Source organism: Anabrus simplex, chromosome 1 (assembly GCF_040414725.1).
Source record: "Anabrus simplex isolate iqAnaSimp1 chromosome 1, ASM4041472v1, whole genome shotgun sequence".
Classification (NCBI taxonomy): Eukaryota; Metazoa; Arthropoda; class Insecta; order Orthoptera; family Tettigoniidae; genus Anabrus; species Anabrus simplex.
In genome coordinates, this window is record NC_090265.1 from 24,493,323 (window position 1) to 24,637,501 (window position 144,179).

The window sequence follows — 144,179 nt, forward strand, 5'->3', positions numbered from 1 at the left end:
GTTTGACGTTTCGAAAAAATGGGAATTAGAAGGTCAATTAGGATATTTGGCTTTTCTGAAATGTCATTAAGATTATCATTTGGGTTGAAATATTGATCTGTATGTATGAAGCAGCTTTCAGTGATGATTTTGAGAATTTACATATCTTGTTTTATGTCTGTGAATTGGTGATTATAGTCATGTATACAGTATGCTGTCCTACAGCTGAAAATTTATTGTACTTCAGGGTGCCTTATATTAAAATTCCTCCTGGTCTGTCCAACGTAAGAAGAATTACAACTGTTGCAAATAATCCTGTATACTCCTGATTTTGAAAAAAACTATTGAACTTGTTTATGGATGTGGCATTATGTAAGACTTGTGCATTCCTATTGTTGGTTTTAAAAACTACTTTCACATCGTACTTTTTAAAGATGTTGGTGACTTTGTAAATTTGTTCCTTGAACGTAAGGATAGAAAGGAAGGAGTTGTTTTGTTTATCTTTTTACAAAGTGGTAGAGGGACGATATTTATATTTATTGATTATTTTTTCAATAAAGCAACTGTTGTATCCATTAGATTTATCTATATTACGAATGTAGTTCAACTCATTTTTGAGATCTGTTTTAGGCATTGGAACAGTGAAGGCTCGGTACACCATGCTGTTGTACGCTGCTCGTTTGTGAATTTGGGGGTGTGAAGAGTCTTGATGGATTGTAGTGACTGTTTGGGTGGGTTTTCTGAAAATCTTATATCTTAAGTAGCTTGGGTGCCTGATAATAGTTAGGTCTAAAATGTTTATTTTCCACTCAATTTTGGATTCAAGTGTAAATTTTATATGCGGGTCAATGGTATTTAGATTAATGAGGGTGGTAGTAGCATCTGTGATGCTCTCATCCATAATTACTACGGTGTCATCTACATATCTTGCCCAGAAAAGGTTGTTGTCAAAGTTATTATAAAAAAAGAAGTTTATATCCTATGATTTTGGGCTTATGCCGTGTAATAGATTTCTTCCTCCTTAATTTGCTGAATTTTGAATCCATCTTAAAAGTATCCTCCCTATAGAGGTTTTTAATGTTGCCATTGATGCTTTCACGGCTGTACTTATAGACATGATATAGGCTTTTGGGCCGTGAGAGCATCAATGGCAACATTGATTTTATCTTATATTACGAAAATTTCACTGCTGTACATCAAAAAAGGTTTTACTTGACAAGTTTCACAAATGATACAACATAATCCACATTATTACTAGGGCAATTTTGACAAGTACATAGACAATGCGAGAGGCTGTTAATCAAGGGTCGAGCCAGTTGTCTCTTACACAAAACCAGCTCAGGATGGGAAAGAAAGGAAACACAATGATAAAAAACTCACTTCTTATAATAGATGCTGGAAGTCCAGAACCCCAATACTGCTGACATCTGCAGTTTAAATTTCTGTTGACTTCAGGCAGATTGTCACAGTCTAACATAATCTTACTAGCACCACCACTACAGTGTCCCAGCTCCACAAATAAATGCTGCAGTATTTTAATAATGTATCTATGGCAGTTAATCATTTCCAAAAAGAAGAATGTTCTTATGATGTGATTAGCTCAAATACCACATCACTTTTCAGTTTACTACCAGACTAAATTACACCAAGCCTCATCAGAAAATTAGTTGTGAGTCAATTTCACCACCAAGCATTGACTGCAGAATCAAATTACAGATCATGTGTTTAAGTTCAAAACACTGGCTTCTTTCTGTATAGTTTTAGCTTAAATTTTGTGGCAATTTGAACAGATGTAGACTTACTTCAGCTGCTGAGACATACAACATAAATTTTTCAGGTGAACATTGATTTTGCATTTCCTTCTTTTTTCCTCATAATCATACACTAAGTTACAAAATAAACCTCACAAGTTACAATGATATTACACACAAAGCATATGTAGGCCTATTTACTGCTAGTGTTACAACAGCACTCCATATGAAGCAGAGATAGTTACTGCAAATTACTTTTGTTTTCGAACTGAACAAATACAGCAGTGAGAAGTATCAGCAAAATGTGCTACTCTGTTGGGCCATGTCGCGTACTGATGCAAGCCAGCAGGTTGTTTTCTACTCTGTGCACTTGTAAAAATTGAACCCGTACTTGTTCAGTTCATACGGTTACCTTAAAATATTTCAATATGGTTTTATGTTGATTATGACAATCTCATCTATAAAGTGGCTAATAACTTTTACTCCTTTGCTGTAACTTCTAACTTATGAACCAATGTATTCTTACTATCAACAAATGTTTTAATAAATGGGGTTGCTAATTGTATGCCACCACCAGATTTAAAAATCTTTGCAGCAGTCTCGGTATCATCAACGACAGGGAATTTAAAAACAGCTTGGTATTCTTTCTCTCTTGACATTAATTCCAATTTATATTGGAAGTCAGAAGCTTTCTCCCTGGGCCCAATAAACTGTACAATGACAGCAAAGATATCCTCAATTATCTCTTGAATACATATGAAGAGAGCCTCATTAATACACATGAGAAAGCAATTCTTCTTAGTTCCATTCTTCCAGATTATAGTATTGGCTTCTCCAGTTAGCACATTAGCACGATGTTTATTTTTAAAGTGATCTAAGATATCATAAGAACGCCCAACCCACCTACAATCAAGCACAAAACAATTGTACATCCTCCACTGACAAAGTGAGTAATGATGTATCAACTCTTCACCAGACATCATTTCTGAACAGCCTGCATCAAAATTCTGACATGGGAAAGTCATTATGGCAGCCATCTTTTCAGCTAAGCGGTTTCTTTGTCCTGTAAACACTGACTTACACTGAGGACATGACCTCATATTCTTCCTACAGTCAGCACAGATGCAATGACCATTTTTGCACTCCTCTATGACTGATACCATGTACCTGTAACAAACTGGGCATTCCATACACTTCAGTAACTCTGCTTGAGGATCCTTTTTACATGACTGCATACCACTGAAAGCTGAACTCGCCACTTCAATAGGTCCTTCCTGAAAACAGAATGAAAAAATTAGGAAGTGAATGGCACATTATATTTTTAATATCATATTTACTGGTGTAATTTTCCACCCTTATGGCGGTGTGCACCAACCAAAAGTAAGTTCTACTTCCGTAGTAAAGTACTCTTGAAGTCAGCATTCAGAGACTTCCATACAAGAGTAAACTATTTCTTTCCCTTAATACAATTGTTGAATATGTTTCTGCCAACTTTCTGCCTTGTTTTCTTTCCCTAGAAGTGGTTTTCCATCTGAGCTCTTAAAATGCATATGACTAGCTTTAGCTGTCCTTTCTCCAAGGGTTTCCTTTATTTTCCTATATGCAGCATCTACTGTACTAGTACATAGTATATCACACCCTCGCACTATATGTAGAAGTGAGAGATATTATCGTCAGTATTTCAGTTATACATTTTGTCACTAATATTTGTAAGCTGGGAGGTCTCCATATATGTAGTATGAGTAATTTGTTTTGTAACATTGCTTTAATAACTCTGGTAATTTGTATGACTCATGCGGTCATCCCAGTGTCTGATGAGATGAGCTTGTTGTTGTACTAGGAAAGTTCTATGACTCCTGTGAAACACTCCAGAGTTTGCTTATTTCTTGGGACCAAGAAGTAGTTCAGGGCATGGTCTTGACAAGAGGATCTACCATGATTGGCTGGCAAGGACCAATCCAGACGTATCATGTGAGAGGAAGGGGAACGCTGATGTCTATAAAGGTTGATCAAACGGCAGGAACCTGACACCCGGTACAGACAAGAAGGAGTGCTGACACTGTACGGGGATGAAGTGGAGCTAACACGATACGGGAATGAAACTGGATATGCGGTGCTGGAGTGACGCTGTTGCTATATACTGGACTGGACTTCAAACGTTTGTGGAATGTAGTCTTGTTTGGGAACATAGTATTTTTATGTTTGTGAAAAGTGACTGACATACAACTTAGTATTGTAGCACTTGCGGCGGCTTGGCATTATATGTTGGTGAAAGCTATCTCAGACTTTCCATAATTTATGTTCAGGATTGACAAGCGTGTGTTGCTCAAATGTGTATATCTTTACAACAAGTGTTTAAGTCTGTGAACACAGTATTACGAGGTACAGTATCTGTGTGATGTTATAACTGCCGATTATGAGAATCTGCAAGCCGTGTTGATACAGAGACAGTGAAGGATTCTTATATACGTATATGTACATTGTTCAACAAACTAACTACAAATGGTGGCATAGTTCCCGCTTTCATTTTCCCACTGTTTTCATTGTTGTTGTAAATATGGAGTCTTCCAGCAATCTAATGTTTGTGTATTTTGGTGTGTTGATGAGGTGCTCACGCACGGATTTTATTGAGAATATAGTTAGATATTTTAGAATCAGCAGAGTTATTGATGAACCTAGGTGCCTTTCCTACCTATTTAGTCGTTTTCAGAAGGTTAGGTAAGGCCTGAAGCAGATATACCAGTACGCAGCAATATGTACATGCCCTGAGATATAAAGAATTATCATGCTCTATCTAAATTCGAGGGATCCATTTTGGTGAACTCTGGCGCCCATACTATGGACATTTCGGTTAATTATTTTTATTAATTTAATTTATTTCAAGTATTTTATGAAGATTTTAAACATTTTAATTTATCTATATATTTTTATTCATGATTTTATTTAATATTATTCTACAAGTTACACTACCTTTCAACATCCTTGCACATCTCTTTCAGCCATTCCTCCTAAGCTGCCCTGTGCTTTCTATCTATTTCATTCTTTAATCTCCTGCATTCTTTCTGTCCTTATTTTTGCATTCCTGTAGTTTTGCCATCCGTCATTCAGGTCTAGTATCTCCTGAGTTATTCAGTGATTCTTACTTGATCTTACCTTCCTTCCTAACTTTTCCCTTTTCATTTTGTCCTTGTGCAACATGTTCTCACTCTCTTTTCCTTCATCTTGTTTAGATTCCATTTCCTTGCATTCCTTTCTTGAACTTCAGACAGCATTTCATAACCACCAAGTTGTGGTCAGAGTCCATGTCTGATACTTGCAATCCAACACCGTGTTTCTGAATCTCTACCTATAATAAAGTCTATCTGATACCTTCCAATGAGTCCAGGTTTTATCCATGTATACAGCCGTCATTTGTGATTTTTGGACTAAGTATTAGCAAGGACTAAATTACAATCTGTACATTATTCTATCAGCCAAATTTCTCTTTCATTCCTTTTTCCCAGTCCAAATTCTCCTTCTACATTACCTTCTATTCCTTGGCCTACTACTGCATTCCAGTCTCCCATCATAATTAGATTCTCATCTTCTTTTACATACATACATACATACATGCATACATACATACATAGCCTACATTACATACATACATTACACACATACATACATACTTACTTACTTACTTACTTACTTTGGAATTCTTCATCATACAGGCATATAGATCTGCACTATTGTGGTAGGTATTGGCTTGGTGTGTCTTGACAACAATATTCCATTCACTATGGTGATCATAGCATATTCATTATTGAATCAATTCCTGTGTTTCTTCTGATTGATTTTGTGTTAATAATTCTGTAGTTGCCTGACCAAAAACCCTGCTCTTCCTGTCAATGTACTTCACTTATACCAACTTCATCTAACTTTAGTCTATCCATTTCCCTTTTCAGATTCTCTAACCTACCAGAACGAAACTAAGGTTAGGCTGAAGGAAGAATCCCACCTTCCAATACTTATTTGCATTTTATTGCTAGTCTATGTAACCATAAAACATATTCCAGCTTAAAATCTAGTTAAATGATTAAAAAAGTATGTTTCATTCCTGATTGGGAACATGCATAAAAGTACAAAAATTGGCATATATGAAATAAGAAACACTTTTGATGATGAGACAAAATGTTGAGCTAAAACACTCAACAAGTCAATGTTCAAGTTTGTGATAAGGGATCCTGGAAAGTGATCTTCTTTCTTCACCCTTCATGAGGCTCTCTGCCATGCACCCTTGATATGTTGGATCAATGGGTTTTGTCAGTAGCCAGGATGTGTGGAGAGTATTTCAGTATGATATTAATTGTTTTTCAATTTAGTTCTGACATTTTTCACATTATAAAGTAAAATACAACTTTCCAAAAGATGACTATGTTTTATTACTGTAGCACTTTGGTTCCCACTCCCTGCCTTGACCGCAAGCAATGATGCACAATCACTATTGAATGTGTACTGTCAGGCAAAACTTAGTAACAACAGTCCACTTTCACTAGACTCAGAGGCCTATCCAGGGATTTAACTAGGGCTCAGTTTTAGTCACCCAACAACAAAATAAGATTATTGTGAACTCACAGTGAAAAGACTTGCTATAGTGATAGGTCCACTTCCTTCATTCACAGGATGCTGAGAAACCTCCTTCTCTGGCAGCATCTGGAAAGACTAAAACATATCACCATTTCACAAGAATGCTTCATCAGTATTTCTAGAAGTGAATACATGAATTTATGAAATTACTTTAATCCTTACAAGCCCAACATCGAACCTCTGAATTGAATTGCCTCCACGGTATGTACTAGTCATGCGTCTTTGTGGGTGTGCTATTTACCAAATGATGAGCCCAAATTACCACACTGGGGCAAAACGCTGGCAACCAGGAATGAGTTAGCTGGAAAATTTATAATGTCCAATAACGGACCATTTATATTGGTATTATAAATTTACTCATTCAGGACAAAGAAGATGGTAGCAACTGTTTTTACGAAAATGGGGCATCTCACCTCTGTGACCTTCGATACACATCACAGTCAATGTTGAATGATAAATGAATGATTGTCTTCCCAAAGTCCTCGCCACATGGAGGTCACAGCACCCGAAGTCCAAGAATGGGCACCTTCGGGTGCATCATGACAATGCAACTGTGCAAAGGGCTGCCAGAACAATTGACTTTCTGAAAAGAAAAAAGTGCGAGTGTTACCTCATCTCTGCTATTCACCTGACCTGGCCCCATGTGACTTCTTTCTGGTCCATTAGACCAAGGAAAAAATTTATGGGCAGCAGTTTTAGTCAGATGAAGGGGCCATTGCAGCGTACGAGAGTGCACTAAGTGAAATACCGAAAGAAACTTGAACTGAGATGTGTTAGGCCCCTTTAAACAACAAGCATCATCATCATCTTGGACAGAGACGATTTCTAAGTTGTTTCAGAGAATGGAAAAATGTATACGTGCTATAGGAGGGCATTTTGAAAAGGTGTAATTGTTTGTTTTGCAAATATTTTTTTTCTCACACTCTGCTAAAAACATTCAGCAAAGCCTGTCATAACTACAAGATGCACACTGTTTTATTTACAAATTAGATACATCTTATACACACACATTAGTGACCCACCATCTTGAACAAAACACTTGACTGCTGGACTATTACCCTGTGTTCCACAACAATACATTGGATTATATATTACCATTGATGCTTTCACGGCCCATACTTATAGACATGATACTGTATAGGCTTTTGGGCTTATGCCATGTCAAGAAAATAAGGTGAAATTCTTTACATTTTGCAGAGAATTGAACTCTGGTCGTCAGCAGAAAATCTCGACTGTCCACGAGAAAGGTTTCTTAAGCAATGACCGTTTGAAATTTAGATGTTATAATAGAAGTGGAAAAAAGGGTACGTTCATTTGTTACCAGATGGCTCACTGGACGTGGCACAGTGCTAGCGTTCGAAGCGGAAGCTGACCGAACCATCAGAAATCAGTCTAAGAGGGTCACATAACATGTGTACGTAACATGACATTGACAAGCCTGGAATGAAACATCTGGCGAAGAGGAACGTACGAATTTGGAAAATACTGAGACAAAATAACACTAGAGAAGGGACAGGGAAGGGAACTACCTACGTAAATCCTTAATGGCTGGCAACCAGGTATTACTTGATAGCTAGTGTCCCTGTTGAAACTGTTAGGATTTCTATGTATTTCCACAGCTTCCTGTATAATCCTGGACCTGTAGTGTCTAGTGTGGGTAAGAGTTCGAGCATCTTGGAACACGACATCATGACCCGACGATAGAGCGTGCTCAGCTATTGCTGATTTGTCTGGCTGATTGAGACGAATATTACGTTCATGTTCCTTGATACGGGTACCAATGGACCGGCATGTTTGGCCGATGTATACCTTACTGCAAGTACAGGGAATTTTGTATACCCCAGGATGTAAAAGTGAGGACAATTTGTCCTTGGTTTTACTCAGACTGTGAGCAATTTTACTGGCAGTGCCAAACATGGTTTTTATATTGTGTTTGCGGAGGACCTTGGCAATTCGATCTGTAGTGTTGTAAATGTACGGCAAGTAGGCAATTCCCTTCACTTCTTCCTTCTGTGAGCTTTGCTTGGTTGTTTCTCTGGGATTCAGGGCTCTATGAATCTGCAAATCGCCGTAACCGTTACCCTTGAATGTGACTTTGAGCATGTCCATCTCCACCTGGATATTTGATGGCTCACAAATTCGTCTTGCCCTCTTGGCGAGTGTTGTGAGAATGCCTTATTTTTGTGTTGGATGGTGGTGAGAATCTCCATGAAGATAGCGATTTGTGTGGGTAGGCTTACGATAGACAGTATGTCCTAAGGAGCTGTCCAGTTTCTTTCTTACTAGAACATCCAAGAAAGGAAGGCATCCGACCGACTCCATCTCCATAGTGAATTTAATTGAAGGATGTTGCTGATTTAGATGGTTTAGAAATGGTGAAGTTTCTCAGGACCTTCTGACCAGACCATAAATGCATCATCAACATACCTCTACAATATCATAGGTTATTATTAATTACGTGTTCTTACATTAAATCAATTCGTATTAATATACATACAGCAGATGTATCGTGACAGAACCTCACATATTTTGTTACACAAGACAGATCATACAATACACAAAATGATATGACCATGATTTATACCAAATAAAGTCCGTACATAACTATGTAAATAATAATAATAATAATAATAACAGCAACACCTACTAACCAAGATAGATATTTTCACTATTTATCCATGGGTTTAGAGAATTGTTTCCAAGTTATACTAGTCCATTACACGTGCATCAAGCCCTCGTATCACCCAACTTACTAATGTGACTGCTGCACTCAGCTTACACATTCCGCACATGGTTTTCCCACTGGAGGTCCATCAACACTCCACTTCCTCTTTCCCCTCCCCTTCTCCAACATCCCCACTGTGGCCTTGAATTCTGCGCATCTTGTTTGATTCTTGCTACAGCTTTTGACCAGTACTAGGTATATGTGTTCTTAGATCTGAAGATATATTGAAAAATCTATAGCAATATGTTACCGACCTATGTTCACTTGTGTCCAGCAATTTCTACTACAAAATGCATATATTTCTTTTAAAAATCATGGAAACAAAGCTAATAAAGATACTGACGTGAAATTCCACAGAAACAAATCACTATGCTGGTTTTATCCTCTATCAACACAGATCATCGTTTCTTCCCCTTTGAGGTCCTTACACAACATGGATTACTTGCTGGAGTGTTCTTGGTTTGCATCCATTCACTCCCCAAATCTTCTATAATGCCATATGTTGTCTACTGTTCAGAACTCTTGGTTGACATAACTGATAACTGATAAATAGAAGGACGTAACAGTGACTGAAATAAGGGGCTTCCTGGCATTTATACTGAACGAGGATAAACAGGAAACCTACAATTGCATCACACTGGTCATCATATCTATCCTAGTCAACACCTTGGTTTGGAAATATGTTTTCACAGGTTCCAGCAAGTTTTAGATTTTTGCATTTAGTGGACAGTGAAAAGTGTGCTCCTCATGGTGATACAGCCTATGACCCCTGCATCTGAACACGCTAATGATATATTTAGGTATTGCTTCATTCCACATAAAGAGCTAAGCCTTGATGAAAACCTGGTAGCCACAAAAAACAAGGCATGACTAATGCAGTATTTGCCCAACAAGGTTCATAATAAATGGAGAATAAAATTCTGGGTACTATGTGATTCAGTTTCACAAAATATGGTCTTGGATATACTGTAGTCAGGCAAATCTATAGAATACAGGACATTTGGTGTTAAAATGAAAATATTGGATTGCAGCAATCTACCGTACCTCATTATGTATGGGGGCGGTAGAATAATATCCATTTTATTTAGTATTAAAAACTTCATTTTTTGTCCGTATTGACTCAAGATTTTACAATGCTTAGTAAAGCATTTTATCCCCTGCCTGTCACAAGAGGTGACTAAAACGGACCCCACATGCTCTTAACTTGGGAGTGTGGGTCGGCGACCATGGGGCCCTTAACTGAGTCCTGGCATTGCTACCACTTACTTATGCCAGGCTCCTCATTTACATCTATCCTATCCAACCACCCTTGACTATTTATTGTTCTTTTTCAACCCCGATGGTATTAGAGCATTAAGGCCTAGGGAGTCTTTCATTTTTCGCCCTTTGTGGTCTCCGTCTTTCATTGGCCAATACCTTGATTTTTCAAAGTGTCAGTTCACATCAACTTCTTCTCTCTGATTAGTGTTAATAGAGGATGGTTGCCTAATTGTACTTACTTTTAAAACAATAGTCACCACCACTAACCACCACCTCATTAGAGAGTTTTCACACCCAAGCCGTTTTGCTAACCGGATGACGCTATATTGACGTCATTGATGAAAGAGCCAATCGGAGCCATTCATCTTACGTTATTAAAATAACCGGCCCGGTTATCACCAGTCGATTAACGTAACGTAATCTACCAGCGAAGCTCAAACCTCTTGATGTTTGAGGCGTGTTAGCCTGTCCCGTACTGGCCAGTAGCAGCGTCTGGCAAGAGAGCTACGTTGCTTCATACAGACAGACTTGTAAAACTAAGATCAAATACCACGAGCACTCGGAGAAATGCTTCATTTTTGGGACTTCGAGTGCAAAATGACATGGATGGGGACAATTTTGTGAATATATAGAAATAAAAATGGTATTTTTACTCTGAGTGGTTCGCATTTTATTGTTTGTTAAATAAAATAGCACTAACCAATGTCCAGGATTATGCACAGATTATAACCCTCTCAAAATTTGATCAGCAACAAAACCGGAAACAAACACAAATGAAATGAGTGAAATAATTCCACGTGGTTTTTCATTTCAACTCCAAGCAAATATTGCGAAGACATCATAGTTCCACGATTATTACCTTTCATATGTTAACACTAATTAACTGGGGTTTTCCACCTCGCATATACACACCTTTATGTAAACGTCAAGAGGATTAAATCTATTATTCTTAGTACCATGTGTATTTTTCTTATACATTTCTATTAAGAGCCTTTTAGAGATACATTTGAAGTTAGTAATGGTAGGACGCCGGTTCAAATCCACTTTGGGGCGGGCGTGGTCTGTGCTCTGTGCTCTGATTGGTGGTGGGGTGGGGCGTGGTCTGTGCTCTGATTGGCGGGGGGCGGGGGCTTTGCGCTAATTGGTGGTGCTGGGGGGAGGGGTGGGTGTGTGGTCTGTGCTCTGGGGGGGAGGTGAGCGTGCGCGCATGTGCAGGGTGGTGGGGGTGTGGTCTCCACCCCCTCCTTGGCGGGGTTGCATGCAGGTGCGCTCTCCTGCTGAGTCAACCACGTTTCCCTTTGTGCGGCTGTGTGCGACAGGTGCGCACTCCCGCTGAGTCAGCATCGTTCCCTCTCGCTCTCCCCCCTGAGTCAGCCTCGTTTCCCCTCGCTCCCCCACTGAGTCAGCATCCTTTATCTCTTATATTTAAACATGCATGCAGGTGCGCTCTCCCCACTGAGTCAGCATCGTTCCCCTCGCAGGTGCGCTCTCCTGCTAAGTCAGGATCGTTCCCCTTGTTATTTTTTAAAAAATGTGTGCAGGTGTGCTCTCCTGCCGAGTCAACATCATCTCTTATTTTTAAATGCATCCGGGTGCAACAGGAGTGCTTAAGAAACAGAAGGTGTTATAAAATTAGAAGCGTTGTTGGCTTGCAAGTACACTTTCAGGAGGAGCGCTCTCTCCCCTAGCCTAACCACCTACGGTTTTATCAAGCGCGCTCTCCTGCTAGTGAATAAGTGTGTAGTGCCTAAGAGTAGGGGTAAGAGATTGAGTATATATGCTGGAGGGTTTTGTAGACTGTATTATAGAATCATCTCAGATACTGAAGGGAATACTTTTCAACAGCAATATGGTACGAGTGAAACAGAGCTTGCCGCGATTCTATAAACCTCTGGACTTGAGGTTTAGCCTTCAGCAGCAGCAGCAGCAGCAACAACAGCAGCAACAGGAGGAGATGTAGTCTACACCACCACCGATGCAGAGCTTTCCTCAAGTTCAAACACTATTGGACTTGAGCTGTGATGGTAGCCTTCAGCAGCAGCAGCAGCATTACCAGGAGAAGATGCCGTTGGACTTGAGCTGTAATGGTAGCCTTCGACAGCAGGAGATGCTGACTATACCACCACTTCGTAGAGCCCAACCTCAGCAACAGCAGGAGGACGAGGAGGAGGAGATGGACTGCAGTCTACGGCAGGAGGAGGAGGAGATTGAATGCAGTCTGGGACAGGAGGAGGAGGAGCTGCACAGTAGCTCAATTCTAAAATGGATTGAGGAAGTGGTGCAATTAATAAGAGGAAGAAGAGGAACGGCAGAAAAAAAATCTTTTCCTCTTTAAGCAGGAGGAAGAGGAAGAAGAAGACCTAATTGATGATGAAGAAGATAGTGATGATGATGATGAAAAGACATTTATTAAAGAAATGAAAAAACTTTTCAGTTTTGATTCAGTTGTTCAAAGGGGAGTTGAGGAAATAAGGAATGACGAGCAAGGGTGTTGCAAAGCACCCAATTTTGAAAAAAGTGGCAAAGGAGACTTTTATATCTGCAAAAATTGTAAATGTATAAATATTTTTTAAATATTGTTTTGTATGTACGCATTTTTTATTATATTTTGTGTACTATTTTTTGTAAATATATAATTATTTTTTATTTTTTTATTTCTTAAACCTTTATCTGTATCCTTTCATTATTACTAAGAACAGAAGGAAGGAAGAAGGGAAACAAAAAAAGCACTACATCTTTTATAATTTTTATTACAATCTATTCCTTACAAAACTTTAGTTTCTTTAATCCAAGAATTATGAGAATTATCATACCCTAACCATTTTACAAGCACTTTATTTCCTTTCCTTCGAAGTATGCGTTCTACTAGGTAGATGTCTGGATGTTTAATCTTTTGCAATTCTTCTGTGTAGAAAGCACCAGCTATTAGATGTTGTTGATAATCTTTTAAGAGGTATGTTACAGGGTTAGTAGGTTGCACCTTATAAATAGTGAAGAACTCAGTAGTCTAGTTAGGTGTATACCCTTTTTCAAACTGATGTTTTTGCTTGCTGATGCAAACAATATCACCTACTTGAAATTTTCTCTTTCTTGTATATACTCTTTTAATTGCGTTATACACTGTTGCAAGCAGTCGATTGTCCTTTACATTACAAGGTTTCATTTTAATAGTACGGTGATAGATGTGATTATAATCATGGATAAGCTTTTGTAACCTATGTATCCATGAATGAGATCCTTGTTTAGTAAACATTCTCCACCGGGCGAGTTGGCCGTGCGCGTAGAGGCGCGCGGCTGTGAGCTTGCATCCGGGAGATAGTAGGTTCGAATCCCACTATCGGCAGCCCTGAAGATGGTTTTCCGTGGTTTCCCATTTTCACACCAGGCAAATGCTGGGGCTGTACCTTAATTAAGGCCACGGCCGCTTCCTTCCAACTCCTAGGCCTTTCCTATCCCATCGTCGCCATAAGACCTATCTGTGTCGGTGCGACGTAAAGCCCCTAGCAAAAAAAAAAAAAACATTCTCCACATGCGTTGAAACGTTCTACGACACAAGCTTTCATATTGCTGTACGTTGAGTAATGATTAATGTTGTGTGATGTAGTCCATCGTTTGAACTCAGCATTGTAGAACTCTTTTCTTCTGTCTGTTTGAATATGTTTAGGAAATCGTTTGCTCTTATTGTATATCTTATGCAAAACTGCAGCAACTTCTTTTCCACTCTTACTTTTTAAAGGTTGAGCCCAAGCACATTTAGAATAAACATCTATAATGGTTAGCATGTACTTAAAACCATTATTTTCTCGAGAATAGGGTATCATTTCTACCAAATCCATTTGGTGTAGATCATCTAATCCTTTAGTAATAACCCTCCGCCGCATGTAACATCTGCGAGCGGGGCTGTGTAACTCTCTAGGAATATTAGCTCTGATGTCAACACTCATTCTGATGTAGTGTAAAATGAAGACTGGTTATTTATGCAATGATTCGAGCTTCTCGAAGTTCTTCAATAATAGATATAATTTTGTTTTCGTGCGCAGTATGACCTGCTGATCTAGAAGCCATTAACAGCTGTAGACATTGTACAAGCTCATTAGGATCATCCCAGTGTACACAGTCAACAATAGGTTGTTGATGATTATATTTCCACTTCAGACCCATGCCTGTTCGCTTTCTTTTTCTACATGGTGAACATTCTGTAGAGAAGAGTGGTTTAATAATGTTTGTATATTTATACCCTCGATTAGACATTAACTGTTTATCCGATCGATGCTGAACTCTGTGTGCGTTTGTAGATTCTAATATTTTTACATAATTTGAAAATCTTTCTTTGTGTATATACTATTATTGGGATAGGATTTGAAAATTAATTCATAAAGACCTCGTGTGCCTTTATAGCTTTTGTTATTTATGACTATGTCGTTACCGTGGAAATGTATTTCTAAATCACCAAGAAACCATCTAGCTACTTCTTTTCGCACCCCATAAACTCGATCTAATACTTTACGTACACTGTGTGGTTGTGTAAATAAATCCAAGAAGCAATATTCCCTATTATTGGCTTCTGTGCTTTAAAAATGAATGGAACTTCTGCAAGGGTTGCTCTAGAAGAGTTCTTTCTTCATTTTCTTTTGTTTCTTCTGTTTCTTCTCTTTCTTCTTGTTTGATAGGAGGTGGTATAGGAGAGTTGAATGAATTAGATTTTTCTGAGACGGTAGCCAGTATAGATTTTAAGGGTTTGGACGTAGAACTAAATGTTTTTTCAAGTTGATTTTCTTGTAAAAGCTTTCCTGATTTAAGCGTATCAGATTTATATTTTACATTTTTAATAGCTTGCGCAAGATATTGATTGTCATATATATCTTTCTTTATGTCAGGTTGTACTTGGTTTCTCGAACGGGTGCTGTTTTTCAAACGGGTGTTCTTCGAAGTGCTACTGTTTTTCAAACGGGTGTTCTTCGGACAAGTTTTCGTTTTCGTTGAACAATTCATGTGTTTTCAAAGAAGTTCTGTAGATCTTTAGCTTTTGTTCTGTGTCTATGAGCGGACAAACTCATAATGGTATTGTAATACGGTTTTCAACGCTTTTTATTCTATCATAGAGAAATCGAGTTTTGTTGTGTAGTCAAACACAATATGTAAAGGAACGTGTATGTAAGATGTCCATTATTGAGACAATAAAAGGGATTATCGTACACTGATGGTATGCTTGTTATTTGTAGAAGGAAATGAACAAGCAGCTTTTTTTTACAGCCTGTACTATAGATAGAACACGTTCCTTTACATTGCTTAATATATTATCTTTTGTTTCAATGATGGATTTTTGGATCCACTCTATGTTCTTTTCGTTCAACAAATTAAGCGTTTTAGTCATGCTAGCTTTGAGTGTAGCGATGTCTTGCTTATAGGTAACCTCTATGTTATCGGTGTGCTGTTTGTTGTACGCATAATCTTCCAGGTGGTGCAGAGTGACTACATCTTGAGCTTCTTTGGGGTTTGAAACACCAGATAGACGTTTATCATTTATATCGATAGTCTCTTCGTTAATATGAAAATGAGCAAAGCGATTGCTAACGTTATTTTTAAGTTCATTGATATCATCGATTACTACATCATTTATGAAATTTTCAAGATTAGCGATGTCTTGCTTATGGTAAACCTTTATTTTATCAATATCTTGTTTGTTGCACGCATAATTTTCTAAATGGTGTAAAGTGACGACATCTTGAGCTTCTTTGGGGTTTGAAACCTCAGATAAACGTTTGCCTTTTATGCTGATAGTATCTTCGTTTATATCAAAGTGCTCAACGTGATTGGTAATGTTATTTTTACGTTCATCAATATCACTGGCTACTACATCAGTTATGTGAGTCTGAAGATTAGCGATGTCTTGCTTATAATTAGTCTCTTTATTATCGGTGTGCTGTTTGTTGTACACATAATCTTCTAGGTGCTGCAAAGTGACAACATCTTGAGCTTCTTTAGGGTTTGAAACACCAGATAGACGTTTGTCTTTTATATTGATGGTTTCTTTGTTGATATCGAACTGAGCAACATGATTGCAAACGTCATTTTCAAGTTCATTGATATCTTTGACTACCACATCAGATATGCAGGTTTTAAGATCAGCAATATCTTGCTTATAGGTAACTTCTATGTTACAAGTAATGAAAATAATTTTATTTTCCGTATTGAAAGAATCTCAATAATAATATAAGAGAATTTATTGGACTCCAACCTATTCAATACATTACAGGATGTTAACATTTTTAGTTAAACATCGTTAAAATGGAGACATGTTTCGCCCTCCATGTGGGGCATCATCAGTCATATCAAAGCACCTCAAAATTAAACCAGACGTCTGGTTGGAAATTATGAACATAATATGTAAGAAAGAATACATTAAAAAACACGTACAAAGTCCTATCCTAAACGAAATAACAATAGACTAGTTAATATTAAAACGAGGCCATCATATGCACAGTATAAAAATGAAAGTAATCAAAGTCTATATGATATTGAGTTCGATGGTAGTTCTACGTAGTATATACAAATGTTGGCAAAATAAAACACAATTTATAATTACTGTACACTTATTTATAATTGTTAAAATTGATGAGGTAAAACATTCCAATTTGTCTATTTGTAATTTGGCTCCAACCAAAATAATTCGCCCTAGGATTCATGAGGTAGTCAACTCCGTTGGTCACTCTCTATTTGAATGGAGTGCACAGTGCAAGTGAACAGCTTTTGTTGATTATAAAATGAGGCTGTGCTAAGACAGAGTTAAAACAACACCGGCTTCAAATGAAGATAGTTAAAAACATCATTAGGTTCTTCCTAGTTGACTAAAGGTTTGCATATATTTTGTTGTTGAAGTGTGGGAAAGTCAGTTGTTGGTTGAATGGACAACGGTCGAAAATGTTGTGCAGTGCAATCGTTGTTTGAGCTGTCCTACATGTGAGGGAAATCTGAAAATGGAGGATTTGTCTTAATTAGTTAAGTGAAATGACGGAAAAAGAGAAGAAAAGGGGAAATCATTGAGAAATGAAAGATGTGAAAGTTAAAATTTACCTTGAAAGCTGTTGAGCTGTTACCTAATTGTTAGGAGGTTTGTGGAACACTGGCTGTCGCTAATGTCCTGCTCCTCGTGTTGTACGTGTGACGTCTTAGAGGAGGGGAGTGGATTTGAGAAGGCGGGGCTGTGGGTATGTGATTGGCGCTTGGGGAGGAGTTGTGTGTATTGGAGGGAGAATAGGGGCGTGATGAGTTGAGCGGCTTAGTGGGGGTGCTTGGAGAGCTTGTTTTGAGGACGTTAACAAGTCTTTTGTCTTTCAGATTTAAACTATTGAGCGAAAATATTAATTGTTCGTAAAGAGGGTTTCGGTTGTCTATTGGATCATTTAAATTTTTATTATTATATTTTTGGTCCAAAAAAATGTATAAATTTTCGAACTCGGTTTGAGCCTGCCTTTATCTAGTCTTTTTAAAATTTGGAGATCCTGTTCGATTGTGGTAAAGCTATGTCTGGTGTCTTTCATATGGATGCTCATGGCTGAGTGTTTATTGTGATTTTTGGCATTGAAATGTTCTGCATATCTAATTGCAAAGCTTCTACCAGTTTGACCGATATATGAACTGTTACATTCAGCACATTTCAGTCTATAAATGCCAGAGCCCGAAAATTTATTGTTGTCCGAGTTTATCTTATTGTGGCTGAAAAATAGCTTTTGATTAGAATTATGGGCCTTATAGGCTACCCTAATATCATGTTTTTTTTAAAGGGGTAGCGATTTGATGTATAATGGGGTTAATGTAGGTGAATGATGCATATTTAGGCTTATTAATTTTTATTGGGGAGAGGTTTGTGGCCAATTTCAATTTATTGATTATTTTCTGTATGACTGAGGGATTGTATCCATTGAAAACAGCTATTTCTTTTATGGTACTTATTTCTATTTTTAAATTGACGGTTGACATGGGAATTTTTAACGCTCTGTACACTAAACTGTAAAATGAGGCTTGTTTGTGCAATTGTGGGTGAAGAGAGTTTTGTTTTATGGTTGTGGGAGTAAATGAAGGTTTTCTGTGAATCTGGAAATCGAAATTGTTTAAGGTCCTGGTGATTGTAATGTCTAAAAAATTGATGAAATTATTGTCCTCATCTTCTTTAGTAAACTTGATGCAATTATCAAGGCTGTTTAAGTAAGTTAGTGTGTCTTCACTATTGTTGCAGCTTTTGTCTATTATTGCTAGTGTGTCATCGACATAGCGTAGCCAAAGACACAAACCATTAATGCTGTTTGTTATTTTACTATTTTCGAGGTTGTCCATATAAATTTCGGCGAGTATTCCCGAAATGGGATCACCCATGGCTAGACCTTCTTGTTTGTATATCTTATTATTGAACGTAAAATAATTGTTATGAAGGACGAAAGTTAGTAATTGTAAGCGTTCTTCTATTTCTAACTGACTTAAGGTGCTGTGTTTAGAAAGATTAGTTTGTATGATTTCGATAGTTTTTTTAGCGGGAATGTTCGAGAACATATTGGTAATGTCAAATGAGCACATGATGTGGTTAGGCTACAAATTAAATTTATTTAAAGTTTCGCATAATTCTATTGAGTTTTTAATAGGGTGTTTATTGTGAAATGTGAAGTGTTTCTTAAGGAATTTTTGGAGGAACTGAGAAGTTTTGTACGTTGGGCTATTTCGGCTATTTATGAAGGGTCGAATGGTAACGTCATTTTTATGTATTTTTGGCAGTGATCTGACGGTGGGTAATTTGGGATTCATGTTGATGAATTTTTGATGTTCGTGTTCATTAAATAAAAAAGGTGAATTTTTAGGAGTGTTTTTAAATTACGCTGAGTTTTTAAGATAGGATCTTTTTAAATTATTGAGTAAGAATTATCGGAAAAGAAATTCTCCGTTTATTGGATGTACACCACATTTTCGGATAATGAAATCAATTTCTTTGACCAAGGCCTAAAATATAATTGGCCTAGTCCAAATAAAGCCGAGGACATAATTACCACAATAGCCGAAGTTGAATCCAACATAAATAAACAAATTCCCTTCGACAGACAAAATGACGTGAGATATGAGATAAAAAAGAAATTACCCACCCTTGTAAAAGAAGTTTCCGACATCAATAATTTCACCGTTCTCAAACAAACCCACGAATTAAGAAAAAAGGTAGACACCAATAATGTTACAGTAACGAAAGCCGACAAAGGCAATGCCGTAGTCCTAATGAATAAACACGACTACATAACTAAAAATGTTAACATCCTGTAATGTATTGAATAAGTTGGCGTCCAATAAATTCTCAATCAATCAATCAATCAATACTGATCTGCATTTAGGGCAGTCGCCCAGGTGGCAGATTCCCTATCTGTTGATTTCCTAGCCTTTTCCGAAATGATTTCAAAGAAATTGGAAATTTATTGAACATCTCCCTTGGTAAGTAATTCCAATCCCTAACTCCCCTTCCTATAAATGAATATTTGCCCCAGTTTGTCCTCTTAAATTCCAACTTTATCTTCATATTGTGATCTTTCCTACTTTTATAGACGCCATTCAAACCTATTCGTCTACTAATGTCATTCCACGCCATCTCTCCGCTGACAGCTCGGAACATACTACTTAGTCGAGCAGCTCTTCTTCTTTCTCTCAATTCTTCCCAACCCAAACTTTGCAACATTTTTGTAACGCTACTCTTTTGTCGGAAATCACCCAGAACAAATCGAGCTGCTTTTCTTTGGATTTTTTCCAGTTCTTGAATCAGGTAATCCTGGTGAGGGTCCCATACACTGGAACCATACTCTAGTTAGGGTCTTACCAGAGACTTATATGCACTCTCCTTTACATCCTTACTACAACCCCTAAACACCCTCATAACCATGTGCAGAGATCGGTACCCTTTATTTACAATCCCATTTATGTGATTACCCCAGTGAAGATCTTTCCTTATATTAACACCTAGATACTTACAATGATCCCCAAAAGGAACTTTCACCCCATCAACGCAGTAATTAAAACTGAGAGGACATTTCCTATTTGTGAAACTCACAACCTGACTTTTAGCCCCGTTTATCAACATACCATTGCCTGCTGTCCATCTCACAATATTTTCGTGGTCACGTTGCAGTTGCTCACAATCTTTTAACTTATTTATCACTCTATAGACAATAACATCATCCGCAAAAAGCCTTACCTCCGATTCCACTCCTTTACTCATATCATTTATATATATAAGAAAACATAAAGGTCCGATAACACTCCCCTGAGGAACTCCCCTCTCAACTATTACAGGGTCAGACAAAGCTTCACCTACTCTAACTCTCCATTTTCTAGAAATATAGCAACCCATTCAGTCACTCTTTTGTCTAGTCCAGTTGCACTCATTTTTGCCAGTAGTCTCCCATGATCCACCCTATCAAATGCTTTAGACATGTCAATCGCGATACAGTCCATTTGACCTCCAGAATCCAAGATATCTGCTATATCTTGCTGGAATCCTACAAGTTGAGCTTCAGTGGAATAACCTTTCCTAAAACCGAATTGCCTTCTATCGAACCAGTTATTCATTTCACAAACATGTCTAATATAATCAGAAAGAATGCCTTCCCAAAGCTTACATACAATGCATGTCAAACTTACTGGCCTGTAATTTTCAGCTTTATGTCTATCACCCTTTCCTTTATACACAGGGGCTACTATAGCAACTCTCCATTCATCTGGTATAGCTCCTTCGGCCAAACAATAATCAAATAAGTACTTCAGATATGGTGCTATATCGCAACCCACTGTCTTTAGTATATCCCCAGAAATCTGATCAATTCCAGCCGCTTTTCTAGTTTTCAACTTTTGTATCTTATTGTAAATGTCATTGTTATCATATGTAAATTTTATTACTTCTTTGGCCTTAGTCTCTTCCTCTATCTCGACATTATCCTTGTAACCAACAATCTTTACATACTGCTGACTGAATACTTCAGCCTTTTGAAGATCCTCACATACACACTCCCCTTGTTCATTAATTATTCCTGGAATGTCCTTCTTGGAACCTGTTTCTGCCTTAAAATACCTATACATACCCTTCCATTTTTCAGTAAAATTTGTATGACTGCCAATTATGTTTGCAATCATGTTATCCTTAGCTGCCTTCTTGGCTAGATTCAATTTTCTAGTAAGTTCCTTCAATTTCTCCTTACTTCCACAGCCATTTCTAACTCTATTTCTTTCCAGTTTGCACCTCCTTCTTAGTCTCTTTATTTCTCTATTATAATAAGGTGGGTCTTTACCATTCCTTACCACCCTTAAAGGTACAAACCTGTTTTCGCAATCCTCAACAATTTCTTTAAACCCATCCCAGAGTCTGTTTACATTTTTATTTACCGTTTTCCACCGATCATAGTTACTTTTTAGAAACTGCCTCATACCTGCTTTATCACCCATATGGTACTGCCTAACAGTCCTACTTTTAAGACCTTCCTTTCTATCACATTTATTTTTAACTACCACAAAAACAGCTTCATGATCACTAATACCATCTATTACTTCAGTTTCCCTATAGAGCTCGTCTGGTTTTATCAGCACCACATCCAAAATATTTTTCCCTCTGGTTGGTTCCATCACATTCTGAATCAGCTGTCCTTCCCATATTAACTTATTTGCCATTTGTTGGCCATGCTTCCTGTCGTTCGCATTTCCTTCCCAATTGACATCCAGCAAATTCAGATCTCCCGCTACAATCACATTTCTTTCCATGTCGTTTCCCACATAGCTGACTATACTATCAAATAATTCCGAATCCGCATCAGTGCTACCCTTTCCCGATCTGTACACTCCAAATATATCAAGTTGCCTATTATCTTTAGAAATGAGCCTTACACCTAGAATTTCATGTGTCTCATCTTTAACTTTTTCGTAGCTTACAAATTCTTCTTTCACCAGAATGAAAACTCCCCCTCCCACCTTTCCTATCCTATCTCTACGATACACACTCCAGTGTCGTGAGAAAATTTCTGCATCCATTATACCATTTCTCAGCCACGATTCAACTCCTATTACAATATCTGGTAAATATATATCTATTAAATTACTTAATTCTATTCCTTTCTTTACAATACTTCTACAGTTCAACACTAACAATTTTATGTAATCCCTACTTGATTTCCAGTTCCCTGTTCCCTTATCACCGCTCCCTAGGCCATCCCGTTTCCCTGAATGTACCTCCCTATTACCCTTCCAAACAAATTTCCTAACTTATACGTACCACTGTGGTTTAAATGAAGGCCATCCGAGCGCAGATCCCCATCTCCTACCCACCCATTAGGATCTAGAAATTTTACTCCCAGTTTCCCACATACCCACTCCATAGTCTCATTTAAATCCCCAATCACCCTCCAGTCAGTATCCCTCCTACACAGTATTCCACTAATAACAATCTCTGCTTTCTTAAACTTCACCCGTGCTGCATTTACCAGATCCCACACATCTCCAACTATGTTGGTACTTTTATCAGCTTGCCTTACATTGTTGGTACCAACGTGAAACACTACCACCTTCTCCTTCCCCTCCTCCCTCTCTTCTACTTTCCTCAACATCTGCCTCAACCTAATTCCTGGATAACATTCTACCCTGGTTCCCTTTCCTCCACACACTTTCCCCACGTGTCTAACAATGGAATCCCCCATGACTAGAGCCTCAACCCTACCCACCTCATTTGATCCCCTCCCCTCCTGGTCAGCCCTATCTTTCCTGATAGCTGCAGAAGCTACTTCCTCCTCCCTTTTCTCCTTCCCATGACCCTGTTCCACCTGTCTTTTCCTATCCTCTACTCTACATTTCCCTTTCCTACCTTTTCCCTTCCTCCTACTTCCACGCATCTCAGCAACAGTTCCCTGTCCCTCATCTTCCCTCTGTTGTTCTACCTGGAGTGACTCGTACCAATTTCGCACAGACACCTGTCCTGAATTCTGATCCTGAATAGAGCCCTTGGCCTGCAATCTCCTTCCCCTTAGAACATTAGACCACCTGTCTTCTACAACTCCTCCCTTTCCTTCCCCTCCCTCTTGTACACCTACTGCAACCTGTACATTGTTTGAGGGAGTCCTGTCTTCCTTCCTGTCTTCTGTGAGAATCCTAATTATCTCCCTCAAACTTTCCAACTCCTCCCTCATACCCCTCAATGCCTCACCATACCCACAATAAGTACACTCGCGCTCCTTAGCCTTTCTTTACGGGGGGAAAATTTTAAATTAAAAAAGTAACTTATTTGCAAAAAAATAAATGAACGGAGGGATATATTGTCTGGGATAGTACACAACAATAAGGTAATTTATATACGACTACACTACAATTTTACTTAGTCGTGCTCTATTTTTTTTATCCTACAACCCCTAACAGGATAAAAGCTGCTGTTAATTACTGAATATCGAAAGTAATACACAAGAACTACACAATTCCAAACTGCAATTAAGCCTATCCTAATTTCAACAATATTTTAATAAGAGTTTCTACGGATACCTCTACTACACCAGTACTACACAAATATTTTACAATAATAAAATAAGCACACTAAATTCTAATAGGATATTACTCGTATACTACTGTACAGTACACTACAGTAATTTTTAAACTACTTTCAGACGTATCCTAATTACGATACCGGTACCGTACCGTATGTCACTACTAAGCACAACAGAAATGAAATTTGCAAGAACTACTGTACTCAAAGATTACCAACGAAGCTAAATGCTTCGACAAATTATTATTAGTATTACGGTCTAATAGATATACACGAAAGATAACACACGAATATAGCAGGCAAGATACGGAACTATCTAAATGTACTGTATCTATACTACAATGTATCTACACTACACTACACTGCGTTTGGTTAAATGCTTAAGTATCAAAAGGATTGCCGTACACGAAGAAAAACACGAATATAACTGGCAAGATACTATCTAATATATTATACCTTATCTTCACTACAATTCTACTGAAATGTGGTTATGTGATTATTACAGCTGGTGGATTACTATTATTTTCCCTACTCCACGGGACGGAGAAAAAAAAAAGTGTCCTTAATTAGGCCTACTGAAAAATACGAGGTTGTCTACAATAATTTCTCAAATATTTCTATCAAAACTACTACTACTTCTACTACTCCTCCAGGGACTTGAACTGCAATTACTGGGATATATGAACTTTATTATTATTATTAGCTAACCGCTCATAAATACTGAAAGATCGAGGGAGCGAAATATAAATTACAGATACTAACTACCTACTCAGAAGTATAAATGAATGGAATACAAGGTCAGCTGATTTTTATTTATATTTACTTGACTACACTACACCCTTTGTTCACGACTGTAGCCAACAATGCAATATTTGAATATGAGGAGCGACAATAATCAATAACAATACGACTGTTAACTATTACCGTGTAATCTTTAACTTCTTTTTAAATTATTTATATTATTATTGAACTTCTATGTTATCAGTATGTTGTTTGCTGCATGCGTAACTTTCTAGATGCTGCAAAGTCACAACATCTTGAGCTTCTTTGGGGTTTGAAACCCCAGATAGACGTTTGCCTTTTATGTTGATAGTATCTTCTTTTATATCAAAGTGAGCAACATGATTGGTAACGCTATTGTTAAGTTTATTGATATCATTGGTTACTACATCAGTTATATGAGTTTTGAGATTAGTGATGTCTTGCTTATGGGTAGCCTCTATGCTATCGGTATGCTGTTTGTTGTACGCATCATTTTTTAAGTGGTGCAGAGTGATAGCATCTTGATCATTTTCAGGGTATGAAACACCAGATAGACGTTTACCTTTTATGTTAATAGTTACTTCCTTAATATCAAAGTGAGCAACGTTCTCTTTAAGTTCATTAATATCATTTTGATGGTTGGCTATCACACAGTCTGTGTATTGTTTGTTATATGCATAATTTTCAAGATAATGCAACGTAACAATATCTTGAGAATCAATTGGATTGGAAGCTTTCGATATGCGTTTCTTATGTATATTGAGGTTATCGGTGTTTACTTCTATAATGTCAGTTTGTTTATTTAAGTTTGATTTGAGTTCGTATACAGCTTGGTTTATGCTTTCTACAACAGCATTAACATCTTCCTGACTAGATGCATACAGTTCCAAATATTGTTTATTTACCGCACAAGAGGTTTTCTCGAATCTTCTAAACCGGTTAGTCTTCTTTTCTTAACATCTATATCATTCACTGTTTGAATATCAAAAATATCAGCCTAAGTGTCAATCTTACGTTTCAATTCATTAAGTTCTTTTACAATTGATTCGGCTAAATACTCTTTCGAATGTGTATAATTATAAAGATGTTCCAAGGTTACTGCATTAGAAGCTGCGTTTGGATTTACTATTCCGTTAACTGTAGTGGATCCTCATTCCAAACATCCCACTCCAGAATTGTTAACAATTGTTTTCTTGAATTCGTTAAGAGAATCTACAATAAATTTTTTATTACATGCATCATTTTCAAGTATAGGATCGGCTACACAACATAGTCGCTTGTTATTTAATGAATAATCTCCATCTTCAGTGCGGTATAAGTTATTGGCTACAGCTTCAGACAAAATACCATCCACATAAGCCTTAGTTGGTATATCATCTTCCAGTACTGGGTAAGATACAGCAACCTTAACATTTCCACATACCTCCATGCTTACACCCACCACTTAACAGATCAAATGAACATGAACCATATTATATTCACAGTATTTATACCTTCCTTGTATCGAAATACCTATCGAATCCATTACGATACCGCCCGTTATGTAATTCACTATCTTTATCGATAACAAGGAAACTATATCAATTTTCATTCCAACACTGAGCAGAGAGTTCTTTAAACTCATCGAAGCTCATATCCGTTTTAACATGATCATCGTACACACGTTTTAGGTTACCAACATCTTGTCGAAATAATATAATAAGATTTGCGTTATCTCGAAGTAAATGTTTAGGTAGACAGGTGTAAGTTTGACATAAATAAAACACATCAACACCAAAATGTCTAGCCATACTAAAATATGTTTTCATAATACTTTGTTTATCGCACGCTACATCATCGAAAATAATCACAGAGTGAGGTTTTGTTTTTTGAGGACATATAACATCATCATTTTTAGAATAGCTGTAATAGGAGATACTTGGAATAGAAGCCAGCACCTTTTCTAAGCGGGCATATTTACTTTGCTGTAACGATTTCGAATAGATGTAGACGTTGGCGAAACGCAAACCATTTGGGTGTTCCAACAGATTAATCATAAGATTAGTTTTTCCACAATTCGATGGACCACATATAATACAACGCAAAGAGTTTGGAAGGAGAACACTGTGGTGTCGCATAGCATTTTGTTCTCCTCCTCCATCACCGTCTTCTATTACACGAACAGGTAGAGAGATGGTTTGCTTTACCGTTTTAACCATAGCGGACTAAATGATATGCATTACCTGCTTGCTTATATATATATATATATATATATATATATATATGCTTACCTTGAGGTGAAACCTTTCACACGATGTTTGTCACTCGAACGAGTAACAACAACGTTACTAGTACTACAAAGATGAAGAAAAAGAAGAAGACTTGTTGTGGACGTGGGTTATTGAATAAAATTATAAACAAAGATATTAACCACCTCCCATTTACCAGTATTGTGGACCAGGCACCCGACTCGTAAAAAGATTGAAACATGGTGATCCAGGCATTAATCCTCTAGATAAAACATACAAAGAGCACGATATTGCATACCAAGAAACTGATGCAACTCATCGACGTAAAGCCAATCGAGTATTAGCTTCTAAGGCTTGGGCTCGAGTCAAGTCACAGGACGCAAGTGTACGAGAAAGGCTTGCGGCATTAGCCGTAGCTGGAATTATGAAAGACAAGGTAAAGCTAGGAGCTGGAAAACAAAGAAGACAAAAAAGGAAAAAACATTTGTCGTTAGCTATTCAGAAAGCTCGCTCTGCGTTCGCACGTCTAGGACCAGGTGACGGCATCAAGCAGGCAGCTACCGCAGCACGCAAAGCTGTAGGAAACAACAACAACAGTGTAGGACAGAGAAGAAGACTTATCCCATTACCACAAAAAGTTGGGGGGATTATTCCACTTATTCCACTATTCGCAGGCCTATCAGCCTTAGGAAGCCTAGCGGGTGGAGCGGCAGGTGTGGTGAACACTATAAACAAAGCCAAAAAAGCAAGAGAGCAACTGTCCGAGATGCAACGCCACAACCACGTCATGGAAGCAGTAGCTTTACGGGGCGGAAAAGGTCTATATTTAGCTCCTTACAAAAAAGGATTGGGTCTATACCTCTTAAACTACCATACAAACTGCTCTCCAACATCGAATTACATCAGTATGCCTTACAGTTAGGTATTCCTTATTTTCATGGTGTTTACATGAGAGACACGTTGCCTAAGTACGCACACAAAAACGAGAGTTGTATTGTAAATCTAGAACCCTCTTCCCTTTCAGGTACACACTGGGTAGCGATATATAAAAGAGGGAACATGCACACTATTTTGACAGTTTTGGTGATTTGAGACTGCCTTGTGAAGTATCACGCTATTTGCGTGGTTGTACCCGTATTCTATATAACTACGAACGTTACCAATCATTTGATAGCGTTATTTGTGGGCATTTATGTCTACAGTTTCTACTAACTATAAATACTGCTGATAAGTGTTGACCACACATCATTTATCATGGAGAGTAGAAAGGAGTCGGTGTACACGTTGACTGGAAATGGGTCTGAATTGAGCATGGAACTATCTCCAGCGCTTGTTTTAGATGACTATTCGTATGAAGTAGGCATGAAGTTTGTATACCTCATACATGATTCCTAATATAACTAAAAATAATAATCTTCTGAGAATTAGGTATGTAGGTAAACATAAAGACATCAATCATGATATAAAGATACCGCCAGGAATGTATGAAATACAGGATCTTATAGATGTTTTAAATAGAAAGTTTGCACGAATAGGAGATACTCCTGATCAAACAGATGATTATGAAAGGAATAGTACAAACAGACCCAACAGTAATTTTACTTTAACCTTTGACAAACATACTTTAAAATCAAAACTTTACAGCAAGTATACAATCGATTTCGTTGATGATTCTATAGCACCTGTTCTTGATTTCGGACGAACTATTTTGAAACCAAACACGACTAATATCTCACCTTCCCCTATCTGCATTTCGAACATTAACATTATCCGTGTAGAGTGCAATATTGCAAGCGGTGCATTTTTAAACAGAAAAGGTACACATTCCATTTACGATTTTTATCCTAACGTTGCTACAGGGTATAAAATAGTTGAGCAACCCTTACCTATAATTTATTATCCTATTGCCTTACAAAGTGTAAACAACATCACTGTGACTCTCAAAGATCAAACTGAAAATAAGGTTGATTTGCTTGACGAAAACCTTTCGGTTACGCTTCACATACAACCTATCGAATGAACACATGGGAATCGTCTACAGAAATACAAGCGATAGAAGTGGTAGTGGAGAACGTAAAGCTTCGAACCGCATCTATCTAAAACCGTTGACATTAAGCAACAAACGATATCTGGAATCTTCAGGATACAAAGTGCTTCACCCTTATAAAGATATAAAACTAAACAGACACACCTCGTTCTCACCTACAGTCAACTAATCCGTTATAGTGTAAACAACATATTCACCATGTCTCAAGCGCTAAAAGAAGCAAAACCGTTTTTCAATCATTCTATTACGGATACTGCAGGATACAATGATGAAATACAAATCCCCTATTATGCAAGCAAGGATACTATCTCTTGTAATCCTCACGCTATAAGTACAGTTACAGACGGAATCTTTAAGTTATTACACACGTACACACAATATGTACAACAGTTACAAACGAAAGCTTTACGTTTTAGTGCTATCACCCCTTATAAAGGTAAAACACACTCCGTGTTTGCTCATAGTGAGCTAAACTTGTGTATGGTAAACAACACCTCCACCATGTTTTGTACGCTAAACATAGAAGAAAAACCTGTTTTCAATCGTTCTATTACTGCTGTTAAGGAGCGAACCTATTGCCCTTGCGCAGGTACAACATTCGGATACAATGATGAAATACGAATCCCAGCACACAAGCAAGAATACCATCTGTTGCCTTCAAAAAGTTCTCTTCACGTTATAGGTAAAGTTACAAACGGAGCAGAAGCTATATCCACTACTTCAACCCTAGATAGCAATTTCGGTGCTTTTCTCTTCAGCGAATGTTGATATGAACTTAATGGTACAGAAATCGATCGAACAAGGAATTTGGGAATAGCAAGTACTATGAAGACTTATGCATCAACGAAATCTACAAACAATCTCCAAAATACTGGTTGGTTCCCTGTCAGTACCGGTAAAGGAGGCAAGGGGAAGGCGAGGGGAAGAAAGGAGGCGGAGCGCTTGCGGAGAATGGAACTAAGGCGTTGCCCACACATTTTGTCCGGCTCCCTCTGTGAAACAACATGTTTACATGCTGCTCAAGGTGAGTCAATCATCATTCAACGATTCTAATGTTTCTAGTAACTTCTATACATTGCTTCCAACGTCTAACTTGGCTATTTTCTCCTTCAGGTTGAAATTGAAGTGGGAATTCATCTCTAATTACATCACGATCTTACATGGTCAAAGTAAACTTCCCTTGAACCACCTAATATCTGAAGGAATAAATGTCATTCACATAGACAGCATACAACTGCAAAATTCACTTATCCCGGATGCACACAGACTGAATTATGTAACGAACAGCCGGAATTTTAAGAATTTTCCCAATTGTATCATAATTTTATCGTATTTCATGTATCACCACATTAATAGTATGTTATTTTATAATGTGTTAAAATGTGTTTTATATGTTTTAGGAATATATATCTTGTTTTAATTTGTACTCAAGGCTGATGATGGCACATAGATGCCAAAACTAGTACCATTTGACTATTTGACATGTGATTAAATCACAATAAAACATCATTGTATTGAATAGGTGGACCTTGAAAGAATTTAATTTTACTGCATGCAACCTCGCCAAGGAGGGGGTGGAGACCACACCCCCACCACCCTGCACATGCGCGCGCGCGCACGCTCATCTCCCCCCCAGAGCACAGACCACATACCCACCCCTCCTCCCAGCACCACCAATCAGAGCAAAGCCCCCGCCCACGCCAATCAGAGCACCGACCACGTCCCCCGCCCACCCAAAGTGGATTTGAACTGGCGTCCTACCACTACTGAAGTTGTTGCTAGTCATCAGTTTTAGAAAAAGTGAGATATTATAAGTGATTCTCTCTCTCACACACACACAGAGAGAGAGAGAAAGAGAGAGAGCTGATGACCACGATGTCCTAGTTCCCTAAATGAAATAACAAGTACGTGCTGCTACTGAAGATCTTCCAGGGATGAGAGAGGTGATATAAGAAGGTGGTAGGGTAATATATTGCAATGTTATGGACTTAATATTCTATCATTATATTAACATTTATATAATGGTATATACATTAGCCCCAGTGCCTTAAATTCAAAAATGACTTCACTGACAGCTGACTCATTACTTTGATGGGGATATTATCGTAAGTGAGGTGTAGAATGTTTATTCAGCTGCTATATCAACAAGGTACTATAAACAGATGCCCTTAGTCCAGAGGACCAAGACGTGTCAGCTGTGAAGAGTATTAGTATGTTTTTTGCATTTCTTGTGAACTGTCGTGTTCATGAACAAGTCCAGCGAAAGCATTAAATTGAAGTGTTCTTTTTGTAACTTTACAACACCCTGAACATCCTGGATAAATTAGAAATTTACATATATCAGAAACAAAATATCGACAACAACTTAAATGAACACATTAAGGAAGAAAATCCGTTATTTAAGTTGGCCAAACAATATGTGAAGAAAAGGAAAAAAGGATAATAGATAGCATCAATTATAACTATCCGGCCCACTTCCCCTGCTCCCCCTCCCCTCCTCTTTAATGGTCAGGTTATATGGGTAGTATACTTTCTGTTAGTGGCTGGCCGGCGAGCGGATAGGTTTTCTCCGCTTTATCAATATGTAAGTCCTAATATTTTATATCACAAAGTATTTTAATATACTTTTTAACTAGGTAAAAATAGCTTTTCTTTCTTTATTCTTTTCATAGTACTAGAGGAACATTTGCAGAAACATAACAGGAGGTTTGTTCCGCTCTGATTCAAAAAGTCTGGTCCTGCAACAATCGAGCAAAACTTCTTCTGCCCTGACGGCACATACATGGCTAAAATTTCCAATATGTATACGACGACGAACGTATCAATGCAACCTATAAGGGTACTAACTTCAAAGGATGTGAAATTGGACGTTAAGATGGTAGATTCCTAGCGGCAGCAACAATACAAGCAGTACATTTTATCAGTGGCTGACTCAGCTAATGGATCCATCCAGGGTGATGATACACGTTGTAAGAGTGTAAAGGACAGGAGGAATGAGTGGACAATTCAAGGGTGTTTCTAAATATGTTCCATGTCTTACGTGTTGGGTACAACAGGCATTATTATACAAAAAACAGCAAAGTGTTCATACAGTGACTAGCGTTGAGGTTAAACAGGAAAACACTTAATGTTGATGTGATGAGATGTTGTATCTTGAGACTTGGATAAGGTAGATTTTGATGTAAATACGCTGACGAAGGAAGTTAAGGTTCCCAAAACATGTACGTATAAATTATTCAAATACTAATAATATATTGACAGGGCGGACCAAACAATCACCCGTTGTACATTATTATTACTTTAGAACACTGAAAACTATGATGTCACTCAGTAAACACAGTACTAGTGGAAGTGATAGATTGGATGTAGTAATAAAGTTCAGAAGATGGTGTATAATATTCGTTGTTTTTTTAATACGCGCTTAAAGAAAACCGCAGATAACTGAAGACTTAACTGTGAAAGTGTGTTCGGTAAGTGTCAACTATGTCACGAGTATTGAGAGAAGTTGAAAATGTAAAATCACAAGGTGCCCAGAAATTGAGCAAGTTTGTTCCACGCAGCGCAAGGTGAGTCATCGTTTATATTTTCCGGTGCCTCGCTTCTTCTCTATTTGATTACCGCGTTAATACTATCTTCTCTCCCCAGGTTCATTGGGGTCCCGATTGAACTGAGACTTCTGTTCAACACAGAAAGCCTTTAATTCCACCATAGAACAGGTTCAACTTTGTCAATTTTAATCTGGTGCTAGTCTCATTGGACAATTCTTCCCTCTACGCAAAAGTGGAACTCACATCTACAACTTTCTAGAAGCATATACGTAGTTATATATGTCAATCGTGCAACAGAGGAGCAACTGCCAACCTGACTATCTCATCAAGAGTTTTTACGTGACTTCACAAGATTTTACTTGTCATTGTGAACACTTCTGTTACTTTTATCATTATTTGCAAATACGGTTTTTTTCACTTTTATCTGTCATTCCACCACCTTTTAGATCCTCTCATTTCTCCATACTATTTTTATCACTATGTCTTTTACTGTTGTAATTTGGCTAGGCTGATGATGGTCCACAGTGGACCGAAACTAGTACCATTTTAATGTCATTGTAATGTTTTTGTAAAAACATCACATGATTTTTTAGTATTGAGAAGGTGGAATATTAAAATTTTGTATTTACTTTAAGCATCGCCTCAAAAGTACATAAATGTTCCTAAATAGTGACACAGTTAGACGATTTTGAAAAAGACGTGCTACGTACCAGTACATATTTTAAAATTTTACGATAAAGGAGATTTCCCGACAACTAAGAAATTAACGTCTTTGTTCACGGGAAAATTAGCTTACAGTGGTTCAGTTTTGTCCATGAAACGAATACTGAAACAGATGGGATTCAGGTAGCCTACAGAAAAGATGGACGAAAATTCCTTATGGAGCGAAGTTCTTGCGCACTATGCACACCATCAGGCAATCATGTGACACTCATCGTATATTTTCCCTAGACGAAACTTGGTCAATCAGAACCATGCGGTGAAGTATATCCGACATAATTCAGCTAGAAATGGGGATCAGAATGTGCCTGTGGGGAAGAGGAGCAGTTTAGTTGTTTGTCATGTAGGATCAACTAAAACAGGTTTCATTCCGGAGAATAAGTGGGTATTTAGATTTTAAAAAAAACTGAAGATTACCAGGACGGAATGACATCAGACTCATTTCGAGAATGATTTCTGAAGAGATTTTTAAAATTATTTGGAGTAAGGTAGTATGAATATAATATATATTGCACCATATCATTCAGTCCACTTGAATAAAATACCCAACCCTTCTACACGAAAGCACGATATCATAAAATGACTTGAACGCAAGGGCATTAATTGTTCTCCCTCGGAAACAAAAGTCATGGTTTTGCATAGGGTCCTTTTAAAGGAAGTCAGAAACTGTACAAACTCGATCAAATGGCCCACGAAATGGGACATGCAGTTGTACGACTTCCAGCTTACCATTGCCAGCATAATTCTACAGAACCTGTCTGGGCACAAATAAAAGGAGATGTCGCAAGGAAAAACACTACTTTCAGCCTTTCAGACGTTGAAAAATTTTATTAACTGGAACCATACTCTAATTGGGGTGATACTTACATGTCATCTCCTTTACATCCTTACTACAACCCCTAAATACCCTCAAAACCAAGTGAAGAGCAATGTTTATTTACAATCCCGTTAATATGATTACTCCCATGAAGATCTTTCCTTATATTGACACCTAAGTACTTAAAGTGATTCCCACGAGGTACTTCAACTCCATTAAGGAATAATTAAAAGTGAGAGGTCTTTTCCACTAGGTGGAACTTATTTTAACCCAACTTTATCACTGTACCATTTGTCCATCTCACAACTTCGAGGTCTTTTCGCAGTTGCTCAAAATCCTGTCTCTTATTTATACAGTATAACATCATCCACAAAAAGGCTTGTGATTTAAAAAAAACATCCACCTTACTCAATACAATTCATTATATTAAATAGTTAAAGAGATTATCATAAAAAAATCTGGTTCATGTTTCAGCCTTCAATTGGGTCCTTTAATACTACTGTTGAATTAGTACTGTTTTACTGCAAAAATATATACTGTTCATAAAAATATTTCTTGCATACATTCACAGGTTGATGGACTTGTCACGGATAGCAAAAATTATTTATTGCAATTAAAATACCTGAAGAGATCTGGTAAAGTTTGGATATGTTCCAACGAAATATCTTGGGAGTCACAATTATAATAATACTAGCTCATATAACAGTGCTTCGCTATGTAATTCTATATTATATACAGAATTCAAGGTGATTTCTGACAAAAGAGTAGCATTACAAAAATGTTGCAAAGTTTAGACTGGGAAGAGTTGGGAGAAAGGAGCCAAGCTGCTCGACTAAGTGGTATGTATATCAAAAATATTATAATAATATTTATGGATCCACCTGTTCCAATACAATACAATAAGTCTGAGTGATGTTTTTAAAAGTAGGAAAGATCACAACATGAAGATAAAGAGGAAGAACTGGGGCAAATATTTGTTTATAGGAAGAGGAGTTAGTGACTGGAATAATTTACCAAGGGAGATGTTCAATAAATTTCCAAATTCTTTGCAATTATTTAAGAAAAGACTAAGTAAAAAACAGATATGGAATCTGGCACCTGGGAGACTGCCCTAAATGCAGATCAGTAGTGACTGACTGACTGACTGTTCATTGTCCAAGGTTGTTGAAGTCAGGTTGTTTTATAAAACTTCCTTGTTAACTACAGTACATTTTTCATTTGCCCCTGTGGCTGTGGAATCAAAGACTGTCAGGAGAGTTCACACATGAATAGGCTATGTATAACTGCTCACAGGAAAAACAATCATTCCTTAAATCACACCAACAACTTTAAAGACTGCTCCTGAGCTTTGTTTTGAAGCATACTTTAATGGAAAATTGCACTTGTTTGAATAGAAAATGGTAACACACAAAATTTACTTAAAAAGGAAAAATTAAACATGCACCTTAGTCAATGCAATTGATTACATTAAACGCTTGAGAGATTGAATGGATAAAATGACGAGAAAAACAAGTGATGTAAACTAAAATTATTTTCAAAATATCAAGAAAAGTTACGTAAAAATGTTCATCTTGATGTGAGGTGACTTTTAAAACTTGGTATAATCAGTTTTAAAAAGAACATATGTCTGGGCACTTAATCACATACAGTCATTACGAGAATCACAATCTTAAATATTGAAGAAAAATACATTCTTGTTAGATAAATGTTATCGGCGCCTCAATTAGAAACAATCTGTTGGTAAATTAAATGTATGGAACAAAACATTTGTGGAAAAATAGGTAATTATGTAAACAATGCTTTCGTTTGGAGTCAACATGGAACATTGGTTAGCTAGATGAAGGTAATAACTGGTATGATGTTGCATTTAAAATGTATAAAGAAAGAAAATAAAAATTAAAATAAGAATTTTATAGAAAAGGAACTAAAAGGAAGAAAAAATAGTAACCTACTTCTTGTTGACATAATGAATGGAAAAAAACATGATAAACAGAGGGCACCAGAGTGGGAAATGCCATATCGTTAAGTCAGGTCAGCTGTCGGCCGAGGAAAGCAGAGGGAGGGGAGATGGAGGTGTTGAGGGAAAGGAGGGAAGGATTTTACAGGGAGAATTGTGAGATGCAGTGGAAGTTTTAGCTTTCTTGTGTTTAAAGAAGGTAATTATTAAGAACTGGAAATGTTGCACTGCCCTGAGATATTATTTAAATTATGAATGGAATTGTTTCTTTGGCCCAGATGTATAAAGATATTTTCGTAGATTCTAAGTAGATTACTTTTATGTACTCTGTAAAATTAAAAGTTTCCCAATAGTTGTAAAATGATGGTTGAAGTCTGCCATGTGCTTCCCCAAGTTTGAAAATCTATTATATTTCTTAGCACTGATGTGCTCCTATTTGGAAACTTTCGTCAGTTTGGCCTGTGAGCTGGACTCACATTGATGACATTGTTGACTCCAAACAAAAGCTTACAAGGCGAGTTGACCATGCGGTTAGGGGTGCACAGCTGTGAGCTTGCATCCGGAAGATAGTGGGTTCGAGCCCCACTGTCAGCAGCCCTGAACATGGTCTTCTGTGGTTTCCCATTTTCACTTCAGGAAAATGCTGGGTTTGTACCTTAACAAAGGCCAAGGTCGCTTCCTTCCCATTCCTTGACGTGTCCTACCCCATCATCTCCATAAGACCTATCTGTGCAGATGCGACGTAAAGCCAATTAGGAAAAAACTTTGTATTTTCCTCCAATGTTTACGAGTATGATTCATATGATGGCTGTATAAGATTAAGTTTTAAAAGTCACCTCACATGAAGATGAACATTTTTTCATAACTTTTCCTTGACATTTTTTAAACAGTTTTAGTTTACATCATTTGTTTTTCTCATCATTTTATCCATTCAATATAATTTAATATATGGCTGAAGAGGGCCTAATGAAGGCCGAAATATGCAAGTTACTTTACGTCACACCGACTCAGATAGGTCTTATGGCGATGATGGGATAGGAAAGTGCTGGTGGGAAGAAAACAGCCATGGCCTTAATTAAGGTACAGCCCCAGCATTTTCCTGGTGTGAAAATGGGAACCTACGGAAAACCATCTTCAGGGCTGCTGTCAGTGGGGTTCGAACCCACTATCTCCCAAATACTGGCCGCACTTAAGCAACTGCAGCTATCAAGCTTGGTGCTGAAATATGTACCAACATATTTTTATCATAATATCTTAATATATTGAATTGTATTGATAGGGTGGATGTTTATTTTTAAGGGAATTTTGTATATTATACATTGTCAATACGGAACATTCTGAATACGAGATTCATAAACTGTAGTAGGAAGTGGTAGTATGAAGCAACTAAGGGAATGCGGGGAGGGATGAAAAACTGTTTCTCCCGCACTACATCCTATGAAGATGGTTGCTTTGATCATGTTACTATGTAAAGATATCATTAGCAGCCTAGTGCCATTACAAAGCTTAGGAGATATAAGATTACGTAGCAGCATTACAGGTGCTCCAACTGTAAGTCTGAGGTTATGAGGTGGAAAACCTCCTGGATTTAAAGTGTGGAGGAACTCCACAGGGTAGTGGACCACGTCCTCTATCTTCACCACAGATTCCACAGGCTTATATCTCACAACCTTAGTTGGTTTGTCCAGTAAGGAATTCTTGATGCTTGCTGTGGTGGAGTTTTTAGGCGTGAGCATAACTATTCCCTTAAGCCAGTTCTGCCAGTGAGTTAGTACCGTACATGGAGTAAGATAGAGAATAGAAAAAACAGGACCCCCCTCTCCCTTCACAGGTACAACACGGTGAGGTAACATTATGCTGCCAATAGCAATGAGCTCCATGCTTAACGAATCCTATTACAGAAAAGAAAAGGAAAATAAGTGTCAGCTAAGAGAAATAGAAACTACATTTTGCAGGAGCTGTAGGTAAACAGAAAGGAAAACCTAGTAGAACAACTATAGTATTGTGATAAAAATGAGCCTGAAAAGGTGGAGAGTATAAGAATAAAAGATAGCAGATAGATATAAAAGAAAAGAAGGTAAGTATGACAAATAAAAGTTAATTCACTGAACAGCATAAAGCTGTCTGATAGAACACAGAAGATTTTATTTTATTTAATGTTAAGAACTTTATCTTTGGTCCACATTGAATAGTAGAATGCAATAGATCCACATTTTCAATACAAAATAAGCTGCTAATTTAAAATTAAAACATTACTTTATTTGGTACCGGTTTCAACGTCTCAGACGTCATCATCAGCCAAAATTGGGCAGGTAAAGAAGGATATACACAATGTTAAAATACAATCTATAGCCCCTAATGGTTAAAATATCAATGGTTGGATAAAATACAATGCATACTGATGCTTGAAGAGAAAGTCATTCTCAAGATATTTTCACAAATTGAGAACTTGTAAGTCATTTGTAAAACAGAAGGTGAAAACCTTTGCAAATATTTGAATAAGTATTAGTCACTTTGTGGAACTTAAAGTCTTAAATGTGATGTTATTAGCCTCAGGATAAATTTTTAAAATGTTGATGTATGATTGCTGTTCCTCCGCACAGCGTTGACATTAAGATAAAATACGTAGCCTTAGAGATAACTCGTGACACCAGTCTTCATGAGATGAAGTGCTGAGTCGTAATGTGATTGACCAAGTGGATCTTGTTACAAGTATGGATATTAAAGTTGTCAGATGTCAAAAGGTTCCTGTTAATGTGATTACCCAAGGAAGATCTTTCTTTACATTAACATCTCTAGGTACTTATAGTGATTCCCAACAGGTACTTCCACTCCATCAATGCAGTAATTAAAAGTGAGAGGTGTTTTCCTATAGGTGAAACTTACAACCCAACTTTTAACCCAATTAACCATCGTACCATTTGTCCATCTCGCAATTTCGAGGTCTTGTTTGCAATTGCTCACAATCATGTATCTTATTTATTACTCTATACAGTATAATATTATCCACAATAAAAAGCTTATTTGCAATTCGTAATGTTACGCTCATATGATTTACATACCATGTATGAGAAAAGAAAGTTCCCATAATACTGCCTTGCAGAACTCTGCCTTTATCATTAGAAGATCAGATAATGCTTCACCTATTCTAATTAAAACAGAGAAGTAAATAGACCAAGAAGGAGGTGCAGGTTGGAAAGAAAGAAAGAAAGAAATGGTTGTGGAAGTAAGGAGAAATTGAAGGAACTTACTAGGAAATTGAATGTAATGAAGAAGTCAGCTAACGATAACATCAGCCTACAAAGATTTTCCGGCAAAAGTAATTGTATGCGATATACGTTACATTTAGTGGCCTTATGTAAAAAATAATACCAGTTGTTTCATATCATGTACAGATTTGTCACAAGTCCGTCTCATGTTTATGCTAATGGAGCTTCATTGTTGTAAATGAGGTTTGGACTGGTTGTATGGCATGCAGGAACAGACATGTCTGAGAGAAAATATTGTATGTGCTCTGTTTTGGAGGGGAATAGGTAATCATAAAGGAACACCCAAAGAACAATTGCAGTTCACGCATGCGCAATGTCAGACAAGGTCAAAACGCCAAGATTGTGTTTCTCCGTAGTCTGAGAGGAGAATCTGAGAACGTGTGTCACGCCTATGTCTACAAGTTACAACATGCACTTGAAGTCGACTGAGTGAATAAGTGAGTTAGTTTGTATTAAAATGGCAAATGGCAGTGATGTTCAGAGGCGAACACGTGTGAACAATCCCAGCTCTTTCTGTTATATATTATTATGTGGCCAGTATACAATTAAAGGCCAGAAGCGAAATATTATGCCATATATAACAAGCCTCTACTTGGCATATTTTAACATGAAGTTACGTGATCAGGACAAGAATTTTGCACCCCACATTGTGTGTAAAACGCGTGTAGAAAACCTGCGGCAATGGTACAATAGGTTGTTGCCGGCAATGCCATTCGGAATCCCAATGGCTTGGGAGGAGCAAAGAAATCATTTTGACAAATGTTATTTTTATGTATGTAAAGTGACTGGGTTCAATACGGAAAAAAAAAAAAAAAAAAAAAAAAAACACATTGTGTATCTCTGCCTTCTATCTGCCATAACCTGCGTACCACACGGACCCTATATTCATGTCCCTAAACCACCAATACAGTTACCAGACAGTGTGTCTTCGTCATCTTCAAGTGCGGAGGATGGTGATGATGATACCTTTGTACCGGATGTTGAGGATAAAACTCCACGTCTTTATAATCAGTGGGACTTAAATGATATGGTGCGTGACCTACGCCTCACTAAAGAAACGAGTGAACTTTTAGGATCAAGATTAAAAGAGAGAAATTTTTTACTTCCCGGGACAAAATCATACTGTTACAGAAATCGGGAGGAAGAATTCCAGCAGTTTTTTGTTCATGAAGGCGAACTTGTGTTTTGCTGTGATATCCCTGGCTTGATTCATCATCTTGGAACTATTTACCAAGCAAAGGACTGGCGTCTATTTATTGACACCAGTAAAAGAAGTCTCAACGGTGTTCTTCTGCACAATGGAAATAAACTTGCTTCAGTGCCAGTCACCCATTCAACATCTCTTCATGAAAACTATCACAATTTATCTATGGTGTTGCAGAAAATGAACTACAATGAACACAGAAGGTTGCTGTGCTGTGATTTAAAAGTGTGCGGTATCATACAGTATTAGGGCAGCAAGGAGGCTATACAAAGTTTCCGTGTATTCTGTGTGAGTGGGACTCTCAGGACAGGGATTGTCACTGGTTAGTGTCTTGAGTGGCCCAAGAGGAAACGGTTCGTGTCTGGAGAAAAAAACATGGTGAATCGTCCATTAATTGATCCTCAAAGTGCGTTATTGCCCCCTTTACATATTAAGCTGGGAATTATGAAGCAGTATGAGAAGAGTTCAGATAGAGGCAGTTCGGTACCTCTGTCAGAAATTTCCAGGACTGTCGGATGCCGAAATTAACCCTGGAGTGGTCGCGATGGGTCTACGAGACCCGGGCGGCCGTACTTATTGATGTTCCTGTTGTTGGAATGCACCGAACGCTTCCGCCTCTCTGGTAGCTTCTTGGCTCCCGACCGTCAACCGAACACAGTAGCACTTTCTCAGTTGCCTTGGAAACATTTGAGCGTACAGGCTATTCAGGGTCTCACAGACCCGGTGCGACTGTTAACGTTAGTCTTTGTTGTCAAACTTTGCATTGTTAGTTTCAGTACAATTTTTGTTCTGTGTCATAATGGGTGAGTGAGGCATGTTGAGTTCTTCATTCAATTCAATCAATACTGATCTGCATTTAGGGCAGTCGCCCAGGTGGCAGATTCCCTATCTGTTGCTTTCCTAGCTTTTTCCGAAATGATTTCAAAGAAATTGGAAATTTATTGAACATCTCCCTTGGTAAGTTATTCCAATCCCTAACTCCCCTTCCTATAAATGAATATTTGCCCCAGTTTGTCCTCTTGAATTCCAACTTTATCTTCATATTGTGATCTTTCCTACTTTTATAGACGCCATTCAAACCTATTCGTCTACTAATGTCATTCCACGCCATCTCTCCGCTGACAGCTCGGAACATACCACTTACATAAAATCAGCTTCATGGTCCGTATCGCACTTCAATAGATTCACAATTAAGTATTTATTTATTTTCCACCTAGTCGATACAATGATTGCTTAAGGCAATTTTTAATGGTCAAAAGTGGTACATGTTTCGTATATTATCAACATCTTCAGCCACATAACACTGTTTAGATGAAAAATTACTTTGTCAATTTTATATATTTTTCATCTAAACAGTGTTATGTGGCTGAAGATGTTGATAATATACGAAACATGTACCACTTTTGACCATTAAAAATTGCCTTAAGCAATCATTGTATCGACTAGGTGGAAAATAAATAAATACTTAATTGTGAACATACCACTTAGTCGAGCAGCTCTTCTTCTTTCTCTCAATTCTTCCCAACCCAAACATTGCAACATTTTTGTAACGCTACTCTTTTGTCGGAAATCACCCAGAACAAATCGAGCTGCTTTTCTTTGGATTTTTTCCAGTTCTTGAATCAGGTAATCCTGGTGAGGGTCCCATACACTGGAACCATACTCTAGTTGGGGTCTTACCAGAGACTTATATGCACTCTCCTTTACATCCTTACTACAACCCCTAAACACCCTCATAACCATGTGTAGAGATCGGTACCCTTTATTTACAATCCCATTTATGTGATTACCCCAGTGAAGATCTTTCCTTATATTAACACAGTGTTCTCCCCAGAAATTTTCGTTACCTGGGTGGCAGGAATGAGTAGCCGGGCGGGGAATACTACTTAAAAAATAAATATGATGAACTTTCAACTTATTCCCCTCAGGCCATTAACAATAGACAGGTAAACGTTAACTGCAAAAATGAACTATTTTATTGTTATAACGAAGAAAACGTAACAGAGTAGTTTGAACTTCTAGTGTTCTACTGCTCGTTCATAGTCACTCGGTTGCTGTGCAGAGCCAGACGGGTTTGTTACGTCCCGCGGAATCGAGTGCTCGCATGCGATTCCTCGCTAATCCAGACAACTCGCGCACGACACGACGCGATGTGACTCGCGCAATTATGCTGACAATAATGAGGATTTTTCATTTAAATAAAGAGTTTTACAGTGTTTACATTTTAATTTCGAACATATAATTACTGAAATATGTGTAGCCTCCGTAGCTCAGCCGGCAGCGCGCCGGCCTCTCATCGCTGGGTTCCATGGTTCAAATTCCAGTCACTCCATGTGAAATTTGTGCTGGACGAAGCGGAGGCGGGACATGTTTTTCTCCGGGTACTCCGGTTTTCCCTGTCATCTTTAATTCCAGCAACACTCTCCACTATCATTTCATCTGTCAGTCATTAATCATTGCCTACGAGGAGTGCGACAGGCTTCGGCAGCCGGCACAATTCCTAACCTCGCCGCAATATGGGGCTTCATTCATTCCAACCCTGACCCGATCACTGACTGGAAAACAGTGTGTAGGCTTTCAATGACTGAAATATGTATTAAGATTACGTAAATTGAGCGAGATGTAAGCTTGCATTCGGGAAATAGTGCGTTCGAACCCCACCGTCGGCAGCACTGAAGATGTTTTCCGTGGTTTCCCATTTTCACGCCAGGTAAATGCTGGGGTTGTACCTTAATTCCAAGGCCGCTTTCTTCCCACTCCTAGCATTTCCTATCCCATCGTCGCCATAAGTCCTATCTGTGTCGGTGCGACGTAGAGCAACTTGCAATATTATGTAACTAGCAGACATCTAGGTTATTGTATGATAGCCGGGCGGTCAGTGAAGACGGCTGGGCGGTGCGCCCATTAGAAAGGTCCTAGGGAGAACACTGCAACACCTAGATACTTACAATGATCCCCAAAAGGAACTTTCAACCCATCAACGCAGTAATTAAAACTGAGAGGACTTTTCCTATTTGTGAAACGCACAACCTGACTTTTAGCCCCGTTTATCAACATACCATTGCCTGCTGTCCAATTCACAACATTTTCGAGGTCACGTTGCAGTTGCTCACAATCTTGTAACTTATTTATCACTCTATAGAGAATAACATCATCCGCAAAAAGCCTTACCTCCGATTCCACTCCTTTACTCATATCATTTATATATATAAGAAAACATAAAGGTCCGATAACACTGCCCTGAGGAACTCCCCTCTCAACTATTACAGGGTCAGACAAAGCTTCACCTACTCTAACTCTCTATTTTCTAGAAATATAGCAACCCATTCAGTCACTCTTTTGTCTAGTCCAATTGCACTCATTTTTGCCAGTAGTCTCCCATGATCCACCCTATCAAATGCTTTAGACATGTCAATCGCGATACAGTCCATTTGACCTCCAGAATCCAAGATATCTGCTATATCTTGCTGGAATCCTACAAGTTGAGCTTCAGTGGAATAACCTTTCCTAAAACCGAATTGCCTTCTATCGAACCAGTTATTCATTTCACAAACATGTCTAATATAATCAGAAAGAATGCCTTCCCAAAGCTTACATACAATGCATGTCAAACTTACTGGCCTGTAATTTTCAGCTTTATGTCTATCACCCTTTCCTTTATACACAGGGACTACTATAGCAACTCTCCATTCATCTGGTATAGCTCCTTCGACCAAAAAATAATCAAATAAGTACTTCATATATGGTACTACATTCCAACTCATTGTCTTTAGTATATCCCCAGAAATCTGATCAATTCCAGCCGCTTTTCTAGTTTTCAACTTTTGTATCTTATTGTAAATGTCATTGTTATCATACGTAAATTTTATTACTTCTTTGGCCTTAGTCTCTTCCTCTATCTCGACATTATCCTTGTAACCAACAATCTTTACATACCGCTGACTGAATACTTCTGCCTTTTGAAGATCCTCACATACACACTCCCCTTGTTCATTAATTATTCCTGAAATGTCCTTCTTGGAACCTGTTTCTGCCTTAAAATACCTATACATACCCTTCCATTTTTCACTAAAATTTGTATGACTGCCAATTATGCTTGCCATCATGTTATCCTTAGCTGCCTTCTTTGCTAGATTCACTTTTCTAGTAAGGTCCTTCAATTTCTCCTTACTTCCACAGCCATTTCTAACTCTATTTCTTTCCAGTCTGCACCTCCTTCTTAGTCTCTTTATTTCTCTATTATAATAAGGTGGGTCTTTACCATTCCTTACCACCCTTAAAGGTACAAACCTGTTTTCGCATTCCTCAACAATTTCTTTAAACCCATCCCAGAGTCTGTTTACATTTTTATTTACCGTTTTCCACCGATCATAGTTACTTTTTAGAAACTGCCTCATACCTGCTTTATCACCCATATGGTACTGCCTAACAGTCCTACTTTTAAGACCTTCCTTTCTATCGCATTTATTTTTAACTACCACAAAAACAGTTTCATGATCACTAATACCATCTATTACTTCAGTTTCCCTATAGAGCTCATCTGGTTTTATCAGCACCACATCCAGGATATTTTTCCCTCTGGTTGGTTCCATCACTTTCTGAATCAGCTGTCCTTCCCGTATTAACTTATTTGCCATTTGTTGGTCATGCTTCCTGTCGTTCACATTTCCTTCCCAATTGACATCCAGCAAATTCAGATCTCCCGCTACAATCACATTTCTTTCCATGTCGTTTCCCACATAGCTGACTATCCTATCAAATAATTCCGAATCTGCATCAGTGCTACCCTTTCCCGATCTGTACACTCCAAATATATCAAGTTGCCTATTATCTTTAGAAATGAGCCTTACACCTAGAATTTCATGTGCCTCATCTTTAACTTTTCCGTAGCTTACAAATTCTTCTTTCACCAGAATGAAAATTCCCCCTCCCACCTTTCCTATCCTATCTCTACGATACACACTCCAGTGTCGTGAGAAAATTTCTGCATCCATTATATCATTTCTCAGCCATGATTGAACTCCTATTACAATATCTGGTAAATATATATCTATTAAATTACTTAATTCTATTCCTTTCTTTACAATACTTCTACAGTTCAGCACTAACAATTTTATGTCATCCCTACTTGATTTCCAGTTCCCTGTTCCCTTATCACCGCTCCCTAGGCCATCCCGTTTCCCTGAATGTACCTCCCTATTACCCTTCCAAACAAATTTCCTAACTTATACGTACCACTGCGGTTTAAATGAAGGCCATCTGAGCGCAGATCCCTATCTCCTACCCACCCATTAGGATCTAGGAATTTCACTCCCAGTTTCCCACATACCCACTCCATAGTCTCATTTAAATCCCCAATCACCCTCCAGTCAGTATCCCTCCTACACAGTATTCCACTAATAACAATCTCTGCTTTCTTAAACTTCACCCGTGCTGCATTTACCAGATCCCACACATCTCCAACTATGTTGGTACTTATATCAGCTTGCCTTACGTTGTTGGTACCAACGTGAAACACTACCACCTTCTCCTTCCCCTCCTCCCTCTCTTCTACTTTCCTCAACATCTGCCTCAACCTAATTCCTGGATAACATTCTACCCTGGTTCCCTTTCCTCCACACACTTTCCCCACGTGTCTAACGATGGAATCCCCCATGACCAGAGCCTCAACCCTACCCACCTCATTTGATCCCCTCCCCTCCTGGTCAGCCCTATCTTTCCTGATAGCTGCAGAAGCTACTTCCTCCTCTCTTTTCTCCTTCCCATGACCCTGTTCCACCTGTCTTTTCCTATCCTCTACTCTACATTTCCTTTTCCTACCTTTTCCCTTCCTCCTACTTCCATGCATCTCAGCAACAGTTCCCTGTCCCTCATCTTCCCTCTGTTGTTCTACCTGGAGTGACTCGTACCGATTTTGCACAGACACCTGTCCTGAATTCTGATCCTGAATAGAGCCCTTGGCCTGCAATCTCCTTCCCCTTAGAACATTAGACCACCTGTCTTCTACAACTCCTCCCTTTCCTTCCCCTCCCTCTTGTACACCTACTGTAACCTGTACATTGTTTGAGGGAGTCCTATCTTCCTTCCTGTCTTCTGTGAGAATCCTAATTATCTCCCTCAAACTTTCCAACTCCTCCCTCATACCCCTCAATGCCTCACCACACCCACAATAAGTACACTCGCGCTCCTTAGCCATTCTTTACGGGGGGAAAATTATAAATCAAAAAAAGTAACTTATTTGCAAAAAAATAAATGAACGGAGGGATATATTTTCTGGGATAGTACACAACAATAAGGTAATTAATATACGACTACACTACAATACTACTTAGTCGTGCTCTATTTTTTTTTTATCCTACAACCCCTAACAGGATAAAAACTGCTGTTAATTACTGAATATCGAAAGTAATACACAAGAACTACACAATTCCAAACTGCAATTAAGCTTATCCTAATTTCAACAATATTTTAGTAAGAGTTTCTACGGATACCTCTACTACACCAGTACTACACAAATATTTTACAATAATAAAATAAGCACACTAAATTCTAATAGGATATTACTCGTATACTACTGTACAGTACACTACAGTAATTTTAACAGGAAGACATCCTTCATCTGTCCCAAGTGCCAAAATTTCATTTGCGGAAAACATGGACAACTTGGCCACAGAATGTGCATAAAAATTGGTTAAAGTGATGTTTCCCTGTACTTGGATGTTTCTAAAACCAATTTGATTTTGATTTTATGAATTATGACACATAATTCACACATACCTAAAAAAATCCATATTTTTGTACCAATAGTTTAAGTGTAAAATTCTAAAAAATATGTTTTATTAAGACTGTGTAGAAAATAGATGAAACTGTTGCTTTGTGGATGTAGAGGCAGGAAAAAGTGAAAAGAAAAAAGAAAATTAAATTACATTTTACTCTTACCATACTTTACCTCTCACAAGTTAACAGAAAACAATCAGTTTTTTAGTGTAATTATAAAAATACACTTTTTGGTTAAGAAACAGGATAGTTAAATACTGTAGTCATGTAAACTGCATTAAAATAAACTAAATAATGTCCAATAATTCTGTAATTGGAAATAAAGTATAAAAAATCTAATAGTAAATGACTGCAAAAAAATGGGTCTGAGAGACCCGGTGCGACCATTAATATTGACAAAACCCACGCGACCACTCCAGGATTAAGGAAGGTGTTTTTGACGGCCCCCAAAATCAGAAGCTTATGAAGGATCCGACATTCAGTACAACGATGAACAAAACACAGCTTCATTCAAGGATGTTTGTAGCAACAGATTTTGGAAACCATGCTGTACAACTTCCAGAAATTAGGTTGCAGCATTAGCTTAAAATTACATTTCCTGCACAGTCATCTGGATTATTTTCCTGAATATTTAGGAGCATTCAGCGAGGGACGTGGCGAGCGGTTCCATCAGGAACTAAAGGAAATGGAACGAAGGCATCAGGAGCGATGGGAGATCTCCATGATGTCAGATTACTGTTGATGTCTAGTGCGAGATAACACTACCGAGGAACACAAACTCATATCAACACAGCATTCATTCACATCAAAGTGCAGCAAACAGTAGTGTTCTTGTAGTGAGATTCATACATTCTAGCAATGAACATGTTACTTTTTTGTATATTCATTGCAATTTGATCATGTCCGCACTCCACAAGTGTGTGGGATTCTTACCCACTAAAAACCACACACCCTTTTCCCACGATGTGAGTCATCACCCCGGAACCGCTCTCGCATTACTTCAGGGTGATATCGTGCTTTGTCTTTCAGACGTCTTGTTTCTTCATTTCTCCTTTACGAACGTTCGTATGCTTCCAAATCCTTCTTCTTCTGACGAAGGATGTCCTCCACATGTACTGCCACGCGATCCCAGGATTCCTGGTTTCGCAGCATCACCGAAATAACATTATCTGTTGTCAATTCTCCTAGTTCAGTTTCCACACATCTTCTCTGAATCGTCCAATGGCCGCATACAAAAAAGGTGTGATATACGTCGTCAATATCATCGCAGTATATGCATGCTGCGTCACTCGCTCTGCCCACTTTATGCAGGAATTTCCGGAAATATCCATGTCCTGTTAGAAGCTGCGTGAGGTAGTAATTTACTTCACCATGGGCCCTTTCAACCCAGATATCCAAGCGTGGTATCAGTCGCTTGGTCCATTTGCCTCAAGGGTCACTTTCCCATCTGAGTTACCATCGCCTCATCAGTTGACTGAAGGCGCGCTTCTTTGCACATTTCTTTCCCAGCTCTCCTTTGGTACGCCAGATTTCATGCCGCTCCAATGCGAGTAGGTCTATTGGGGCTATTGCTGCCACCGTGAGGATTGCCGGTTCGGAAACAGTGCGGTATGCACATGCAATATGTAAAGCCGCTCTCCGTTGTACGGCAGCTATCCTTCTCCGATACCAAGCAAATCTTAAGGATTCAGCATAGATTTCAGAACCATATAGAAGCACTGACTGAACCGTCGACATGAGAAGACGTCGTTTACTGGATTTCGGACCTTTAATATTTCCCATTAGTCTGCTTAGTGCAGTCATGTATTTTACTGCCTTGTCTGTCACTCTCTGAATATGAGTCCAGAATGTGAGCTTGGAGTCAAGTGTCACTCCTAGATATTTTGTGCTCGCAGATGTTTCTATCACTAACTCTCCAACAGTCATTGGTACAAGAGTTTCGATCCTTTTCCTTGTCAGAAGAACTATCTCCGTTTTGTGTTCGGCTAATGTTAGACTGTGGCTCATCATCCATTCTTTTATGCGCTGCATCACCTGGTTCAGTTTAATTTGAGCCATTTCAACATTACGAGCTACTATCAAGGCAGCCACATCATCAGCGTAGCCCACAAGCTTCGTGTCCTCTGGCATCTCCAAACGTAACAAGCCATCATACATTATGTTCCAGAGATCTGGACCAAGGATCGATCCCTGAGCTGCACCAGCTGTCAGACGCTTTGTCTTTTCTCCATCTTCCGTATCATACAACAGAGTGCGATCTTTGAAGTAATCTCTCATTATGCGCATAAGATATTGTGGTAGCTTGAAAGTTTCTTCAAGAGCTACCAACATGTCGCTCCATCTTGCCGAATTGAAGGCATTCTTCACATCCAGGGTCACAAGAAGTGTCAATTTACGGGAATGATGGTTGCCCGTTTGTGCCCTTTCTGCTGTATTCACCACCTCCCACACTGCATCTAGCGTCGAGTGTCCTCTCCGAAATCCATGTTGGCAAACAGATAAGATTCCCTGCTAGTTGAACTGCTGAGAGGATTCTGGGCTGCAGAAGTTTCTCCAGGCCTTTTCCAGCTGTGTCCAGCATACATAAAGGTCTATAACCACCAAGTTTTCCTTTGCTGATCAGAACCAAATGAGCCATTTTCCATCGGGGACTAAAAACACCCGTTTGCAGGCAATGATTGTACATATTCAGCAACAGTTCTGGGCATAGTTCTGCTATTATCTTTAGCACTTCAGCAGGTATACCATCTGGTCCTGGAGTTTTCTTGTTTTTAAGAGAGCTAATAGCACTATTCAGCTCTTCTACAGTAAAGAGGGGTATATCATCCAGTTCTTTCTCGTCGTCACAGTCAATCCTCTCTGAATGGTCTGGGAATAGTGTATCCACAATTTGTTTAATTGTTTGCGGATCCGCACTCGGGGTTGAAAATGATACGAGTTTCTTCATGACAATCTTATAACCTTGTCCTCATGGATTATCTCCTACTTCTTTAGCCAGTGCCCATCATTTATCGGCTTTACTTTTTCTGATTGCATTACGGAGTTCCTTCTTCGCTGACTTGTACTCCGCTGTGACTGAGGTATTCTCTTGACTGCCTCTCATCCTCTGAGCCCTGTGTCGAAGTCGCAGACAATTCTTTCTCAGTTCAGCAATCTCTTTGGTCCACCAGTACGCTTGCTGTTTCGCGGTCTCCTTCGGGACATTGAGGCGTTGCATGCTTGATGGATTAGCTGCATAGTGAGTTCAACACATACACCAGCTGCTTCTTTCCCTCTACGAGCAAAACATTTTTCAGTTATGTTGTCCATTCCATTCCGAATTACATCAATGAACTTTTCCTTGTCAATACCGGCTATGTTCCACCGTGCTAGCCTGCGCAAGATGTTTCTTTCTTGAGGAGATTCTTGGAGCAGTCGAAAGATGATATATTGATGATCGCTCCCCGTGTAGTTCTCGATCACTTGCCATTCGTAAATCTTTGGCGTAATATCCTCTGATGAGAAGGTTACATCCGGTATCGTTCCCTGACATCCTGGCCATCGAAATGTTGGCACATTTCCAATGTTGTTGACCACCAAACCTGTTCTGGCTACCATCTCCATTATACGACGTCCTCTGGAGTCTGTTTATGGCATGCCCCATTCCAACGCTTGAGCATTTACGTCACCAGCGACAACTAGTTTTTTTTTCCATTCTGCGTATTACGTCCTCAAAACCATCAAGTTTCATCTGAAAGTTGGAAACAGATTCATTTGATGTAAAATAACAGCTTACAATAGTGATTCACCCAGTCTGTACCCTAACAAAACCGTCATCACATCCATGCTGTGTTACTGGGACTTTTCCTGGATCTGGTATCCAAATTGCAGCTGTTCCCAGGTTATCCACAAACCACCCTGGATGGTCTCTCTCTTGATATGGTTCACTAATAATAACGATGTCTACTTCCATCTCGTAAATCAGCTGTGTAATAATAATAATAATAATAATAATAATAATAATAATAATAATAATAATAATAATAATAATAATAATAATAATAATAAGGGGATGGACTATCCCCACTCCTATTCAACTATGTCCTAGAAAAGATAGTGAGAATATGGAACTCAGAACTTGAACATCAAGGGATAATCCCGATCTGTCTAGGGAGAAAATCAGGTGGGATTAAAGTCAACTGCTTGGCTTTTGCTGACGACTTTGCTATACTATCAGAAAGTCCAGAGGTCGCAACCATCCAGATTAACCTGTTGGAAAGAATCGCCAGCCAAACAGGACTGAGGATCTCAGCAGAAAAGACCAAATTCATGACGAACATCAAAGATGGACCAAAATTCTTGGAAACAGAGATAGGATGGATAGAAAGGGTCAAGAAGTTCAAGTACCTTGGTGAGACGATACAGGAGAATGGACTAGAAAAAGCTGCAGTGGAAGATCGGATCTCAAAAATGGAGAGAGCATATGGCTTGACAAAAAACATCTACAATAAGAAGTGCTCATCTTGGAATTCCAAATTAAAACATTACAACACTGTGGTCAAAACAGAATGCCTGTATGCCAGTGAATGCCTGTCCATGAACTACAAGCTGGAGAAGCTAGAGGTCCTGAAAAGAAGAATCCTCAGAAAAATTATGGGAGCTGTCCAAACTGAAAGCGGATGGAAACTTCGTAGTAACAAAGAAGTTTACCAGAAGGTGGAAAGAATCTCAGAGACCATGAAGAAAAGGAGGCTGGCGTTTCTTGGACATCTATACAGAATGAACGCAAACAGACTTACCAAACAGATATTTGATTACTTCTGGAGAAAAAAGACCACTACAGCATGGATTAAGGAAACGAAGAAGGATATGGAAAGGTTAAGCATCTTGGAAGACCAGCTGTTAGAAAGGAATACGTTTAGGAACATACTGAAGAATTTGGAAGGTGTTCAAGCCGCAGGAAGAACTAGGAAGACCAGAAGAGCCTGGACAGATGAACAACGGAAGCAGGCCAGCGAACGCATGAAGGAGTATTGGACACGGAGAAAACTCCACACGAAGAGAAAGAAATGAAGTTGTAGCGTGATCCTTAATGGTCCATTCGCTTGTAAAAGAGTACTAATAATAATAATAATAGTATGGCCTCAGCTATCGTGTGCAAATATTTCAATTTGACATCATCTGGCTGTCTGCTCGTCAATTTCAACGTTCTGTTTTACTCTAGGCCCACTAGATGGCAGTCCAAGTAAACCGAAACTGTTTTTTCGCAGGCCGGTGTAATATGATGGAAGGATATGCGCAGGTACTTTAAGGCAGAAACAGGTTCTAAGAAGGACATTTCAGGAATCATTATCGAAAAAAGGGGAGAGTGTATGTGAGGCAGAAGTATTCAATCGGCAGTATGTAAAGATTGTTGGTTACAAAGATAATGTCCAGATACAGGAGGTGACTAATACTAACAAAGTATTGAAATTTACCTATGATAACAAAGACATTTCCAATAGGATACAAAAGTTGAAAACTAGAAAAGCAGCTGGAATGAATAAGATTTCTGGGGACAACTGGATACAGTACCTTATCTGAAGTACTTATATGATTATTATTTGCATGAATGAGCTACCCCACATTAATGGAGAATTGCTATAGAAGCCCATGTGTATAAAGGAATAAAACTAAAAATGACAGGTCAGTCAGTTTGACGTGTTGCATGTAAGCTTTGGAAAAGTATTATTTTTGATTATGTTAGAAATGTTTGCAATATTATGAACTAGTTCATTAGAAGGCAGTTCGTGTTTGGAAAAGATTACTCCACCGAAGCTCAACTTGTAGGATTCCAGCAAGATATAGCAGATATCTTAGATTCGGAAGGTCAAATGAACTGTATCGCGATTGACCTGTCTAAAGCATTTGATAGGGATAGATCATGGGAGACTACTGGCAAAAATGAGTGCAATTTGACTAGACAAAAGAGTAACTTAATGGGTGGTTATATTTTTAGGAAACAGAACTCAGAGAGTTAGAGTAGATGAAGCATTATCTGATCCTGTAATGATTAAGAGGGGAACTCCTCGAGAGAGTATTGCTGGACCTTTATGTTTTCTTATATATAACAATGTAAATGATAGGTATGAGTAAAGAACTGGAATCAGAAATAAGGCTTTTTGCAGATGATACACTGTACAGAGTAATAATTGACTTACAGGATTGTGAGCGACTGCAAAAAGACATCGACAATATTGTGAGATGGACAACAGACAATGGTATTGTACCGGGTGGTACACCTCCACGCCGCTAATTTAAAATGTGCGCCTTTTGAAACTCCTCTGCTGGAGGAACTCTGAACTTTATCTACGCTATTAATTCCCTACCTTCTCAGAAGATGTCACCACGTGGAAAATTTTGAGTTTTAGAACTGTGTCACTTTTGATGTGTTTTTGTTTCGCTTGAAGTAAGAAGTGTGAACTTTCTCTTCTAGAGGACTCTACTGAAGATCTACAATAGTGCAACCTAGTGCGGAGTCAAAGAACTATTTTGTTGGAGAAAATTTAATTTCAAGAGTTTGTTCTTTGTTAAATTTCTTTCTGTCTTTGTTTAAGTTGGCAATATTTACCCCTTTCTTCCCCTTGTTATGAATGTATCCAATCCCGAATTTCTTTATTTAATTTCTGACCAATCAGGGGTATCTTCCCCCAACTTGAATCTGTTGCGGGGTCCTATCCAATAAAAACGTTGTGGGCGGGTGTTTTCATTCCCCTAACACCTAGAACCTTCCACGAGAGGTTATAAACTGCTGATTTTAGGGTCTCCGGGCCACTTTTGTTCCATCTTTCAGTGTGTTAAGTACTATACGCGCACTTTATCTTGAGCCCGGATCTCCATAGTAACGAATGGGAACTAGGGCTCAAGAAAAAGTGCGCGTACTATACATAGCAGGGGGCGGGAAGCGCCTCTTTCTTCGGCAGCGGTCAACAACAAGGTAATGGCCGATTAATAACTTCTTTCTTTGCTAGCTCAGCAGTTTAACTTTCGGGGCGGGTTCTAAGCGTTCAACCATGTAACCTTTTCCTAAAATGTAAAAACAACTGGTATCTATTCTATTTTTCAAACGACATATCGGGATAGAGAGTGCTTAACCCTCTCGAGCTCCCACTCACATCGTCTTGAGGTGAACTTATTTTTCTCAACCAATTCTTCCGTAATATAATGTAAATTGCTATTAAGTCACCTCTGTAGTATGGGATTAGCCCTTGTATTAACGGCCTAGTGCCAAGTAGGTCTTAAGCAAGTGTATTAGGAGTGCAAGTTCGCCTCCTCTCAAATTGTATTTTAGAGGTCATGTATTAATCTTCTTGTTATTTAACAGACCTCAGTAGGTTGGGTATTTTGCCCCTGTGGATGTGTCCTTTGAGGACGGCTTAAAGGTGGAGTTCGGAGTGGCCAATGATAGGCTTGTATTTTAGGGGAAAGTTGCCCTTTTTGAAAATTGTGTTTCTGCCTCAAGGAGGCTTTTGGATGTAATTGGAAGCAGATGTTTCTGGCATGTTTGGGGGTTTTCGGCCCCTTTGTTGTATGGTGTTCGTTGTAAGGTTGGGCTCATTGCTCAAGAATTATGTTTCTGACTTTTGAAGCCCCAAATGGGGTACCTATGTAAATGTATTTGTAAATCGTGTTTCGGCTACTAAGTACCTGTTCTATTTGTTGTTACCTAATTTTGAAAAGAAAATATAACCTTGTTAGATTTTAAAATTAATTTCACTTCAGTAGCTTGAGACCCGTTCACCACCCCCGCACCTTCTTTCACGCATAACTACCACCAAAAACACGGTAACAAGTGGTAGCAGAGCGTGGTTGAATGGGTCTCAATTTAGCCCCTTTTGACGGCTACACATTGTTTTGATCCGAACTCTAACCATTTTCTCAGTTGCTGGAATTTTTTGACCTTTTCAAAAGTGTTCTGTCAACATGCCAGGCCCTCGCGATGTTCTCCATCTTAATTATTTGCGCAAAGAGGAGTTGATCTATGAATTAACTATCAGAAATGTACAATCTGGAGGCACGGTTGCAGTAGACACAAACAAGCTTAGAGAGTCCCTAGATTTGCCTATTTCCATCCCCAATTTGGGAGAGAAAGAAATTGATGACTCTCTTTCCACGATCGTCGAGAATATTACTGGGCTAGCTTCTGTAGTTAGTTTTTTTGATGAAAATGATCCGTCTCCTAATCAAATTAAGCGTGTGCAAGGCAGGCTATATCATTTTTCGAATAGGGTTAACGATCTGTTGTCTCTAAAACTGAATGACGTTCAGAGGAAGGAAGCTAGTACGCTGCTTGAAAATATTTCTGATTTGTCTAGCAAGGTCACTCTATTGTTGACTGGGGAAGTTCCTCCCAAATCTGATCAACCCACCATAGTAAATATAGGTAGTGAGGAAGCGCCTCCCAAGGGAGAAGTTAATAGGAAAACCATCGCTGCTCAAACTATCTCTGCCCCATTGGACAACGAGTCTGAACGCCGTGCATCGCTGAGTAACATTCGTTCTGAATTAACTTCTTTGCCATTGAAACCTTTACCTACTATGTCACCCGGGTTTAGCAGCTTGCCTCATCCATTGGCAATGTTGCTCAGAGGTATTTCTAAATTTTCTGTTAATACCACCAGTGACGTAATTTCATTTTTAAGATTTCTAGTGGAATTTCAGGATCATGCCCTTGTGTTTTCTCTGTCTCCATGTCAAATTTTGCAAATTATCTATCCGTATGCTATGGGTATTCTCTCAGATAAAATTGTAAGAGCCATTGCCGAGCAATCATCTATTGAGGATTTCCATGCCCATTTGCTAGCTAATTTCATCCCGGCTAGGGCCAGGTCCTCCCTTATTCAGAAGTACTATTATCGTGTACAGCGCTTGGACGAAAACTTGGCTGATTTCATACAGGACATTAAGTTTTACACTAGAGTGTTTGCCCTTCATTTTCCTGAAGATCAGATTGTACAGGCAATTGTAGAAGGCATTTCACCATCTTATAGATCATACTTGTGTTTCGCGGCGTGCCCGCAAACCTTCTCTGAACTTGAAGCATTGGCCGTCTCAGCGGAAGGAGTTAGATACGCCGATTCTTTGCGTGTCGCGAAAGAACCCCCGCCTTCCTTTAGTAACACTCGGCCGCCACCTCGCCGACCAGTCAATCCCCGTAAATGTTATGCTTGCGGGTCGCCTGACCATCTGCGCAACAAGTGTCCGCTGATCAAGTCAAGTGGGACAAGGAATGGAGCCGGGTCATCACAAGGCTGTTTTAAATGTGGGGCTTTCTCACATATTGCCAAGAATTGTCCGAACTCAAATAGCACCCCCTCCTGCTCAACTTCTGGTGCAAATTCCATCTATGCCAATAATAAAAAGTGACTAGTGGCTTCGGCTGAGTCGACTAATCCATCTTCCCGAGACTCAGCCCCTGGTAAACAGGTTGTAAATTCAGAGGACGATCAGCCTTCAAATTCATCTTTTGAATGCCCTAAAGAATGTCTTAGGATTGCGGCGGATACCCCCGCACCTGTTCCTTTTCTTAAGATTGAGTTAAATAACGAGCCCATAACAGCTCTCTTAGATTCAGGCAGTGTTTGTTCGATTATTTCGGCTGAATGGTATTCTAAATTGAAAACGGTTTGTAAACTTCCTGACTATGTCTCTTCTCCTGTTCAATACGTTTCGGCTAATTCATCTCCATTAGAAATTCTAGGTTCCTTACTGGTCAAAATTCGTGTTTTTAAGTTTACATGGAAAGTTAAATTGTTTGTGGCCAAGCAATTGTCTAGCCCCATTATATTGGGAGCGGACTTTATTTCTCACACTGGTCTTGTGCTCGATCTCCAGTCTAGGTCGTGCACATTCAAATTTGCTTCTAATTGTAAAATCCCTCTATTAAAGTGTAATTCTGTGTCATGTTCTTCTATTTCGCCTACCCAGGATAAGATGTTGTTAGACCTTAGACATCTACCTGAGGAGCAGGCTGATAGTATTCGCAAACTGTGTCAGTCGTTTCCCGAGGTGTTCTCTGATACTCTGGGTGTTACTGACCTTATTGAATACAAAATTGAGGTCACGGATTCGATTCCTGTCCGTTTTCCACCTTATAGGCTATCTCCACCTAAAATGAAGGCTCTGAAAGAAATTATCGACCAGATGTTGAAGGACGGTATTATTAGGCCCTCTAAGTCAGCGTATTCTTCGCCTATTTTTTTAGTCCCGAAACCCCAAGGAGGCTTCAGGCCTGTCATTGATTACAGGGCTCTCAATCGGAAGGTGGTGTTGCAATCTGTGCCCCTTCCTGACCTTCATTCTTGTTTTTCATGGTTTCGTAAGGCCAAGTTCTTCACCATCTTGGACTTGAATCAGGCCTATAATCAAATTCCCCTTGCCGAAGAGTCTAAACATCTTACAGCGTTTGCTACGGACTGGAATTTATACGAATACAACCGCGTGCCTTTCGGGCTCCCCACCGGAGCAGCTGTACTCACTAGGCTACTAGATAGGGTCTTCTCCGACATCAAATTCGAGTACTTATATCACTACTTAGATGATGTCGTCGTATTTTCAGAGACTTTTGAAGAACATCTAGATCATCTGCGAGAAGTTCTCGATCGCCTTCGTAAGGCTGGGTTAACTGTTAAGTTGTCCAAGGTTGCCTTTGCTAAGCCCTCTATGTCATTCCTAGGGCATATTGTGTCACCCGATGGGGTAGCAGTCGATCATTCTAGAACACAGGCCATCCGTGATTTTAAACCTCCCAAGGACATTAAAGGTATCGCCAGGTTCATTGGTATGGTGAATTTCTTCAGGAAGTTCATTCCTAACTTTGCTAATAGAGCGGCGCCCTTAAACCTCCTTCGTAGGAAAAGCATCAAATTTGAGTGGGGACCTTCTCAACAAGCCGCTTTTGAAGATCTGAAATTAGCTCTCTGTAATGCCCCTGTTCTTGCTATGCCTGATTTCTCAAAGAAATTCATCGTCCAAACGGACGCGTCATCGTCAGCTGTAGCTGCAGTCCTTCTTCAAGAGACTGAACTAGGGAGGCGACCTATCGCCTATGCCTCTAGGACCTTGTCGGCTCAAGAAACCAAGTATTCCATCTATGAGCTCGAAGGTTTGGCAGTCTTATTCGCCTTAGAAAAGTTCCGTCTCTATCTGGAACACGTCAAATTCGACCTGGAGACAGATAATCAAGCATTAAGCTGGGTCTTAGGTAGGCCGCGTCGTACTGGTCGTATAGCCCGCTGGGCTATTCGTATTTCCGCCTTCCAGTTTGATGTTAGACATATCAGAGGTACCGAAAATGTTGTTGCTGATGGACTCAGCCGTATGTTTCATAACGACGTCGAGACCCACGAACCGGTCGACAGTTCATCACCTCCCGAGTCCATACTATCTGGTGTTAATGCCATCTTAACAGATGCTACCATGCTTTTTAGGGATATTGAGAAATACCAACGTGAAGATCCGACGCTGGCTCCGATAATGGAAACCCTTTCTTCTGGGGAACATGTTGTCCCTTATGTTCTGAGGAATGGTGTTCTATGTTGCCCATCGAGGCATGATAGGATGATGAAAGTTGTCGTTCCAGCTGTTCTTGTACCTATGATCTTCAAGTATTATCATGAGACCCCATTAGGAGGGCATCTTGGAATCTTTAAAACTCGTGAGAAGATTCGTGAAATGTTCATCTGGAAAGGTATGGACGGTGAAATCCGTGAACTTGTAAAAGCTTGTAAATCTTGTTTGCTCAGTAAACCCACCATGTCCACCAAGGTAGGCCTTTTGTCTTCGCATCAAGCGTCGCGCCCCATGGAACGTCTGTATATCGATTATGTAGGACCCTTCCCCCAGTCAAAGGGTAATGCTAACAAGTTCATCTTTGTGTGCGTAGATGGTTTCACCAGATTTTCTTGGTTATTTCCGACTAAGCTGGCTACCGCTCAGTCTACCATTACCTGCTTAAATTCTATTTTTGCTTCTTTTGGTCCGTGTCAATATATTGTATCTGATAATGCTAAGGCTTTTACATCTAATTTATTTCGTAAATTCTGTTTTGACTTATCAATCTCTCATGTAACTACTTCTGCTTATTACCCTCAACCATCTCTGGCTGAACGGGTTAACCGTAATCTCAGGTCAGCACTTATTGCCTATCATCATGAAGATCATTCCAGGTGGGACATGTCCCTGCATTGGATAGCTTTTGCTTTGAATTCGGCGGTTCATGAATCTCACAAGTTTACTCCAGCTTCTTTGATGTTCAAGTTTGTTCCCAACTCGCCGCTCTCTAACCTCTGGTCTCTGAGTGACATTCTACCCGAGACAATAGATCCGGATAACATTAAAGATCTTTGGAAGAAGGCTAAAGCTAATCTTAAGGTGTCTCATGAAAAGGTTAGGGAAAAGTATGATCGTGGACGGAGACCCACCACTTTGAAGGTAGGTGACCAGGTGATGGTCAAGAATTTTGTTCCCGCGGGCAAGCTTGCCCCCAGATTTCATGGGCCTTGTATCATTCTCGATTTTCTTACGCCAGTTACGTTGTTAGTAAGCAATCCGGCCACCGAGAGGATATTTAGGGTTCACCTGTCACAGGTGAAACCAGTGTAAATTTTGTGTCAACTTGCTTCATATAATTTGAAAGGAATATGAAGGTTATATTTTTTTTTGAGTTCAACTTTTAAGGCTTTCTGCCCCTTCTATAATATTTTGGTCTTATATGTAATCCTCTTGTAAAACCTTCCCCGATCCGTTAAACTGCCATTCTGTCCTTGCCTCGGCCATTACCACGCTCCCGTCTCCTGCTTCATACACACTGTGGCTTAATTTGAGTAAATGCCATGGATATCTGCACGCCGCTGACCCCTCAACCTCCTCACCTAGCCTGTGCCCTCAAAGAAACATGATGGTCCAACACAAGTCTGCCGCCGAGTTTTTATGTTTCAGTGCCCCCGCAGCCGCGCAGCGCCGTGCAGCAACTGGGGAGGGGGATGGGCCCCCTCCTCTCCAGCGAGGACGACATGTGCACGGCGAGCCGGAGCTCTCCTCCCGGCCAAGGCTGATGTGCGGCGCACAACCTGCTACTTGCCCGCAGTCTGTATATGTTCACCGCGGGCGCGGCGTACTTCAACACCTCTGCTCCCCTCATAGTGCGGGCGAGCGGTATCTCAGGGTACTTGAGGGGTCCGAGCGGCCTCCTTTGGACGCAAGCTGCAACGGCCGGTCTGGCCATCCAACTTAGCCTACATCAACTACATGGATAGTCACTATAAGAGATGACTACACTTGGGAATTCAACAACAAATTTGGTGGACATTGCAAAATTTTTCATCACATTTTAAAAGATTATCTTCAGAAATTCGCCTTCTACAAACATAAAAACCTTACGTTACCAATTACAACAAAAATTTTGGAACTGAATTAAGAATTTCTCAAATACTTCTGCAATTTATTTTAATATCAACATCAAAACTTGGACTTTGTTTTCAAACTATTTCATGTGTCACCCCTGGTGGAACTTTTGGGGGGGGAGGTCTGTACCGGGTGGTACACCTCCACGCCGCTAATTTAAAATGTGCGCCTTTTGAAACTCCTCTGCTGGAGGAACTCTGAACTTTATCTACGCTATTAATTCCCTACCTTCTCAGAAGATGTCACCACGTGGAAAATTTTGAGTTTTAGAACTGTGTCACTTTTGATGTGTTTTTGTTTCGCTTGAAGTAAGAAGTGTGAACTTTCTCTTCTAGAGGACTCTACTGAAGATCTACAATAGTGCAACCTAGTGCGGAGTCAAAGAACTATTTTGTTGGAGAAAATTTAATTTCAAGAGTTTGTTCTTTGTTAAATTTCTTTCTGTCTTTGTTTAAGTTGGCAATATTTACCCCTTTCTTCCCCTTGTTATGAATGTATCCAATCCCGAATTTCTTTATTTAATTTCTGACCAATCAGGGGTATCTTCCCCCAACTTGAATCTGTTGCGGGGTCCTATCCAATAAAAACGTTGTGGGCGGGTGTTTTCATTCCCCTAACACCTAGAACCTTCCACGAGAGGTTATAAACTGCTGATTTTAGGGTCTCCGGGCCACTTTTGTTCCATCTTTCAGTGTGTTAAGTACATAGCAGGGGGCGGGAAGCGCCTCTTTCTTCGGCAGCGGTCAACAACAAGGTAATGGCCGATTAATAACTTCTTTCTTTGCTAGCTCAGCAGTTTAACTTTCGGGGCGGGTTCTAAGCGTTCAACCATGTAACCTTTTCCTAAAATGTAAAAACAACTGGTATCTATTCTATTTTTCAAACGACATATCGGGATAGAGAGTGCTTAACCCTCTCGAGCTCCCACTCACATCGTCTTGAGGTGAACTTATTTTTCTCAACCAATTCTTCCGTAATATAATGTAAATTGCTATTAAGTCACCTCTGTAGTATGGGATTAGCCCTTGTATTAACGGCCTAGTGCCAAGTAGGTCTTAAGCAAGTGTATTAGGAGTGCAAGTTCGCCTCCTCTCAAATTGTATTTTAGAGGTCATGTATTAATCTTCTTGTTATTTAACAGACCTCAGTAGGTTGGGTATTTTGCCCCTGTGGATGTGTCCTTTGAGGACGGCTTAAAGGTGGAGTTCGGAGTGGCCTATGATAGGCTTGTATTTTAGGGGAAAGTTGCCCTTTTTGAAAATTGTGTTTCTGCCTCAAGGAGGCTTTTGGATGTAATTGGAAGCAGATGTTTCTGGCATGTTTGGGGGTTTTCGGCCCCTTTGTTGTATGGTGTTCGTTGTAAGGTTGGGCTCATTGCTCAAGAATTATGTTTCTGACTTTTGAAGCCCCAAATGGGGTACCTATGTAAATGTATTTGTAAATCGTGTTTCGGCTACTAAGTACCTGTTCTATTTGTTGTTACCTAATTTTGAAAAGAAAATATAACCTTGTTAGATTTTAAAATTAATTTCACTTCAGTAGCTTGAGACCCGTTCACCACCCCCGCACCTTCTTTCACGCATAACTACCACCAAAAACACGGTAACAGTATGATGATAAACAGGGTTAAAAGTAAGGTTGTAAGTTTCACTATTAGGAAAACTCCTCTCAGTTTAAATTACTGCATTGAGGGGGTGAAAGTTCCTTACAAGAATCACTTGAAGTACCTGGGTGTTAATATAAGGACAGATCTTCATTGCGGTAATCAAATAAACTGGATTGTAAATAAAGGATACAGATCTATGCACATGGTTATGAGGGTATTTAGGGGTAGTAGTAAGGATGTAAAGGAGAGGGCATAGGGGGGTGTATATAAATTATACCGACAAAAGAATCAGGGATGTTCTTTGTGTATGTAAAGAATTATGGCACAATCAGACTGGCGTAAAAATGTTTCCTTTCGAGAAAATGTTACTTCCGGGCGCACAATTCAAATCAACAAACCCGCCATAGTTGATGTACCAGAGCACATAACGCTGCCTCGTGCTGTACTTCAGGGAAGGAAGGGGAAGTGGGAATGCACAAGTTTCTCATTCACTTAGCGCAGTTCCTTCCCAGCCCCAGTAGGCTGTTCTGTCCATATTGGCTACTAAATTTGGGGTATAAATAGGTGAGAATGGCTCCATTTTGATACAGCAACAAAGAAATGGCTGATATGGACCTAGCTTATGGAGCAGCAAATGGCAGCAGAACAGAAGCCGCACTGATTTATGGTGTCTAAACAATTGCCGCCAACCTCATAATCAAAATTTTGTGTCCACTGGTAGGCAACTGCGTGAAGGAGGACGGAAGAAAACCCTCACGTGCGCACATTTTAATATCGGTTTAGTGTCAAAATTTATGCCCGCATTGTTGGTGACTATTTACTTGGGCTGTATGTCCTTCCTCCTTGCCAGAACAGTGAAGAAGAATGCTACTGTTTCTGCCTGGATTATTGGAAGATGCTCCTCTGGGTATTCAGTAGCGAATTTGGCTGTGTCATAATGGCACTCCACCGCATTTCACAGCACTTAAATGATGGTTATTCCAGCAAGATGGGTAAGCCGTGGGGGGCAATTAAATGGCCTCCGCACTCGGTTGATTTAACTCCCTTGCTACGTGACAATCAAGAAAGAAGGGGGAATATTGAACATTTACTGTAATCAAACCATTGGGTGTATTGTCTCTTTCATTCAGAATTTAATTCCTTTTACAATGATGTGACTACAGCAATGCACAATCGTGTGGCGGCAGCGATGCATCTTTATTCGTTACCGAGATGATGTGGTGATTTTGGGAAAGGAAGAAAAGGAAGTACAAAGGAGACTGGATATTTGGAATGAAAATCTGAAGGAGTTTGGAATGGTAATTAGTAAAAAGAAAACTGTAGTCATGTAGGCTACTGTGAAAAAGAGAAAAAAGAGAGGCCAAGAGAACATAGACGGAGAACGGTTAGAGAATGTAGAACAGTTTACATATCTGGGTAGCATTATTAATGGAAGTAATGAAATCAACACTGAAATTAATAACGGACTAAGTAAAGGTACAACATTTTATCATCAAGTCAGAGAGCTTTCATAGGATGACAAAGTACCCAAGAGAACGAAATTAACATTATATAAACAGTATTTCATACCAGTTGAATCATATGGACTACAAACGCTGATAACTAATAAGAGACAAGATAGTAAGATCCAAGCAGTATAAAATGAAATTTTTAAGAACATCGGTTAAAAAGACAAGAAGAGATAGAAGCCAAAATATTAAAATCAGAGAACTAACTATAGAACCGTTAGTACAGAAGATACAGAAAGCAAGACTGAGATGGTTCGGACATGTAAAAAGAATGGGAAAGGAACAGGTAGCAAGAAGGAAATTGGAAAGAGAAGTTAAAGGAAAGAGACCAGTTGGAAGACCGAGAAGAAGGTGGATGGATGAGATTTGGAAGGACATTAGAGAAGCTGGATTGGATGTGGCAGAAGTAATGGAGCAGGAAAAGTGAAAGGACAGAAAGGAGTGGAGGAGGCTTGTGGGACATTGATGATGATGTTACCAAGAACAACAGACGAGAGGAGAAATGATCGGGTGCATCGTGTGTCTTAATTACTGTGTGCTCTTAAGCTGTGTGTGCAATTACGGCTCATTAAAAAAAAAAAAAAAAAATGGATATTGCCTGTAAGAGAAGAGGACAATTCTGTATGAATAGAATAAAGAAACTTGTACGCTCAAGCGGAGCATTATCATGCCGATTCCCCTCCCTTCCTTCAAGCACAGCAGCGGTGAGTTTGTCAATTTAAATTGCGCGTCCGGAAGTAAAAAAGGTAATCTAATTTCCTTGAAAATAAAATTTGTCTCCAGCAATTTGATTACACCATTGTTCTTTGTATAATACAAAGAGCATCCCCAATTTCTCTGTCAGTATAATTTAGATACACCCTGTACAAGTATTATAGGAATAATTATAGGAATTGTTGAGAAGTGTAGGCTTTAAATTAGCCATCAGTTGAATAATGTTATAAATTATTTTATTTAATATAATTTTATAATAATATTAAGTTGAATATTGGAGTGAATTGTATAACGTAAGCTTAATTACAATAATGATAAAATTAATATATACAAGTGTAAGATATTTATTAATGTCAATTTATATAAAGGAACTAGGCAAAATTTAATGTTTGCCTGTTTATAAAAAACTTGTCCTTTTGAGATGTATTTAAGGTCGGGGCTGCCCCCTGATAATATTAAAGGGCCGCGGTATTTTGACCATGCAAAGGTAGCACAATCATTACTCTTTTAATTGAAGGCTGGAATGAATGGTTTGACGAAACAGGATCTTTTAGGATTTGATGTATGGGCACACCATATATTTACTGTAGGAATAGACGTAGACACACGAGCCTATTTTACTTCTGCCACCATGATTATTGCTGTTCCTACGGGAATTAAATTTTTTAGTTGACTTGCCACCCTACACGGGACACAGTTAACTAATAGTCCAGCCTTACTTTGGGTGCTAGAGTAGGCCCTATAAGTTCCAGTGCATGGGATCCTCACCAGGATTACTTCATTCAGGAACTGGAAAAATAAAATAAAAAATTAAAAAAAACAGAAAAGAAGCTTGATTTGTTCTGGCATTATGAAAATGTTGCCAAGTTTGGGCTGGGAGAACTTGGGAGAAAGGAGATGAGCTACTCAACTAAGTGGTATGTTACATTGTTCATTGTTGGTCCGTGGTGGATACATAGTCTATATAATAAAAACTAAAATAAAATTCCACTTTTTTACATTAATTCCAGGTTAACTACGGGACATGTTTCGTCCTGTTTTAGGACATCCTCACCTGTGATTCTCTGTTACAGATTAAAATTTTAAAAACCACAAAGAACAGGTTCCATAAAACATTACACAATTGACAGCACTTAATTAAAATATCCTTGTTAATGGGAATAATAAAATGCTAAAGAGTCCTGTGATTCTTATAGTCTTGTGTGTGAAATATCTCGCTCATGAGAAATAAACAATGTTATTAGCTTTACGTCTCACTAACTACTTTCACGGTTTTTTCAGAGACGCCGAGGTGCCAGAATTTAGTCCTGTAGGAGTTCTTTTACATGCCAGTGAATCTGCCAACATGAGACTGATATATTTCAGCACCTTCAAATACCAAGACTGAGCCAGAATCGAACATGCCAAGCTGGGGTCAGAAGGCCAGCGCCTCAACCGTCTCAGCCAGGCTTTCATGAGAAACACGTTCTTACTGAAAAGATGCACTTGTACACTTTGTCTTAAAATCTCCAACCAGTCTTAAATCTCAAAAATCTTCTTTTTACTCTGGAAATTGTAACGTACATAAGAACTATTAAAATAGGCTTATGTCAGGGGTCTATTTGTTGTGAGTGGAAGTGGATTTCTTACTGTTGGACAAAGTGGATAATTTATTACTTGAAGGAAATGAACAAATTCTGTGTATTACTGTTACATCCAAATCTGGAAAAAAGGAGAAAAGGAAGATGATAGTATGTGAATGTGAAAGAACAAATTATCGCACGTAGTTAGATCTTAGGCATACTCACCCCATATCACTTCTCACAGCCGACTCACTCACCACCACCTACTGTACTAACAGCTGCTCTACGTCTAGTATTGTATCTGTGTGTGACTTTGAGACCTGCACGCACGGCAGGATGTGGAGGGGAAATGGAGAATAGAAAGGGGTGGATAAGGAGTGTTCCGTTTATCAAGGAAGGAAAGATTCTTTTAAACGTAACACTCTTCATCTGCCTCTTTCTATCCTCTCAGTTTCCCCTCCATATCCTCCACATGGGATCACTTATAATCTTGATTTAAAGTGTATCTACACTTTGCAGTGATACAAAGAATATCTCTACTACAACAACATTATGCATATATGCCCAATTCCATACGTCATCATGATTGTGAATTTCAACTTGTATCTACGCTCTTGAATACTACGAAGAATATATAAGACTTTTTCTCATATATTCCTACAGCTAAGTGAACAAAAGTGTTTTTAAGGAAATTCTAAAAACAATTTTCACAGTGTCAAACTTCTGTGTGTTTTAAGACCATCTTTAAAACCACTGTTTCAAATACGTTGTTTTACACGCGATATGGCTGAAGATGACCTTTAAATAGGTCGAAACTGGTCCCATTAAATGTTTATTTAATAAACACTATTCAATTTGTATCGAAAAGATGGATTTCACTACCTTATTATTTTAATTTGGTTTAATCAAAGTTCAATACAGACCCATAAAATGAAATTCATTTCTCTCGAGAACAAGAGATAATAGTGTCTGGACCATTACTTTAGGTTATAAAAGTAAATCTATTCCTAGTGGCGGGTGAGTTGGACCCTGGAAGGTGTAATGAACATATCTCTCCTCCAGAATCATTTCTAGGTAAGAATAGCATATTATATTATAATCCTTGCAGAGCAGACTCTATATTACTACCCTCAAGCTGCCTTCTACCAAACCAATAAGTAATTTTGCAAATGTGTTTATATTCAGAAAGAACAGGTACAGGTACTTTCCCAGAGCTTACATGCAACAACACATTTTACAACTGAGCTTTACATCGCACAAACACAAATAGGTCTGATGGTGACGATGGGAAGCCGATGGGAAATGGCCGTGGCCTTAATTAAGGTACAGCCCTGGCATTTGCCTGGTGTGAAAATGGGAAACCACGGAAAATCATCTTCAGGGCTGCCAACAGTGGAGTTCGAACCCACTATCTCCCGGAAGCAAGCTCACAGCTGTGCACCCCTAACCGCGCGACCAACTCACCCGGTACATACAACAGTACCGTATCAAATAAATAGCCTACTTCATATGTGGATCATTAATGAATAAGAGGAGTGTGTATGTATTTACAGAAAACAGAAGTATGCTAAGATTGTTTAGGCATACCGGTAAGCATAATGTCCAGCTAGAGGAGATAACCAATATTAGGGAAGTAGATAACAAAATTTACCAATGATAACGAAGATATTTACAAGATACAAAAATTGAAGGCTAGAAAAGCAGCGGGGTTATACTGGGATATAGTATCCCGGATTGTCCTTTCTGGAACCAGTTCCTATCTATAACGGTACATACGATATCCTTACACTAAAATTCATACGACTATATTCAAGGAAAGCCAAGATGTTAATTCGATAATCTATCATTTATAATGGAACACCAAAAATATGCTAATAATTGAGACGGACAAAATAACCATCATCAGTATCTACATTAGCCCAGCTAGGACAACAGACGATGCAATGGAACATATAATAAAAGCAATAACAGCAGTTAAGGATGTAAAAAATGTGATTCTGGGGGCAACATTAACTGTTGTTTAGACAAACCTGATCAAAAACTAATATTATTCTTGATTACCTACAAGATGAAGGCTATAAACTAGTAACTAAAGCAGAAGAATTAACCTATATGGCTCCCAATGGTAAAAGTACTATTGATCTTTTCTTTGTCAAAGGAGATTGCCTATCAATTCTTGATCGAGAGGTTATGGCCTCACATCTGACAGAAGTTGTTAGGGAGCACATACCCATCGCTAATGAAGTTGAGGTAGGAAGTCAAAATCCAGTAACCAAGAAGAGTCCTAATCTATGCACTACAAAGAAAGTGTATTCCTACCATCGAGGATGTAAAAGAAGACTTGAAAAGAGTACCGCAGATGGTAAATGAAGGAATGATTGACACTGCACTGGATAAAGTTCTGAACCTCATAAGGAAAGCACAAATGAAGAAGACTCTGAGGATCGCCAAATTCATGGTTCGATAAGGAATGCTACGTGGTCAGACAAGATACTATGGACCTTTTAGACAAGGACGGAAATAATATGTGAAATCGCACAAATGTGCAAAAAGTTTAATTGGTTTAATAGTTATTTGTCTTTACTGTACTCATTGATTGATCTTGTTCTGTTTTTGCACTTAAGTATGTTGTAGCGATCACACACTTCCTCATATAGAGAGCATACACACTCGTCGTTCACCTCATGGAATCGCTTAGTCGCACATAGCTTATGATGGAAGCCATGGACTGCCACCCTTGTAACTACATGTCACTGTTCATAGTTCGCTTCTGTTCATTTTCACTCCAGCATGGCATCGGTGGCATAGAATTCGAGCTTGATTTGGGCTCGTTTCATTCTTCTCTCTTCAATTATCTTTGCACTTTGTCTTGTGAATGGCAGAACTAGATTGATTCTTAGATCCTCAATATACAATGGCTCTTTACAAAGTTCGTACAGTAATCTGGACTTTGTGTTCCTAGGCACACCTAATACTCGCTGTAGAAATCTGGCTTTTAGTTTCTCTAGAGGCCTAAGGTCAGCCACAGGTAACTTTTCCCAAATAATTTCAATGCCATAGGTGGCAATCGGGCTTATTGCAGCATGAAATAGCTCTATTGCTGTTTTTAAAGACAGTTTTTGGAGGTCTTTAATTCTGTATATCGTTTTGATGGTTGTTGTTGCCCTTTCCTTTATGTGCATTTTGTAGGAGTTGATTGTCGTTTGTAAGATTATTCCAAGGTATTTGAAGGAATTCGTTATGTTTAGGTCTCTGTTCTGAAATTTAATTTTGTCCTTTGTTGCAGCTCTTCCTCCTTTTCTGAAGATCATCGTTACTGTCTTAGATCCATTTATCTGCAGATCGTTTTCTTCTGCCCATGTTTCCAGTTTGTTCACTACTTCCTGAAGGTTTTCCAAGGCACGGAAAGCAGGTGTGAAATCCATATATGCAGAGTATGCAGTGAAAAGGAAACATATAAAGATCTACTCAAAAGAAAGCGCACTACCTAGAAAAACAGGTTAAATTGCAAGCTTAAGATTCCATGAAAGACCCTTACATTGCTCTAAAAAAAAAAAAAAAAACGAGCTACCGAGCTCGATAGCTGCAGTCGCTTAAGTGCGGCCAGTATCCAGTAATCGGGAGATAGTGGGTTAAAGCCCCACTGTCGGCAGCACTGAAGATGGTTTTCCGTGGTTTCCCATTTTCACACCAGGCAAATGCCGGAGCTGTACCTTAATTAAGGCCACGGGCGCTTCCTTCCACTTCCTAGGCCTTTCCTATACCATCATCGCCGTAAGACATATCTGTGTCAGTGCGACGTAAGGCAAGTAGCAAAAAAGAAAAAAGAGCTACTTGCCCTTCTCCCGAACTTCCAATAGCCACATGGCACAAACATTTCTCGGAGAGCCTTAGTGAGAAAAACCTTGATATAGCTCTTCCACTTCGAGAAAATCTACATTGTACAACAAGACCTATAGATCAGGAGGAAGCCAAAACTGTTATAGAGTCCATGAAAAATAAGAAGGCAGTTGGCCCGGATGGAGTTTTCAATGAAAATCTGAAAGACACCTGTGACATACTGCTTCATATATGGATCACTCTGTTCAACGCGTGTTTTACGACAGGGAAATTACCTGACGGTTGGACACAGTCGCATATCAAAATGCTCTTCAAAGGCAAAGGAGACGGAGATGACCCCGATTCATATAGAGATATTGCCCTCGAGAACAACATTTATAAGACCTATGCCAAGATCCTAGAGAACAGACTAATTGGAGAAACAGGAACTATGATCCCCGAACTGTAATGTGGTTTCATGAAAGGAACAGGGACATTACATGCAGTCAAGAATCTCTTGGACAATATACGTAAATCAATGAGGTGGTCAAAGGGGAAAATTTATGTAATCTTTGTGGACTTTAAGAAGGCTTTTGACCTCTTAAACAGAGAAATACTCCTTAGAAAACTAGCGAATATAATTGGAGCAGACAATCCACTAACGATAGCCATAAATAACATACTTGTTTACAACAGGGTCACGATACAAGATGGCAAAACTTCCTCAACAGCCATTCTACAAAAAGCAGGGTACTACAAGGCCCCTTAGCCCGATACTATTCAACATAGCCTTAGCAGATATCATAATTATCATCCACAATACATCGGTTGTGATATACAGTCGAACCTGCCCTAACGGACACCCTTTTTCAGCGGACACCTCCCTATACGGACAATTTTCCTCGGAACTGATTTTATTTTAGATAAGGCAAGTGTTAAATTGGCCTCATTTAAGCGAACACCTCGAACTCCGGACATTGCCATTTGTCCCGTCCACTTGACTTAAGCGGACACTTTACACGTTGCAGGACAATTTATTACGCCGGACCACATGTCATCCTTTCTTTTAAAACCATTCTTCAGACATAAGGAAATCCCTTTTGGATGTTTTTACTATTTCGAGTGCAAGGGGAGAGAAGGTACATCGGAATGCAATTCTACCTAGTGGTGTATAGGCCTATTCTGAGAATTCTAATGGCCCAGAAATGCTGCCAGAGACTGTAGACACAAGTTACCTGGGAATTTTCTTCCCTTCTTGCATCATTCTATTCATAACTCGGATTGTCGCTGATAAGGTCGAGCTCAGGTAGTTAACTTGAGAAGGAAATCCAGTACAGGCGCTAATTAGCAAGACAGAAATACCGTAGCACTTCAATTGTCTGTTAAACATGAGCAACAAGGGACGATCATGTTTAGATCTCGAGGCAAGAAAAAATGTGATTATAGAAAGTGACGAGGGACTTTCAGTGAGAAATCTAGCCGAAAAATTCAACTGCGGGAAAACTCAAATAAACACTATTGTGAAGTATAGAACTGAAATTTTAAAAGGAGTGGGAGGGCAATAGGAATCGAGGAGTGAAAAGAAAGAGGGAGTCAGTTTTTTCATAAGTGAACGTTGCAGTATATGAGTGGTTAAGTGTGCTCGAGTGAATAAACTGTGTGCGAGTGGACCAATGTTACAAGAAAAAGCTCGAGAAATCGCAAATAATCTGAAAGGTGAGAATTTTGTAGCTATCAAGGGTTGGTTAGACTGTTTTAGAAAATGTCATAACGTTAGTTTCAAAACAGTCTGTGGAGAAGGTGGTGATGTGTCTGCGACTGAAGTAGCGGATTGGAAAGATAGGTTACCACACATTATAATTAAGGTGGATGTTCTTTGCCGTTAAAATATTCGATTACTTGTTTTAGTGGACACCTCTCGTAACGGACATTTTTCCTCGGAACCAACGGTGTCCACAGAAGGGAGGTTCGACTGTACCAGTAAGCAGATGACAAAACAATAGGATCAAGCAACAGAGATGACCTACAAGCTGTAGGCCTAATGGATAAGCTGGATGAGTATGCCAACATCAATAGTCTCATAATCAATAGAACGAATATAGTCCAAATGGTTTCCCAGAAAGGAGGGAGAATAGCAGCAAATTACAAGATAACAAGCAGTGAAACAGTCCTAGAAATTGTGAATACATTCAAATTCTTGGGGATTACGTTCCAGCCCTCTTCTACTTCTTTTAGAATTCATGTAAGAGAAAGGTAATTGGCAGCCATTGGAAATATTATATGATCTGAAGGAACCCACTAAACTGTCTCCAAAATATAGCTATGACACTATTCTATGCAAAGATTCTACCAGCCCTGACATATGGTTTGGAGCTAATTTGGGAACATCTAACTCTATCTGACCTTAGAGTTATTCAGAATGTCAAGGCTAAATTCTTGAAAAGAATTTTAGGGATTTCCAAAATGTCGCCATCAAGACTTGCTTACGAGCTAGCCAGAGAAACCTTCCTTATGGAAGACTTAAAAATGAGCTACAACTACCCTCCACACGACAAGAACAGGAACTACTTCAAATCTGACTAAGAAAACGTGCGGAAATTGACGGATGCAATGATTAATCGAAGATGGACTGGGCCGAACAACGAACTGAGGAATGTTCTGAACAGACTGGCCGGTACATGGTTTCCATCACAAACTGTGCTTATGACGTGGTTTTCACGACCCATCTGTGCAGTGCGCGCGTGTGTGTGTTTATGTAACAAACGATGCGATCGATACCATTTGCCGGTATGTGAATGCTGTAAAGAACAATTTCCTTATTGGATTATTCTAAAATGGAATGCACATTTGTGCGCAATTTCTTATTATTGGTTATAATGAAACAGCGAAGTATTTACTTACACTAGTAGGTCTAATTGCCATGATGGAAAATTAAGAAAATGTTTATAAAAGCAGCAAGAGGCTCGTCTAAATGAACTCAACGTTCACGTTCTTCTTCTTCCTCTTCGTTTATGGTTGATTGATTGCATCCGAAACTTTCTGACCAGTCACCAAGATATTTGATAGCACTGACACAGTGACCTTTCTCTCTTCCTGAACCTTACAGTAACTTAAACTCAATATTCTTCTCCTTCTAAATATTTAAGACGCTTCGCTAATAGCGCTTTACCCAGTCACTGGTACGACTGGTACTAGAAACGTTCTTCTTCTTAAATGTGAATTCCGTCATTACCTCGCGAAACCAGTGTTGCCAGATGAAAAGTAAAAGTTGTATCTCCAGATAGGCCAAAATATCCCTACGTTTTCCATACGATGGCCCTGTTTTAAATTTTAGTAACGGTTTTTTGTCTATAGATATAAAGTACTGGATATATACTCTACAACACCACGTCATCATAATTGGAATAACCTGACCCTGCTATGATACAATATTGTTAAGGTAATCTTATGCACAGCATGAGCTATTTGAACAAACGGCAGGCATAATTAGCTCAGTGACTTAGGAGCTGGGTTCGCAACCGAAAGGTTGTGGTTCGACATCCAGATGATCCTGGGTTCACATTTGCATCTCCGAATTCATGTGGCGTAAGGAAGGACATCCGGCGGTTACGTGAACGAATCGTATCCACGAAATTTCTTTGTAATTTTTGTCCTAAATGGAGGATAATAATTGCTTTCACACATATCAACAGTAAAATTTGGGAGTCATATTCCAAACCAGAGGTGATGTTTTCACAAAACACATAGAGAACAGGACAATCTTAGCATTTAAAGCAGTGTACGAAATCAAAGATTTACGTAAGATGTCAGTTTTCTATTTATTTTTTATTTATTAGTTATAGAATGTCTCAGTGAGCTAGTGGCTCAAGGAGGGACTGCCCTTTACAATCACAGCTTGGCAGCTTTTAGTTTCAGTCAAAGCGGCGGTACAGCTCTTCAATATTAAAGTCGTGCCTATAATAAGCTATGATCTACAACTCGTCTGGGAATACCTAAACATCAATAGTCTATGACGAATAGAGAACGTCAAAGCCGCATACTTAAAGAGAGCTCTGGGGCTTTCGAAATAAACACTATCTCGACTTGTTTATGTTCTGACGAGGGAATTTTTCCTGATCGAAGAGCTACGTTTCAAGATGCTGCTACCATCCACGACAAATTACGATCAACTACTTACAAAACTGAAGCAGGAAAGAGAAGACATTCGGTTAGAATTCTACCCAACGCTAAGTTCCTTGTACGCAACGGATGGTATGATAACGCGGGGATGGATACAAGCGAACTACGAATTAAGACATATTGTGATTAGTTTGGCTGTTCATGGTTTTCACTTTACGATTTGAAAAATCAGATCAAAAATTAGATGTATGGCTTTTCAGGCGTCTGCTCTATTAACCAGCGTTTCGTCTTAGGTCTGACACTAGACTCGTCAGAGTGGGATTTGAAGAACCAAAACATTTCATGAACCTGAATTCGGATGCATATGTATATTGTGCGATCGTGAATGTGATAGATACCACGTCTTAACTGTACCGGTAACGGCGGTACAAAACTAAGTCCCCGTAATGGAAATTTAAAAACTTACGCGTTACGCTCCAGACCGGCAGCAAAAGATGACTGAACAGCGAGCAACAGCTGTGTGCGTGTGACGTAGAACGAGTGACGTCACAGCCTGCCTCACCGCAACACACAGAGCCTAGACTAGTGTGGAATGCTCCTCGAGTTACAATGGATAATAACTTTCCCCACAATAATTAGATAAAATTAATCACATCTTCGTGTAGCCCAATCCTACGTTCCTGCAAAGTTTCACGTAAATCCGACATGAGACGACGAAGTTATGGAATGAGATGTGAAGGCACGGATCGGATATAAATTCAGTACTGCTTCGCTTAACAGATGACCACCTCAATGCGACGGCGGAGTCCATTGGGGAGCCACTCCTGCAGATAATCGGCCATATGGTCCCTGGCTGGGCGATCATCATCCGGCCTAATGACGCAGCTAGCTTCAAGGTCTACGAGGAGCGCACGTCCCAGCAGTTCCAGGTTGCCCGGCTACCAGGATTCAGGGAGCACCTGGACGTCTCGGGCTACCAGGAGGCAGCCTCGCAGACGGAGCCAACGACCGAGGACGACGGCGGCGCTCCCGAGCGCCGCGACGGCGCGACTCCAGTTGGAAAGCTGTACTCCACTAAGTACACGCAGACCAACAAGGCGACAACCAGGGCGAAGTGGTCGCAGACGCAGGCCTACCAGGAAGGGCCTGTTACCCGGGCGCAAACCAGGAACGCGCCCGTGATGGTGGAGAGCAGCACAGCGGTGGAGAAGGACGCCCCCTGGCGTACTGAGACTGCTGCCCAGGTCCAGCCTGCCTGTACGTCTGTCGAGTTGCAGACCTCGATGTGCGCCCCCCAGGACAGGGAACGCAGTCGAGTGTTAGCACCGACCGACGCCACCGCCGCCGCCAGCCAGGAGAAAGAAGAAGATGGCGACGCAGAGGAGCCGGCAGCTACCCCGGGGTCACCAGGCCGGGAGGAGGGCCACCAGGGCGAGGCCTCTTCCCCAGCCGAGAAGCAACCCTTGGGACCGACCGACGACGCCGACGCCAGCCAGGGGAAAGAAGAAGATGGCGACGCAGCGCAGCCACCAACTACCCCGGGGTCACCAGGCCGGGAGGAGGGCCACCAGGACGAGGCCTCTTCCCCCGCCGAGAAGCAACCCCCGGGAAGAAGAAGAAGACGACGCCGCACCAGGATGCAGAAGGCGACGCTGGCCCACCAGGAGAGGACCGCCAAGTTGCAACCCAGGACTGCTCCCAGGACAGCAGTCAACCGAGGAGCCAATCAGGAGAGGACCTCAGCGGGTAGCGGCAGTCAGGTGAGAGTGAAACGTCCCCCTCAGCAGCTCTTGCAGTGTTTCCGCTGTCTGAGATGGGGCCACCGTCAGGTCAGCTGTGGGCTCGAGGTGAGGTACAACCGCTGTGGTGGTGATCACTACTACACGGCCTGCGCAACACTTAGAGACGCGCCGGTGTGCGCCAACTGTTCGGGGGGCCACCCGGCCTCCCATCGCAGTTGCACTGTCTACCGGGCCATGGCGCGGGCAGAGAGGAAGGAGGCCCGGCGCCATGACCCACCCCTTTCCAGGAGGCCCCCGCCTCGGCGGGCTTGGCCTCATTCTCCGGGATCGGAGACTGGGTACGAGGTACCCCAAGGAGGTGGAGTCGTGCGACAGGCCCTAGAGGTACTCGACGCATGGCTCCGCAGCCGGCAAGGACCGTGCTAGTCACAGCAGTACCCAGACGGACTGATCCCCAGGTGATGGAACGGCAAGGAATTGGTTTATGTTTTGTGCATGTTACCTGTTCCTAACTAACACAACCTCTGGTCTTTTCCAGCCCACATCCTTGCATGTGCTATCACAAGATGTCAGGTTTTACATGTAGGCTCTTTCTTCTTTCTGCCTATGTGGTTTTTCCCTGACCCTTCAATACCATACTTCAACATCATATACCTAATACAATATCGCCTGGTAGCGTGTCTGACATGGAAACAGGCAGATACTCCTTGTATCACTTCCCACTCTTCCCTGCTATCTCTTTCTTCTTCTTAGAAATAATAGCATGTCGGAGGCCATGTAGATTGAGTCGTTGGTCACGCGGGGGGAGCGGGCTTCGGGGGCCCCCCCGAAAAAAAGAAAAAAACGCTTAACAGAGCAGTGTGTGACCAGTGTGTGTATGTGCACACATGGCAGTGGAATTCGTGCAGTCGGTTCGCGAGGACCGCGATATAGCGTAAAGCGGCCGTCATACTTCGAGTCCGTGGACTTTAACTCAAACGCGACGAGTATGAACTTGTACGGGTTTCTTTAAACTGTGAGTGATAAACTTCTGCTCCAACGGGGCGTGATATAAATTGTGCTTCATCTGAACATCATCAAGTGACTGTTCATTCTACACGAGTGTCTAAGACTTGTGAATATTTTTAAAGTACTCGTGATTTAAAGTTTAATGTTGTGGACAGGATTTGGAACAGTTTGCTCCTTACAAAGTACTGAATACTTCAAGTTAACGAGACTGTGCTTTAATTCAGAATTACTCAAATTGCAAGCATGACTACGTCACTGATTTACCATTTCATGAACTGTGTAAATATTTGTAGGTAATGAACTGTAGGCTGTGTATGTGAACTGCGCATTTCAATTCTACGAACATTCAGCTGTGCGTTTCGATTCTATGAACAGTCGAACCGAGGACTGTTAATACATGATTAATTTCGTTTTATTTTTATTTCATGTCATTACCAATGCGTGAATAAGTCTGAATTCACGAGTGAAACATCCTTATTTTTTCCAGTGCAATTGATTACATTGAGTGGTGCTTCAAACTAAGAACTAAGTCGTGTGGCATAACTTTACATTATGCCAAGTGCCACAAACTTTAAGTGACTATTTTGAAATTCGACGATAAGTGTCGAGTAGATTTTCATTTTATGAGTGTTAAACTTATATGCTCATTCGAAAGCAGTTTTTGCATCAACTCGCCCCAAGGCTTAACGGTGTTCATTCACTGTCATCATTTACAACGCCCTTCATCAGCACCGTATGGATCTTCTAGAACTTCCATCGAGGGAGGAATGGTGGTCCACTGGTATGGAAAAGAGAGGAGCTGTCGGAATCCAAGGACATCGCCAACCCTAGGGCGAGAAACACTTTCTACTGTGTCTTCTGTACAAAGGTGACATGATTTTGAACTCATTAATAATCATCATCATCATCATCATCTGTTTACCCTCCAGGTTCGGTTTTTCCCTCGGACTCAGTGAGGGATCCCACCTCTACCGCCTCAAGGGCAGTGTCCTGGAGTTTCAGACTCTTGGTCGTGGGATACAACTGGGGAGAATGACCAGTACCTCGCCCAGGCAGCCTCACCTGCTATGCTGAACAGGGGCCTTGTGGAGGGATGGGAAGATCGGATGGGATAGGCAAGGAAGAGGGAAGGAAGCGGCCGTAGCCTTAAGTTAGGTACCATCCCGGCATTCGCCTGGAGGAGAAGTGGGAAACCACGGAAAACCATTTCGAGGATGGCTGAGGTGGGAATCGAACCCACATCTACTCAGTTGACCTCCCGAGGCTGAGTGGGCCCCGTTCCAGCCCTCGTACCACTTTTCAAATTTCGTGGCAGAGCCGGGAATCGAACCCGGACCTCCGGGGGTGGCAGCTAATCACGCTAACCACTACACCACAGAGGCGGACCTCATTAATAAACTCAGAAAAAAAATTTGAAAGATTTTCTCTAAAACAAACCCTCTCCCTCTGTATGCACTTCAACAGATTGGTACACGCCCTGCGTTTCTCGTACTCACCGAAGTATAATACCACATTTACTGTCCAAATAGAGGAAAACCGTTGATTAAGTTCTGTTCAGAAGAATGAGACCTATGTGGCTTGGAAATGTTAAAATGATTGTACGGTACTTACTTACATGGCCATTTGGCTGCAATAAAACTATTATTATTAATAAAAACAAAAAAACCAAGCGACCGCTGCTCAGCCCGCAGGCCTGCACATTACGAGGTGTTGTCTGGTCAGCACGACGAATCCTCTCGACCGTTATTCTTTGCTTTCTAGACCAAGGCCGCTATCTCACCGTCAGATAGCTCCTCAATTCTAATCACGTAGGCTGAGTGGACCTCGAACCAGCCCTCAGGTCCAGGGAAAATCCCTGACCTGGCCGGGAATCGAACCCGGGGCCTCCGGGTAAGAGGCAGGCACGCTACCCCTACATCACGGGGCCAGCATTATTATTAATAAATACCATTATTACTAGAGAATTGTCTACAAATTGGCATAGAACTAACTAAGCATTCAATGGGCCAATTGAACGAATGTCAAGATTTCTAAACAAAGTGGATATTGATATATTTAACTGCTCATTGTCAAATATTATAAATCATATATAATCTCCAGAATTGACTATTACTTTACTGGGCTTACTTGCAATATAACCTGTGTATATACCTGTGCATGCCTTTGCTGGCAAGGTAGTGTTTAAAGTCCACTATCTCTTCTGGTATGGGCTAGAGTAATGTTGTTACTCCCATTGATCTGTCTCACCAGTCTCAGTCTCATCCTTGGCTTTGACAATATGAAAGTGACTGAGGTATGAGTGATGCTAGTAAAACCATTCCTTATGCAGCCAGTCCCTGTTATGAATGGTGTGAAAATATCGCTCATAGGGTCGGAAGGTGCATGAATTTCAGTGGGCTTGGTAGACTGATGAAACAGCAACTTCTGGCTCAGTGAGGAAAGCAATGGGAAACTACCTCAGGTGGTGGTGGTGGTGGTGGTGGTGGTGGTGGTGATTACTGTTTTAAGAGGAAGTACAACTAGGTAACCATCCTCTATATAACACTAATCAGACGGAAAAATGGAAGGGATCCGACACTTCGAAAAACGAAGATATCGGCCAAAGGAAGGCAAGGGCCACGAAGGGCGTGAAAATGAAAGACTCCCTAGCCCTCGCAAACCTAATAGCGTCGGGGTCGGAAAAGAACAAGAATTGACCAAGGAAGGTCGGATAGAATAGATGAAAGTGAGGAACCTGGCACAAGTAAGTGGAAGCAATGCCAGAATTCAGCTAAGGGTCCCGTGATCGCCAACCCACGCTCCAAAGTTCAGAGCCCTAAGGGGCCCTTTTAGTTGCCTCTAATGACAGGCAGGGGATACCGTGGATGTTATTCTACCGCCCCCACCCACAGGGGGACGAAAATTACCTCACTCGTCATTTCCCTAGTATGCCTCTTCAGTGACGCCTAGGCTATTTATGACAGCTGTGGAGGATCAAATCATCCTTCGTGCTGAATACCCAACATACAACAACATTACTAGAGAAATATAGATACGTATACTCCGTACGGCTCTACTTCTAAATTGACGTTTTAGCAGATTTTGGCTCTGTTTGGTGGTTATGCGCTGAAGCATAGACATCCAACCAATCCCAAGCTGCCATTCATATCGATTTATATCGGCAGAGCACGATCTCGAAACCTAGTTGCCAACTCTAATATTTACATTCGCCACGTGGTTAAACTATCTCGCTCAGCGTGTATGGTATTCGGTACCATTCGCGATCTTTTGCATTTTCTTTCAGTATTTAGTGTGTTTTCCATATTGTTGGAGGGTTCCAGTGACTCTGAGATCAGTAGTGTGTTCCCCTTGTAGGCCATAACCTCCTTTCTGTGCCAGCCATTAGCCGTTAGTGATGTGTTATTTCCTCATTCTCTTTTATTGTTAATAATATATTCTCTTTTAGTGCCAGATATTGTTAGAAAGTGTAGGTCTTGTGAGTTTGTTTTCAATCCATATTCATTCGTTTTTCCGAGTACTGTATTACAGTTTAAAAGGGCTGTTTACCGCGGTCATATTCCATCAGCTGTTCTCGCAGGCGTAGCGCGCTGGCAACAGAGTAGAGATGGGGAGATTCTGAACGAGTGATTCAAAATGAACGAATCATTGCACTGAACGATTGAATCATGATTCAGTGAACGAAATGAATCGACTCGTTTGTGAATCGAAATCTGAATCGAGAGATGGCAGCCGCAACTCGTTCCTTGGTTCCTCGTTCGTTCTGATTCATATCGCCAAATCGGGTATCCACCATTTTTGAATCAATGACTACTTGTGAAGAACGACTCTGTTATTTTTTATTTAACCTGAACTAAAAGTCCGGTCCACAAGTCAAATACTCCTAACCTAACCTTACAGGAAAAAATATATTTTTTTAATAAGAAATTATCACGTAGTTTCAAGTCACACACTTCTCGGAACTTTAATATACACTCAACTTCCAGCTCGTTGCGAAATGTTAGGTTAAGTTTATCTCAAGGTTCCCGTTCACGTTCTTGTTCTCTGAACTAACGTGTGAAACAAGGCGACAAAATGTTCATATCTACTATACATTTCAAATTCGATTCTCCTATAGTTTCGAATGGTAGCTACTTAAGTTTGGAAAGGATTAGTCAGACAGTTGTGTAGCATTTTTCGACTGTAACCTCTAAAAAAAAGGACAGTACTCTTGTTAATATGCTATCAATCATTATTATTATTATAACTTGAACATTTCACTTCTTGTAACCTGCAAACATGTAAAGCAGTAGCAGTAATAAAGAACATAACGGAATGGTTCATCTGAGTCCATGGTTTCGCTTTCGGCTCTCCGTCACGTGGTATTGGAATGAACGAATCAAATGAACGAATTATTTTAGTGAATCGGTTCAAATGAATCGGTTCTTCTAAAAGAATCAGATTCCCCATCTCTACAACAGAGGGAAGGCGATGCTCATTTGTTTTGCGAAACTTCAATTTAGAAGTAAGGCCGTGCGGAGTATAACTACGGTGATTATTTTGTTGTTGTTTTGTTTTAAACGTTTTTATTCACAATCAATATCTTACATATGCTTACAGAGGTAATAAAAGATACATAGTGGATCCCACATAAGGTAAACGTGTGTGGGCTTCAAAAATACTATAGCTAGATTATGTACACCATGACACGAGATTCTATACCGCTTTATCGTGCGTGTTTTGTTTCATTCTCGAGGTCCAGTGCTAGCACCGACGAACGGAAGTGCTATATCTTTGAATTCTCAATCGCTTTGCCCATCATGATTAGCGCGGGCAGTTCAAACGGGAAAATTCAGGTGAAAAGTCTATCGTGAATAACACAAAAAATATTCTTGTTGAAAAAATAGCATGGTCCCTGGACCAATAATTATATTAATTAATGATTTATGGGCACAATTCACCAAATTGTCCCACCAAGTAGCATCAAGCAAAAAAATGTGTTCAAAGAAGTTAAGTGAGTAAAGACTTCACACACAAAAGTGATTTATGAACAAAAGACATACTGAAGCGCAGTGAGATAGTAGAATTCATAGACGTAATGTAACGAAGAATGTATGTATATAATTTCTCTAGTAATAATGGTATTTACTGTATTAATTTACCCCTAATTTTAATCTTAATTTGCTTGAAAACAATTATTGCCTTCCATTTACGACAAAAATTATAATGAAATTTCGTGGATACGATTCGTTCACGTACCCACTGAAGAAATCTAGAGCTAATTAATCAGAAAGGTAGTCATTTACATACTAATTTATAATACAACACTGTTAATGGACTTTTTAAATGTTATGAATATACATTACAGTACCAACATAGCTACAACACAAGAAATAAATCAAATGTCCAAATGAAATCTATGAACACTAGTAAAGTAGTAGTACCCCTCGACTGAACGAGTCAATAAATTACCTATCGGTAATGAAATAAGGTATTCAGAGATATGCTAATTTTAAGACTGCCATGAAGAAGTATCTGATGGAACATGTTTTCTACACAGTATTTGTATTTAAAAGCATGTCGTCAAAATATAAAAGTTCGTACCGGTAAGTCTAAAAGTACCATCTTAAGAATATATTTTGGATGTGTATATATCTAGGCTAGAGATGGGCACTATCGACTGAAAACCACTATCGACTACTCGGGCGATAGTCCCTTCGAACTATCGACTGAATAGTCGAATGTTTTCAGTCGAACAAAAGTATTCATTACTTCCTGTTGAGAAGACTGAACAGTCGAATGATTTCAGTCGAATGAAAGTATTCATATCACACAAGTAGTCATTCCATGAAAAATATTCCAATGTTTCCAGTCGAAACTCTCCGTATCAAAAGTGGAGAGTCGTACTTTTACGAATTTGACTCAATTTAACGCAATTTACCAATAATTAGAAATCACTTGTATAGACACCCATTAGAAAAAAAATTAATGTTATATTGAGTGACTTACAAATTTATTCAAAGGGACCCACGTTCGCAGCTGAGAAGTCCACTCCGCTCCACATTAGGAATAAGAAGCTGCACCACCTGGATATCCCAGTTCCGTATTCCATTCACGGACAGCGGATACCAGTTTTCCATGGGGGTTTCTACATTCATTCCTGGCAAATGCCACAATAGTACTGAACCTTGGGCACATACCCCAATCCCGGATTATATAATCACACTATCGAGGAATTCACAGTTGCGCAGATTAAAATCCGGTTTACGCACTCGTCCGTACACGGGGCTAACAAATATAGAGATGCCCTTAATACGAACCAACATCATACGAATGGCCTTTCTTGGTGCTAAATGGACAGTGAAACGTAGAAAGACGACAATGAGGCTCTATTCCTGAACAATGCTAACAATAATATGTAAAACTTGTTGCTGTAGGCTAGTACACAATCAAGATATATATGAGAATAGCCAAACACACTATTGTACTACTATATTTTCTAGATTATTATTAAGTTATGATAAATGAATAACGTAATTAATATAAACAAACATGCAAAGAAATAAAGAGCACATAAACGACAAGAGAAAATCGCCATATTAAGTAGGTACCGGTACCTATAAAGTTAACATATTATAAATTACATATCCGAAGTGACCATAAACCGATAGTTCCATTCGCTGTGACGGGAGTGCGACTGAATTCAGTCGACTTGTTTAGTAGTGCTGACTGGAGAACAAAACGTGGGAGATCCGTGACGGGAATGCGACTGAATTCAGTCGACTAGTTTTTTAAAGCAGTCGACTGTTACGATAGTTTAAACTATCGACTAGTTCGATAGTTATCAGTCGATAGTGCCCATCTCTAATCTAGGCCTAAATGAGATCTGTAGGCTATTAGTGTAACATGTATTTGTAATTTCCTTATTTAAAAATTTAACATCATTGGTATCATGGTATCGCTTATGATTATGGGATAAAAATAAATAAACCAAACTTACATAAAATGAAATTAATGTCCATATACAAGAATCAGACTCTTCTGGACAAAGAGGATATAATACGATCGAGATGAAACTCGATAATAAATTCGGTGTCAAAATGTTGGACCGGCAGTTTTATCCGAGTTCAGCAAGGCCCCACACCACTCGCTGCGCAAAAGCGTGTGACTGGGGAAGGCATGTCCATGCGCGTACCTCCATGTTGCGGGCGCTCCTCAGCTTGACGCGGAGATCGTATGGAATTCATGCTTTAACTTACATTTCACACACACGAAAACATTCGCCTTATAAAATTAATGACAGTCTACACCGACTACCGTGTACACACGCAATAATTAAGTTATACATAATATCAAGACTTTGGTAATATTAAAATATACTTCTGTACAAAAACTGAATAATCTATACTAATCCTTTGGATAGCCTATAGGTGGCGCACCTAAAAAAAAAAGAAAACCTTTAGCAGACTGAATAAGAAGACTGAAAAATACACTACTACAAACGTACACTAGCGGTACCTCGAAAATTATCATGTCGCTCACTTTAATATAAGGGTCATGTGTGTAACTGATGTGTTTGAACATTGTACGTATGGCAAGAAGGCCAGACTCAAAGGGCGAGAATCGCGTGGCAATCTGTCTCTTGAGAAATCTAGGATCAACAATTATTTAGATTTATGAAAATATGAAGACATGTTCAAAAAGCTGTCTATAACTTAAGTATGATTACATGTCGTGAGATAAAAATTACATGTCTCTCAGCAGACTGGAGAACACATAAATTAAATATTTACAAACTTCTGTACCGATAATAATAACCTTCAATATCAACAAAAAAGGAAATCTGTGAAATAAAATCTTTCTATGAAAGGTACATAGCTTACTTCGTATGATTCCTCTCAGATAAGTCATTACAGCAAATTTTACTCAATTATCTGAACAGATTGTTTAAAAATTACATGACTGAAGAAATCTTTCTAAAACAATCAGATACATGTTCTATTATTTCCGAATTTGAAATGCCGGTTCTGCGGTGTAGGAGTAGCGTGTCTACTTCTTACCCGGAGGCTTCGGGTTCAATCCTCGGCCAGGTCAGAGATTTGTACCGGGATTTGAGTGCTGGTTCGAGGTCCACTCAGCATACGTGATTACAATTGCGGAGATATCTGACGGTGACATAACGGCCGAGAGGATTCGCCGTGCTGACCACATGGTACCTAGTAATCTGCAGCCCTCCAAGCTTAGCAGCGGTCGCTTGGTAGGCCATGGCCCTTCGGGCCTGTTGTGCCATAGGGTTTGGTTTGGTTTGGATATGAAATAACGTAATTGGATGAGTAGAAGTTAAATTATCATGTTTGTGTGATCTGGATTTAGGTAAATGCTGCCTGACATTCGTTACACTGGTGCTAGTCTTCTGTTGTGTATTTCTTTAAATAAATTAATGTCTAGGGTTAGTTTGAATTTCTCTGCGAGGTTTAGGCTTAAGTTTTATTTTCAACAATTTGCTTTTTTGTCGCACCGGCACAGATAGGTCTTATGGCGACGATGGGATAGGAACGGCCTAGAAATGGGAAGAACCCGTGGCCTTAATTAAAAGTACATCCCAGCATTTGCCTGGTGTGAAAATAGGATACCACGGAAAACCATCTTCAGGGCTGCCGACAGTGGGGTTCGAACCCACTATATCCCGGATGCAAACTCACATCTGCGCGGTCCTAACTCGCCCGATTAGGCTTAAGTAAGAATGTTATCATTTAAGATGTAAAACACTCCTCATAATATTATCTTCTTAAATATTACTGCTTTTACAAACTCATTCTGAATTAACATTATCTGGGCACACAAAAATTGAAAGTGCGTTCTAATTTTTCTCTATATGAGCACCATGATTTACACCAGAAAGAAAAGAAAATGAAAGTAAAGCACTTGCAAGCAAAAAAGATTAATATCATAGTGGAAAGTTAATTTGATTAGCGTTTTCTAATGCTGACTAGGATTGACAAGATTTTAATGAGCTTTGTTTAGACTTTATATTGTCAGATTTTTATGGAGTAGTGTATTAACAATTGTATTCTTGTATTATAAAGCAAGCGGGAAAACTTGGAGAAATTAAGACATACGATACTAACAAATCATTTTTCAGATAATTGATCATTATTGAAGCAATACCTTACCTTAATATTAGAAGGTTTTATCAAGTTGTATCAATCATATCTTACGGATTCTAGGCCCAGGTTTATCAAATTTGTAATACCGCTACACAGTTTGTATGAAAAATAGGTGTCTTTTTCAGAACAGCTTTTTAGTTCTAAACAATTATCTGCGATGAATTGGAAAAAGGCAAACAAGAAAAAGAAGCCTAAAAATTCTAAATTTAATGTCAATGCGTTCTCTGAACCAACACCCTATAACCTGTTTAGTTCTCGATTATGGTAAATGAAAGTTATTTTTTAACAGTTCAATTTCTACTCACATGTGAGAAGAAATGCCAGATCCCTTCTGATAGCAGTTTGTACCGTCTGTACAAATGAACACGAATTCACCCTCGTGAATATCTTTCCATTCCACAGGTAATGCCTAACTTTAGGCCTAATATTGCCGATCAATTTAACTAACGTAATGTATCAATCAGCTCCCACATTCCTTGAAAATATTTCACAATATATTATCACTCCGTCACATATAATACCAAACCAGACCCACTAACAAGCATGATTCAAATCGAAAACATGCAAGAGTCTGTAAACATTACAACGTGCTAGCCATGCATTCGAAGCTGTTAGCTGAAGCGCCCGCAACATGGCGATGCGCGAAAGTGTTCAATATTCCGCTTAGCATCAGCGCGCTCTGCGAGTCTAGATAAGTAATATTAAAGTCTTCGGAGTTCAGATAGCGCAGAAAATTATCGATGTTGCGACTCACAACCGGCCACGCTCCAATACGTACCACCAAATTTGTGTACAAGCCCTACCCATGCGATCATAGTGCCTTTCCCATTTTCATTCCCAATGTATTATTTATTTATTTACTAAGGATAAGTACGCACAATGTGCATTGCATAATTGTGTTATCGACGACAATCTCTTAGAACACGCAAGAGCATAATATATATCACATGCCTTTTTACACAATTTTACAAATGCACTCTGGTGTGGGCACATGGAACACATCTGTTTCACAAATCCTATGGTGAAAACCGTACACCGAGAAACGGATCACTGCATGTTTTTGTTCATATCCAGTGCCCTTCCATTCTGTTGACCTCATGGCCGTTGTGGAGTAGAAATCAATTGGGATCTCCTTCTTTATTTTTGCTAGTAGTTCTTGTAGCAACTTACCTCGTTGTACTATCTTGTGGACGGTAGATAGTGGTCCAGTCGAAGTTCTTCGATAAAAAAAGTTCTCCTGCTAGTTCATATGTCAACCTCGAAGTGGTGTATTTTATAGGCAAAGCAGTTTCTTTATAAAATTAAGCTTTCACTTTCTCTTAAGTCTTCCAGATTACTTTTGATTAAATGACCCCATATTATATCCAAACCATACGTTGCGATAGGTGTAATTTTCGCTTTAAAGAGTCTCAGTGCCGATTACAGAGATATGTCCCTGAGATGACGGATGCCATTCATTGATCTGACAGCACGTATCACCTTTGCTTATGCCGACGATCTGTCAATAATTAGGCAGCATGTGGATGCTAATGTGATAGAGAGAACTTTAAATGCAGACCTGGATGTTCTGCGCGCATGCTTCAAGATGTGGTGCTTGAAACCAAGCCCTAGTAAAACGGATACCTGCTACTTCCATTTAAATAACCGACAAGCGAATATCACCTTGAAACTGTCACTTAATGGAAGTCTTCTCCCTCACAATGCCAACCCCAAATATCTTGCAGTTGCTCTCGACCGACCGCTATCTTACAGGAAACATCTAACCAACCTAGCAGCCAAATTAAGGTCACGCAACAACATCATCCACAAGCTTGCTGGCTCCGCATGGGGAGCTTCTGCATCTACTTTGCGTACTTCAGCTATGGCATTGGTGCTTTCCACAGCTGAGTACTGTTCTTCAGTTTGGATCAACAGCTCTCATGCTAAAGAGGTGGACTCGGTCTTGAATGAAACAATGCGTGTCATAAGTGGCACAGTAAAATCTACTCCTTTTTTCTGGTTGCCAGTGCTCAGCCACATAGAACTTCCTAGAATTAGAAGATTGAACAACTTCTTTAGAGAATACAACAAGATATTAACCAATCCTGATCTCCCTATCCATAAAGATGTTAACGTCAAATTCAGTCGCCTCAAATCAAGATCTCCTCCTATTCAAACAGCACAGGAACTTGTTAGGAGGGATTTCAATCCAACAACTGATTGGCAACAAGAGTGGAACAGCGTAGCTCCGATTCAATGGCAGACACTGTTCAATTATAAGAATCTTCCAGCTGGCTTTGATTTGCCCCGCAAGACATGGGTAGCACTCAACAGAGTACGTACTAACCACGGGAGATGTGGATCAATGTTGTTTCAATGGGGTATGAGATCATCTCCAGCCTGTGACTGTGGTGCAGTTAAGCAGACCATCAACCATATTGCCAGCGAATGCATTGGAAGGGCATTCGCTGGATCCAGCCAGGACTTTGTGGTGGCTTCTTCTGAGACCATACAGTGGCTAGAGAACTTAGATCTAACTCTTTGAACCCTTTTGCTTGCACGATTGTTTTCAATGTTATGTGTTTATCTTGTAATTATGTATATAATATTTTGTGCTGTATATTTAATCTTTGTATTGTTTTGTGTACGTTACCATACGCCAATAATAACCTTATCTTTCACCGTGACGTGTGAATATTTTCCCCTGTGTCTGAAGAGTAATCCCTAGGTATTTGAAGTGACAGCTTTGAATCAATGGCTCATCTATGAGATAAATAATGTCATCCTTGGCTGATTTTCCACCCTTTCTAAATATCATTGCCATTGTTTTCGTTGTTTTGGACCCATATTGCTAATTGATTCAAGTTCTCCGGAAGATCTTCTTTTGATTTTGAGGTCAAGACCACATCATTAGCATATGTGACGTCTTTTACTTTCTGAGGATGTAAGACATGTACTACCTTTGCAGTAGCGACGTTAAATAGAAGAGGGCTTAAAGGGTCACCTTGAAGTAAGGTACTCCGTTTGTCTGATCGATAAGATCAGATCTGGTTAAGCTGTTATCTATTTCTACCTGGCTGGTGGTTGTTATGTAGGATATCCTTAAACAGTCTTATGTTCCAGGCCAATCATTTCTGTGAGCTTCCTCGCCAGTACGCTTCTAATAATTCGGTCGAAAGCTTTAGTGAAGTCTATGAAGACAGCAGATACCTTCTGTTATTATGTCTAGCAATTATTTGACGGCTTGTAATGTCGATCTCTGCTTGCGGAAGCCAAATCGTTCTTCCGGAATTTTCTCGTCTACCAGTTGCGTCAGTTTTGTAGTATCTTCATCATAAGTTTGAAGAGAATGCAGTATCTTCCAAAGCAATGCTTCCATACGCATTAGGATCACTGGAGTCACCTTTACCTTTATACAACATTTTAATTCTTGATCTTCTGGAATTCCCCACCGTCGCAAGCATTCCCAATGCATTATAGTTCATATATTTCAGTGGCGTATGCTGGGATTAAGGCGTGGGCTACCACTAGATTTATTTTACCCCAACGACATGAAAGATATAGACTGCTAAATGCCGACCATCTTTGAATCTACTTGAACTGCTGGCAGCCATGCCACTTACAGGCAAAACAAACGACAGATGTCATGTCATAGTGCCTGTACTTGTATAGACGTACACATTAAATTCGTTAATCTTTATGTTTCATGCATTAAAACCGGCCTTAAGAATTCTTGTGTATTATTCTATGTTTCCAATACCGTAATTAACAACAATTTTCACACTATTAGGTGTTTTAGGAATAAAGAATCGTACAATTAAGTAGTATTGTAGTGTAGTAGTAGCCTATATTAATTCATTTATTGTCGTGTGATCTTTGTGAACTAACCTGGACGATATTACTTTCCTTTCATTTTTATTTTGAACCGAATAAATTATCTTATTTTTCTTTCCTTTCCATTATTTAGTAAAGAATGGATAAGGACTGCGAGTGTAGGAACTGTGGGTTGGCCAGGCATTAAGGAGCGTGAGGGAGGAGTTGGGGAGCTTGAGGGAGATAATTAGGATTCTCTTAGAGGACAGGATGGAAAGTAGGCCTCCCTCAAACAATGTAATGATACAGTAGGTGTAGCAGTGGGATGGGAGGGAAAGGGGGAAATTGCAGAAGACAGGTGGTCTAATGTTTTAAGGGGAAGGAGATTACAGGCTAAGGGCTCCATTCAGGATCAGAATTCAGGACAGGTGCCGGGGAGAAATCGGTACGAGTCACTGCAGGTAGAACAACCGAGGGAAGATGAGGAACAGGGAACTGTTGCCGAGAAGTGTGGAAGTAGGAGAAAGGGAATAGGTAGGAAAAGGAAGTGTGGAGTAGTGGATAGGAAAAGGTGGAACAGGGTCATGGGATGCAGAAAAAGGAGGAGGAAGTAGCTGCTGCAGCTGTCAAGAAAGAAAGGACTGACCAGGAGGCGAGGGGATCAAACGATGTGGATAGGGTTGAGGCTCTGGTCATGGGGGATTCCATCGTTAGACATGTCGGGAGAGTGTGTGGAGGAAAGGGTACCAGGGTAGAGTGTTATCCAGGAATTAGGTTAAGGCAGCTGTTGAGGAAAGTAGAAGAGAAGGAAGAGGGAAAGGAGAAGCTGATAGTGTTTCACGTTGGTACTAACAACGTAAGACAAGCAGGGGTAAGTACCAACATAGTTGGGGATGTGTGGGACTTGGTAAATACAGCACGGGTGAAGTTTAAGGAAGCGGAGATTGTTATCAGTGGAATACTGTATGGGAGGGATACTGACTGGAAGGTGATTGGGGATTTAAATGAGATTTCTAGATCATAATAGGTGGGTAGGAGATAGGGATCTGAGCTCAGATGACCTTCACTTAAACCGCAGTGGTACATATAAGTTAGGAAATTTGTTTAGAAGGGTTATAGAGAGATACATTTAGGGAAACAGGTCGGCCTAGATAGCGGTGTTAAGGGAACAGGGAACTGGAAATCAAGTAGAGATGACATAAAAATGTTAGTGCTCAACTGAAGACGTATTGTAAAGCAAGGAATAGAATTAAGTAATTTAATAGATATATACTTACCAGATATTGTAATAGGAGTTGAATCATGGCTGAGAAATGATATCATGGATACAGAAATTTTCTCTGGGAAGTGGAGGGTGTATCGTAGAGATAGGATAGGAATGGTAGGAGGGGGAGTATTCAATCTCGTGAAAGAAGAATTTGTAAGCTACGAAAAAGTTAAAGATGACAAGCACGACATTCTAGGGGTAAGGCTCATTTCTAAAGATAATAGGCAACTTGATGTCTTTGAAGTGTACAGAGCAGGAAACGGTAGCGCAGATGCTGATTCAGAATTATTTGATAAGATAATCAGCTATGTGGAAAACGATAAGGAAAGGAACGTGATTGTAGCGGGTGATCTCAATTTACCAAATGTCAATTGGGAAGGCAATGCGAACGACAGGAAACATGACCAACAAATGACAAATAAGTTAATGTGGGAAGGGCACCTGATTCAGAAAGTGATGGAACCAACTACAGGGACCAATATCCTCGATGTGGTGCTGGTAAAACCAGATGAGCTCTATAGAGAAACCGAAGTAATAGATGGTATTATTGATCACGAAGCGGTTTTTGTCGTAGTTAAAAATAAATGTGAAAGAAAAGAAGAGATTAAAATTAGGACTGTTAGGCAGTACCATATGGCTGATAAAACAGGCATGAGGGAGTTTTTAATAAGTAATTTTGATCGGTGGAAAAAGGTAAATAAAAATGTAAACAGACTCTGGGATGGGTTTAAAGCAATTGTTGAGGAATGTGAAAATCGGTTTGTACCTTTAAAGGTGTTAAGGAATGGTAAAGACCCACTATATTATAACAGGGAAGTAAAGAGACTAAGAAGGAGGTGCAGGTTGGAAAGTAATAGAGTTAGAAATGGCTGTGGAAGTAAGGAGAAATTGAAGAAACTTACTAGCAAATTGAATCTAGCAAAGATGTCAGCTAAGGATAACATGATGGCAAGCATAATTAGTGGCCATACTAATTTTAGTGAAAAATGGAAGAGTATGTATAGGTACTTTAAGGCAGAAACAGGTTCCAAGAAGGACATTCTAGGAATCATTAATGAACAAGGAGAGTGTGTATGCGAGGATATTCAAAAGGCAGAAGTATTCAGTCAGCAGTATTTAAAGATTGTTGGTTACAAGGATAATATCGAGATAGGGGAGGTGACTAATACTAAGGAAGTATTAAAATTTACCTATGTCAGCAATGACATTTACAGTAATATACAAAACTTGATAACTAGAAAAGCAGCTGGAATTGTTAGGGTTTCGGGGATATACTAAAGACAACGGGTTGGGATATAGTACCATATCTGAAGTACCGGTACTTGTTTGATTATTGTTTGCATGAAGGAACTTTACCAAATGAATGGAGAGTTGCTATAGTAGTCCCTGTATATAAAGGAAAGGGTGACAGACATAAAGCTGAAAATTACGGGCCAGTCAGGTTGACGTGCATTGCATGTAAGCTTTGGGAATGCATTCTTTTTTATTATATAAGACATGATTGCGAAATTAATAACTGGTTTGATAGAAGGCAGTTTGGATTTAGGAAAGGTTATTCCACTGAAGCTCAACTTGTAGGATTCCAGCAAGATATAGCAGATATCCTGGATTCAGGAGGTCGATTGAACTGTGTTGCGATTGACCTGTCTAAGGCTTTGATAGGGTAGATCATGGGAGACTACTGACATAAATAAGTGCAATTGGACTTGACAAAAGAGTGACTGAATGGGTGGCTCTGTTTCTAGAAAATAGATCTCAGAAATTTAGAGTAGGTGAAGCTTTATCTGGCCCTGTAATAATTAAGGGGGGAATTCCTCATGGCAGTATTATTGGACTTTCATATTTTCTTATATATATATAAATGATATAAGTAAAGAAGTGGAATCAGAGATAAGGCTTTTTTGCAGATGATGTCAAAAATCAAAAATCTCTTTATTTGCAAATGAGGTGTTTACCTCGGTGGCAAATTGTACACTAAAATACATTATCGTCAAGCACTAAATATTAAATTAACAAGAGAATAAAATTTTCCTATAATACAATATTATATAATTTACGCTAACAATTGTTTCTATTAAATACACAGCTCCTCCTTAATAAATTTACATTGTTTACAAAATTCTACTTATAATATCTCCTGTACTACTTACAAATATAGTCATCTGATATACAGTATGTGGAATTACTTCAAATGATACTATACAACTGGTATAAGATTAATATTTACATTGCATTTATTTTCTTTTTCTTTTCTTTACCCATTCTGGAACCTAAGCAGCATAACGACCTGCTGCGTCTTAACCAAAGCCACTTTTACCACCACTTTCCAGAGTTCCTGAAGGGCCTTCACAGCTACCGTAGCGGTCCCAGGGCCCTCGAAGTCCCCACTGTACTTCACCCCTACAGGCAGTCCCCTACTTTGGCTGTCCAAACTCCTTAGACTAGGGGATGGAATTAATTTATTCACACACATTTTTTTATTTACAATAACCTGCACTGGTCGAATGCCCTCTAACACTTAATTTATTTTCTCTGTTGCTGTTTATTCTCTTCTTGAATATCTGTACAGATTTTGGAAAAGGATCAAACACTACCCCTGGTAAACTGTTCCACTCCTTCACACCCTTCCCAATGAATGAAAATTTACCCCAATCGCTTCTGCTAAAATTCCTTCTAATTTTATATTTGTGGTCAGTCCTGCCGATATAATTATTTTCCAACTGAAGCCTCTAACGGATATCTCCCCATGCTGCTTCTCCTGTATAGGCTCTATATAAACCTATAAGTCTAGTTTTCTCCCTTCTCTTACTTAATGTTTCGCACCCTAGTTTCTTTAACATTTCTGATACACTACTCTTTCTCCTGAAATCCCCTGTTACAAATCGTGCTGCTTTCCTCTGCACACTATCTATTTCTTTTATTAAGTATTCTTGGTGAGGATCCCAAACACTGTTTGCATATTCCAGTAATGGACGAACCATACTTAAGTAACTTTTCTCTTTTAATTCTTTGTTGCATCCTTTAAGTAGCCTCATTATGACATGTAACGATCTGTATGCTTTCCCAACAATGTCATCCACATGGCCCTTCCAATGCAAATTACTTTCAAATCTTACACCTAAGTATTTGCACTTGCCATCTTTTGGGATAACTACCCCATCCAAAGTATATTCAAATTCAGTTTTAAAACTCCTGTTTGTAAATGTTGTAACAGTTGATTTGCCTCCATTAACCTTCATATTATTCTCTTCAACCCAAGGTCCCTTTGTAATTCTGAACAATTCTCAATGGTATTTATTTCCCTGTAAACAATTATGTCATCTGCATACAATCTTATTTTTGATGTTATATTGTTCCCTAAATCATTTACGTATATTAAGAAAAGTAACGGACCGATTATACTACCCTGTGCAATTCCCTTCCAAACTTTATCTTCCTGTTATTCTGTACAGAGTAATAAATAAGTTACAAGATTGTGAGCAACTGCAAAGTGACCTCGATAATGTTGTGAGATGGACAGTAGGCAATTGGTATGATGATAAACGGGGATAAAAGTCTGGTTGTGAGTTTTAGAAATAGGAAAAGTCCTCTCAGTTTTAATTACTGCGTTAATGGGGTGAAAGTTCCCTCTGGGGATCATTGAAAATACCTAGGTATTAATATAAGGAAAGATCTTCATTGGGGTAATCACATAAATACGATTATAAATAAAGGGTACAGATCTCTGCACATGGTTATGATTAGGGGGCGGATTTCTATGACCAGTCATATTTTTTCCCTTAATATTATATCTTATAGTGTTGTATTTTCAACACGTTTCCAAGCATGATAATCAAAATGAAACAGGTTTTATTGGGCATATAAATGCATATTTAGCCTTTCTTAAGTTTTATGGCATATTTTCAACAAAATATCATTATAACGGCATATTTTGGTAATTTTCATTTTAATTTCATATTATAAAAATCACAATAAGCTCTAGAAATTATTTTTCAGGATAGACTGGAATATACTACTGAAGAACCAATATAAAATAGTGTATGGAATGTTTCTAAGAGGTAGGATCTATTGTTTGCTAGCAGGGTCAATTCCTGGAAAGCGGGCTATTGTTTACACGGAAGCAGAAGTAATTCTGTAGTTATTTGTCATTGTTCTTATCTCTCCCCTTCCCCTTCCCTCTTCCACTATCAACACACTGAATAACCGTGGTCATTAGGGAGCTTCAGTCATTCAGTTCCTTTCAATATGCTTTAAACGAAAGTCTCAATTTGTGGAAAGTTGCGAAGTGTTGTTCGCGAGTTCGGTGAAAACATATTCAGTGCGGTACGGATGGAGTGATCTTACTCTGTAAATTGTGTGAGGTAAAAGTTACTGCCGAAAAACGCTTCTCTGTGCAACAACACTGTAATATTGTAAAACATAAGAATTGTGTAACTAGATATTCTGCACTCGAAAATAGACAAAGTCTGCTATTCGAAACCCCAACATTCAAGTTCTCAGAGTTCACAATTTTCACAAGATCTCTGCAAGATTATGGTTTCGTCTAATATCCCTTTAAAGAAACTTAACAGCCGAAGCTTCAGACATTTTCTTGAAAAATATACAAAGCACCTTTTTCCCAACGAATCTACTCTCAGGAAGGACTATCTGACCCCTTGTTATGAAGAGATGTTGGATATAATAAGGCGTGGCGTGGGAGACAGTAAGATATGGGTTTCAATAGACGAGACAACAGGTGTGGATGGAAGATATGTAGCAAATGTGATCGTAGCACGCTGAAGGCCTAGAGATACATTCCTGACATGTGAAGTGCTAAAGAAGACAAACCATTCCACCATTGCAGTTCTCTTCGACAATTCAATGAATCTGTTGTGGCAAAACTGGGCAAAGGGAGAGCACATTTTTCTGTTTGTAACTGACGCTGCTCCGTATATAGTGAAGGCAGTCAAGGGACTTAAAATGCTATACACGAAAATGATACATGTGACATGTCTTACACATGCCTTGCATAGGGCAGCTGAAGAAGTTAGAAGTAGCTACCCTGAAGTTGATAAATTAATATCGAACTGTAAAAAAGTGTTTTTCAAAGCTCCGCTTCGCGTTCAGAAATTTCAAGAAGAAGCACCTTCACTACCCCTACCTCCCAAGCCAGTTATAACGCGATGGGGGACTTGGCTTGATGCCGCAATGTACCGATACTATTGCAACATCTCAGATGTCGTGGAGAAGATCGTGAAGTCTTTTGATCCTGCAGAATCGTCCTCCATAAAAACCACTCAGGATTTATTTTCAAGCACTACATTAAAAGCGGACCTGGCTTACATACAGTCCAATTTTAATTCTTTAACTGGAGCAATCACGCAACTGGAAGTTTCACGTGCTGAACTAAATGATGTACTGGATGTTGTAGAGTGCATTGAACAGGAATTAAAGCATGCGAAAGGAACAATAGCATCTAGGGTATGTGGAAAATTAGAAAATATACTGGAAAAAAATAGCGGACTGGTGTACCTGCGTGGAGTTAGTGGCATTCTTTGTGGAAACCCTTCATCTGCAGATTTCCAAGAATTTTCTCCAAGTGATTTAACTCTATTCAAGTACGCTCCCGTTACATCATGTGATGTCGAAAGAAGTTTTTCTTGCTACCAGACGATACTCAGCGACAACAGGAGGGGATTCTCATTCAACAATCTTAAGATGCACGTGGTCATAAATTGCAACAATTCTGAAAATGGAGAATAGATCAGATATGAAAGTTTCATTCAAATAACGTGTGTTTTGTGTATAAATTAAAACTGATTGAATATTGAACAGTGAAATTAACTGTAGTGTTTATGTCTTCCACGGAGTCCGTCCTTGCCTAGGAGTATGCAGTGTAACCTTAACGAGTTCATGAAATATTCATCAATTTAGTTGATTTTGGGTTAAAGATTTCGGAGAATTAAACATTTTTTAAACTCTAAATTAATTGCAGCCTGTAGCAATCGTAATAAAAGTGCTTCTATGTAACGTAGACGCTATTCATTAAGTCATATTTTGAATTTTATAGATCATATTTTTATGTTTTTTAGGTCATAAGTGCATACATATTTCATACATTTTTAGTTCAAAGAAATCCGCCCCTAGTTATGATGGTATTTAGGGGTTGAAGTAAGGATGTAAAGGAGAGAGCATATTTGTCTTTGGTGAGATCCCAACTAGAGTATGGTTCCAGTTATGGGACCCTCACCAGGATTACTTGATTCAGGAACTAGAAAGAATCCAAAGAAAAGTGAAATTTCTAGATCCTAATGGGTGGGTAGGAGGTAGCGATCTGCGCTCAGATTGCCTTCACTTAAACCGCAGTGGTACATATAAGTTAGGAATTTTTTTAGAAGGGTTATAGGGAGGTACATTAAGGGAAACAGAGTTGCTTAGGGAGCGATGTTAAAGGAACCGGGAACTGGAAATCAAGTAGGGATGACATAAAACTGTTATTGCTCAACTGTAGAAGTTTTGTAAAGAAAGGAATATAATTAATTTAATAGATATATACTTACCAGATATTGTAATAGGAGTTGAATCATGGCTGAGAAATGATATCATGGATACAGAAATTTTCTCTGAGAAGTGGAGGGTGTATCGTAGAGATAGGATAGGAATGGTAGGAGGGGGAGTATTCAATCTCGTGAAAGAAGAATTTGTAAGCTACGAAAAAGTTAAAGATGACAAGCACGACATTCTAGGGGTAAGGCTCATTTCTAAAGATAATAGGCAACTTGATGTCTTTGGAGTGTACAGAGCAGGAAACGGTAGCGCAGATGCTGATTCAGAATTATTTGATAAGATAATCAGCTATGTGGAAAACGATAAGGAAAGGAACGTGATTGTAGCGGGTGATCTCAATTTACCAAATGTCAATTGGGAAGGCAATGCGAACGACAGGAAACATGACCAACAAATGACAAATAAGTTAATGTGGGAAGGGCACCTGATTCAGAAAGTGATGGAACCAACTACAGGGACCAATATTCTGGATGTGGTGCTGGTAAAACCAGATGAGCTCTACAGAGAAACCGAAGTAATAGATGGTATTATTGATCACCAAGCGGTTTTTGTCGTAGTTAAAAATAAATGTGAAAGAAAAGAAGAGATTAAAATTAGGACTGTTAGGCAGTACCATATGGCTGATAAAACAGGCATGAGGGAGTTTTCAATAAGTAATTTTGATCGGTGGAAAAAGGTAAATAAAAATGTAAACAGACTCTGGGATGGGTTTAAAGCAATTGTTGAGGAATGTGAAAATCGGTTTGTACCTTTAAAGGAGTTAAGGAATGGTAAAGACCCACTATATTATAACAGGGAAGTAAAGAGACTAAGAAGGAGGTGCAGGTTGGAAAGTAATAGAGTTAGAAATGGCTGTGGAAGTGAGGTGAAATTGAAGGAACTTACTAGGAAATTGAATCTAGCAAAGAAGTCAGATAAGGATAACATGATGGCAAGGATAATTAGTGGCCATACTAATTTTAGTGAAAAATGGAAGAGTATGTATAGGTACTTTAAGGCAGAAACAGGTTCCAAGAAGGACATTCCAGGAATCATTAATGAACAAGGGGAGTGTGTATGCGAGGATCTTCAAAAGGCAGAATTGTTCAGTCAGTAGTATGTAAAGATTGTTGGTTAATAAGATGTACAATATAATAGGTTAGGATCCACCTTTCAATACTCCGTAATAAGATGGTAAGAAGTAGTTACAACCTGTTTAATGGGACCGGTTTCAACACATTTTAAGTGTCATCATCAGCCAATTTTCGAAGATCTTAAAACAACTAGCACATTGAATACAGGCAAAAAATTAACAATGTATCATAACGTAGCAATTCAGTAAATGTTCAAAACACAATAATCACAGTCAAGAGAGTAAACAGAACATCACTATCTTGCGCCGAAAACAAATATAGCTGAAGTTTAAATGATTGTTAGTTACAAGGGTAATATCCAGATGGAGGAGGTTACTAATACTAAAGAAGTATTAAAATTTACCTATGTCAGCAATGACATTTACAGTAAGATACAAAAGTTGAAAACTAGAAATGTAGCTGGAATTGATAAGGTTTCGGGGGATATACTAAAGACAATGGGTTGGGATATAGTACCATATCTGAAGTACCGGTACTTGTTTGATTATTGTTTGCATGAAGGAACTTTACCAAATGAATGGAGAGTTGCTATAGTAGCCCCTGTATATAAAGGAAAGGGTGATAGACATAAAGCTGAAAATTGCAGGCCAGTCAGTTTGACATGCATTGTATGTAAGCTTTGGGAAAGCATTCTCTCTGATTATATAAGATATGTTTTCAAAATTAATAACTGGTTTGATAGAAGGCAGTTTGGGTTTAGGAAAGCCCAACTTGTAGGATTCCAGCAAGATATAACAGATAACCTGTATTCAGGAGGTCAATTGGACTGTATGGCGATTGATCTGTCTAAGGCATTTGATAGGGTAGATCATGGGAGACTATTGGCAAAAATGAGTGCAATTGGACTTGACAAAAGAGTGACTGAATGGTGGCTCTGTTTCTAGAAAACAGAACTCAGAGAATTAGAGTAGGTGTTAGCTTTATCTGACCCTGTAATAATTAAGAGGGGAATTCCTCAAGGCAGTATTATTGGACCTTTATGTTTTCTTATATATGCCCGCCTGGTGCCATGATCGTTAAGGCGCTGAAGTCTAAATGGTCTGACACCGAGGTTAGCCGGTTCGAGTCCCGTTGGTCGAAAAAAATTTCACCATCAGAATGTTGGCCGGCAGGGTAGGGGAGGTGGTGGTATACAATTTCTAAACACTAGATTGCGTGCCAAAAGCCTGGATTAAATTCCAAACCTCCCCGCACTGCTCATATGGAGTGAGGGCATATGACGCTGTTGATGGTGATTCGTCGTTGAGCCTTGAGCAGACCCCTTGGTGCTATTGGACAGGAGTAGGCTATGTGCCGACACCGGGTTTCACCCTCTACCTACTATCATATATCACGTCATTAATTTCATCACCGAGCTCGATAGCTGCAGTCGCTTAAGTGCGGCCAGTATCCAGTAATCGGGAGATAGTGCGTTCGAGCCCCACTGTCGGCAGCCCTGAAGATGGTTTTCCGTGGTTTCCCATTTTCACACCAGGCAAATGCCGGGGCTGTACCTTAATTAAGGCCATGGCCCTTTCCTTCCACTTCCTAGGCCTTTCCTCTCCCATCGTCGCCATAAGACATATCTGTGTCGGTGCGACGTAAAGCAAATAGCAAAAAAAAATTAATTTCATCTCATTAACTCCTCTGAAGAGGTTGACGTCAGGAAGGGCATCCGGTCATAAAACCCCGCCACGACAGTTTCATCTCACCTCAACAAACATGTTTTCTTATATATACCAATGATATGTGTAAAGAAGTGGAATCAGGGATAAGGCTTTTCGAAGATGATGTTATTCTGTACAGAGTAATAAATAAGTTACAAGATTGTGAGCAACTGCAAAATGACCTCGATAATGTTGTGAGATGGACGGTAGGCCATGGTATGATGATAAACGGGGATAAATGTCAGGTTGTGAGTTTCACAAATAGGAAAAGTCCTCTCAGTTTTAATTACTGCGTTGATGGGGTGAAAGTATCTAGGTATTAATATAAGGAAAGATCTTCATTGGGAGCAATATCATAAATATGATTGTAAATAAAGGGTACAGATCTCTGCACATGGTTATGAGAGTATTTAGGGGTTGTAGTAAGGATGTAAAGGAGAGGGCATATAAGTCTCTGGTAAGACCCCAACTAGAGTATGGTCCCAATGTATGGGACCCTCACCAGGATTACCTGATAAAAGAATTGGAAAAATCCAAAGAAAAGCAGCTCGATTTGTTCTGGGTGATTTCCGACAAAAGAGTAGCGTTACAAAAATATTGCAAAGTTTGGGCTGGGAAGACTTGGGAGAAAGAAGACGAGCTGCTCGACTAAGTGGTATGTTCCGAGCTGTCAGTGGAGAAACGTTGTGGGAGGACATCAGTAGACGAATACGTTTGGATGGTGTCTTTAAAAGTAGGAAAGATCACAGTATGAAGATATAGTTGGAATTCAAGAGGACAAATTGGGGCAAATATTCGTTTATAGGAAGGGGAGTTAGGGATTCGAATAACTTACCAAGGGAGATGTTCAATAAATTTCCAATTTCTTTGCAATCATTTAAGAAAAAGCTAGGAAAAGAACAGTAGGAAATCTGCCACCTGGGCGACTGCCCTAAATGCAGATCAGTAGAGATTGACGAAGGTATTGGAAAACACGGAGCAGGCGGCAAGAAATCTCGGAAGTCGTGATGCAGTAGTGATCATCGGCGGGACGAACGACGTAGCTCACAACGACGCTAAGAATGTCATTTCTGAACATAAATGTACACTAGGTAAGCTGACTCACACTAACATCTTTGTAGTGAACGTGCCCCATAGGCATGATTTGATTAGAGACTCGTGTGTGAACATTGAAGTGGACAAAGTTAATACAGATATGGTTAAAATTTGTAAACATTTTCGTAATACACAGGTAATTGATAGCAGCAGTTTCGAGAGACACTGTTACACAAAGCATGGCCTTCATCTAAACAATTCAGGTAAACAAAAGATAGCAAATATTGTTCTAGATTTTATTAATCTTAAGATATGTACTGTAAAAGAGGCAACTCCCTTGAGTTATAATACTGACCAGGAAAACTAGTAGAAAGAGCCAGCCGTACTTCAAGCTGGCTCAGCCAACTAGAAAATGAAACTCAGGAAAGTAACGAATTTCAAGTTAACCAATTGCAACAGTCAAGTTTTAGGGAGGAAGGGGGTCTGAGATTGCTCTTGGTAAACTGTCAGAGTGTAGTAGGCCTAAATAAACAATTAAAATTCGGTACATTGATGGAATCTTATGAGACTGATGTGGTGATAGGAGTGGAATCGTGGTTGAGAGAAGGGGTGGGTAACAGAGAAGTATTTCCAGAAAGGTACACAGTCTATCGTAGAGACCGAGGAGATAAAAAGTGAGGGGGGGTGTTTATTCTGGTGAAGGAAACTTATTGTTCACATGAATGGTTTACAGATGAAAGGGATGAAATATTAGGGATAAAATTAATTTGTGATAATATGATGGAGGTGGGAATTATAGGAACATACAGGCCAGGAAGAGAGGAAAGGGACGTGGAAATATTTGAGAAAATAATAGATTATACTCATAAAAACAATAATAATGATGTGGTAATAACTGGGGGAGATCTAAACTTGCCTGAAGTTGAATGGAATGGAGCTACAAGTGAAGCCCATGAACAGAAACTGGCAAATAAGTTAATCTGGGAGGGAGGATTTACACAAGTAGTTCAAGAACCAACTCGTCTCAATAACTTACTAGATGTATTCTTGATTAAACCATGGGAAATTGTTGATAAAACTGAGGTAATTGAAGGAATAGGTGACCATAAGGCTGTAATAATGGATGTTGGACTGATACCAAAAAGGCTTAATAAGAGGGTCACACAAGACAAGAAATTGTACAGAAAAACTAAAGTTGATGAATTTGGGACTTACCTTAAATCACAATTCAGTTGTTGGATAAGTGAAGGGAGTAATGTGGATACACTTTGGGCTAAATTCAAAGGAATCATTTGGGAAGGAGAGAAGAGATTTGTACCTGTTAAGAAGGGTAAAATGACCTCAGACCCTGTTTATTATACAAAGGAAATAAGAAAATTAAAAAGAAAATGTAGAATAGTATACAGGAAAATCAAAGAAGGTAGGGAGAGTAGAGAAACTAGAAAACAGCTAATGAGGGAACTGAATAGAGTGAAAAAGGAAGCAAAAGAGAATTATATGAATGCCATTCTTCAAGAGCGTAATGACCACAAAGGGAAATGGAAAAAGCTGTATTCATATATCAGGAATCAAAAAGGAAAAGGAATCCAAATTCCTACAATGGTGGGAGAAGCGGGTGAACACTATTTAACAGATACTGAGAAAGCAAACCTCTTTAGTAAGGAATTCAGATATTCAGTAGATGAATGTCAGGAGTTGGAAACCGAAACAGAAGATACAGAAGGAGAGACACAGAGGGAAACAAGAAGCTTCTCATTCACAAATGAAGATATTTTCAGAGAAATCCAACTGCTTCAGCAAGGAAAAGCAGCAGGAAGTGATCAAATTACTGGGGATGTGTTAAAGACAATGGGGTGGTACATAGTGCCTTATTTAAAATTTCTCTTTGACTATGTCATAAATAATAGTGTAATACCAAAGGAATGGAAGGAATCTATAATAATACCAATTTATAAAGAAAAGGGTGATAAAAGGAAACCAGAAAACTACAGACCAATCAGCCTGACCAGTATAGTTTGTAAAATACTGGAGAGTTTAATATCAAAGTACATCAGAGGGATATGTGATGATAAAAATTGGTTCATGAGGAGCCAGTATGGATTTAGAAAGAAATTTTCTTGTGAGGCACAACTGGTGGGATTTCAGCAGGACATATCAGATCAATTGGATTCAGGAGGCCAGTTAGATTGCATAGCCATAGATATTTCCAAAGCCTTTGATAGAGTGGAACATGGAATATTATTAAAGAAATTGGAGGGAATAGGACTGGACGTAAGGGTTTTACGTTGGGTGAAAACATTTCTAAATTCAAGGGTTCAGAAAATCAAAGTAGGAAATAATGTATCTCAGGAAGAGAAACTTTGGAAGGGAATTGCACAGGGTAGTATAATCGGTCCGTTACTTTTCTTAATATACGTAAATGATTTAGGGAATAATATAACATCAAAAATAAGGTTGTATGCAGATGACATAATTGTTTATAGGGAAATAAATACCATTGCGGATTGTTCAGAATTACAAAGGGACCTTGAGAGTATCCAACAATGGGTTGAAGAGAATAATATGAAGGTTAATGGAGGCAAATCAACTGTTAGAACATTTACAAACAGGAGTTTTAAAACTGAATTTGAATATACTTTGGATGGGGTAGTTATCCCAAAAGATGGCAAGTGCAAATACTTAGGTGTAAAATTTGAAAGTAATTTGCACTGGAAGGGTCATGTTGATGAGATTGTTGGGAAAGCATACAGATCATTACATATCATAATGAGGCTACTTAAAGGATGCAACAAAGAATTAAAAGAGAAAAGTTACCTAAGTATAGTTCGTCCATTATTGGAATATGCAAACAGTGTTTGGGATCCTCATCAAGAATACCTAATAAAAGAAATAGACAGTGTGCAGAGGAAAGCAACAAGGTTTGTAACGGGGGATTTCAGGAGAAAGTGTAGTGTATCAGAAATGTTAAAGGAACTAGGGTGGGAAACTTTAAGTAAGAGAAGGGAGAAAACTAGACTTATAGGGTTATATAGAGCCTATACAGGAGAAGCAGCATGGGGAGATATCCGTGAGAGGCTTCAGTTGGTAAATAATTATATCGGCAGGACTGACCACAAATGTAAAATTAGAAGAAATTTTAGTAGAAGCGATTGGGGTAAATTTTCATTCATTGGGAAGGGTGTAAAGGAGTGGAACAGTTTACCAGGGGTAGTGTTTGATCCTTTTCCAAAATCTGTACAGATATTCAAGAAGAGAATAAACAGCAACAGAGAAAATAAATGAAATGTTAGAGGGCATTCGACCAGTGCAGGTTAATGTAAATAAAAAATATGTGTGAATAAATTAATTCCATCCCCTAGTCTAAGGAGTTTGGACAGCCAAAGTAGGGGAATGCCTGTAGGGGTGAAGTACAGTGGGGACTTCGAGGGCCCTGGGACCGCTACGGTAGCTGTGAAGGCCCTTCAGGAACTCTGAAAAGTGGTGGCAAAAGGGGCTCTGGTTAAGACGCAGCAGGTCGTTATGCTACTTAGGTTCCAGAATGGGTAAAGGAAAAGAGAAAACAGTAAATAAATGCAATGTAAATTTTAATCTTATACCAGTTGTACAGTATCATTTGAAGTAATTCCACATAAAGTCTATCAGTTGACTATATTTGTAAGTAGTACAGGAGATATTATTAGTAGAATTTTGTAAACAATATAAATTTACTAAGGATGAGCTGTGTGTTTATTAGAAAAAATTGTTAGCGTAAATTGTATAATATTGTATTATAGGAAAATTTTGTTCTCGTGTTAATTTAATATTTAGTGCTTGACAATAATGTATTTAAGTGTACCATTTGCCACCGAGGTAGGCACCTCATTTGCAAATAAAGAGATTTTGATTTTGATTTGATTTGAGTGATTGAAGCAGCTCGATTTGTTCTGGGCGATTTCCGACAAGAGTAGCGTTACAAAAATGTTACCAAGTTTGGGCTGGGAAGACTTGGGAGAAAGGAGATGAGCTGCTCGACTAAGTGGTATGTTCCGAGATGTCAATGGAGAGATGGCGTGGGAGGACATCAGAAGACGAATAAGTTTGAGTGCTGTCTTTAAATGTAGAAAAGTTCACAATATGAAGATAAAGTTTGAATTCAAGGTGACAAATTCGGGCAAATGTTGGTTTATAGAAGGCGAGCTAGGAATTGGAATAAGTTACCAAGGAAAATGTTCAATAAATTTCCAATTTCTTTGCAATCATTTAAGTAAATGTAGGGAATCTGCCACCTGGGCGGCTCCCCTAAATGCAAATCAGTAGTGATTGATCGTGATTGATAAAAACCATTTTAAAATACATGTATTCAAATTAGTGTAGAAGTTGTGTAGTGACAGTGTTTAACCAATGTGGATAATTCTTTTGTGGTTATGTGTCAATAGACTGTGTTGTTCGAAAGGTGGCTCCAGTTTCCTGTTAAACAATAATATTGTAATGATGCAATATTAAATCCTTCTCTCTCCGTTGTATTCCAGGAAAGGGGTCTAGTAGTGATTATTGTTTTAGGAGGCAACCATCCTCTATATAACACTAACAAGGGACACCTTCGACCTCGAACGCTCGGAACCGCACGAAACCATGCTTATAGTTGGGCCCACGAGAGCTGAAGTCTTGCATTTGAGCGGTGAAAGCAGTAACTGCGAAGTAAGCTGCGTTGTCATAGTTACCTCAATCTGCGGCATATCACCCTTTCATACAGGCTGATTAATCAACTACAGTGCTGTCAAAAGGTTTAAGGACACCTGTCAAAAGCAGATAATCATCTACAGGCCTTAAACATTGTGCTAACATACATTTTTGGCACTGGAGATGAAAGTACAGCAGAAATGCCACCCGTTAATGAAAACCAGAGGTCTCTAGCTCCACCCATTCCCAATTTTAGGTAGTTTTTGTAAGTTAAGGCATGTTTAAGAAAGTCATATATTTATTACAAAATAAATAATAACTTGTAAAAGGTTTGAGCTAGTTTTCTGAATTTTGTTATACAAGCAGGTGTACCAAGTAGAAATCAACCAGTTATTACTAAGAGTCATTTAAAAATGTGCATTAAAATTTTAGGGGTGTTGAATGTTTGCTGAATTTTATGAAAAAAGAGATAAAAGGTAGGAAGAAGAAAAATAATTTTGAATTTCCCTCCATATGATGGCCATGTAGCCAAAGACTTTCTAGCACACTGCAGTGACCCAAGGAGAGATGTTAGGAGGCAATAACAAACCTTTACACAAACTGCCATCAAGGCATAATAAAAAAACAGGGGTATCTCGTACCCAATCTACTGGGCCTTAGTGTGCAAAACCAGGTTAATTTAAATGGCCCAAAACAAAAGGATGGAGGCGTGAATTTGCACTCCTAAATCTACATCTTAAAACCTAAGTGGCTCTAGGCTGATACACAGGGGCTAATCCCAAGCTAGGAAGGTGACTCGTATGAGCAAAATTTAATACATTAAGGAAGAGAAGAAACGGTTACGAAAACATAGTCACCTCACTTTCAAATGAAGGGGAGCTCGAGAGGGTAAAGCACTCTCTATCCCCGAATTAAAGTTCAAGAAAACTGAAGGTTACCAGGAAAAGGGTTTACATGTTTAATAGTTTACATATTAAAGAGTTCGAACCTTCCCCGGGAGTTAAACTGCTGAGCTAGCAAGAAATAAAGATGTTAAGAGGCCATTACCTTGTAGAAGAACTGCTGTCTGAAGAACGAGGCGCTTCCCGCCCCCTGCTACATATTCACACACTGAGTTAGATGTTATACTAGTGGCCCGGAGACAAGAAAATCAGCAGTTTTTATACCCTCGTGGAAAATTCGAGACCTTTCAAGAATGAGTAGACACACCCCCTCAATTTTTATTGGTAGACTATGAATTACACATGGAAATTTGAAGAAGAAAGCTATGATTGGAGGAAAATTAATTACAGAAATTACCGATTGGTTAAATTCAAAACAGGCGGAAAGAAAGAGTTAATATTACCAACCCACAAACCACAGAACAAAATTTAGTAAAGACAAAACATGAATACAAAATTTCTTCAAGAGAGTTCATTCCATTGCACCAGAGTGTATTACCATAGTTTTTGGTAGAGACATCTGTTAGAGAAAGTCCACACTTCTTGATCGATAAAAAACAAAAGCAAATCAAAAACACACAGTGACATCTCCTGATAACCAGTAGAGTTAGTTCGGTGGTAAAGTTCCGGGTTTCTCCAGTAGAGAAGTTTCAATTGGCGCAAGATTTGAACTTGCGTCGTAGAGGTGTACCGCCCGGTACAATTATTATTATTATTATTATTATTATTATTATTATTATTATTATTATTATTATTATTATTATTATTATTATTATTATTATTATATTAAATAAACATGTTGAATTTTACAGTAGTCGTACCCATCGTTCACTGGTTAATTATCTTCCTCCGGAGATCAGTAGTGGTGTCCGACCCGTGATCGCGGGTTCGATTCCAAACAACAAAAGAGAACACTGCCCTCGAAGAATGCATTTAATTTCAGCAGGTCTACCTATAAAAAGAAAATTATATTACTCGTATAACAGGAGACCTGTAGTATCTTCCTACAAGGATGTAGAAGTAAACGGGAGTGAAATACCAGCACGCTTTTATCTACATAATTACGTCAGACATATTGAGGTGAGGAAGTATATACGATGACTAACGCGTGGTTGACAGCAGTGGCGATCTGGCGGAACGAAGCCCAGCACAACTATCACCCTGGTCCCACTACCTATCGGACATACGTCAGCAAGCTGCATGAAGTTTGTTGAGGGGAGAGGGATGAGAATCTGGGCTGCGATATCAGTCTCCGAAGCTTAGCTCTCAGAAATATGTGCGACGTTTTTTCTCATTGCTTTCAAGTTTTGTAAATGGAACAATGTGTCACATTATAATGATTTTTAGACTTCCATCATTCTCAATTGAAGTTTGGGTTTCACCGATAGCCTTGGTAGTCCTCAGTATACGCCACTGATATATTTTTATTTTCAATTTGAAATTACGTTGTATATAATGATCTGATACCCGATATTCGTATGGCATAACTTTTTGTTGAAAACATAACTTCACACCGCGAAGAAGCCTCACAATTAAAGAATGAAAAAAAGCTCATGCACATGTTATGTCAAATTAGGAGCCAGACTGCAGAATTTCACATACCGTTATGAAATGAAGGGCATCATACAATTTCCTCAGTAGGTATCAGATATCACATGATAATAAAATACCAAAATTATAACGCACTGTGTCAGAAAATTCACAGGAGTGCACAAATTAAACCATTCCATTTTTAGTCCCTCAAGTGTGCACAATAGAAAATGTAGGCTGGCAGAACGACTTGTAAATGGAAGGGTAATAAATGATGCAAACATTTATTCTTAATTGTGTAGCAGTTCACAAAAAAAAATTCCCTGTGGATATGGGAGTAGAATAACACACACGGTATGCCCTGCCTGTCATAATAGGTGACTGAAAGGGGCCCAATGGGTTCTTAAATTCCGAGCGTTGGCTTGTGACCACGTGCCCATTACTTGTGTCCTGGAATTTCTTCCACTTGCTTGTGCAAGGGTCCTCACTTTCATCTATCCTATCCGACCTCCCTTGTTCAACAATTGTTCTTTTCCGACCCCGACGGTATTAGAGCGATCAAGGCCTAGGGAGTATTTAATTTTCATGCTCTTGGTGGCCATTGTCTTTGTATGGCCGGTAACTTTATTTTTCGAAATGAAGGACCCTTCCATTTTCTCCCTCTGATTACTGTTAATAGAGGATGGTTGTCTGCTTGTACTTCATTTTAAAACCATAATCACCACCACCACCACCAAAAACAACATTTGCAACTTCAACGCTAAGGAAAATTCAAAGCAAGCGATGAACAATCACAGGTGTTTAGAAGGGCATCATGGGAAATATCGCTAGCTTGATTATCAATCACTAAGCTATAATTAGGGCAGTCGCCCAGGTGGTGATTTCAAACTCCCCTTCCTATAAACGAATATTTGCCCCATTTTGTCCTCTTGCATTCCAATGTTATCTTCATATGGTGATGTTTCCTTCTTTTAAAGACACCACTCAAACTATTCGTCTACTAAAGTCATTCCACACCATCTCTCCATTGACAGCACGGCACATACAACTTAGTCGAGCAGCTCACCTCCTTTTTCCCAAGTCTTCCCAGCCCAAACTTTGCAATATTTTTTAACGCTACTCTTTTGTCGGAAATCACCCAGAACCAATCGAGCTGCTTTTCTTTGGATATTTTCCAATTCTTGAATCAAGTAATCCTTGTTAGGGTCCTATACACTGAAACCATACTCTATTTGGGGTCTTCCCAGAGACTTATATACACTCTCCTTTACATTCTTACTACAATCCCTAAACACCCTCATAACCGAGTGCAGAGATCTATACCTTTATTTACAATCCCATTTAACTTATGAGATTTCTCCAATGATGATCTTTCCTTATATTAACCCCTAGTCACTTATAATGATCCCCATAAGGAACTTTCACCCCATCAACGCAGGAATTAAAACCAGAGGGCTTTTCCTATTTGTGAAACTCAAAACCCGACGTTTAATCCCGTTTATCAGCATAACATTGCCTGCCGTCCATCTAATAACATTATTGATGTCATGTCCGACTCGTTGGCTGAACGGTCAGCGTATTGGCTTTCGGTTCAGAGGGTTCCGGGTTTGATTCACGGCCGGGTCGGGGATTTTAACCTTAATTGGTTAATTCCTACGGCACGGGGGCTGGGTGTGTGCGTTGTCTTCATCATCATTTCATCCTCATCATGACGCGCAGGTTGCCTACGGAAGTCAAATAGAAAGACTTGCACCTGGCGAGCCGAACCCGTCCTGGGATATCGCGGCACTAAAAGCCATACCACATTTCATTTCATCGAGGTCATTTTGCAGTTTTCGAAGTGTCGAACCCCTTCCATTTTTTCACTCTGATTCCTCTTATACGATCCTTTATTAGTGTTTTATAGAGGATGGTTGCCTAGTTGAACTTCCTCTTTAAAACAATAATCACCACCAACACCACCCCCTTTAGGACTAGCTCGCTGCACATAATTAAATATCCAAGGTTTGCGGTTATAGTATTTTGCTAATTGAACAGAACAATTTCATTCCCTATCTAGTGAGCAGTGCTATAAATATTTGGTTTAGTTTTTAACTGTTTCTAGTTCTTATTTAGCCTTTTCTAGCCTATATTGGATGATGATCTAGCTCTGAGCCTTCTGCAGTTAAGGACGGAAGGTACGCTTGGCAACGCTGTATCTATCTGTCAAGCGGAGACCGAGAGAAAAGTGCACGTGTCCGATTTTGAATGACTTCATCCATATTCACTACATTTAGACCAACACGATGATTGTGATAAATGCACACTGTTCGTAAAATGGTACTAAGAAACACACATGAGTAAGTGCATTCAATGAAGTTAGAAATACACATTTTACATGAACAAAAAACAAAGCACTTTAAGAACAGTACTTGCAAGCTCGATTACTGTGGAACGTTGACAGCATCCTCCGCTTAGTGTTTTTATCCTCACTGCTGACATAACTCGTGTTCTTCATCTGCTTTCAGCACTTATTTAATACGACAGTGGAAAATGTACACAATAAACAATCTATCGCACCATTAGTGTCCCGCTCACAATGATGGAGTTCAAACCAGAACTGTTGATTGTCATCTCTTCCTAAACAGCAGCTCAGGATGGAGGGAACAGAAATTCTTTATAATTTTCACGATCCAGTTAGTCTTCATATACCACTGTTCTGCAGACACACATAACACAATGTGATGGCACCCCAACCCACCTCTCTGAAGTTCTTCAAAATAAGGGATCACCTGTTTCATTACCCTGCAGGAGACCTAAGCAAGTGTCACAGCTTATCTTTCATATTGTCCTTAGTGAATATCCGAAAATGTACAGCATATTACCCCTGACATGTCAACATGCCACTAAAAAATTCGCATGATAAATGTGTCTAACTTGTTTATTATTTCCATATTGAGCCCAATAACATCTGTCTTGATGGAATCAGACATTTCTAATTGACTACAGCCAAACCTCTTTTTTTCCAAACCACCACCACCACCGCCGCAATCCTAGAACACCCTTAATCCTAATTTTCGTCTTACTTTCTAGAATTTGAAGTGCAGTAACATTGTAGTTACAACCAATAAGCTATAAGTACTGACTAAACCTTCTTTCTAAGTTACCACTTTGAAAGTTTCTTGACAGTAAATAATTTGCTTTCGCAGTTCCAAACGAAACTTTTTGAGTAGGGCCTAACTCTTTTCCCTTTTAGTGCAAATACTACTACTACTACTACTACTACTACTACTACTACTACTACTACTACTACTACTACTACTACTACTACTACTAATAATAATAATAATAATAATGTTATTTACTTTACGTCCCGATAACTACTTTTACGGTTTTTGGAGACGCCAAGGTGCCGGAATTTAGCACCTCAGGAGTTCTTTTACGTGCCAGTATATCTACTGACACGAAGATGACGCATTTGAGCACCTGCAAATACTACTGGACTAAGCTAGGATCGAACCTGCCAAGTTGGTGTCAGAAACTCAGCGCCTCAACCGTCTGAACCACTCAGCCCGGCCCTTTTAGTGCAAAGTTCGAATTGTTCCCTTAAACATATGAGGCAAGGCAAAGAACGTGCTTTCACTGCTTACCTCACGATACTCTATGAGATTGTGAAGCGTCTATTACAGAACTATTTAAACCGAGCTCGATAGCTGCAGTCGCTTAAGTGCGGTCAGTATCCAGTATTCGGGAGATAGTAAGTTCGAACCCCACTGTCGGCAGCCCTGAAAATGGTTTTCCGTGGTTTCCCATTTTCACACCAGGCAAATGCTGGGGCTATACCTTAATTAAGGCCACGGCCGCTTCCTTCCCACTCCCAGCCCATCCCTGTCCCATCGTCGCCGCGACGTAAAGCAACTAGCAAAAAAAAAGAACTTTCTAAATTAATTTTTTACTTGAGTCCGCCTTGTCAATACAACTTATAATGATTGAAAACGATTTATTTTACCATACATGTTTCGGGAAAATCATCCATTCCCTTCGTCAGTGATGTCAGTTCTGTACTGGATCAGACAAGTCAATACGGGATCAAACGTAATACCTATTATGGTTAAGTTGTTCAACATTGTGAAGTATTTTAATAGATTTATTTGTACACATTTAACACTAACACTACAAGAAGTGGTTCCTATATAATTTAACAAAAATGCATTTAGTTGAGACCACTTTGAAATTTTACCATTTGCCAAAGATGTCATTTCTTCTACCAACACTTTATAACTTAACATATACAGTGACATGCACATCTTGGTGAATTTTGAGTAAATGGTTTTCATTTGGCATATCATCCATCTTCTTGTTTACCATACTCTACATTTCCAGGCTCCTAACTTCGGGATCTTTTCTCTTAACACTTTTCGATGATAAATATTTTGGCAAATTTGGGCAGTTTTAGGTGGTAGTATGGTTGCGTTGACTTTATCATCACAAATATTATCCCCTGTTGAAAAACTTTCGTGTCTGACATGTTTTATGCATACGACTGAATCCTTCCCAAGTTTCCAATTATCCCGTTAAGTAACAAATCCTTTTTTGTTTTAATTCCTTGTCTGAAGGAAAACTAAATGAGCTAACAAAACACTTTTTAATGCTACAGTTGTTACGACACATGGGAACACAACATTTTCTGGTCATCTGCAAATACACGAAACATTTTATTAATGAGCCAAATTCAGTCGGCACCATCACAAATAATAACGTTATTGATTTAACACCCTACTAACTACTTTTACGGTTTTTTGGAGACGCCGCGATGCCGGAATTTTGTACCGGAGGAGTTATTTAACGTGCCAGTAAACCTATCGACACGACGCTGGTGTTGTGTGTGTCCTCCGCGCTCAAGCGCTGCGCCTACAAGCTCCGCAACCCGCCGCATCACCGAAGTTTCCAGAGCCTACGAGAGAAATGCACTGCGCCTGGCATGCTCGTCTGTGACGTCAGCCAGTGCTATATAAGGAGCGACGTTCCTAGCCTTACCCCAAGAGAGACACACATCACGCTTCTCTACAGAGCACGACGGGGGATCACACCCGAGCATCGAACAACTACTCACGAATTCCTCACAACGCCTTTTTTGTTCGACCGGGGGCCTTCACAACTTTACTTTAGCACCCAGTCGACCTCAATCAGCAAAACGGCCTAACACCAAGTTGGAAGTCGGCCTTCCCGCCATGCCTAACTGCCTTATCCACGATGTTCAACTTGACTTTTCTGAAGACGATCTCTTTCACTTCTTCCGCATTAACAATTATCCAGTATCAATTGTATCTCGGGTCCAGGAGGACTTTGTCCCAACAAGTCGGGTCCTTATACTATACGCGCACTTTTTCTTGAGCCCGATTTTTACGGGGTGAGGAGCAAGGAGGGAGCGCTGACAGTTCCGGTTTTACTGCCAACTGAATGGAAATGAAATCTGAATTGAATCGATGGTATGATCGATCAATATACATTTTCTAAACCTTTATTATCTTAGTATGATTTCTCTGACATTACAATTCCACAACTACATGCACAATCGTCGCTGTTATCTACAGCACTATGAATTATCAGACATATCACTTTCAGAAGGAGCCTCCGTGGCTCAGACGGCAGCGCGTCGGCCTCTCACCGCTGGATACCGTGGTTCAAATCCCGGTCATTCCAATTGAGATTTGTGCTGGACAAAGCGGAGGCGGGACAGGTTTCGCTCCGGGTACTCCGGTTTTCCCTGTCATCTTTCATTCCAGTAACACTACATTCTCATTTCGTAGCATCTATCATTCATTAATGTATCACTTTGGGAGTGGCGACCCCATCGTAATAATAGCCTATATATGATTCATTCATTACATCCCTGACCCGGTCAATGACTGGTAAACAGGTTGTAGGTTTTCATTTTTTCATCACTTTCAGAATCATTTTCACTATTGTCACTGCTATCTGCAGTACTATTAATGACAATCGCGTCCATTGCTATTTCCATTACACCGTCGTGCCTCCAGTATTCCTCTTCCTGTTCTTTGACCTTTCTGCAATACCCCTCCCAATCTGCGGCAGATACTAAATTGAATGCCTCGATGGTGAGTCGTCGTAAGTTAACTGCTGACATGTCTCCCGTAATATTATGTCGTTTGAATTCCATTTTATTTTTGCCCATGCCAATTCAATGGCGTTCAGATCACAGTTGCATGGGGGAAGACGAAGGACAACGTGACCTGTCTCACCAGTCATGTCGTCAACAGCATAAATTTTATTAGGAGGCCTGTTTTCATCAACTAATCTATACAGCGCCCCTTTCCGTTGATTTGCGTCGCAGACAATGCTTATCTTGTGTAGCCACTCGACCATCGTCACTCGTGTATCATACCTCGATGGTATTTTATCCACCTGTCGAGAATGATATGGAGCATTATCCAATATTATCACAGATGCAGGAGGCAAATTAGGGAGCACAGATGTTTTAAACCATTTCTCAAAATGACTTAAATGACTTAATCCTCTTAATAGTTGCCAGAGATATGCCCGTGTACGCGACAACTCGTTTAAGAGACTTGCTGAGGGGGAAGAGCAGCGGTTTATTTTTTTTTTCTCTATAGCACAGCATTCGGCAACTTTAGCTATTATTTCTCTTCCCTCGCTGTATATAACCTTTGAGGGGCGTTTCTGTGGAGGTGTTCTAGGTGGTTCCTGTGATTGAATGAGATTTTCCTCACTCATGTTCATTCCCAACCTATATTTTGAATTTGCAATGTAAACAACAACAGTACTACTATGAAAAGTGTACGCCAGATGTCTCTCGGCGATGCATAATCGATTCATAGTTCGCGTTTCAAAGGTTGCCAATACGGATGGCGAAGATAACCGAGGTCTACCGATTCAGCACTAGGGAGCTCCGGGCTCAAGAAAAAGTGCGCGTATAGTACAAGTACCCACAGAAGACGAAGCCCGGCAATTGTTCCAGGACTGTTTATATATCTCCACCTCCGGGAATCGAGTGGAACCTTGTCCGCCGTACTTCGCCGATGCTTTTGAGACGCCTGCAACAACATTGCCGCAGCCATGGATACCAACTCCACAGACTTCGTTGTCATCCTACACCACCACCACCACCACCACCACCACCACCACCACCACCACCACCACCACCACAATCTCCTCCACTTACACCTCTCCCAATGTTCCTATCACCACGACTGTTAAGTGCCACCCTTCCTCCCTTCTGACGTCTTCTCCCCCCATCGGTCCCACCCCTGATCAATCCAACTCTCCGCTTACAACTGTCCAGTTACCCGCCGATGACACCGCCACTTCACCTGCAGCAGATACGGCACGTCTACCATCGTCGCGACCACTGCCCGACTGCACCTGCGTCGTCCGTGGCGTGGACCCATTAATACCGACAGAAGACATCGCCATTGCACTCCGCCTGGCAGGATTGCCCGTTCGAAGAGCTACAACGCATCTGGACCCACGTATTTAGTGAGATTACATCTAGAGACTCCCGACGCTGCCCACCATCTTATCGCCAATGGAACACAACTTCACGGCCGACACCATCAGGTCGAACAGTCACGCTCACCTCCCCAATGTTTGAACCGCCCCAACCCTTCACGTCCCCGGCCAGATCCTCCATTCCATCTACCTCGTCCACATCACCGTTCTTACCATCCCCCTCCTAGCTTTTTCCCCCAAACATCGCACACACCCGATCTCCTCCGTCTCTTACTTACTTCCCTAGTCAATATCTCTTCCTTATTTCACATCCTCGCCCTTCAACTTACCCCACGCACACTCACATACTAACCCTTCATATGCCCCTTCGTACTCCCCTCTAAACGTTTACTCCCTAAACACATCCCCGGTATTTACATATCCGTGCACACCTCCTCATCCCTTACTTCAATTATCCTCCTCCTCATACTATCGCTCCTTCCCCAACCAGCCGAAACTCCTGGCCAGGGTGAAGGCGTAACCTTCAAAGTGGCCCGCCCCTCCCCTTCCGGGAGGGGAATGAAAACATTGGGAAAAAAGAAAAAATAGCCTTACCGGGGACTACCCCAGTGTCCAACAACCAGACCACACCGCATGTCAAACACGGAGGCATTCCTCTTAAAAATGAGTCTTGAACAGGTGGACAGATTGCTGGTTGTGAGGTCTCACCTCCGGACATTGCCTCAGCTTCCCTGATTCCCGTAGCCACGTTGAGCCCCTAGTCAAGCATTCTGCTACACTCCCAAGTCCTCACCTGTGCTCCGACGACTATCTTAGCATTCTGCGAATTAAGATATTGATGCAAGTTCCTTGCAAGTCTAAGTCCAATACTAGCATTATACTAACGCTACTTTCTCTACAGGTTATACTTGTTATCCCACAACAGATAGTTTTCGACTATCCAAGGACATTTCCCAGTGGAATAGACTATCTACTCAAGATAGGTGTAAATGTGTATGTAGGACTCTCTCTCTGTAAATATATATTTGTGCCACAGATTTTCAGTCTATCATTTAACAACAGCATTAACTGCGTGCAATCAATCAAGCTTCAAGACAAGTTTCATTTTATTTCTTGTAAATACTGTATTAAACTATTGAAGAAATAAACTTTATGTTGTGTTACTGTATACCAAGTTCCTTGTATACAACAGCTGGCGTATTTGATAGTGATGGGTTGCAACTGGAATCGCGAAGAGTCGATTCCATATGCCTGGGGAATCGGGTACCCGATTTCGGAATCGGTTCCGAGGAACTGCTAACACCATTTGTGATGCAGATATGTAAACACGTGCAGCACGAATGTGTTCTGTAATGTGAGTTCGTGTTGGTTTATAACCAGGTCACTTTACATGCCATGCCTGCTCTCATTGTACTGTCCTGGAGTTATATACTATAATACGACTGAAATTTGATCAGAAAATATGATTCTCTGTTTGATACTAATCATATAGGAAAACTCCTCTTGAGTTTTAATTATTCCGTTGATGGGGTGAAAGTTCCATTTGGGGATCATTGTAAGTATCTTGGTGTTAATATAAGGAAAGATCTTCATTGGGGTAATCACATAAATGGGATTGTAAATAAAGGATACAGATTTCTGCACATGGTTATGAGTGTGTGTAGGGGTTGTAGTAAGGATGTAAAGGAGAGGGATTATAAGTCTCTGGTAAGACCCCAATTAGAGTATGGTTCCAGTGTATGGGAACCTCACCAGGAATACTTCATTCAAGAACTGGAAAAAATCCAAAGAATAGCAGCTCGATTTGTTCTGGGTGATTTCCGACAAAAGAGTAGCGTTACAAAAATGTTGCAAAGTTTGGGTTGGGAAGAACTGAGAGAAAGAAGAAGAGCTGCTCGACTAAGTGGTATGTTCCGAGCTGTCAGCGGAGATATGGCGTGGAATGACATTAGTAGACGAATAAATTTGAGTGGCGTTTATAAAAGTAGGCAGGATCACAATATGAAGACCAAGTTGGAATTCAAGAGGACAAACTGGGGCAAATATTCATTTATAGGAAGGGGAGTTAGGGATTGGAATAACTTACCAAGGGAGACGTTCAATAAATTTCCAATGTCTTTGAAATCATTTAGGAAAAGGCTAGTAAAACAACAGATAGGGAATCTGCCACCTGGGCGACTGCCCTAAATGCAGATCAGTATTGATTGATATGATCAGTTCACATGGATGTTGACTATACAAGAGTATATAAGTCCATTTCCCAATTGAATTTCTACCTGGTAAAAAAAATTACTGACTGAATGTTATTGCCACTTTCTTTTTTGCAACAACTGATGCGTGCGTGCGACAATGTTTTCATTCCCCACCCTGAAGGGGTGGGGCGGGCCACCTGATGTGTTACGCCCTCCCTCTGGCCGTGAGCTTGGGCGGGTTGAGAAGGTTTAATAGGAGAAGGAGAGGGGAAAGGAGATGTGTGATTAAGGAGTGGGGAGTATAGGCGCCTCTTGGCTAAGTGTTTTTTATTTTTTACAAAATGGAGATGAAGCTTTTTTGAGCAGCGATACAATGCAAGATGTTAAATACAGTGCTTTACATGACAGTGTGATGGAAAAGATGGAGGGCTAGGAGGTGGTAAAATGAGGAGAAGTTAACAAGGGATACGAGTATAAGATGGAAAATGTTCGGGTTAGGTAAGGGAGGCATAAAGTAGTTGGGAGGTGGTGGAGCGGTGAGATGTGGACGAGGAGATTGGGGAGATGGGACGGGCCGGGGACGGCTGCGTAGTGTGTGATTTCGGTGCGATGGAAGTGGAGAAGAATGATAGGGTTCAACCCTATGTTAGCGGCCATAGATATGGATGCCTTGGTCTATAAGTCGCTGGACGTCGGTGTGTGTCGGCAGCTGGAGTCTCACCAGAAATGTGGGACCGTCGGAGTTATAAATGCGCTATGCTCTCTTGACAGGTACTCCGGCCTGGCGAAGGTCACGTGTGATGGCAGCAGGCGCTATGTTGGGGTCCATACCGCGCAGAACACAGCTGTAAGTTGAGTTATGATCAGATGGCGGTGGTGGCGAAGATGGACGTGTCGCATTGTCAGGAGGATTGGTAGAAGTTCCCTCGATAGATGGTGGTTGAGACGTTTCCTGGCGACGTGTCTGCTCAGGGTTGGGAGGGAGGGAGGTCAGGAGAGGAGATGGATGGGACGAGGGGGTAGTAGTAATAGAAGTCATGGGAGAAAGTGGCGTAGACGTAGTGGTGATAGTGTGAGTAGTCGTGGTAGGGACAGGTGCGGTAGGCGAAATGTTGGGAGAGATAGGAACAGGGATGGGAGTAGTTGCGATGGTGTTAGCGGTGTAACAAGAAGACGATGGAAGTGGGGGTAGTGTATATGGTGGAGGCGGGCGAGCAGCAGGCGGTACAGGTTCTTGAGCATTGATGTGTGCTGGTATAGATGATACACGATGACGTCTGCGCTGGATAACCACGCCGGTAGCTCGGACGGAATGGCTGGTACTGGCAGAATGGAAATGAAGAAGAATCTCCGGTGCAGGAACAGAGCCGTAATAGAGGCGAGTGACACTGAAGACACCGAGCGGGCGAAGTTCATTAGCAATTTCTTCAACCGATAGAACTGTGTCAACATCACTTACTAGGAGAGAAGACATGGCTGGCTGGGGAAGGCCGTCAACCCAACTTGGGGATAGCCGATATGCTAATTGGCTCGGCGAAGAACGAATTATAAATGTGGCGTCCTCCGGCCGATCAAAAATACAGGAAGAGACAAAGGAGCGATGAGTCCTCGTTCAGAGATCTCAACAACTGATTTCCATTTCCTCTGATCGTGAGTCTATTTCCTCGCTTTTGTGAGTGACACAGGTGTCACGTTTTGTGGTAGCATGTCCATCACAGAACACAATGAAGAAAGCTACAGTTTGTTTTGGTAATATAATATGTTCGTGCACTTTCATATACTTTCAAAACACCGAAACTACCTCCAGTGTAACTCTAAAACCGAAAAATAGGCACGCATAAGCAAGACAGTCTCAATTTATAACTCAATTGAACCAATATGGCAGCACTCACATGGCGTGAGCAGAAAGAGCTGATTGGTAGTTCTGGAGATTGTCCCTTTTGATACCAACAGATGGCGGAGATTGTACTGTTTGAAAGTCACACTGTACTTTCGTGCTCTGAAACGATGGGATTTTGTTCTTTTTGAAAAAGACAAACAACATTGTTTTATAGACAGCTATTAATACAATACAATGGAATCAGTAACTCATTTCCAACGAAAAGGTGAGACTGCTACTTTTGATACCAGAAGCCTCAATTGTACTAAAGAGACGAGCTCAACTAATGTTAAGCCGTGATGAAAAAAGAAGTATTTTTGACAGTTTCTCATAATAATATTTAGCAGTAGTATGAAAGTTCTTCTTCTTCTCCTTCTTCGCTTTCTACCACTTTTCCCACATCTGTGGGGTCGCGGGTGCGAACTGTATCGCACATGTTGACTTGGCCCGGTTTTACAGCCGGATGCCCTTCCTGCTGCCAACCCTGTATGGAGGGATGTAATAACTGTTGCGCATAGCAGACTACAGTTACAATCCGGAGTCATGCAAGTTTGGCAACGTCCAGTGGAGGCCACGGTGAAAGCGTGGGATCTATCCGTGTATGTTGATGTCCAGTGAATTTCGTCTCGTGTTTCGTTTAATTTGTCACGAAAATGTTCGAGTACCTGTATATAAGAAGATACGTGACAGAGTAAGCATACGTAGAGCCTATTACCGAAATAATGTGAAGTAGTTAGTGGGACGTTAAATCAATAACGTTATTATTTGTGATGGTGCGGACTGAATTTGGCTCATCAATAAAATGTTTTGTGTATTCGCAGATGCCCAGAAATGTGTTCTCATGTATCGTAATAAGAGTAGCATTACAAAGTGTTTTGTTATGTACCTAGTTTAGTTTTCCTTCAGACGAGGAATTAAAAAAAAATGGATTTTTCATTTTAAACGGGATAATTGGGAACCTGGGAAGGATTCAGTCGTATGCATAAGAATGTCATACACGAAACCTGGGAAGGATTCAGTCGTATGCATAAGAATGTCATACACGAAAGTTTTTCAAACAGGGGATAAAATTTGTGATAGTAAAGTCAACGTAACTATACTACCAACTAAACCTAATGAGCTTCTCCCTGATGCATGTCCAATTATTTTCCCAAACGTGCCAAATATTTATCATCGAAAAGTGTTAAAAAAGAGCCTGAAGGTAGGAGCCTGGAAATGTAGAGTAGGGTAAACAAGATGGATGATATGCCAAATGTAACCCATTTACCCAAAACTCACCAGAATATGAATGCCACTGTGTATGTTATCAGGTGTTGGTAAAGGAAATGACATGTTTAGCAAATGGTAAAATATCAAAGTGGTCTCAACTAAATGCATAGTTATTAAATTATATAGGAACCACTCCTTGAAGTGTTAGTGTCAAATCTGTACAAATAAATATATTAAAATGCTTCACAATCTCATAAATTATCGTGAGGTAAGCAGTGAAAGCACACTCTTTGTCTTGCCTCATATGTTTAAGGGAACAATTCGAACTTTGCACTAAAAGGGCCGGGCTGAGTGGTTCAGACGGTTGAGGCGCTGGGCTTCTGACCCCAACGTGGTAGGTTCGATCCTGGCTCAGTCCGGTAGTATTTGAAGGTGCTCAAATACGCCAGCCTCGTGTCGGTTGATTTACTGGCAGGTAAAATAACTCCTGAGGGGCTAAATTCCAGTACCTTAGCGTCTCCAAAAACCGTAAAACTAGTCTGTGGGACGTAAAGCAAATATTATTATTATTATTATTATTATTATTATTATTATTATTATTATTATTATTATTATTATTATTATTATTATTGCTATTTACTTTACGTCGCACATACACAGATAGGTCATATGACGACGATGGGACAGGAAAGGACTAGGAATGGGAAGGAAGCGGCCGTGGCTTTAATTAAGTTACAGCCCCCAGCATTTGCATGGTGTGAAAATGGGAAACCACAGAAATCCATCTTCAGGGCTGCCGACAGTGGGGTTCGAACCCACTATCTCCCGGATGCGAGCTCACAGCTGTGCGCCCCTAACCGCACGGTCAACTCGCCCGGTATTATTATTATTATTATTATTATTATTATTATTATTATTATTATTATTATTATTATTATTATTAGCACTAGAAGGAAAAAGAGTTAGGCCCTGCTCAAAAAGTTTCGTTTGGAACTGTGAAAGCAAATTATTTACTGCCAAGAAACTTTCAAAATGATAACTTAGAAAGAAGGTTTAGTCAGTACTTATAGCTTATTGGTTGTAACTACAATGTTACTGCACTTCAAGTCCTAGAAAGTGATATGAAAATTAGGATTAAGGGTGTTCTAGGGTTGCGGTGGTGGTGGTGGTGGTGGTGATGGAATGAAAAAGTGAGGTTTGGCTGTAGGCAGTTAGAAATGTCTGATTCCATCAAGACTGATGTTATTGGGCTCAATATGGAAATAATAAACAAGTTAGACTCACATTTATCACGTGATTTTTTTTGGAGGGCATTTTGAGATGTCAGGGGTAATATGCTGTACATTTCTGGATATACAATAAGGACAATAGCCAGAAGGATAAGCTGTGACACTTGTTTAGGTCACCTGCAGAGTAATGAAACAGGTGATCCCTATTTTGAAGAACTTCAGAGAGGTGGGTTAGGGATGCCATCACATTGTATTGTGTGTGTCTGCAGAACAGTGGTATATAAAGACCATCTGGGTTGTGAAAATTATAAAGAATTCCTGTTTTCTCTATCCTGAGCTGCTTAGGAAGAGATGACAATCAACAGTTTCGGTTTGAACGCTGTCATTGTGGGCGTGACACTAAAGGTGCGATAGATAGTTTATTGTCTAAATTTTGCAATGTCTTGTTAAATAAGTGCTGAAAGCAGATGAAGAACAAGAGTTATGTCAGCAGTGAGGATAAAAACACTAAGCGGAGGATGCTGTCAACGCTCCGCAATAATCGAGCTTGTAAGTACTGTTCTTAAAGTGTTTTGTTTTTGTTAATGTAAAATGTGTATTTCTAACTTCAGTGAATGAATTTACTGATGTGTGTGTTTCTTAGTACCATTTTACGAACAGTGTGCATTTATCACAATCATCGTGTTGGTCTAAATGTAGTGAATATGGGTGAAGTCATTCAAAATCGGACATGCCCCCGTTTCTCTCGGCCTCCGCTTGACAGAAAGATACAGAGTTGCCAAGCGTACCTACCTGTTTTAATTGTAGATGACTCTGCTGTTGCGCATTTCTGGGTTGGTTGGTAGTGTAGTGTGTTGTCTGAATATGAGGACAAACACAAACACCCAGTCCTCGGGCCCAGAAGGACTAATCAGAGGCGATTAAAATTTTCCGCTCAGCGCACAATGTGCATAAATGGTACAGACAATATATGGTTAGTTGACTATTTGGTTGACTCTAGCACACAACATAGTCAGTGATTCGATTCTGTCCTTTGGTTGCAAAACATCGCATGATATCTGTCACATAGCCCACTACAGCGCTTGCACACACATTCATGTCCTGGAGAATGGAAACCAGTGGAAACCTACTTTCTGGCATAATGGGTGTGAAAAACATGTATTGCAAACCGAGTCGTCACATGTCTGAGGTCGTAGTTTGGTTGTTTCCAATCTTGTATGGTCGCTCGCTTTATCGTTCCGATCCTTCTGACACTATCACGCGAAGCCCATTAAATTATCTAAGCCAAGACAAGAAAGACAAGATCCTTCTGACACAGGAGAGAGATCCAGATCAGACTTTCCCTGCAATCACTGCCTGCTCGATCTGCATCCGATGGCTGCTATACTGCCTGCTCATTCCATATTCAAACGTGTAACACGACTTAGAAACAATCTGCAGCTAGGTGGCAGCACCAGACGTAGTCAGTTATCGCGTGAATGCAACTAGATAAGCATACCAGCAAAATTTTAAATCTGAAAGTAAGAGAAAAATTAAAGAATTTTACGTATAAAGTGGTGCTGTAGAGAGTTATAGCTTCAGCACTTTTCGAGAAAGAGGTTTCGACGAGCAAGAAAACCTGGAAACTTTGTCTGTATGGTACTTCCCTACATTACTAAGTAGAGGTTTCACGAATTTGGCAACCACAGTTTCTGACACAAGTTCCTGGTGCTTATTGTTACTAAAACACTTTAAAATCTTACATTGGCACAAAGAAGGTAGAAAGTTTTTTTTATAGTCTGGAGCAGACTTGCAGAGTTCTTGCAGTACGGTAGAGCCGCGTCAACAAATTTCTGTAGCCCCATAATTAGGCCAATAAATCGTTGCTGGGGATAGCGCAGGCCTCCTCTATCCGACTGTCTGATTAAGCTCACCAATGGGGATGCATTAAATGAGGTGGAAACGTTATTCAAGCACGTGCTGCATTCTGTTTTTTCTTCGATTACACGCACTAAATAACCACACAATAATGCCTGGTAAGCAGTTTTCAAAGCGACACACACTGACTCAGAGACTCACGAAAATCGTCCAGTGAATCAAGTACATACTCAGGGAATAATAATGAAAGACGGCCTATTAGGCGACTTGCATGTCTGTGAAGATGAAGGCCCTTCCTCGGATGATTTCTAATGCTGAAGATACCACACACACCCAACCCCCGAGCCACTGGAATGAACTAATTACCGTTAAAATCCCCGAGCCGGCCGGGAATCGAACCCGGGACCCGCTGAACCGAAGGCCAGTACGCTGACCATTCAGGCAATGAGTCGGGCATACTCAGGGAGCAACACTGGTTCTGTTTCGTCAAGTCCGGGAGAGAATACTGAGGCAGAAAATTTTGAATTTTGCTTGTGGATAACGTTAGCACCATCGGTGGAGAGAACCTGACATTAGTTTTGCTATAACTGTAAAACCGAAACAACTAAATAGGCCCTATTTGCGTAAATGATAATAGTAATAAAAATAGCAGGATATTGACACGATTTTATACTATTAGCAAACGACCCGTAATGGAATCTTAATCTGCTTAATCAGCTTACCCTCCAGGGTTGGCTTTACTCTCTCGGACTCAGCGAGGGATCCCACCTCTACCGCCTCAAGGGCATCGTCCTGGAACTTCAGACTCTGGGTCGGAGGGATACAACTGGGGAGGATGACCAGTACCTCGCCCAGGCGCCCTCACCTGCTATGCTGAACAGGGGCCTTGCGGGGATGGGAAGATTGGAAGGGATAGACAAGGAAGAGGGAAGGAAGCGGCCGTGGCCTTAAGTTAGGTACCATCCCTGCATTTGCCTGGAGGAGGGTTGGGAAACAACGGAAAACCACTTCCACGATGGGTGAGGTAGGAATCGAGCCCACCTCTACTCAGTTGACCTCCCGAGGCTGAGTGGACCCGTTCCAGCCCTCGTACCACTTTTCAAATTTCGTGGCAGAGCCGCGAATCGAGCCCGAGCCTCCGGGGTTTGCAGCTAATCACACTAACCACTACACCACAGAGGCGGATAATGGAATCTATGACAGCATATTATTCTGTTTTGTACCTTCACATTAACAGTACAATTGTCCCCAGAAATTATATTACTTAGGATGTAATACTTCAAACCTTATATAACGCTTATCATTTTCTGCAATGATGTTTGAAGAGCTCTTGTTAGACGTCTCTGAGCTTGAATACCTTTTCTTAATCATCGCTGAAATTAGCGGTTGTTTATAAGCTGGATAATCAGGGAAAGCGCTGGGTACATATCCTGTTTTTAATGTTCGCGTTTTGCTGGTCACTTTGAAATCGTCGTTTACGAAATGTAGACTGCAAACCACGGAATAATCAGAAGGAATCCATTTACTTCCTTTGCTGTTTCCTTTCCTGGATATAATACCTACGACTTTCGACGCAATTGTGTACTTGAAGGTATTTCATGGAATGAAATATCACGGCATTCTGGTTTCCCTTTCTTAGATTTGCAGAAGTGCTCGCAACAGTACACAATTTTCACTGAAAACAAGTATCATGTATCCCGTTATTTCATTCCGACAGGTCTGGAGCCGGTTGGTGCTGCTACCTGTTGTGGGTATTTGTAAACGGAGTGTTTCATTCAGTGCCATGTTAAAATGTTGTAATGAGCAGGCAGTAGTTCGTCGGTGTTTGCCGTGCGGTACACTACCTCGGTCGTGAGTGTCAGTTGTGTGCGGCATTGGTGACTAATTTTGCTTAGTGAGTGTGTGGTGAGGGAGTAGTAAGCCATGGCTGCCGCTAGTGGAGGGCCATTGGCGATGACAGGGGCTAAATTAATAGTGGAAAGTGAAATTGAGCTTCCCATGGAAGAGGAATCCATGTCTGATACCTCTATCAATACTGAGAAACAGCAGGTATCCCATTCAACTAAGAGTGACCAGTGACGTCTCAATACGGAAGTATCACCTCGTTCTAATGATGAACAACCTAACCAACAACCAGAAGTGCAACAAGCAGTACCTACACCGGAGTATTATAACAGGTTTCACCATGGGCCATATTTCGTATTTGTAGAATCTACGACCGATCAAAATATTGGTAGTTTACATCCCATGGCCCACTATTAATTTAGCCCCTGTCATCGCCAATGGCCCTCCACTAGCGGCAGCCATGGCTTACTACTCCCTCACCACACACTCACTAAGCAAAATTAGTCACCAATGCCGCACACACCTGACACTCACCACCGAGGTAGTGTACCGCACGGCAAACACCGACGAACTACTGCCTGCTCATTACAACATTTTGACATGGTACTGAATGAAACACTCCGTTTACAAATACCCACAGGAGGTAGCAGCACCAACCGGCTCCAGACCTGTCGGAATGAAATAAGGATAATATCGAGATAGAGGAAGAGACTAAGGCCAAAGAAGTAATAAAATTTACATATGATAACAATGACATTTACAATAAGATACAAAAGTTGAAAACTAGAAAAGCGGCTGGAATTGATCAGATTTCTGGGGATATACTGAAGACAATGGGTTGGAACATAGTACCATATCTGAAGTACTTATTTGATTATTGTTTGGCCGAAGGAGCTATACCAGATGAATGGAGAGTTGCTATAGTAGCCCCTGTGTATAAAGGAAAGGGTGATAGACATAAAGCTAAAAATTACAGGCCAGTAAGTTTGACATGCATTGTATGTAAGCTTTGGGAAGGCATTCTTTCTGATTATATTAGACATGTTTGTGAAATTAGTAACTGGTTCGATAGAAGGCAATTCGGTTTTAGGGAAGGTTATTCCACTGAAGCTCAACTTGTAGGATTCCAGCAAGATATAGCAGATATCTTGGATTCTGGAGGTCAAATGGACTGTATCGCGATTGACATGTCTAAAGCATTTGATAGGGTGGATCATGGGAGACTACTGGCAAAAATGAGTGCAATTGGACTAGACAAAAGAGTGACTGAATTGGTTGCTATATTTCTAGAAAATAGATCTCAGAGAGTTAGAGTAGGTGAAGCTTTGTCTGACCCTGTAATAGTTGAGAGGGGAGTTCCTCAGGGCAGTGTTATCGGACCTTTATGTTTTCTTATATATATAAATGATATGAGTAAAGGAGTGGAATCGGAGGTAAGGCTTTTTGCGGATGATGTTATTCTCTATAGAGTGATAAATAAGTTACAAGATGGTGAGCAACTGCAACGTGACCTCGAAAATATTGTGAGATGGACAGCAGGCAATGGTACCGTATGTTGATAAACGGGGCTAAAAGTCAGGTTGTGAGTTTCACAAATAGGAAAAGTCCTCTCAGTTTTAATTACTGCGTTGATGGGGTGAAAGTTCCTTTTGGGGATCATTGTAAGTATCTAGGTGTTAATATAAGGAAAGATCTTCACTGGGGTAATCACATAAATGGGATTGTAAATAAAGGGTACCGATCTCTGCACATGGTTATGAGGGTGTTTAGGGGTTGTAGTAAGGATGTAAAGGAGAGTGCATATAAGTCTCTGGTAAGACCCCAACTAGAGTATGGTTCCAGTGTAAGGGACCCTCACCAGGATTACCTGATTCAAGAACTGGAAAAAATCCAAAGAAAAGCAGCTCGATTTGTTCTGGGTGATTTCCGACAAAAAAGTAGCGTTACAAAAATGTTGAAATGTTTGGGTTGGGAAGAATTGAGAGAAAGAAGAAGAGCTGCTCGACTAAGTGGTATGTTCCGAGCTGTCAGCGGAGAGATGGCGTGGAATGACATTAGTAGACGAATAGGTTTGAATGGCGTCTATAAAAGTAGGAAAGATCACAATATGAAGATAAAGTTGGAATTCAAGAGGACAAACTGGGGCAAATATTCATTTATAGGAAGGGTAGTTAGGGATTGGAATAACTTACCAAGGGAGATGTTCAATAAATTTCCAATTTCTTTGAAATCATTTCGGAAAAGGCTAGGAAAGCAACAGATAGGGAATCTGCCACCTGGGCGACTGCCCTAAATGCAGATCAGTATTGATTGATTGATTGATTGATTGATTGATTGATTGATTGATTGATTGATTGATTGATTGATTGGTCGCCGTTTCTATGAACAACAGTTAAATGCCAAATCCATTCAGCGTAAAGTAAATACAGGTGACCTTCCATACTGCTGCGCAAGCCAGTGCTTTTTTGAACAACTCCATCTTAGAAACTTTGAAAATTAAAGCCTATATTCCCTCCTCCCAAGTTCTGCTAGTGGGAGTAATACGCGCGGTTGATAAGGGTATCTCAAATGAGGAAATTCTCCAGCATCTAGAATCTGTGGCTCCAGTTAAATCCGTGCAAAGGCTAAATCGTAGGGTTGTCCAAGACGGTGAAACACAGTATCTCCCTACAGGTTCCATTAAGATAGTGTTTCGTGCGCAAATGCTCCCTCCATAGGTTGCTTTATATAAAGTTTATATGGAGGTTGAGCCTTTTATTTTCTCACCTATCCGTTGCCGAAAATGTCAGCGATATGGACACACTATCAGACAATGTCAGGCAAAAAATTCCCGATGTGGCAAATGTTCCCAACAACATGAAACCAATACCTGTACTGAACAATTCCTGCAATGTGTATATTGCAAGAAAGACCATATTACGGGCTCCCAGGATTGTCCTGAGCATAAATATCAAGTCAAAATCAAACGGCTTATGAGTACAGAATATCTTTCATTTCCGGAGGCAAAGGCTAGACCAGCGCTTCCAGTGTATTACCCCGACCAACAGGCAAACCAGTTTCCCCCCTTACCAACAGATCCTCAATCTCCACCTACAACCATCCCACGAAAGCGCAAGTTTACCCAAGTTATCTTACAATCTCCACCCCCCACACCCGAGCCTGGACACGATAAGCAGGGATATTTAGCCATTCTTAGGAATGAGTACGCCGCTTCAGCACGTCCTATTCCATCATCGAGTACAGCGATAACAACTGAGCCAGTGTTACATACACCGCCTTTGCCACAACAATGTGAGCAGCGAAATCCTTTGGTCCCCCAAGCCACAAGTTCTATCTCTACGAAGGAATACTTCCAACATGAAATTCAACGTATCATAGTGATATTAATTCAAATTTAGGTCACGAGCCACAACTAAGTCATGTAATCTATAAATTGAGGGATCATATTATGAATATTACTACATGATCAGATTATTGTAATTGAACTGTAGAAGTGTCATACCCAAGCAACACGAATTACATCTCTTAATAAATGCGACGCAGGCTAATCTTGTCTTTCTGCAGGAAACGTGGTTTCAACCACATTTCTCCTTTCGATTACGAGGTTATCACGTCATATGCCATGATGGTAACGGTTATGATGGCTTAGCCACGTGCATCCGGAAGACTTTAAATTATACCACGCTAACTTTACAATAGCTTATCCCACATACGTATGCGGTAGGGATAGTCTATATTAACATTTGTTTTCTGAATATATATTGCCCCCTCAAATTTATATCACCCAAGGACAATGGGCACAATTTTTTGAACAATTTACACACTTTCAGCATCTCTACGTTGTCGGAGACTTCAATTGTCACCACACCGAATGGGGGTGTACAACGGATACAATAAAAGGAGCAAACTTACTCGCCATGTCAAATAATCACGACCTTTTTATTTTAAATGATGGTTCACCAACACGTCTTACACCTCCCGGATCCCCACCAAGCGCAGTGGATCTCACGCTGTGTCGTATGAACATGGTTCCTATTACCACGTGGCATACCTTAGCAGACACTTACACCAGTGATCATTTCCCCATCATTATAACGTATGGTAATAGCCCATCTGTCTCCAAATCCTCTCCCTCACACATAGTAAGTAACGTCCGTTCATACAAAAATTTCAATACCCAAACTTATCAAGCATATATTAATCATATTCTGCAGAATGAATGTGGCACCCCTATCCCTTTTACAACCTTGGTTACCTATTTAACCCATTACTTAAATATGTTTCACCCGTGCAGGCCTATCAAGGCATCGAGTCCTCCCCCGATTCATGAAATGAAATGGTGGGATAAAGAATGTCATGAACTCATCAATAAGAGGAAACAGTTATTTAAGCAATATCGTCAATCCATGACACAACATCATTACTTATTATTACGCAAGCATATCGCAAAAACAAAGCTCATTTATAACACCAAGAAACGTCAGGCTTGGCAATCTTTTATTTCATCCTTAACCCCTCAGATACCCGCCGCGAAATTCTGGAATGTTGTTCGTATGATAACTAGAACGTTTCAATATCAAACTCAATATTCTTTTCTTCGAACGGTTTTAGAAGGATTTATCCAAGCAATACCCCCAGACGCAGCAATTCCTCTCTTTCTACCCTCATCATCTGGTGATTCTCGCCAATTTACTATTTTGTTACAACCAATCACCTATAATGAACTCCAATCTGTCCTATATAATGTCAACAGTTCCTCACCAGGGCCAGATGCTATCACGTATATTATGCTGAAATCATTTTCTTCGCAAGCGCAAGTATATTTACTACAACACTATAATGATATTCTTACGTCTCTACAAGTGCCAATACACCGGAACAACTTTTTTATAACCCCCATATTAAAACCCACCAAACGACCGAATGCACCCAAAAATTTTCGAGGAATTGTATTAGGATCATATATACGTAAAATATTTTGCAAAATCCTAATGAAAAGAATTGCGTGGATTTTAGAATATTATTCCTTATTCCCTAAGTTCCAATTTACCTTTATGCGCGGCCGCAGTACACAAGACCCTCTTACCATCCTGATACTTGATATTTTATTAGCTAAATGGCGGAAACAATCTACTATTGTAGTTTTTTGGATATCAAGGGAGCTTATGATTCAGTTTTATTACATATATTACGGGAGAAATTGTCTACTTATGGCTTTCCCTATCGTTTCATTTCTATTTTACACCAATTATTCACTAGCCGCATTTTAACGATTAAATCAACCCAACATCAAATTGACAGTCGGCACACTTCACAGGATTTACCACAGGGATCCATACTGAGTGGAATCTTGTTTTCTCTCTATATGAAGGATCTCGAATCTATTGTAACACCGTATGCCCGGATATTAGCCCTTGCAGATGATTATATCATTTATTGTTCACATCATAATATTGGCAATTGCAGAACCACAATATCCCATGTTCTGAGTCTTGTTTTTCGCTGGCTAATGTCTCATGGCCTTTATCTTTCCTTACCTAAGTGTGCGGCAGTGGTTTTTACTAACAAAAGAGTTTTTGATAAAAGTCCTATTATTTTCGATGATTACAGCATAGCCATTGTCCCTCAACGTTTATATTTAGGCATATACATAGACCAAAGGTTAACATGGAATCATCAAATTCAGCGTTTAACTAGACAGTCAGATCGTTATATCAACATCTTGAAAACAGTAACGAAACGTACTTGGGGAGCTGATCCCTTGTCAGAGTTACTATACAGTTATACCGCGCTACCATTCGCTCTACCTTTGATTATAGTGCACACATAATAGATTTAGCTTCCAAACAAAATCTTTTAACATTAGATCGAATACAATTTTCCGCTTTACGTATAAGTGTTGGTGCTCTCAAAGCAACACCGACTAACGCTTTGTTAGTTGAAGCCACAGAAGAGCCTCTTCATATTCGACGGTTAAAAATTGCGAAAAAATTTCTGCTCAAGCACATGAGTAGATCGAACACTATTATATTTCCCAAATTGAAATTACTATATGAATACTACCAACAGCGTCCCCCAAAGAATCGCCGATACCCTGCAATATATACGGCATACGTTGAAATGCAAAATATTCACGATTCCATTCTACGAACACCGAGTTTCATCATGTACTCATACATTTATGACATTATCATATTCCGTCCATCCATCATTATTGCTTCTTCTTGTCCACCTACCCAATCTTCACGTGAAATTAACTCGCAAACTCTTCCTCATAAGAGATTTAAAGGTTTATTACATTCCCCAGATTATCATATACACTGACTGACAGAGCAAATGCAACACCAAGGAGTGGTTCGAAAGGGATGAAAGTTGGGGAAAAAACAGAGACGGCACGGACGAATAATTGATGTTTATTTCAAACCGATATGCAGGTTACACAATGCGCACGGCATCGACTCAGTAGGATGTAGGACCACCGCGAGCGGCGATACACGCAGAAACACGTCGAGGTACAGAGTCAATAAGAGTGCGGATGGTGTCCTGAGGGATGGTTCTCCATTCTCTGTCAACCATTTGCCACAGTTGGTCGTCCGTACGAGGCTGGGGCAGAGTTTGCAAACGGCGTCCAATGAGATCCCACACGTGTTCGATTGGTGAGAGATCCGGAGAGTACGCTGGCCACGGAAGCATCTGTACACCTCGTAGAGCCTGTTGGGAGATGCGGGCAGTGTGTGGGCGGGCATTATCCTGCTGGAACAGAGCATTGGGCAGCCCCTGAAGGTACGGGAGTGCCACCGGCCGCAGCACATGCTGCACGTAGCGGTGGGCATTTAACGTGCCTTGAATACGCACTAGAGGTGACGTGGAATCATATGCAATAGCGCTCCAAACCATGATGCCGCGTTGTCTAGCGGTAGGGCGCTCCACAGTTACTGCCGGATTTGACCTTTCTCCACGCCGACGCCACACTCGTCTGCGGTGACTATCACTGACAGAACAGAAGCGTGACTCATCGGAGAACACGACGTTCCGCCATTCCCTCATCCAAGTCGCTCTAGCCCGGCACCATGCCAGGCGTGCACGTCTATGCTGTGGAGTCAATGGTAGTGTTCTGAGCGGACGCCGGGAGTGCAGGCCTCCTTCAACCAATCGACGGGAAATTGTTCTGGTCGATATTGGAACAGCCAGGGGGTCTTGCACATGCTGAAGAATGGCGGTTGACGTGGCGTGCGGGGCTGCCACCGCTTGGCGGCGGATGCGCCCTTTCCTCGCGTGCTGACGTCACTCGGGCTGCGCCTCGACCCCTCGCACGTGCCACATGTCCCTGCGCCAACCATCTTCGCCACAGGCGCTGCACCGTGGACACATCCCTATGGGTGTCGGCTGCGATTTGACGAAGCGACCAACCTGCCCTTCTCAGCCCGATCACCATACACTTCGTAAAGTCGTCTGTCTGCTGGAAATGCCTCCGTTGACGGCGGCCTGGCATTCTTAGGTATACACGTGTCCTGTGGCACACGACAACACGTTCTACAATGACTGTCGGCTGAGAAATCACGGTACGAAGTGGGCCATTCGCCAACGCCGTGTTCCATTTATCGTTCGCTACGTGCGCAGCACAGCGGCGCATTTCACATCATGAGCATACCTCAGTGACGTCAGTCTACCCTGCAATTGGCATAAAGTTCTGACCACTCCTTCTTGGTGTTGCATTTGCTCTGTCAGTCAGTGTATTTACCGATGGGGCAAAATCGTCCACTGGCGTAGGGGCAGCATTTTTTGATCCCCAAACACACACAAGTTTTAAGTATCCGTTGCCGAATAGCCTAACTATTTTTACAGCGGAACTCAATGCAATATACCATCTCTTTTATATGTCCAACAACTGAGTTCATGAAAAATAAATATTTTTAGCGATTCCCAAAGTGTGCTTCAGGCTCTACAATCTTTTTCACAAATTTACAATATGTATGTATATGAGGTTAAATACATTCTTTTTCAACTCGAGAAGTCTGGTTTTTCCATAATGTTACTTTCGATAAAAGGATATGGTAATCACGTAGGTAATGATACAGCCGATTTAGCAGCCAAAGAGGCAAGTACTGATATCGCACATTTATTGCAAATTAAAATCCTGGTTTCTGATTTCTTCTCACGTATTTAAAGGGATGATCATCAAGCGTGGAATACATTATGGTGACTTTCTGCCGGTACGAAGGGACAACACTATTATCAGTTACAGCCTACCATTCCGAAATAACCATGGTTTGTCCATGGTACGTACACGCGACGCCATATTATTAATATTATAAGATTACGCTTTAATCATTCGCTAACCCCTGTTTATCAACATCGGTTTCACATAGCAAATAGCCCATCTTGTTCTTGTGGATATAATAATGGAGACAGTGATCATTTATTTTTTCAGTGTCCCCAATATACGCCGCAACAGAGACTCTTAATGCGGAAATTAATCAGTCTTCACGTACCTTTGCCCACGCGAGTTTCAGTCTTGCTATTCCAGCCTTCACCACAAATCGTCAATATTCTTAACGATCATCTTGATTCCACTCAAATAAGGTTGTAATTACGCTATAGTAATTCAGTTGTTTCACGAATGCATGGAAGTGACATTTCTACTAGTTGCCAGGACATTCCCAACATTCCTTTTTTGTATAGGTCATATAGCGTTGCCTTCTATTGCATGCTATTAAGTTTTTTAGTGGCTCTAAAGACTACCAGTGATGCGTGTGTAACCAAAAAGTGAATTAAGTGCAATTTTAAGAACGGCTTGTGACTGGAAAACAGAACATTCAATCCCAACCAATCTCCTCAAGAAAGAAAGAAGAAGCAGGCAGTCAAGCGAAGCCCATTAAATAACCACGACAAGCAGAGATCGCTTCGAACAGTGGTAGTGTGCGGTTCTACCTTCCTACTTAGTTCGTGTGCGACAAGTGCAGTATTCTATAGTGCAAGCATTACAGTATATGTATGGCTCGCTTCGACAGTGGGTGTGGCGGTACTAACCGTTCACCGGACATGGACATTTCTAGTGATATTGATCATGAAGAAACAGTGCGGTCAACCACTAATAGTGTCATCACACCTGCTCTCGGTGGTGAAAACTCTTCATCCAATAAACAGTCTGATAAAACTGATACAACTAATCCGATTTACTACTATTCAGGTCACCGCGGGCCGTACGTATTCTATGTTGAGTCAGCTGATGAGAAAAACACTGGAAATATTCATCCCATGGCGCTTGGTCGGCTCTTCTATGATAGTAAAATTGTCGGTATAAAATCTATCAAACCGAAAGGTGCAAAGCGTATTCAGATTCTATTTGACTCAGCTAACAATGCCAACAATTTTCTCAAACACCCCATTTTGAGCTCTCATAAACTTAAAGCTTTCATTCCGGAATCCAACTTGTATCGCATTGGATTAATTCGGGGAGTTGATAAGAAATTAACTGAGCAGGACATTATCAAGTACATTGAATCCCCCTCCCTATACTCAAAGCCCAACGTCTCAACCGACGTGTGACAGTTGATGGGGAAGCTAACTTTATTCCTACGGGAACGATAAAATTAACCTTCAAATGCCAAGCTTTACCTGAATTTGTTACTATTTTTCACGTAATACTAGAGGTTCAGGCATTCATTTTTCGCCCTATTATCTGAGGGAAGTGTCAACGATATGGGCATACAGCCAAAAACTGCAGAACAAAACACTCGAGATGCGGTAATTGCTTTAAGAATCACGAAACTCAAACATGTTCTGATGTATTACGTAAATGCCTACATTGTGGGCTAAATCACAGTGTCGGATCCGAACGATGTGAAGTTCATCAGCAACAAATCGCAATCAAGCGCATGATGTGTGTGGACAATATTTCCTTCCAGGAAGCACAAGAAAAACTCCATCCGACAGGATTTTACCCCTTTAGTGTTCCACATCTATTCTCGCAGCTTAGTACAAGCAATTCGACGTCTCCACGTGAGACTCCTCGTAAACGGAAATTCACTGAAGTAATTCAAAGACCAATTCGACCAGACCCCCTGCCGGGCTTTGATAGAGCAGGCTATCACGCGATCTTACGCAATCCTACTTTGGACCATGCTCCACGGGCATCTATTTCACAGTCTCAACCGCCAAAGGTGCAAGTGGAACAGTCACATAGCACGGCTCCCCCTTCAGAAGGTCCTCAGACTTCATCTGATCGACCAATACTCCCGCGATTAACAAAGAAAGTTCAAGCAGACATACTGCAAGACTTCAAGCGATTAGCAGACGTTCTGGGTGAACAGCCTCAATGGGCTCATTTATTAAAAATCCTCTTTAACAAGGTTAGTCAATTTTTTGTAGAGGAGGATGCGCATACTGCAATGGAACTGGAGGAGTATTGCTCCAAAAAGCATGAATTAATACTTGTCGTCCAAGAATATCATCCCCATATTATTATATTACAAGAGTCATGGTTAAAACCTGACTCCACCTTTTCCGTCCAGGGTTATAATGTTGAACGACTCGATGATTGTGACTACGGTGGGGTACTCACTTTAATTGCACCACAAATACCATATACTAATGTCTTGCTACCTTACATGATTCCTAACACATCTTGGCTGTGAGAGTACAAAATTTCCTTATCGTGAACCTCTACTGCCCGCCCTCCATACAAGGCAATGCCTTTCAATGGCATCACTATTTTTCACAGTTTTCATCCCAAGACAGTGTAATAATAGCGGGTGATCTCAATGGACATCGCACTGACTGGGGATATGTCGATATCACAACAAAAGGACGTCATATTCTTAATGCAGTGTTAAATAACCATTTGTTTATTTTAAATGATGGCTCTCCTACGCGGCTATCTCCACCTGGACACCCTAACAGTGCAGTAGATCTATCAATTTGTTCCGAAAATATCGTCCATAAATCCATGTGGTGTACGCACAAAGACACTCATCTAAGTGATCAGTTTCCTATAATTATTGACATTATAACACAGCTCCATCCGCAGAACATAGTTTTAAACCTTCAGCGTAGAACACGGAATCTGCACGATTTTGATTTTGGCCTCTTTCATGATTATATTTTAAATCGCATTAAATTTGCCTCACAAACAGCTTCTGCCTACACCTCCTTATATCAACATATTCAAAACTACCTAGACATATATCACCCTTTTCATTATCGCAAATATAACAATACTACTAGACGAATTAATATTCACTGGTGGAATAAGCAATGTGCTGCTATGGTGAAACGAAGACGCAGCCTGCTCAGAATTTTAAATCAAAATTTCACACCTGCTAACTATTTGCAATATAAAAATTACACTGCCCATCTGAGAAAAGTATTCAACGAAAGACGAAGAGAATCTTGGAAAAGTTTTATTAACTCCCTCCATAGAAACACCTGTTTGAAGGATATTTAGGCTGCTATAAAAAAACTAGCTCATACGGGATGCAATAAAATCGACCAACCACACTTCGAAAACATCTCCCAATTTTACGACACATTAACTCCGGATTTCGTTGTTCAACAATTTCAGCAGTATACTACAATGCCTCTTTCAGATAAATTTCTCACACTCTCCCAACCTATATCTTATCCAGAATTTTTTAACATACTACAAAAGAAACCTACTTCTGCTTCTGGACCGGACTATATTACCTATAAAATGCTCTCCCATCTTCCTTATCATGCACATGCAATAATCGTAGCGTATTACAATAAAATACTACACTCAGATGCTCCTCCTTCTGCATGGAATACATTTACGCTTGTACCCATACCGAAACCCAAACTCTCGATGTCCCGGGATACTATAACATACATGCTTTAGCAAAGAAAGATGTCAGAGGAAGACCATCTGGGGGGGGGTGGCCTGTCTGATTAAACCAAATTTGGCCCCATTCCAAGTATTGATGACAGAAGAAGACTTACTAGTGGTCCGTGCAAATATTGGTATAATCATATGTGTATATTTCCGCCCTGACTGCAGTCCAATAGACATACTTGACAGCCTGCAAAGTGCCTTCAACATAATCCCGCAAGGGGAAAGCATTATCCTTGCAGGAGATCTAAACTGCCCAATCGATAGAGCGAGTAGGAAAACAGAACTAATATTGAACTACCTAAATGAAGAGGGTATGACCCTAGTGAATGATCGAAATATGCAGACATACCTATGTCACAATGGTGGAAGTGCAATTGATTTAGTGCTAATACGAGGATTTGAAGTAAAGGCACAATACTTACTAACGTATACAGACGGCTCGGTAATGCGGAAACATATACCAGTGATTACAGAATTAAGATGTAAAAACTTAAAGACGATACAGAATGAACAAAAAGGGGCTAAGGGAACAATAGACGCCAATATCTTGGAGGATAATATAGGAGTAATACAAGATATACTGAGGGAAATCAGAAGGAGAAATAGATGCGGCATTATCCCTAATAGAGAACTACATCAAAGGAGCGACAGTGAATGCAACAATCACAGGTAGTGCGAAAAAATGTTTTGACAGAGATTGTTACCAAACAAGACAGCTAACTTTGGAGAAACTAAGAAAAGCAAGGCAGACTAAGGAGATAACTGACCTAGCAGATTATCAGAATGTTAGAAAGGAATATAAATTTCTAATAAAACAAAAAAGAGTTGAATACGAAGAAAGGCAAAATCTTGAACTAATAAAGCAAATTGAAGAAGATCCGTATAAAGCTCTCCGTACAAGACAATCGCGCTTTCCAACGGACATACCGCTGGAGGTTTGGGAAGCACACTTGGAACAAACACTACGCTACAATAACACAACACCCACAACCATTACAGATGACGAAATAGAGCAGTGCACGCCCTTCTCAATAGCTGAAGTAAAGAAGGTTATTGAGGCCACGAGGAACCATAGTGCTGCAGGTCCGGATGGGATTTTCAATGAACATCTGAAAGCCTCAGCACCATACCTATTGCTAGTATGGACAGAGCTGCTGAACAAATGTCTAGAGACAGGGAAGATTCCATCATCTTGGAGGAAGTCAACCATAAAAATGCTCTATAAAGGAAAAGGAGAGGTGAATAGACCTGAGTCCTACAGAGGAATTGCACTGGAACAAGTAGGTTTTAAACTGCTTACGAGATTGCTGACCCAACGCATAGGCACAACAGTAGATCCGCTTTTGCCGGAAGAACAGTATGGTTTCAGATCAGGCAGATAAACTTTGATGCCAGCTGGAAATCTACTTCAAGACATCCACCGAGCAATTGCCGAACATCGAGGGAAGATGTATGTAGTTTTCATTGACTATACCAAGGCCTTTGACAGAGTAAACAGGACAAAGATGCTGAAGAAGCTGGAAGCTTTAATTGGAAGAACATGGCTGACAAGACTAGCAGTAAATATATTAACAGAAAATTTCGTACAAATAAATGACAACCTTTGCACATCCAAATGGATCAGCCAAACGATTGGAGTGCTTCAGGGGGTCCCATTGAGTCCATTACTATTCAATGTCCTAACGCATGATGTGACAGCTAAGATCAAGAAATGCACTAAGAGTGTAAACGCATACATATATGCCGATGACATGGCATTGGCCTCAGAGAATAGAGATGAATTACAGAGTGCGATGGATCTCATCACAGAATGGGCAGATGAGAATTAAATGGCGCTAAATATAAACAAAACTGAGTTAGTAGTATTCAGAAAAGGTGGTAAATTAGCAAAACAGGATTTTATACAATGCAAAGGACAGAGGCTCAGGAATAGCAATGCCTACAAATACCTCGGAATCACAATTCAAGTAACTGGAACGTCTTTCTCGATACACCTGAGGGAAAGAATAGCCACAGCTATTGGGAACATCAACGACATCAAGCAACTACCACGCCTGTCCCTGGAGACAGCCATGCGACTTTTCGTAATCAAGGTTATGCCTGTAGCCACATATGGTCTGGAGTTTATATGGGAGTTCCTCTCGAAGAAACAACTGCAAGAATTGGAAAGTCTGAAAGCGAGGTTCCTCAAGCGAGTTCTAAGCGTCTCTGAATACACTCCATCTCGACTAGTCTATGTATTGGCGAGGGAAACGTTTTTAGTGGAGGATGTAAGACTTCACCTACTGCTACCATCCACAACAAGTTATCGAGAACTCTTACAAGAACTAAAAGAAAAAAGAGCAGATATTGGGATGGATTTCTACGGGACAGACGCCATGATCAACCGTGAATGGACACGCACAGGATATGGCTTACGGCATACAGTTACGAGGTTTGCCATACATGGGTTTCATCATAAAGTATGCCAGACCTTGAATTATCATGAACCAGGCCCGGATTGCGTGTGTAGACTCTGTGACCAACACTGTGAGAAGTATCACGCTTTACAGTGCAAGCGTAGGCAACAAACGATCACCCAACTTGCTAATGAATAGTGGAAATGACAATTAGAAGTGCAAAAAAAGAAAAAAAAAAAAAAAAACATTGTGACAATAAGTGGAAAGATTTTTCTTAATTTCTTAAAATGGCCATTGGCTGCAATAAAATTCTTATTAATATAGAGGAATCGTTTTAGGATCATGTTTAAGGGAGGTCTTCCTCAGTATTCTTTTGGAAAGGCTTTTATGGTGTCTAGCTTATTACAATTTGCTACGGGTATAGTGCGCATTGGTATCACCCAAATATCACTATAAAATTTGTCACAAATGGAACATATTAATTGCTTTTACACATATCAAGTGAAAAATCCCTGGCAAATTAAGAAATATTTGATTTTTGGAGAATATTATATATACCACCGCCGTCTCAATCCCATATACTGCCTGCTCTATGCTATGCGGTTAACATGCTTTTCAGCGTGAGCTCTTAGTGTCACGAACCTCCGCTAGGGGCGCCAACTAACGCACCCAACTTATCTCCGTACCAACGTTATTGTGTTCCAGTGCGTTTGCATCGAGCATTTATGTGTGTGTCTCTGTTTGTAAAATGATTAATTGTTGTGTTCCTCTCTGTATATCAAAGCAGGAAATCCAAATCCTTCAGGTGTGAGGATTCATGTTATCCCCCCAAGTAAAGAACTTTGGGAAAATTATCTTAACGCTATATCAAGGCAAGGAGCAACCAAGGGTGGTCAATGGATTCCATTCGATTATTCTCGTGTTCGTAGCCTGAATTTTAGAGATGGAGATAAAAGATAAAACTTTTATTTGCTACGGGCTTTACGTCGCACCGACACAGATACCGTAGGTCTTATGGCGACAATGGGATAGGAAAGGCTTAGGAGTTGGAAGGAAGCGGCCGTGGCCTTAATTAAGGTACATCCCCAGCATTTGCCTGGTGTGAAAATGGGACACCACGGAAAACCATCTTCAAGGCTGCCGACAGAGGGATTCGAACCCACGATCTCCCGGATGTAAGCTCACAGCCGCGCGCCTCTACGCGCACGGCCAACTCGCCCGGTAAAAAAGATAAAATTAAAGAAAAATATATTGAAGCCAGAGAGCGTGCCTAGTCGGTCTTCGAATTATCCCCATTACCTTCAAACCAGAAAAATAGCTCCACGAAAGACCAGACAGCGACAAGATATTTCTTCGGAAGAAATCTATGATGAAACAAGCTCTTCAACTGCAGGGAATACATTGGATGACGAGTACGAAATTCATTTGAACAACGATGTATCAATCCAAGTCAATATTCCAACGAGTAAGAATGACAGCAGTGACCAGAAAATCAGACATTAGAGGCTACGATCAAGAATTCTGAGACTGCGATAACAGCTGATCATGATGACTAACCATAGTGAGGTTAAAAGACTACAGAGACAATTCGAAGACAACCCAGAAATTGATCGTCTGGATAAAGTAAAGGAAGCAGCCATATCTAAAGGAAAAAAAAAATTTAAAAATCAAATCCATAATTTTCGCAAGACAAAATCCGGGCAGTCAGAACAAATCAGGTGGCACTATGTGGCGTGGGGAATAGTATCCCAAACGGTTACGAATATGGCAGGACTCCTGTTCTAGTGTCAGCTCCATCACAAAGTACTCTGGACAGGTAGCCTAAATGGAAAATGTCGATAGCCTTTGTCGGGATTTCCCATTAGTGAAGGAAAGACTTAAAGCTGAATATAAAACTCTCAGAACAACAGAGAGGAGTGTAACAGTGATCACCGATTAAATGGTTAATTAGGTACGGCTTCTCTACGACCAAACCAGTGATAAGTTCCTTTGCGTGGTCAATGTTAAAGGCGTGTGCGGCACAAATATTGTAAAATCTCCAGCTCTCGCGAATAAACTGTTGTTTTCCTGTAATCCGACTTTCAAAGAAGTTCTCTAGTCCTGCTGCCTACTTCCTCGTTAAAGGCTTAGAAGTCTCCGATCTAGCACTTTTAGGTCAGAAATGATTACTGTAATGCAGTGGCGGTGGGCTCTCAGGAGCACAGGAGCACGTGAACACCCAGTTTTATTACATATTTACGCATTCATTCTTTTCTTTCGACCTGATTTCGACAATCGATCGAAAGCATTCGACAATCGACTTATATCGAAGCTCCGTTACACCAACAGTTGTTCGTTTTGACTGACAGTGCAGCGAGCACACTGGATAATGCGCTATTGTGCTGAAGACTATACGCATGCGCAAAGCAGATGACGTCATGGTTTTCTGCACTGATATTCCCATTAGCGAGGAGCACGGTAAGGTACGTGCCTTGTCGTCTAGAGCCACCCTCAACCCAGTGGCAGTATTACAGTTGACCACAAGGGTCCGCCACCTCCCCTATTATGGTTAGCCACAGCCTCCCAGGAGCTACTATTGCATTACATTACCGGCAGATTTCGCTAGTACCCTAATTCTGAATAGGCATTTTGGTGTATATTCAGACTCTTTTCCGGAAAGAGAACTGAATACAGTGGCGCATATGTATCCCTGCCTAAATAAGACACAGCTGAAGACTGAACTAGAAGTATTGTATATGAGAAATGGGTTTCAGAAAGATGATGGGGCCATTTTCATGTTGCAGTTTCTGCTTGACAATGAACTAGATAGGGACACATTTCCACAAGTATGCGAATTACTCCGAATTGTTGTCACAACCCCAATTACGACAGCGGAGCCCGAGAGGTTTTTTTCTACTTTGAATACGAATTAAAACGTTTCTGAGGAACACCATGACTGGAGAACGACTGTCAGCGCTGGCTATGCTTGCTATTGAGAAGAGATTTGTCAACATCATCAGTGACTTCAATCGTAAAGTGATTGAGAAATTTGCGCGATTGAAGGACAGAAGGATTGCTTTCCTGTACAAATAATCAGCATTTACGTGAGTTGCTAAACTAAATCCTATCATTTAAATAAGCATGATCTAGTATTGTTGGTTGTACTGCATGCTAAATTGTTTAAAGTAGTGGCTATAATTTGCAAAATGAGAATAATTACCATGTGAAACAGTAGAACCCGACTAACCTAGATAATGTGGAGACTATTGGGGTCAATTCGGAAATAATTATTTTAAAAAATTTACCGGTAAATGCGGTGCACATTCCTTCTATGCTTCTCGTCATATCCAGGTGAACTTCGTGCTGTTTAAAAACCAGGAATAGTGCTCGCATCCTTCAGTGTTCGATTCCCGGCCAGGCCAGGGATTTTAATCTGGATCTGAGGGCTGGTTCGAGGTCCACTCAGTCGACGTGACTACAATTGAGGAGCTATCTGACGGTGAGATGGCGGTCAAAAAAGCCAAGAATAACGGCCGAGAGGATTCGTCGTGCTAACCACACGACACCTCGTAATCTGCAGACCACCGGGCTGAGCAGCAGTCGCTTGGTAGGCCATGAGGTTTGATTTGATTCTACACTAACACCCAGGTGAAATTCGTGCTGTTTGAAAACCAAGAATAGTACTCGCTTCCTTCAATAATCTCCGTGTAGTAAAGTTATTGTGAATTTTACTTTTGTTCTACACTAACAAATTAGTCTCGTATAAAATTTATCCTCGGTTACAGGGGTTCTACCAAAGTATTTGTGAAGAAGGAACCGTACAAGGAACTGTTAATGAAATGATTTATGTACCTATTTTACTTTTTTGCT

At 40.1% G+C, this 144,179-nt stretch overlaps 1 protein-coding gene across 2 annotated transcripts; it reads right to left on the bottom strand.

Moving 5' to 3' along the window:
* Nucleotides 1-1,183: 1,183 nt before the first annotated feature.
* LOC137497006 (E3 ubiquitin-protein ligase sina-like) lies at nt 1,184-73,010 on the bottom strand. 2 transcript variants are annotated; one of them, XM_068225362.1, is made up of 3 exons: nt 72,740-73,010; nt 6,345-6,422; nt 1,184-3,004 (listed from the first exon to the last, which is right to left on the bottom strand). In XM_068225362.1, the coding sequence occupies exons 1-3, from the start codon at nt 72,758-72,760 to the stop codon at nt 2,210-2,212; spliced, it is 894 nt and encodes a 297-aa protein (XP_068081463.1). In that variant the 5' UTR covers nt 72,761-73,010; the 3' UTR covers nt 1,184-2,209. The 2 variants fall into 2 exon arrangements, with proteins under 2 accessions (XP_068081463.1, XP_068081456.1); XM_068225355.1 differs by having other exon boundaries at nt 6,345-6,431.
* Between the last annotated feature and the right edge of the window lie 71,169 nt (nt 73,011-144,179).

Excerpts from the sequence above, each read along its gene's own strand:
- LOC137497006 (XM_068225355.1), bottom strand. The coding sequence starts at position 72,760 with ATGGCAATTAGACCTACTAGT. Across the intron at positions 6,432-72,739 it reads TGGCAATTAGACCTACTAGT|TCTTTCCAGATGCTGCCAGA; the intron begins GTAAGTAAATAC and ends GATATGTTTTAG. Across the intron at positions 3,005-6,344 it reads CTATAGCAAGTCTTTTCACT|GAAGGACCTATTGAAGTGGC; the intron begins GTGAGTTCACAA and ends TTCTGTTTTCAG.